Raw genomic sequence first — 144,179 nt, 5'->3', positions numbered from 1 at the left:
TTCTCGGGACCTCCTGAGGGTCTTGGGTCATGGTCACTCATATTTGGCCCAGAATAAATCTCTTCAAATATTTTACAGAGTTTGACTCTTCCTGTACAGAGGAGTCAAAATGAAATCCTAAAGAAAAAAAGTCCTTGTTAATCCAAAGAAAGATAAAAAAAAGAAAAAGGAAGCAAGAATAAAAGAGCAGAAGATATGATAGCAGATGATACTAAGATGGTAGACAGAGGAGAAGAATGTGAGGATGGTGGGGAAGAACGGTGCATCAGGAAGAAAGGTGGCTGCCAAGGGGAAGAGTTTGTAGTAAGAACCATGGACACCAAAAAAAATCAAAGTTTGCCTTTTTCTTCGTTAGCAAAATAGAAAGGTGCAAAAACCATCCCTGATGCCCACCATCCTTCCTAAACATCCCCCAGGTGGTGCAGCATTCTCAGTTATTAACCCACCAGTTATTTGAAGAAGTTGCTCAGATTTCAATGAAAGAATTTCGAGTTAAAGAACAAGAGGAACTAGATGTTATTTTTAGTAATCATTGGTTTTCAGTTGGCTCAATTGCACCAAGTTCCTATGAGACGTAATCTCTCAGGTCTTGAATTGAAACACTGTTTGCAAGCAAGTGAAGTGCATGGTCTCAGTTCCCTCATTTAATATAAAAACCCTCAGGCAAGCCATTTGACGTAAAAAATAATGACTATTCCAAAAGGCTCTTCTTATAAGCCGTAAGACATTTATGACTAAGCTATGTGTGAAAAGATTTCAACGTGAACACAGAGTAAGTGGAATGTGCTATTTCTATTAAGGTACTTTAAGCAGTAGTAATGTTTGACCTAATTATTTTTACATGTTCCATGGCTTTCCAGGGACTCTGCGAGTTCCCCGGGCTGTCTTCTGCATTAACACGCTCAGGATAAAAGTGACTGTGTATCTTTCCTCAAACAATCTGAAATGAAAGTAAAAGTTGTCAAAGGCTTAAAGATAACATGCTGTCTTTGGAGGTAACTGCTTCTGCATAGCCTGAAGGTCTTTTGGTTCTAGGAATTCCTTCTGAACGAGATACATGAACCCGAAGTTCGTGGTGATCCACATGATTTCCCACTAACTACCTTCACGATGACTGGAACCACTCACACATATTGAGTCAAAGTTTGATCCCAGAAAGGGAGAGCATAAGGGTCCCCCACGCAGACAATGTTGCTGTACGTCCCCTCACTGGCTATGTGACACCATGGAAACAGCAAGGATTTGGGAATCAGAGATGTGGGTTTCAACCCAGGCCGCCTCATGTGTGAAGTTGGGATGATAATGGCCTTAGCAGAGGAATGTGGGGATTAAATGACAGCAACCTTCTAGCACAGGCCTGCTCTAGCAGGTAGCAATGAATATTCATTTTGTTGACAAGAGTCAAACTTGGTAAAATATTGGAAGAGATTTATTCTAAGCCAAAGATGAGTGACCGTGGCCCATGACATAGCCCCCAGGAGGTCCTGAAAACATGTGCCCAAGGTGGTCAGGTACTGCCTAGTTTTACACATTTTAGAGACATGACACTTCAACCAAATACATTTAAAAAAATGCATTGGTTCAGTTCCAAAGCGTAGGATAGGTTATAGGTAGGTTTTTAAATTTCCTGGTTAACAATTGGTTGAGTTTACTTAAAGACCTGAGATCAATAGGAAGGAAATGTCTGGGTTGCCATAAGAGGTGGGGGAGACCAAAGCATTTTCCTGCACACAAGCCTCCAGGTAGCAGGTGTCCTGGAACATGGATTGTAAATGTTTCTCATCAGACTTTAAGGTCTGTGTGTTGATGTTAATGCTGGAAGGTGTAATGGAGCCTGTCTGGCACCCACTTCCCTTCATAGACTGAACCAGTCTTACAGGTTACATTTTAGAGCACCCTGGCTGAGGAGGAAGTCCACTGAGATGGCTGAGGGGCCTTCAAGTTTTATTTTTGGTTTACAGTTTCTGTCTTCTTTCTTCAGCGACTTTGACCATATTTGGACGTACTGAAGCTATTCTGAAATGTGGATTCTCTCTTGAATCCCCAAAGATGTTTTACTAATTTTCTGCTGTGAAAACCAGTTTTCTTAGTGGCTGAGTTCCCAATTCCTAACCACCATAATACCCATGACCCATGTTCTGTAACCAGGACTAGACTTCCCACACACCCAATGGCCATGTAGTTATTCAAAGCTTTATTCTTACCTGCAGGCAGAGATTTGAAGATAAAAAAATATCTTTCAGGTTATCATCCTTTTTTTAGTCATGTAGGATTTTAGGGTTTTGGTAGATGTAGTCCCCAAAATATTATTAAAGACAATAAACAACCCTTGTGTTTTCCTTCCCTTTTTTTTTTTTTTCAGTTCTCTGGAATTCAATTTGTTTCTTTGTAAAATTATCTGCTGGAGGCAATTCAAGATGCCTTTTAATTGATAAAGAGGAGACTTTCAAATGCAGATAATAAAGTCCTGAGTAAATATACAAGACAATAAACTATTATTTGATATTTTTCTCTTCCTTGTTTAGCATAGCTATTTAGGCTATTCTGGTAAAAATAAATGGATATTTTTGGTAACTGCTTATATGTACTTTCCATGTTTGATTTAGTATAGCCCTTAAATGAATGTCTTAGCCAGCTTTCATTTTGGGTGTAGAAGGTAATCATTCAATCTTTCTGATAGCAAAACAGAAAGAATACAATAAAATGGAAATCAAATTCAAATGACACATTTCCAAAACAATAAATTTCCCTAGTTATTGCTACAGAATCTGATAAATTTGTTGAGTTAAAACAGTAATTGGAACAAATGTTCTGTATGTAAATTTCACTTCATTTGATGTTTATCAAGTTTATAAAATTAATTAGTATATATACTCTTCAGCCTATAGCTTCCCTCGGATGAGATGTAGTTATAATGCCTTCTTCAGTGAGTATTTTATTATAATTACATTATCTGTTTCCATTTTTGTGGAACAAATCTTTTGAAGGAGATAGCTAGATATTAAATCACCTTAAGAAGATTGAGGGGTGAATGTATCACTTTGTAAGAATTTTTAGGTGATAATACAGGTAAAATGCCACTTATTTTAACCAAAGTATTACAGTTTAATTTACTATAGATCACATTATAAGTAGAAAAAGCAAAGCTAATTAGCCTTGGATAATGTCACCTCTATACGTAGAGTGGCATGGAACAAGGAGGGCTGGATCTCCATGGGGAGCTGCCGCCACGTCTACGTAATTCCGGGTGGTGGAAGAAGTTAGAGAGAAGAGCAAACCCTCACTGTTGGGAACCCTGAAAATCTGAGACAGGTCTCAGTTAATTTAGAAAGTTTATTTTGCCCAGGTTGAGGATGCACACCCATGACACAGCCTCAGGAGGTCCCAACAACACGTGCCCAACGTGGTTAGGTTGCTTTTATGCATTTTAGGGCGACTTGAAACATCAATCAACATACGTAAGATGAGCACTGGTTCAGTCCAGAAAAGTGGGACAACTCAAAGCAAAGGCAGAATAACGTGAAGCAGGGAGGGAGCTTCTGGTCACGGTGGATAAGAGACAAATGGTTGGACTGTTTTGAGTTTCTGACGAGCCTCTCCAAAGGAGGCAGTCAGATCTGCATTGATCTCAGTGAGCAGAGGGGTGACTGAATAGGATGGGAGGTGGGTTGGCCCCCAGCAGATCCCAGCTTGACTTTTCCCTTTAGCTTAGTGATGTGGGGGTCCCAAGATTTATTTTCCTTTAACGCTGTGGATGCCACAGGACCGCAGTGTCACCAACAGGTTTGCTTCCTCATGGTACCTGGTTGCACTACCATCATCTTCCCCCTAAGCCAGGTGTGTTTCTATTTTTTAAAGTAACTATTGAAGTCTAATTCACAAATAATAAAATATACTTCATTTATACTTCAGTGAATTCTGGCCAATATAAACTGGTACAGTTGTGACCAGATTGAGGGTCCTGATGATGAGTCGTCCAGGTTCTTGGCACATTGAACAAAGAATTGAACAGCACACATGAACAATAAACGCATAGATTTATTAAAACAAAAGACAACAGAAGCATAGATTTAAAAAGGGCTAAAAGTACACTCCACAGGACGGGCGTGCTCAAGCAAGTGGCTCAAGAGCTCTGGTTACAAAATTCTCTGGGGTTTAAGTGCCCTCTAGAGGTTTTCCATTGAGTAAACTTCATGTAAATGAGGGATTGAAGTGAAGGTTTGGCTCATGGCCAATCAGAGGCTGAAATAGACTGGAGCCTTATGCACATGAAGGATTAGCCCACTCATGGCCTGTGGCCAATCAGAGGTGGAAGTGAATTGGTACATTATGCAAATGAAGGATTGACCCATGCTTGCCCTGTGGCCAATCAGAGGTACTTTCCATTTTTCAGCAGAAGGGGTTGGTATAGAGGGAGTAGCCTCTGATCCTTTGTCATTTGGGCATGAAGAGGCGGAGTTTGCCTTTTGATCCAGTTCTAGGAAGTCAGTGCAAATCGGCCTCAGGTTCCCAGCCTCCAGACCCTATTCTTCTGCCTCATAGTCACTACACCATCAAGACACAGCAGAGTCCCATCCTCCCAGCGGCCTCTTCCCAGTCACCCTCTCTACAAAGCCTGGCCCAAGGCAACCACTTTCTAATACTATAGATCTGGTAAGTCTTTCCTAGGTTTCATATAAATTGAAATACACATTATGGCAGTTCTTTTGTCTGGCTTTTGTCTTGCTTCGTTTGCTCAGCACAATATTTTTTAGCTAACCCACCCTTTTGTTGATATCAATAATTTATGAATGTTAATTGCAGCACCATATTGCATTGTATGGCCACACAGCTCCTTGTGCGTTCATTCACAGTTGATGGACATAGGGATCATTTCCAGCTCTTGGCCGTTATCAATAAAACCTCCGTGATCATCCACATGCACGTCTTTTGTGGGCAGACATTCTCACTTCTTTTTTGTAAATACCTAGTTGTAGAATTTCTGGGTCATAAGGAAAGGGCATGTTTAACCCTAAAAAAACCTGCTCAATTGCTTTTCAAAGTGGTTGTATCATTTCACATCCCCACCAGCAAAGTATAGGCCTTTCAGCTGCCTAGGATCGTATTCAGTATTAAAGGACTGTTAGCAGCCACTTACATTTAGGCCATTTTAATATGCATGTTTTAGTCATTATGACTCCAACTTTTATTCATTGATGACTTCAGATGTTCAACATCTTTTCGTGTGCTTATGACAGTTTGTCCTGCTGGAAAGTATGTGTTTGAAAATTTTCCTCGTTTTTCATTGCTTTGTTTATCTCATTGAGTTGCAAGTGTTCTCTGTATGTCTGGACACAGGATATTAATTTATGTGGGTTGCCTTTTCTTCCTTTTCATTTTTTCAAGAGCAGAATTTTTTAGTTCTGATAAAGTCCAATTTATCATATTTTTCTTCTATGATACATTTATTTTGTTTCCTATCTAAGAAATAACCACAAAGTCTCAAATATTGTTTTTCACAATTCCTTCAAAAGTTCATCGTTTTAGCTTTTATGCTTAGGTCTACAATACATTTTTTTTTTTTTTTTGAGACAACCTTGATCTGTCGCCCAGGCTGGAGTACCATGGCATGATCTCGGCTCACTGCAATCTCTGCCTTCTGGGTTCAAGCGATTCTTGTGCCTCAGTCACTCGGGTAGCTGGCATTACAGGCAGGCACCACTATGCCTGGCTATTTTTTTCCATGTTTAGGAGAGACTGGGTTTCACTGTATTGGCCAGGTTGGTCTTGAACTCCTGGCCTCAAGTGATCCACTCACTTCAGCCTCCCAAAGTGTTGGGATTACAGGCGTGAGCCACAGCACCCAGCCAACAATGTATTTTTAATTAATATTTGTCACTGGTGTGATGTAAGTGTCCAGGTGTTTGTCCTCACATTTTAATTCTGTTGTTCCAACATCATTTGTTAGAAACACCGTCATTTCTTGCATTGATTTGTATTGCCAAACTCATCGAAAAGTCAATGGCCATATGCGTGTAGATCCACTTCTGAATGCTCTGTTGTGTGCTATTGATCAATATGTCTATCTTGTCATATTCCAGTGTCTTCATTTTGGTGTCTTTATGCAATTTTTGAAATCAGATTATGAGACACAATTTTTTAAAGTTGCTTTTAACACTTTAGATCCTTTATATTCCCATATAATTTTACAATCAGCTTGTCGATTTGTTAAAAAAAAAAAAAAAAGAAAAAAGAAAAAAAAGACTTGGGAATGTTAAATAAAATTGTTTTGAGTCTGTCAATATGAAATTGGGCAAAGCTGGCACTATAATAACATTGACTCTTTTGATTTACGAACAACAGCTATCTCTCCATTTATTCAGGTCTTTGTTAATTTAATTCTCTCAGCAGTATTTTTGGATGCTGATTTATAGATCTTGTGCATATTTTAGGCTTATCTTTAAGCATGTCATATTTTGATGCTGTTGTAAATGGGGCTTCAACTATAAACTTTCAGTTTTTGATAGTATGTAGGAATAAGTGATATTTACCTTTTGTTTTTATTTTGAAATGGAGTCTAGCTCTCTCGCCCCGGCTGGAGTGCAGTGGCGCCATCTTGGCTCACCGCAACTGCCCCTTCTGGGTTCAAGCCATTCTCCTGCCTCAGCCTCCTGAGTAGCTGGGACTACAGGCATGTGCCACTGTGCCTAGCCAATATTTACATTTTTATTTGATGCTCAGAAACCTTGCAGAGTACACCAGTTAGTTCTAGTCTCTATTTCGTAGATTCTTTAGGATTTTCCATGTTCATGATCATGCCATTTGTGAATAAAGACCATTTCACTACTTCGTTTCCAATATATATGCCCTTTATCCTTTGTTTTTGCCTTATTACGTGGGCTACAATCTGGAATTTTTGGTTAAAAAGTTTCCATTTTTTTTTCTAATATATAAAGGATTTTTTAGGTCTTCTATTTTTTCTTAAGACGGCTCTGGAAATTTGTGTCTTTTGAGGAATTTATCCATTTTATTTAACATCAAATTTGTTAGTGTGAAATTTCACAGAAAATTTCTTAATTATTCTCTTAAATCTGTAGAATGTTAAGAAAGTGTACCTTTCACTTATTATCTTACTAGAGTGATTCTTCCCTCATTTACTGTTATTCAGTCTGGCTGGAGTTTTAAAGATTTTATTGATCTTTTCAAAGGACCAATTTTGGTTCTATTGATTTTTTTCTCTTTCTTTGTCTATTTTCATTTTAATGATTTATATTGTCTTCCTTTTTTCTTTAATTTTATTTATGTCATTTACTTTGATAATCCTTTTCGGGTTCTTGACATTTGTGTCATTGACTTTCACATGAGCACTTCAAACACGATCGTATCCTATAAGCATTTGTTTAATTATATTGCAAATTGTTTGAATTTTGTTTTATTTTTATTAGCTTGTAAAAGGTGTTCTAGTTTCCCCTATGGTTATTTTATTTTATTTTTTGTCCCATGGGTTACTTTAAAAATTTATAAGATTATTTCCAAATATTTAATGGTTTTTCAGATATTTCTGTGATTGATTTCTAATTAATAGCATTATGGTGAATAAATGTACTCTGTACAATTTTAAGCATTTAAAAAATGTTTTGAGATTTGCTTTGTGGCTAAAATGTATGGCCTTTCCTTTTTAAAAAAAAGTCATTGTATAATATATTATTTTATTTTATTCTTTTTTAAACTTTTATTTCAGGCTCAGGGGTACATGTGCAGATAAGGGAAATTGCTTCTCACGAGGGTTTGGTGTACAGATTATTTTGTCATCCAGGTAATGAGCATGGTACCCAATAGGGAGTGTTTTGATCCTCATACTCCTCTCACCCTCCACCCTCAAGTAGGCCCCAGTGCCTGTGAGCCCTTTTTTGTGTCTGCATGTACTCAAAGTTTAGTTCCCTTTTATCAGTGAGAACATGTGATATTTGGTTTTCTGTTTCTGTGTTAATTGGCTTAGAATAATGGCCTCCAGCTTCATCCATGTTGCTGCAAAAACTGTGATCTGATTCTTTTCATGGCTGCATAGTATTCCACGGTGTATATGTATCACATTTTTAAAAATCCAGTCTACCATTGATGGGCATTTGGGTTGATTCTGTGTCTGCTGTTGTGAATAGTGCTGCTGCGAACATATAGGTGCATGTGTCTTTGTGGTAAAACGATTTGTATTCCTTTGAGGATATGCTCAATAATGGGATTGCTAGGTGAAATGGTAGTTCTTTTTTAAGTTCTTTGAGAAATCCCCAAACTGCTTTCCACAATGGCTAAACTAATTCACATTTCCAACAGTGGTGTATAAGTGTTCTCTTTTCTCCACAACCTCAGCAGCATCTGTTATTTTTTGGCTTTTTAATAATAGCCATTCTGGCTCATGTGAGATGGAATCTCATTGTGGTTTGATTTGCATTGTGGTAATGATTAGTGACATTGAGCATTTTTTCATATGCTTATTGGCCACATATATATGTTCTTTTGAAAAGTGGCTGTTCATGTTATTTGCCCACTTTTTCACAAGCGAAAACAACCTCATGAAAAGGTTTAATAATAGCCACTCTGGCTGGTGTGATTCTGAATATCAGACCTTTGTCAGATACACAGCTTACACGTATTTTCTCCCATTCTGTAGGTTGTCTGTTTACTCTGTTTATAGTTTATTTTGCCGTGTAGAAACTCTCAATTAGATCCCATTTGTCAATTTTTGTTTTTGTTGCAATTGCCTTTGGCATCTTCATCGTAAACTCTTTGCAGGTCCTATGTGCAGAATGGTATTTCGTAGGTTATCTTCCAGGGTTTTTATAGTTTTAGGTTCTACCTTTAAGTCTTAATCCATCTTGAGTTTATTTTTGTATACGGTGTAAGGAAGGGGTCCAGTTTCAATCTTCTGCATATGGTTAGCCAGTTATCCAGCACTGTTTATTGAATAGGGAGTTCTTTCCCCACTGCTTGTTTTTTGTTTATTTTGTCGGAGGTCAGATGGTTGTAGGTATGTAGCATTATTTCTGGGCTCTCTATTCCGCTCCATTGGCCTCTGTGTCTGTTTATATACCAGTACCCTGTTGTTTTGATCACTATACCCTTGTAGTATCATTTGAAGTTGGGTAACGTGAAGCCGTCAGCTTTGTTCTTTTTGCTAAGGATTGGCTTGGCTATTCAGATTCCTATTTGGTTCCATATAAATTTTAAACTAGTTTTTTTTCTAATTACATGAAGAATGCCATTGATAGTTTGATAGGAATAACATTGACTCTGTAAATTGATTTGGGCAGTGTGCCCCTTTTATTGATATTGATTCTCCCTATCCTTGAGCTTGGGATGTTTTCCATTTCTTTGTGTCCTTTCTGATTTCTTTGAGTAGTGTTTTGTAGCTCCCCTTGTAGAGCTCTTTGATCTCTTTGCTTAGCTATATTTCTAGGTATTTTAATATTTTTGTGTCTATTTTGAATGGGATTGTGTGCTTGATTTGGCTCTCAGCTTGGATGTTGTTGGTGTACAGGAATGCTACTGATTTTTTGTACAATGAATTTTTATCCTGAAACTTTGATCAATTTGTTTATCAGATCCAGGAACTTTTAGAAAGAGATTACGAGGTTTTCTAGGTATAAAATTGTATCATCTGAAAACAGGAACAGTTTGATGTCCCCTCTTCCCATTCGGATGCCTTTTCTTTCTTTCTTTCTCTTGCCTGATTGCTCTGGCTAGGACTTCCAGTACTATGTTGAATAGATGTGGTCTTCCTTGTCTTGTTTCAATTTTCAGGAGGAAGGCCTCCAGCTTTTGCCTATTCAGTATGTGTTGGCTGTGGGTTTTTGACAGATGGTGATACGGTTTGGTTGTGTCCTCACCGAAATCTCATCTTGAATTGTAGTTCCCATAATCCACACGTGTCATGGGAGGGACCCTGTGGGAGGTAATTGAATCATGCGGGCAGTTACCCTCACACTGTTCTCATGATAGTGAGTGAGTTCTCACAAGATCTGATGGTTTTATAAGGGGCTTTTCCCCCTTTGCTTGACACTTTTCTCTTCTGCTGCCATGTGAAGAAGGATGTGTTTGCTTCCTCTTCTCCTTTGATTGTACGTCTCCTGAGGCCTCCTCAGTCATGCGGAACTGTGAGTGAATTAAACCTCTTTCCTTTATAAATAACCCTGTCTCAGTATGACTTTATTAGCATTGTGAGAATGGACTAATACAGATAGCTTTTATTATTTTGAGGCATGCTTCTTTAATGTCTAGTTTGTTGAAGGTTTTTTTACATGAAGGGATGTTGAATTTTTCCCAAGGCTTTTTACGCATCCATTGAGATGATAATGTGGTTTTTGTTCTTAGTTCTTTGTATGTGGTGAATCACATGTATTGATTTGTGTATGTTGAACCAGTCTTTCTTTTGCATCCCCAGGATAAAGCCTACTTGATTGTGGTGGATTAGTTTTTTGATGTGTTGCTGTATTTGGTTTGCTATTATTTTGATTTGCATCTATGCTCATCAAGGATGTTGGCTGAAGGTTTTTTTTTTTGGTTGTGTCTCTGCCAGGTTTTGGTATCTGATGCTGGCTTCATAGAATGAGTTAGGGAGGAGTCTCTCGTCCTTGATTTTAAAAAATAATTTAAGTAGGAATCATATTAGTTCTTCCTTATATATCTGGTAAAATATGACTGTGAATCCACCTGGTCCTGGGATTTTTCTGGTTGGTAGGCTTTTTATTACTGGTTCAAGTTTAGAACTCATTATTGGTCTGTTCAGGGATTCAATTTTTCTTTGGTTCAATTGTGGGAGGTTGTATGTTTCATGGAATTTATCCATTTCTTCTAGGTTTTCTGGTTTGTGTGCATAGAGGTGTTCATAATAGTTTCTGAGGCTTTTTTCTATTTCTGTGGGGTCAGTGATGATGTCCCTTTCATCACTTCTGATTGTGTTTATTTGCATTTCCTCTGTTTTTCTTCATTAGTTTAGCTAGTGGTCGATCTTATTAATTCTAAGAAGCAGCACCTGGATTCAATGATCTTTTGCATTTTTTTTTTTTTGCATCTTTATTTTCTTCAGTTCAGCTTTTATTTCTTGTCTTCTGCCATCCTTGGAGTTGGCTTGCTCCTGTTTCTCTAGTTCTAGGATTTATGATGTCAGGATATTAATTTGAGATCTTTCTAATTTTTTATGTGGGTGTTTAGTGCTATAAACTTTCTTCTTAACACTGCTTTGGCTGTGTCCCAGAAATTCTGGTATGTTGTATTTTTTTTTCTCATTAGTTTCAAAGAATTCCTTGATTTCTACCTTAATTTCATTATTTATGCAGAAGTCATTCAGGAGCAGATTGTTTAATTTCCATGTAATTGCATGGTTTTAAGTGATTTTCTTGCATTGATTTTTATTTTTATTGCACTGTGGCCTGAAAGTGTGGTTGGTATGAGTTTGATTTGTTTTTAATTTGCTGAGGATTGCTTTATGCCTGATTGTATGATTGATTTTAGAATATGTTTTATGTGCAGACGAGAAAAAGGTATATTGTGTTGTTTTTGGGTGGAGAGTTCTGTGGATGTCTACCAGATCTATTTGGTCAAGTGTTGAGTTTAGATCCCAAATATCCTTATTCATTTTCTACCTTGATTATCTGTTTAATACTGTCAGTGGGGTGTTGAAGTCTCCCACTATTATTGTGTGCTTATCTAAGTCTCCTTGTAGGTCTCTAAGAACCTGCTTTATAAAGCTCAGTGCTCTTGTGTTGGTGTATATATATTTAGGATAGTTAGGTCCTCTTTTTGAATTGAGCCCTTTACCATGATGTAATGCTCCTCTTTGTCTTTTTTGATTTTTGTTGGTTTAAAGTCTGGTTTTGTCTGAACATTGAATAGCAACCCCTGCCTCTTTATGTTTTCTGTTTGCTTCATAGATATTTCTCCATCCCTTTGCTTTGAGCCTATGGGTGTCATTGCTTGTGAGATAGGTCTCTGAAAGACCACATACAGTAAGGTTTTACTTCTTTATCCAACTTGCTACTCTGTGTCTTTTGATTTGGGCATTAAGCTGGTTTACACTCAAGGTTAATATTGATATATGAAGATTTGATCCTGTCATCATGTTGTTAGCTGGTTATTATACAGACTTGTATGTGTGGCTGCTTTATAGTACCATGGTCTATGTACTTAAGTGTGGTTTTGTAGTGACCACTAATGGTCTTTCCTTTCCATATTCAGCACTCCCTTTAGGACCTCTAGTAAGGCAGGTCTGGTAGTAATGAATTCCCTTAATGTTTGCTCGTCCAAAAAGAATCTTATTCCTCCTTCACTTATTCAGCTTAGTCGGGCTGGATATAAAATTCTTGGTTGAAAATTCTTTTCTTTAAGAATACCAAATTTAGGCCCCCAGTCTCTTCTGACTTGTATGGTTTCTGCTGACAGATCTATTAGCCTTATGGGGTTCTCTTTGTAGGTGACCTGACCCTTCTCTCTAGCTGCTTTCCACAATTTTTCTTTCATTTTGACCTTGGAGAATCTGATGACTGTGTGTCTTGGGGATGGTCTTCTTGTGTTGTATTTTTCAGGGGTTCTCTGCATTTCTTGAATTTGAATGTTGGCCTTCCTAGCAAGGTTGGGGAAATTTTCATGGATAATATTCTGAAATATGTTTGCAAGTTGTTTACTTTCTCTCTCTGTCTTTCAGAGATGCCAATATGTCATAGGTTTGGGCTCTTTACATAATCCCACAATTCTGAGAGGTTTTGTTCATTATTATTTGTTGTTTTGTCTTTATTTTTTCTGACTGAGTCATTTTGGAGAGCCAGCCTTCAAGGTCTGAGATTCTTTCCTTTGCTTGGTCGATTCTTCTGTTAATATTTGTGATTGCATTATAAAATTCTTGTCATGTGTTTTTAAGCTCTATCAGATCAGTTTGGTTCTTTCTTATAATGGCCATTTTGTCTATTAGCTCCTGTATTGTTTTATTATAATCCTTACATTTCTTGGACTGGGTTTTGAGTATCTCCTGTATGTTGATGATCTTCATTTGTATCCACATTCTGAATGATATTTCTGACATTTCAGCTATTTCAACCTGGTAAATTACCATTGCTGGGTAATTAGTGTGGTGATTTGAAGGTAAGAAGACTCTTTGGGTTGTTAAATTGCCAGAGTTCTTGCACTGGTTCTTTCTCATCTTATAGGATGATGGATGATGTTCTTTCAATCTTTGAAGTTGCTGTCCTTTGGGTGTTTTTTTGTTTTGTTTTGTTTGTTTGTTTGTTTGTTTTTGTTTTGTTTTGTTTTGTTTTTGCTTTTTTCTTCTTTTATACCCTTGGGAGTTTGATTATGATATAAGGTGGGTTCAGTTAACTGGCTTTGATTCTAGTTCACTCCTGGGTCTTGGAGGAGCCTCCTCTGATTACCGTCTCTGTGCCTGTGTCTCTTTTCTTGGGTGTTCTGGTCCCCAGGGCTCCCTCAGGCAGTGGCTGCAGTTGGCAGATGGGCTGTGTCCCTGCCAGGTCAGCCCTATTCTACTGTTCATGTTCTTCCTGGGGAAACACAAGATTGCACCTGCCCACAGACTTCAGGTGGAAGCCAGATCACTGTGTTGGAAGCTCCAGCAGGTGTCACCCATCTGGCTATGGGAGTGTGGATGGGTGGAGTTGCCTGCCCTGCTATCTGGATGTTTCCAGGGCAATAGGAAGCTGTGTCCCTTGGCAAATTCAGACAGAAGTGGGGCCACTGGTCCAGAAGCTCTAGCAGCCATTGCCTGCCTGGCTACTAGCAGCAAGCATGAGTGGGGAAGCCTGCCCTGCCATCCAGGCGCTTCCTCAGACAACAGGAAGCTGTGTCCACCAGCTGAGTTCCCACAGAAGCAGGATCACGGGGTCAGAAGCTCTAGCAGGCATTACCCACCTGACTATAGTGATGGAGGAAGGTTGGGGGGTGTACTTCCTGCCATCTGGGTGATTCCTGGGAAAACAGGAGGCTGTGCCCTCCAGATGAGTTCTCACAAAAGAGGGATCACTGGGCTGGAAGCTCTAGCAAGTGTTGCCTGCCAGGCTACCAGTGGCAGGGGTGGGTGGAACGGCCAGCTGAGTTAGGGCCCAAGTGAGATTGCTGGGCTTGAAGCTGGTACTGAGCCCTGTCTGGCAAGGGGACATGGAACAATCCCTCTGCTCCCAACCACTGCCACTGCAGCTCTATTGGGGCCATGGCACCAGTACTGGACTGCTTTGGGGCCCAAGGCTTGAAGACTCAAGAATTGCCCCTGCAAAACGTCCAGGTGGCTCCCTGCCTCAGTGTAGAATCATGGAGGGGGGTGCACGGGGGCCAGGAGAATTCTCCTGTTCCCAGTCTTGCACAAGTCCTTGTGGAGAGCACGAATCCCCCAGGGGCTCTCGCTCAGTCACCCTTTCTTGCATTAGAGAGGTTCTCCTGGCTCCACACTGAGCCCAGACAGGCTGGTGTCCAGCTTGACTCCTCTCTGCTATCTGTGTCCCCTGCTGCCTTGATGGATCCCAACATGGTTTCTCAGATGACCAGCCTGCAGGGTTGGTGCTCACCAGCACTTTTGTGTCCTGTGACAGCACATGAGCTGCTTCTAATTTGCCATCTGGGCCCCACCCTCAGTCACCTGTGACAGCACATGAGCTGCTTCTAGTTTGCCATCTGGGCCCCACCCTCAGTCACCTGTGACAGCACATGAGCTGCTTCTAGTTTGCCATCTGGGCCCCACCCTCAGTCACCTGTGACAGCACATGAGCTGCTTCTAGTTTGCCATCTTGCCCCCACCCTCAGTCACCTGTGACAGCACATGAGCTGCTTCTAGTTTGCCATCTGGACCCCACCCTCAGTCATTCTTGACGAATGTTTTCTGTGTACTTGAAAACAGTGTCTACCCTTCAGTTGTTGACTGAAATATTCTATAAATATAAATTAGTTCTAGGTAATTAATAATATTGTTTTAGTCTTCTATAATCTTCCAAAGACACACTTTTAATATTTATTTTAATCTGATAATACTTTTACAATTAAAATGTCTGGTGGATAGGTCACAGGGGGCACTGAGCTCTGCTTGCTTTCCTGATGAGCCTTGGACCTGAATGGCCCCAGAGAAGAATTCTGCTGCTTCACCACAATCGTCAGTGGCAGCAGATTTTTGTCATCGCCAGCTTAATCCTCAAGCATTTGTTAAGAATCCCATTGGGCTGTATTATCCAAAGACCTAGATTCCATTCTACCATATTGGAAGTCACTTAAAAAAAAAAAGCTTTAGTATTTTTTAAATGGAGCTATGTTGAGTTTTGCCCCTGGACCTTTTCCAGTGATTTCTGCTAAATCTTCAACATGTTTTCTTTTTCCTTTTGGGGAATCTGTGAGCCCCATCTCTAGTTTATGTGTTTGGAGTTTAACTCAAGCTTAGTGCTACAGTTTGAATGTGCTACCCAAAATTCATGTGCTGGGAACTTAACCCCCAATGCAGCAGTGTTGAGAAGTGTGAGATAATAAGAGGGGTTGAGGTCCTGAGGGCTCTGCCCTTAGGAAGGGATTAATATTGTTAGTGCAGTCATGTTGCAATAGAGAGTTTGGCCTCCTCTTGCCCTCTCTCACTCTTGTCCTCTCTTGCCCTCCTGTCTTCTGCCATGAGATGACACAGCATGAAGGCCCTAGTCAGATTCTGGCACCACGCTCTTGAACTTTCCTGCCTCCAGAATTGTGAGCCAAATAACTGTCTATACTCTATAATAAACTACCCTTTCTGTATTCTACTACAGCAGCAGCCAATGGTCCAAGGCACTTAGCTCATAAGACATTAATATGACCCTGTCAGAATCACCTGGGGACTTCCCATGAAGCTGTTAGGAGAGAGAAGTATTTGCTTTTTGCCCCTGGACTTGAATCTGGGAGGATCAGGGTGTAGCTGCCAGTAGGCAAAGTGCAACACAAGGGGTCAGCACTGACCGAATCAGAGGCAAAGCCTGGAGACACTGGGTCCTAGTGAGTCAGGGGCCTGCATCCACCTGCAGCTAGCAATGTGCCACGTGGGCTTGTAGATGACAGCAGCCAATGAAGTTATTCCATTCTTCCCTACACCAATTTTGAGGTGCTTTTTGCTGATGCTGTTGTCTTCCCCTGTTGCCTGCAGCTATTAGGGCCCAAAATGATCTAGGTATTATCAAAAATCCTAGCTTGTATACAAAAGTGTCAATGTGTGCTTTCTGGTGTGTATCTGTCTGGGTATGTGTTCCCATAAGACAGTTGAGTGTACTTTGTTCTGATCATATTTGCATATTTGCTGTTCTGGAGATATTACCTAATAAATGGCTAATGAGGAAGTGAATTATTGAAATGTCGTTCATGTAGAGTAAGGAAAAGTATGAAATACTTGCCTGAGTCCTATAATTTTCAATAATTTAGGACTGCCAGTTAAATTCTTTTTGTAGAAATTTCTGGTTGAATACAGCAGAAACCACAACTTAACTATTATCAATCAGTTTTTGTATCCCCCTCACACACATCGGATGATGCCCTTCTTCTGAGACACTTGTGTTGGCTGCACCTTGCAGGACAAGTTTAAACCATAAGCTGCATGAAAGTAGGGACTCTAGTATCCTCAGTGCCTGGTGTGCGATGGCAAGGCATGGTGACAGAGGCGTCCTGGCCATTGTTCAGGCTCTGCCTTCTGGAAATGCCTCTTCTAGAACTCGCCTATGGTGGAGCACAGTTGCAACATCTGCCTTCCTGGAGGGTACAAAGGGGCAAGTGCTGCGTCTTCCATGGAACTTATTCCAGCTTCACGTGGGGCGAATGCCTGGGAAAGTCAGATGCTGGTGCTTCTCACTGCACCCCCGCTCCCAGGTTATTTCTCACCTTGTTTCTCATAGGACCCTATGCTTGGGAAACTATTCTACCTTAAAATTCAAACAAGTCGCATTTTGCAGTGTGTTCCTGACCACACAATTTGTCTTCCTTGGCTAAATTCAATCCCCGTTCCACTGTTTTACAAATCTTGCTTGAAAAGGAAAGAAAGGCAAGGGCCTGCCTTTCGTGTCGGCTGCCAGCTGTCGGCTTCTTGGTCACTCAGCAGTGAAGACCGCTCCTCTTCCACTCCCCGAAACTCTACAAACCACTGCAAAGCCCTATAGTTCATATACGTTTAGAGATTATTATTTCTCTTGGGTTCTTTTTTTTTTCTTTCTAAGTGGAAACGAAAAGCAAAACAAGGATGACTACAATATACATCAAAAAAAGAAGGAAAAGCAGCGAAGTAGCAAACCCAGGCAGGGAACAGGCAGAATCATTTCAGCATTGTGAAGTCCACCAGCAGCCACAGAGCAAGAGCTTGTTTGCAGCTCACATTTTACTGGAAAAATCTATGTAAGATCCAAAGCATTATTTCACACAGTTTTCAATGGCCATGGAAGGTTTACATATTTCTATGTAGTTGCCTAAGTCAAAATGTGGAGAAAATATACTGGAAGAGCACTAGCTTCTAATCATTAATAACATGTTATCACTCTTTATGGTCTAAACTGATGGTGCTTAGATAACAGAAATAGCAGGGAAAATACGAAATGATAGCCATGGAAATGAAAAGCTGCTTACATCTAAGCCAAAGGAATTAAAATAAAATCCAAGAAGACGTCTGCATATATTTTCCACCCTCACCCCTACTCAATTACTTGCATATTTGTTATGTTGGAACTCAACAATGTCACATACCAATATCAAATGTAAAATATCTATACATATATAGGTCTATCTCTTTACAAATTTCAGTGAGGACAATAGCTTTATTATCATTTCTTTACTTTTGCCAAAAACGAGGATAACGATAAAACAAAAACCTGATGCATGATGCCATTTGGGACTCAGTTGTCACTTGGTGGAGAGGACAGGGTCCTGTGAACGCTGAAGCAACAGACACCAGTTGTTGCAGTGTGCAGGGGGTAGTGTGGCCCTACGTTCAGGCAGCCAGTGAGGAAGCAGGCGCCTCTCTCTAGTTGAGGCCGTGTCTCTCAGAAGCCCCTCATCTCCTGGTGAGTAAAACTGCACCATCCATGCGACCGAAGGCCCACTGTGCTGATTATATGTTTCCCCACGATTTATTGGCTGACTGCTTAGCTACCATTTTTATTTTTACAATAGAATTTATCTTCAGGGTACAATATTTTATTCTACTTTCAAAGCTTCCTCACTCACCGTACTTTCCAATTTTTAGTTGATGATTTAGACGTCTCTACGCTGTGGGAACCCCAGGCTTGTGCAGACATCTGTGGGAATCCAAAGATGGCATGATACGGAGAAGTCAGAATGTGGCCAAGCGTCTTAACTCCATCATCTGCGTCCCCCCTAGTGTGTTTTGTATCAGTGTCAGGAAGCATTAGCACTAACGTTTGGATGTTGATTTTATCCACACCAGGAAGAAAAAGTAGCCAATGTGTAGGTGGAGTCACTTTAACCAAAATATTGTATAACTAGGTCTTTAAATAGCATGATGAAAACTCGTTCTTATTAGGCACACATGTAGCAGCCCACAACTCCTGCTTTCAATAATACATGAATCTTTAGCTTGAATAAATTTTAAAAATGCCGGAGGTAAAAAAGACATCCAAGGCTTACTGAAAGAAAGGTTTCAAAAACAATCACGTACCCAGGCTTGGTGACAGAAAAAGCTCAGAAAATGCAGCGTGTCTCAAAGCATCCTTCTGTGAACACATGCTACCTTCACTGGAGTGTGCCTTCATTTTTGCATTTTTGGGTTGACTGAAAACCTTAATTTTCATTCAGGCGTAGAAGGTTAGTGGTGAGGGAGCTTTGGACCAGGCCTGTGGACCCAGCATCCAGGGGTCCTGCCCTCCACTGATGTGGCTGGGAAGTCGGTCTAGACCTGGGGCCGGCTTTTCAGTGTAGTTTCCTTTCTTGCCCAAATCTCTACCAAATATTCACCATCTCGCCAACACCCGTGTCGCCAGACCATGCACTTCTGAACTTCACGTGGCCTGGGTTTAGGAATTCCATTTAGATGTCATTTTCCATGAGTCTCTGGTCCAGTGGGATAAAGGCACCCAGGAGAAAAAGCACCGCGGGAAGCCAAGGCAGCGGGTGTCCAGGTCTTGTTAGGAGAGGCAAAGTGGAAGTGTCTGTTAAGGGGTGGCGGGGCATCCGGAGAAGAGGGAAGTTGTGAGGAACGGGGAAAATGGAAATCAATTATTTTGAGCCTGTTCAGACAATATGCTATTGTTCTGAGTGTTCTGGTTTTTATTTTATTCTTTGTCTCGGCTTTGTGAAGCAGATACTATCATACCCTTTTACAACCTTGGTGATGTGAGCTGCTCTGCACAGGGCACGGTGAACACATGCCAGATCCAGAGCTGCGGAACTCCTGGGCCACGTCTCCAGCACCGCATTCGGCGGCACACGGAGGCCTGAGAAGGCGGGAGGGGTCAGTCTTTGGCTTTGAGTAGCAGAAAAACCAGGAACAACCATGGCTGAGTCATGTCAAGATGAACCATATGGAGCTGCCATTTTTTCACAGGTCAAGACAAAGAATACTGTTAATTCATGGGTTTCAGCCTAATTTAAAATGTGTGTATTCTTTAAAGACTTTTAGGAGCTGTGGGAATTAGAAGGGCCGGCAGCGGCTCAGAGCTCCATGGTAGGGCCTGGGGCCCCAGCTCTCATCAGTGACATCGCCCCGCAGCCCCAGGGTGGCCGCAGCACTCGAGCTTCCTCGGCTTCACAAGAGGGAAGTGCTGCGTCGGGGACAAAATATTTTCCCAAAATGAGCAATTCATCTACTTGGCTATATATGAGGAGCGGAAGCAGGGGGTCGGGGGGGAGGGGCAGGGGTGGCCACGGGGAGCTCAGTGGGGGAGGGGCAGGGGTGGCTGCGGGGAGTCCAGTGGGGGCCGGGGGGTGGCAGGGGTGACCACCGGGTGGACAGTGCACGGAGGAGCAGGGGGGCCATGGGTTGAGTTTGGCCCTGGACCCTGCCCAGCAGTCAGCGTGGTCATTAGGTGGGTGAGGACCCGCGGGAGTGGGAGACGCACCTGCCGGGACAGCTCCGGGCTGCTGTGGGGGTGCCGGGCCGCGCAGCGGAGCAGGATGGGCTGGAGTGCTGTCGGGGAGCGGGTCCCCGGCGTCTCGGGGCTGCCCGGGCACCTGGAGAGGGTTCTTCGAGGCCTCCGTCCATCCTGCGCCCGCGCCTCACCTTCCCCCACTCGGCGGCGGGTCCCCGGAGGCGATGAGCCGCCCGTGCCTGGTGCTCGGATGCCCGGAGGTTTCTAGGACACCAAGGCTAACGGTGGGTATCGAATGCCCTCGAGTTGTTCACGGCCCGGCGTGGGTTCCAAAAACCGCCTTTGGTGAAACAAGCTGCCCTCGGAGCCGCCCCCACGTCGGGGTGTGCCTGGGCCTGGTCCCCGCAGGTGGCTCTCCGTGCGGCGGGTTCTCGGTGCGGCCCGTTCTCGGTGCCGCCGGTTCTCGGTGCCGCCGGTTTTCGGTGCTGCCGGTTCTCAGTGTGGCCGGTTCTCGGTGCCGCCGGTTCTCGGTGCCGCCGGTTCTCAGTGCCGCCGGTTCTCGGTGCTGGTTCTCGGTGTGGCCGGTTCTCGGTGCCGCCGGTTCTTGGTGCTGCCCTCGCCCCCAGGCAGATCCCCTCTGCTCCGCCCGCAGCGACCCTGTCCCCGCCGGCCCAGCGCCCCGGGACCAGGGACCTCGCACATCCAGCTTCCTAAATATGAAGGAAATGGCTGTCAAGGACATGCAAGAGTAGGTTTTTGTTATTTTAGTGAAACGAATGGGGGCTCAGTAGATGGTTCTGGTTTCGAGAACTCTCGCTGCCCCCATCTCCCGGCACTGACCCCTCAGCTGCCCGCGGGGAGCTGTGCAGAGCCCGGGGCTCACAGGGGCTGTGAGGAGAACGGGTCCTGTCACCCAGAGCCACCAACAAATGCCACTTGCTACGTGTGCTGAGACCTTCGGAATATCAGGCATGTCTGATGGGAGCTTTAACCATTACTTTCTGGAAAAAAAATCTATATGTATATCCATATATATACTGAGCCAGTTTACACGGTGTGCAAGACGGGTTTCTCTCTTGCTTATTGGGGTGTGTGTGTATGCTGTTTATTTCTTCCCTTCATTTATATTTATTTTATTTAAATATTGACTATAGCATTTTATGGTAACACCAATAAATCATGGGTCTTTTCCCTCAATTCTCCCTGCATGGCTCTAAAAGGTAAAGGCTTGTTCTCAGGGAGCGACCATGTCATTACCAAACTCAATGCAATTTTTAAAAGTCTTAAAACTACCCAACCCCTACTTCATTTTCAAATGTTCACCTAAGGATCCCAGTGAAAGTGAAAGCAGAAGACATTGATTAGGCTTTGCCTCTGATGGAGAGTCTCCCACTTTGGGAGGAAAACTCTAGAAGCCATTCTAAGCCATAGCGAAGCCTCAGGACACTGTCTACTGGGAAAAAAAAAAATGAAAGAAGGAGGACGGTTTGCAGGACTTTACCTGCTGGTCTTGTGGAGGCATCACTTCCAAAGTCAAGGAAGGCAGCTTTGAAAAGGGAGCCTCCCACTTGGAGTCTGGGTGGTGAAAACAAGCAAGAAACACTAAAAATAATGAAGTCAATGAACTCACACAACCAAAGCGGGGACAGAAAGAGAATGATTTATTTTTAGGAACAGCCCTTCACTATAGCAACAGAAGCATTTAAACTAAGAAAACAAGCAAGCCAGCCAAACCCTCTCAACTTGCCCAAATTAGTGACTTTAGTTGCAAATAAACAAAGGAACTCAACATACAAAGGAACTTTCAAAAATGAAAACAGAAAATACGTAAGCATTTCAGAAGATTGTTTCTTCTTCATTAATTGAATACAATTGGAGAAGAAATTTCAAAGTTAAATGTCGTACTGAATAAAAATTTTAAAAAGTCTGAATAGACATGGACAAATTGTAGAAAGATATGACATGGAAAGTAATTTAAGTCCTGAACGACACCCTTAAGAGAGACAAAATCTTAGGATAAAGACTACATTTCTAGGTACCTAAGAGAAAATGGATAAAACTGAAACGATTGTAAGGATTCCAGATGGTAAAAACAGTCCAAATTTGAGTCAAAAATAAAGAAGAAAAATGAATGGATATTAAATACTAAATTATGTGGCCCTGACGAAGAAAAACCAAGCAATGGAACAAAACAAATATGATACATAATTTTATATACTCATGTAGCCCTTGTCATAATTTAAAAAATTGATCCAGAAGAGTGTTTAACTTTAAAAACAGGGGAAAAATGTCTCGAGCCTCCAGAAAAATGGTGAAGTCTCTTTAAAAAAAAAAAAAAAGTCAGTATTGGTCTTTTCAAAAGCACTATACAATGTAAGAGAACAGAAATCTCCAGTAACAAAAGTGAGTCAAGCTTTTTTTTTTTTTTTTTTTGAGATGAACGTTCACTCTGTCACCCAGACTGGAGTGCAGTGGAGCAATCTCAGCTCACTGCAACCTCTGCCTCCCAGGTTCAAGCGATTCTTCTGGCCCAGCCTCCTGAGTAGCTGGGATTACAAGTGTGTGCCACCACTCCCAGCTAATTTTTGTATTTTTAGTAGAGACGGGTTTTCACCATGTTGGCCAGGCTGGTCTCAAACTCCTGACCTCAAGTGATCCGCCTGCCTTGGCCTCCCAAAGTGCTGGGATTATAGGCATGAGCCACCACGCCAGGTCAATTTATGATTCACACAAGTTTCTCGCAGGTATCAAACCTTAGGAAACCACGGGCGCTTCGCAGTACAGCCATCTCACCCACCTGTTAGGAGAGAAGCACCGAAACCCAGAAAGCACAGAGAAAGGGAAGTAAAAACTTATGTTGTGCATGGAATGCATTTTACGGTATATCTCCGCCTCACCCACCTGCTAGGAGAGAAGCACTGAAACTCAGAAAGCACAGAGAAAAGGAAGTAAAAACTTATGTTGAGCATGGAATGCATTTTATGGTATATCTTAGATTAAAATACAAGTGGAAATAAGTGAAAAGTAATTAATAGAAGTAATAAAACAAAAGAAGGAGGAAGAGAAGGAAGGAGAGAAAATTGAGAAAATAGACTTTGGATTTTTAAACACTGTTTTCTACGAAAGATCTAGAGCTATTTTAATATGTGGCTAATCCTATTTCTAGTGCATAGAAAGGGGGAAGACACAAAAAATGAAAAGGAAAGCATTAAAACTAATAGGGATGATTGAAAGTTCATAGACAAGGCTCCTACGGGCAAGAATAATTATGATATAAGCATAAAAATTATTATAATTAATTGTTACATACTGAATTTTTTTAAAGACTCCATTATTATATACAAAAGCAAAACAAAACAAAAAAGAAATGACTTCTCGTTTTTCTACTGTTATAATGATTATTCCACCAACTCTTCACTGGGCAACTGGGTAGCTCAAAGGGAAGATTTACATTTTTCTCTTGCCTTTAAAAGAGAGACTCTACTACTTTCCAAGTTGGTAAAAGGAAGTTTCTTCTTTATAGAAGAATAACAGCTAATAAAATACGGAAAAATGCAGAATTAGAAAATCATAATTTTGCAACCCCTAAAGAGAGAATTGATTAGATAAGGTTCACCAATGGATGCTAAAATTATTAAGTCAAAGTTAATAAAAAATATTCACATGAGTTTAAGTATTAACCCACAGATTATTTGCTAATTGCACAAGGGAGAAAAAGGACGATGTCACTGGAAAGATGTGATGGCCAGTGCCTTAACCAAATGCTCAACGGTGAGTATTAGGAGCAGTTGAACATGATATCCTGAGCCTCCTGGGAGGTGCAGCTGGAAGTGCAAAGTGTCGCCTGGGACTTTAGCCTGAATCTAGCCAAGCCGGTTCACACAGGACACAGGACTCATGGGAACACGCTGTATGACGCTATCAGGAGGCAGTTTCTTCTTCAGGTCTTTTGCCTTTCTTCCATTATGCAATAATTATTAGTCAGTCTTACTTAACAAGAGTAACATTTGAGGCTCTGAATGTTTTTGGAGTAAAACTTGACTAAATTCAACAGTTTTTGACGTATGACATCTTCGTTGTTGAATTTGATTTTTAATAGTTTTCATTTAAATTTGTTTTAGTGAGCTGAAATTATTTTTGAGATTTTTTATTTAATTCTAAATAGCTAGGTTTTTCATACCTTTTTGAAGTTTTAAACCTGACATTGAAAACTAAGGGCAAAACTCTTAAGTCTACAACTTTATGAGTTTTTATGTTAAACATACTTGTCTACACTTTTATGATTTTTGCATGTAAATATACTTACATATATTTAATTGTGTGAATATACTTATGCATATTTAATTGTGTAAATATACTTATGCATATTTAATTGTTCAAATATATTTATGTATATTTAATTATGTAAATATACTTATGTATATTTACCCAAATCAAGAGAGAGATCACTCGTAGCACTCCCACTGGTGCCCTTAAGGCACCTCCCCTTCCATAGCTCCCTGAAGTAGGCATTAGCTTGAATTCCAAAACTACAGACTTGTATTGTCTGTTCTTTATATCACAGAAGTGGACCATAACCTCTGTATTTTGACTGCCTTGTTTCGCTCAGTAATGTGAGTGAACTCATTCTTCCTGCCACTTCCAGCAGTCGCGGGACTTGTACAGGCGTGTAAAAATCCTTATATAAACATCCCACGTGATGGGATGCACTATCCTTTCAATATGTTGCTTGATGTGAATGGAAAATAATCTATCTTAAAAGCATTGCATTTTTATTTATAAAAGAACTAATACACTGCTAGGTTGGTGGGCATTTTTTTTTTTTTTTTTTGCATCAACTTTACTGTTTTCCAGTTGCCGACATTTCTGAGCATTTGGCCATCAGTTTTCCAGCATCTCCTCTGAGGGTGAGGTGATCTCCCCTCTGGCTACATTCTGAGCTTCTCCTTGTCTTTGGGTTTTAGCTTCTGACTGGAGCATGACTATGCCTGGCTCTATTTGCGTTTATCCTACTGAGATTTCTAACAATTCTTGAGTCTTTGCCTTTGATTATTATTTGTTTTTATCTAGGGGAAATTCTCTTCTGTCATTTTCCATCCTTGTTGCTCTCTCTGCCTCCAACTCACCTCTGCTGTCCAATCTGTTAAATCTATTTATTAATTAGGGTCAGTGTTAGCTCTCTAATATCCATTTGCTATTTTAACATAGGTTCTATTTCTGCAAAAAAAATGCCCCATCTTGTCTTCTATTTTTGTGAACATATGAGTCAGTTATTTTTTAGTCTGTGTCTGATGCAGCTGATAGCCAGGCCTCTGTCCCTTTGTTTCTGGGGTCTAGTTTTTGCTGTTGTCCCAGATCTCATTAGGGCTGGTAATTTTTCATATAACGATGTTTGACATGTTATGTGGAAAGCTTCACTGACTCTGGAAGTTTCCCTCAGAGGGGGCTGGTCCTCTCGTCCGTGACCAGGCAGCACTGGGGGGGACCACGTCCACAGAGCCTGGGAATGGCCAATGGAGGCAGTCGGCCTCTCTTGAGTCTGATCCCCTGAAGTAACTCTTGGGGTCCCAGATCAGACCTGGAGCGTTTATAAGAGTATTTATGGTTTTAAACGATTTTTAGACTATAATGTTTGTCCTCTCAGCATTCATTACGTCTTATTTCTTAAGAAAAACTTTTAAAAGTTCAAATTGGATTTTTACCATCTTTTTGCTGAACTTCTGAGCCTCTTAGTCTGTACCAGCTGTGGATTCACGAGCACTTCGATGGAGAAGAGAGCAGGACCTCCTTTTTTAACCCTCCTGAGATATCTGGCTCCTAATCCTGAATTTCCACACCAATAAGGTTTGTGTCTGCAGCGCCCTGAGGTCTGCAGAAGTTTGCTCGTCTGCCACCTTCCACTGGGGCTCCCCACCTTTGGCTCGGATGCTGTCCCATGCCAGGATGCCTAGGGGTGTACCCTGAAGAGAATCATCTGGCCTCTCTGGGGTCCTCCACATCAGGGGTCTGCCCCTCCAGGACTGGCTGCCTGAGCCACCTCACAAATGATTTTAATCCTTTTTAAAATTCGATGTCCCTGTTTTCCTCACTCTCCAGAATGCTGGTCTTCCTCAAGCTACCGCACACCCTGGGCCCCAGTTTCTTTAATAAATATTATCCACCTGAGCTAGTGAGTGCTTGGTGTTCAGCACTGGAGCTCTGTGCACTCACTCCTGAAGCTTCTAAAAGCGCCAGACTTACTCTTGGAAAAAGTGCAGTTGAAATGTTATGCCTTGATATTTTATTAGCAATCATACACCTCAAACCTTCAACTGCCACCATAAAAGTAAATGAGCATAACTTACGCAGGGTTTCTTGACATAATTACAGCTTTTCTAAAGAGAGGAAAATTTTGCCTGGAAACTAGCTTTCAAGCAGAAAGGAAGGCAGAAAAAAGTCCTAGAACATACACCTGACTGCAAAGACCATCATTAAGTCGGCTGGAGAAATCTGCAAATAGGGCAAATGCTATTTTTGTCCTGAGCTCAAACAGACCGTGGCTTTTCCTAATTTAAACATCTCTGGTAAAATAGCTGAGTTTGAAGAATCCAAATCCTGGCAGATGTCTCAATAACTTCTGTGCCTGTGTAAAGAATAAGCCGCCATGCAGGGGAAAATGACTCTTCTGTAGGCAAAAAAAAAAAGGTGGTTTCTCCTTGGGTTCTGTTCCCTGGTGTCTGCATATGCAGGAGTGACTTTGTGCACCTCCCTGTGTTTCTTCACTCTCCTGCCCTGTGGTTGAAGGGAAATACACTTGAGCAAATTCATGTTGCCCTCACCCTTTTATCTCATGGATCATGAGTTCAGACCTAGCACAATGTGCAGCACTCAGAAGCACAATCCTGCTCAAACTGCTCCCTTCCACCGACACTTACCTCCCCTGCCTCTGACTTCCCCAGCGTCACCGCTGCCTGCAACGGAACCAGAGCTGATTGAAAAACACTTACGTAAATATTGAGTTCCCCAGTCTGGGGCGATTAGAATTGTCATCCTCCAAACCTTAGACATGGCCAGCCATCCCCAGTGGGCTCCAAATCCTGTCACCGCGTGCCTTTGTTAATCCAACCAGGAGCTGTGTTTTACCTTTCTACCCCCGACTCCTCCCAAGACGGTCAACCTTGGTTTCATCATTGTACAGACGGCTGCAGAGTCTGCTGTCTGACATTCCTTTGGGGTGAGCTGATGACCTGAACTCTAAGAACCCTCGATTTGAGCACAATGGGATTTAGTGTTGTTTTTAAAGACACTGAGTTTTGCAGTAGCTTTATGAAAAGCAACAGACTGCTTGGAGAGTACAGTGGTAGTGGCGCCCGTTGAAGCTCAGCTACAGTGGTCTTCCCATCCTTCAAGGCCAAGGGCACTCATCTGATGTGTAACCTGGGGGCAGCAACAGAGACTAAAACTCTAGGGAATCAAATGACGCACTTCACAGCCAGGGAAGGGGCTTCCATAGGGATGAGGACTAAGGCAGATAACTCCAGGATAAAATAAAAGTGACTGCGCTTTCTTGCACTGCTCAGAGTTGGCTACCAAGTGTGCTCAAGCATTTCTGGGAGTAACTTGATGGACAGATGCAAAACAACAGATGCCTGCTTAGTATGTGGTGGTCAATAAATAATTAACTTTTGTAAGAAGCTATCTCAGATTGCAAATGGACTGTAACCTAGTAAGAAAGGATCAGTAAAGCGCAATCACTCTATTGGCCAATTAGCTGCATATTATTTAATCAAACATGGAAATCCACATTCTTGATGACCCATGCATTCGCACGTTATTGCATTGCTATAAAGAAATGCCTGAGGCTAGGCAGGGCGCGGTGGCTCATGCCTGTAATTCCAGCACTTTGGGAGGCCAAGGAGGGTGGCTCACGAGGTCAGGAGATCAAGACCATCCTGGCTAACACGGTGAAACCCCGTCTTTTCTAAAAATACACACACACAAAAAAAATAGCCGGGTATGGTGGTGGGCACCTATAGTCCCAGCTACTCAGGAGGCTGAGGCAAGAGAATGGCGTGAACCCAGGAGGCAGAGCTTGCAGTGAGCCGAGATTGTGCCACTGTGCCACTGCACTCCAGCCTGGGCGACAGAGTGAGAGCCCATCTCAAAAAAAAAAAAAAGAAAGAAAGAAAGAAAAAGAAAAAGAAAAAAGAAAAAAGAAAACAAAAGAAATACCTGAGGCTGCATAATTTATAAGGAAAAGAGATTAAATTGGCTCACAGTTCTGCAGGCTATACGGGAAGTATGGTGCTGGCATCTGTTTCTGGTGAGGCCTCAGGAAGCTTCCAATCATGGTGGCAGGTGAAGGGGGCCACCACATCACATGGCAAGAGTGGGAGCAGGAGGGAAGGGAGTTCCCAGACATTTAAATGCCCAGAGCTCAGGTGAACTGACTGATCAAGAATTCACTCATACCAAGGGGTTGGTGCTGAACCGTTCATGAGGGACTCACTCCTGTAATCCAATACCTCCCACCAGGCCTCCCCTCCAACACTGGGGATCACATTTCACATAAGTTTTGGAGGGACACACATCCAAACCATGTCAGCACACATGGTCTCCAAATGTTGTATTAGCCCCTCCTCATGCGATGTCAGAAGACTGATGCCTGGGGCTATGCAGCTTTTCAGGACATCCTTCCTGAAAGGTTGCAGCAATACTTGAAGTGTTACCTACCCATGTGCTATGCCAGTGTCAGCTTTAAGGATGTGTAATAGCCCAGGGTTGAGCCGTCTGGGACCAAATATCTGCTTTGCATAGACAGTGTCCATGGTGTGGATTAATCTGCTCCTGTCTGCTGCTGGGACTGGGCGCCAGCTGCTGCTGTTTTCATTTTCCATGAGCCCTCACTGGCCTCGTAGGGCAGCATCATGTGAAGACTGCCTCCCGATGCCCAGTGCTGAGGTGCGAAGACCTCACTGTGTTCGAGACACGAGTTCCACGTGGCTGCTGCCTCCTTCACACGTCCCTTGATGGATTTCTTTTTATCGGATGGTCTCTTGTCTGTGGTTAGCGTGCACACATAGGATGTGAAAGACACAGGGCATGACTATTATCCATGCATTTTCCCAGGGATCGGGACTCACAGAGAGAGTTCTCCCTGCTGCCCTCCACCACACCATAACAAACACTCAGATGGAGAGCTAAGGGAGGGGTCAGGGTCGAGAGGTTAAGAGTTCTGGGGTCCCTGATTATCTTCCATCGTTGGGAGAAAGAGGAATCTGTAAAGCCTAAGCAGATGGCATGGATGCATGGAATGAAGACCGGGAAGCAGATCCAGGGAGGGAGAGCTGGTCTAAGCAGAAAAACAGCCAACTCAAACCTACCTCTGGCTGAGCCTGAGCATCGGAGCAAGGCAGGGAAGAGTGCCCGGAACACTGAGCCAGCCCAGGCTACTATGGGCTGCACTGCACTGACTTGAGCACCAGCAGTCTGTGCACAGAAAAGCCAGTCCTTTCTGTTGTCACTGCTTGCTTACCAAAGTGAATCTGGGTAGTGTCGACTCTGCTGTTGAAAGTATCTGATTTTCAGCAGCATAGATTCCTCCCCTAGGGCCAACTGTGATTGCAGACTCAATCACCGAGAACACTTGTGCCCTATAGGATAATTCTCTTGGTTTCATGCCCATACCAACTGAAATACCAGACAGACTTTTGTAAGTACCACAGGCATGTCTGGTTTTTCAAGCTTCAGCAGGGATTTTTTTTTTTCCATTAACAATATGAAACAGACGTAAATGAAATATAACAAAGTAATATCCTCCTGATTTACTTTTGTGCTGGTTTGGCCTTTCCCTAAACTGACATTAATTTTTAAGCATACTTAATTTTAAGCTTTTTATAAATAATATATTCAATAGAAATCCACTGAAATGCTATTCACGATTTGGAGAATTTTTGCTTATATTGCTTTTGTTACAATGGAGAGTCACAGTACTTTGACTTTAGGAACACACACAAAAATTATGATTAGAATGTAAGTAAAGAAACAATGTTGTATGTAGCTGTCTAACAGCACTGGATGTAAAAGAATTAAACAACACAATACATAACAACACAAAAGACAACTCCCAAGCATGTGCTAGGTTTCTTCCGATGAATTGAAAATAAGAGATAACAATACATATTATTATTATTAGCTACTCTCCCATTAAAGAAATCTGGTTCTGGCCTCCAGTGGACAGAGGCACAGACAGGTGGGGCTGTACCTGTGGATGTACGTGTATGCACACATACAAGTCTGTGTGTCTACACTGGCAGCCTTGAGAACTCAGGTCAGTTAATATCATCCCATTTTTTATGTTTCAGCCAATATTATTTTTTAAGCTATAAAATAAAATATCTAAACATTAGAAAACAAGCATTTTATGTCTCTTTCCAAGGCAGGAAATCTTTTCATTGGCTGACAAAGTGCACTTCATCTCTGAAGTTAGATTTTTATTCTTCCATGATGAGGATTGTGACTCAATGTGTCAGTTGGTCCTGGCTCTCTTGATCTAAGGGCACACAATATTTCAAGAGTGTTAGGACTGCTTAGCTTAACTAAGATGGTTTCGGTATGAATGGGAAATAGGGACATATATATTCAAAATGCATGTTGTTTTATGAATAAATTAATTCATTAAGAAAACAACTAAAATGATATGACAAAATGCAAAGACACACTTGTCCCTAAGTTTTAAATAATGCAGTGAATAAATCTATCTTTTTTGATACAAACACACAGAGAGATAAAATTATCTGGAAAGATATATATCAAGATGTTGTTGGTTTTATTGTGGGTAATTTTTTGAATGTTTCTTTTCCTAAAATTTTGAATTTTCTAGTGTCCTGTAAGAGGTATCTATTTCTTCATTCTTTAAGATCACTTTTTTAGTACACAGAATTAATTATAGGTATAGAAAAACATCGATGTAAACATCCCCATTGAAAAATAACTTTTATATAGTTTAGTTTAGAACTTTTGAATGCAAAAGAAATAAATGTAACACATCCCATAAACAGAATTAACAACAAAAACCATGTGACCATCTCAATAGTTACAGAAAATGCATTTGATAAAATTCAGCATTGCTCCATGTTGAAAACTCTCAAGAAACTAGTCGTAGAAGGAACATACCTCAAAATAATAAAGCCCATATACAACAAACCCACAGCCAGCATCATACTGAACAGGGAAAAGTTGAAAGCAATCCCTCTAACAACTGGACCAAGACAAGTGTGCCCACTTTCACCAGCTCTATTCAACATAGTACTAGAAATTGTAGCCAGTGCAATCAAGCATGAGAAGCAAATAAAAGGCATTCAAATTGGAAAAGAGGAAGTCAAATTATCACTGTTTGCTGATGATATGATCTCATACCTAGAAAACCCTAAAACTCCTCCAAAAACTCTTAGATTTGATAAATGAATTCAGTAAAGTTTCAGGATGCAAAATCAATGTACAAAAATCAGCAGCATTTCTATACACCAATAATAATCAAACTGAGAATGAAATCAAGAAGGCTATTCCATTTACAATAGCTATAAAAAGTAAAATACCTAGAAATATATTTATCCAGGGAGGTGAAAGATTTCTACAAGGAAAACTACAAAACACTGATGAAAGAAATTGTAGATAACACAAATAAATGGAAAAACATCCCATGCTCATGAATTAGAAGAATTAATATTGTTAAAATGGCCATACTACAAAAAGCAATCTGTAGATTCAATGTAATTCCTATCAAAATATCAATGCCACTTTTACAGAATTAGAAAAAACAATCCTAAAATATATATGGAACCAAAAAAGATCCCAAATAGCCAAAGCAATCCTAAGCAAAAAGAACAATGCTGGGGGTATCACATTACTTGACCTCAAATTATACTGCAAGACTATAGTAACCAAAACAGCATGGCACCATAGTATGAAACAGCAGTATGAAAATAGAGACATATATCAATGAACAGAATAGAGAACCCAGAAATAAAGCCACATACTTATAGCCAACTTGTGACGATGTCAACAAAAGCATACACTGGTAAAAGAACACTCTTTTCAATAAATGGTGCTGGGAAAATTGGATTGCCATATGCAGAAGAATAAAACTGGATTGCTATTGCTCACCATATATGAAAGTCAACTCAAGATGGGTTAAGACTCAAATATAAAATCTGAAACTAAAAAAAACACTGCAAGAAAACCTAGGGAAACTTTTCTGGACATTGGTCTAGGCAAAGAATTTATGACTAAGACCTTAAAAGCACAAGCAATAAAAACAAAAATAGAAAAATAGAACTTAATTAAATAAAAAAGCTTCTGCACTGCAGAAGAAACAATCAACAGAGTAAACAGGCAACCTGCAGGAGAGGAGAAAATATTTGCAAACTATGCAAACGACAGGGAACTAATATCCGGAATTTACAAAGAACTCAAACAACTCAACCACAACAAAAACAAATAACCCCAGTGAAAAGCAGCCAAGGGACATGAATAGACATTTTCCAAAATAAGACATACAAATGGCCAGCAAGCATATGAAAAAAAAATGCTCAAATCACTACTAATCGGAGAAATGCAAATTAAGACCACAATGAGATACCATCTTACACCAGTCAGAATGATTAAAAAGTCAAAAGTAACAGATCTTGGTGAGGATGTAGAGAAAAGGGAACTCTTAGACACTGTTGGTGGGAATGAAAGTTAGTACAACCTGTATGGAAAACAGTATGGAGATCTCTCAAATAACTAAAAATAGAACGACTATGGGATCCAGCAATCTCACTAATGGGCATCTACCCAAAGGGGAAAAAAATCATTATATACAAAAAAGATACTTGCCTTTGTATGTTTATCACAGCACTATTCAAAACGGCAAAGTCATGGAATCAACCTACGTGTTCATCCACAGATGATTCAATAAGGAAAATGTGGTATTGATCCAAAATGGAATACTACTGAGCTATTAAAAAGAATTGCATTATATCTTATGCAGCAACATGGATGGAACTGGAGGCCACTGTCTTAAGTGAAATCACTCAGAAACAGAAAGTCAAATACCACATGTTCCCACTTATAAATGGGGCTAAATAACGTGCACACATGGACATGGTGAGTGGAATAAAAGACACTGGACACTTGGAGGGTGGAAGCGTGGGAGGGAGGTGAGGGGTGAGAAATTACTTAGGGGTACAATGTATATTATTCAGCTGATGGCTACACTAAAGCCCTAATTTCACCACTACACAATATATCCATGTAACAAAACTGTACTTGTACCCCTCCATTTGTACCAATAAAAAATACTTAATTTCTTAACATTATTCCTCAGTAACTTGTAGGCATCCAATCTTCAAATTTAGATGGAATCTTGCTTATTTGCAGACCCTACTATTTGCAAAGGGAGTTCCATCCTCACACAGACCCTAACACTCAAGAATACAGCAAAATCATTTAGCGTTAATGAGACCCAGACTTTCTGGGTGTTACTGTGTTACTAAGTGTTGTGCTGAGTGCTTTATATATATGATTCTTTCATTGCCTACAGTTACAAGTCTATGAAACAGATACGACTCCTGCATTTCACAAGTGAGAAAGTTCAAACACAGACAGATTACTTAGGACCTGTGAAATGGGTCATAGCTGGAGTTTGGACTCCGCAGTCCATCCCTGAGCCGTGGACTCAGCCTCTGTTCTTTCAGCCACCACCGTTTGGTGCCACAGCAAAGGCTGTCTTCTACTGGAAAGGAAATATTTGCAAGTCAAGTATGAGCTTCAAGTAAGAAGGAGTTGCATTAAAATGAAATAAAACAGGATGATAGTGTACTATTGCAAACTAGTGTAGTTAGAAAATGGGCTGATACATAGAGGAGCCAGGGAAGAGCTGCCCCACCCCGGGCTCCTATGAGGAGCAGCCCTGTGCATGCACCGGGCAGGAAGGGGTGGGTGCCCTGCGAGGCCCAGGCCTGAGTCACCCCAGACACACCCAGCAGCCTTTGTTTCTCTCTCTGTTGACTGTGCTCTTTCTATGCCCAGAGTAACATTTTAATGCCACTGCGGATAATTTAAATTCTAGGGATTGTTAGAAAATGTTCATAGACTCAGGAGAGAACCGTTCTGCAAAACCGTATGTTTTCTACGTTTCTCATTTATTTATGTTTTTCTCATATATTTCTCAACTTTGTAGAAGAAACTACAAACTATGAGAGACAGGGAGAGAAAGTGGGAGAGACAGAGAGGGAAGAAGAGAGAGAGAAAAGTGGATGCTGGTGAGGACCCTCTTTCAACCCTAATCTGGATTATCAAGCTCCTGGGGCATTCATGAGGACAAAAGATGGTAAATGAGTTGAAGCAAAGGGGAAAAGGTAAAACTTAAAACTCTTAGTAACAATCTGCAGCTGCATGGCATTTGAGACCCACCTGTGGTCTTGGACTGTGTCGTCACACCCTATGTTAATAACTGGATTGGAAAGAAAGAGAATTACAGCCAACTTAGACAGACGCACCCTGCCCGCCCTGTGATGGAGACAGGATGTGTTTTCTGAATTAGACAAGTGATGGGCGAGGGAACTGTCCACCAATTCCTTAAACTTTAACATCAGCCACACCCCTAGTAGCTGTTGGTAGGCACTGCCTCTGATATCAGGGGCCCAGGAGGCCGAATCTCAAAAGGGACCCGTGCAATAAATCCCATTTGAAAGACCTGGCTCAGCCTGTGTTTCCGGAGTTATCTGTGGGGCTCCCAAACATCATTCCATGAGATTATAAGGGATTAAGGAAGAAACGAGCTCCCAGACCAACCAGCAAATGGAACAGGGAGCAAAGATGCTGAGGAAAATGTGGAGAGAATGTGGAGGAGGTGAAGAAGGGGTAGGGAAGCAGGCCTGGGGCTTGGGGCTAGTGGTGTGTAGGTTTCCCCGGGCTGCTGGGACTGGCAGAGATGGACCCTTTCACCTTCTCACAGCTCTGGGGCCGAAGCCTGATACTGGATGTTTGCAGGGCTGGGCTTCCTCTCAGCCTCTGGAGACACCAACTGTCCCCGGCATTCCCCGGCTCAGACGTACCCTCCCAGCTCAGCTTCCATCATCACGGGGCCATCCCCCGCTCTGCCCTTCACACAGCCTTGTCCTGGGCTCCGTCCTAAACCCCTCCTACAAGGGCGCCTGCAACGTGGGGTTAGGCCCACCCTTGTGAGCTCCTCTGAAATTAATGACAAAGACCCTCTTTCCAAATAGGGTCCCATTTACAGGCATCAGGGGTGAAGACTTCACCATCCCATTTTTGGGAAATAGTGCAAACCACAGTGGGAGGGGAGGGGGAACATTTTATCAAATCACAGTGATGTGAGCACAGGCCTGGCTGCTGAGAGAACAGCGCCGTGCAGGCAAGAGGCCAAGCCTGGAGAGTGGAGATGGTCGCCTGGACACGGATTCCACATGAGGGAAGATGATGAGCAGAGATGATCTCACGAGGGAGAACGAGGATCCAGGGGACGCTGACAGCCACCAGCAAAGGTTGACCTGCCATTCGCAGGACGTGGCCCTGCAGAGGACATGGGGCGTGTGGTCACCCTCTCTCCTGTGTTTCGTTTTCCCCCAGGATCAATTGGAGAATTATTCTGTGGCTTCTTCTATGTTTAGAGTCAACTGCTCTTTTGTGAAGACAGCCCCGAGGGAAGCTCAGAATTCTCCCCACCATGGCTGGCTGAGGGGCCTCCTGGGGAAGCGTTTCTGAAACTCTGCTGTCGGAAAAGCTAACAGCAGGCTGTCCTTGATAGGACCTGACTAGTTTAATATGAATTTCTTTTTACAAAAAATATGGTCATAAAGTATTTGCTATACCTTGCGAAGTATGCAATGTTGTGCAAACAGAGTGATTCGTGGTGTTTCAGAACTTGAAATAAACAGATTGTAATAAAAATGCCCCCACTTAGGAAGAAAGAGGATGTTGCAGGCAGGTGGTGGAAGTGGGCCTGCTGAATCAAGACGCTGATTTGCTTTTCTTGCATACATAACCCACTCATATTTAAGGACCCCTGGACTCAACGTGTCACTCCAAACTCCTGAACATTCGGCACATACAACGCCGTATCCAGCGCTACACATAGGAAGAGAGTGTCTCAGCTGCCTGCAGAGAACGGAGAAGAGTCCACTTGAACTTAAACTCAGGGCACTCCCAGCATTTAACTAACTCATTAGAATGAGTGTTTATAAAGCCGATTTCCTCCTATACATGGAATGGAATTGAACTTGCTGTATTCCACACGCGAGACCCAACGTGTCAAACAACACGCCTCTAAAATGGGAATTTTAACCAAATCTTTGTTCAACTTCCTTTAACCCAGAACTAATTAAAGTCCCGATTACTTTAGGGAGCACAGGAGGAGGATGGTGCCGGTGGATAGGCAGAGAAGTAACTAGAATTCTACCAGAAAGCTCAAATTGGCATAAAATGGAAGCTTGAACATCATAATCATAATACAGCTGTGCCAACTCCAAACAAGTACCAAACCCCACCAAAGAGTGGCCGCTCCTGGATTCTGAAGAAGAGCAGAGTTTGGGCAGCGGATAAAGGGAGAAGAACCCGGGACAGAAGCCTTGTCCCCGGAAGCCAGTGCCCTCATGCCTTAGGAGGGTGGCAGCTCTGGCTGTTCCTTCCTGCGGTATCCCTGGAAGAAGGAGGAGTGGAACCCGCCCGGCTGCAACTCCTGCTTTGTTCTGTGAGGAACAATACTCCCTTTGAAATCCTACTGATTTCTCTAATGGTTCTTCAGTCCATGGACGATGTGACCCATGCTGGTCACGACAGATTTCAGCACCCGCGCCTTCTGTGCCCACTGTGTGGGCAGGGGCTCCTGCTGAGAGCGGGGTGAGCCGGTTTCACACCTGCCTAAGCAGCTGCGGGCCATGGTAGGCTCACTGCCCCGTGTGCAGCACCATCTTTCCCATGCATATATTGAGGTGTTTTTACTGCCACATCCTTGGTTACTCCGAGCTCTGAAATAAAGGAAGCCCTCAGTGCTGCCTCTTCCCCAGCACCTCTGCTCCAGGCTCAGTGCTGGGCTCTGGGTGCCCGTCCACGTCCGCCTTGTGACTCAGCTCCCGCCAGGGCCAGTTGATGAGGAGAGCAGGGTTCATCTTGGAAAGACCAAGCCCTGAAGACAGAACGGAACCTGGGCTTCCACTGAACGTGGAGGCCCTGCGGAAGCTCCCTAAACAAAACCCTCTCCAGAGTCTCCTCTTTCAAGTGGATTATTCTCCAAACAGCACTTCTTCCCCCGTGTCAGTTTCACTTGATGCATACTTTATAAGGAAGTCAAAGATCTGGAGTGATGATACCTTGAAGGTCACGGATATGGGATGCCTGTCGTGATACCTTGAAGGTCACGGATATGGGATGCCTGTCGTGATACTGAAGATAAACAGCCGAGTGAAATTTGGTATCAATGACTGTGCCGCTGTCTTGGCTTTCACTGGGTTTCATGAGGCGCCCTCCAGAACCCCAGGGCCAGGAGCGCTAAACTTTCCCTTGTCGCAGGGCTTTTGTTCCCACGGGACAAAACAAAAGAACACATTGAGGTGATCAAAGGATGCAGCATTCATCACTCAAACCGTGCTTCTCGTTTTTTATCCGTAAAATGGGTCTAATCTAAATAATTCCTCAGAGCATTCCTGTGAGGGATAAATTAGCTAATGCGGCAAAGTTTTTGAAACAGTGTGTGGGACGGATGGAGCAGCCTCTCAAGAAGTATTTACAATTTACATCATTCGCTGCATTGCTCACACTCATGTGGGGGCCCCTCTGCTCTCTGAAGATGTGCTTCTGAATTATATTTCATATGCGTAGCCTTCTTCCCAAAGCAATGAAAAGGCGTTCCGGAGGAATCAGATTATTGAGCTAGTATAAGCAAAGGACTTTCGTGCCAGTCAGGAGAGGTAGACACAAAAGCTTACAGGCTGGTTCTGAGTCTCACTGGCCATGGGTTTGTGCCATATGATGGGGAGGACGCCCGTCCATGTTTCTGATAGTGAGTGAGATCCATTGTTAAGTCCATAAGAACAATGAAAATGAGGAAACTGCGTTACGGAAATGCTGTATTAGAAGAAAAAAAAAGTTTCTGCAATCTTCAGGCCTCCAAAGCTGAGCTACTGCAAACCTCCGTATCTGTCTGCCTGTCCACCAACCTTCCAGCCTGAGTTTCCTCACTAAGCAGTGGTGTGATCTCCGAAGGGCCTGAAAAATGAGGCTTGCTCAGTCAGCAAAGTGGAGAACCAGAGCTTCCTGCAAACACTTTTTTCAGAGTGAGATAGAAAATGCCAAGGTTTTCTGAGTCAAGAATGCTAGTAGGATTTCTGGAGCTCTTTTCAGAAGAGTTGGTTCAGGGAATTTTCCACAAAGAGAAAAATAAAAGACTACAAAATAAAAACAGCTCAGAAGCTGCAGAAGAGAGAGGGACATATAGGAGACAGGCCGCCCTGCTTCTGCCCATGTCCAGCTAAGTCTGATGGGGCTTCACACGGCCAGGGACCCAGCCCCCCTGGCAAAGGTGGTCGGCACATCTGTGCGGCACCTGGCCACAGTTGTTGACGTTCTTGCCCTCATAATGTCAGCCTCCTATTTAGGCTGTAGAAAAAAGCCACACTTCTTGTGAGAGCTCCCCACGAAACTGTTTGAATTAAACTTGAAAGGATCTTTGTCGACTTTGGTCAAGCGCAAGACCTAACTCTCAACGGTGGTTTTACGTTTCTCCTGCGTCAAACACGTTTGCAGCCAAAGATCCGTTAAATAGACCTCCAGCACCAGCTGCACCACGGAGAGGGCGAAGCTTCTCCTAGAAAGTGTCCAAAGGCATTGTTTTTGCATCCTTTGGAATGACAGCCACAAGTTGCATGCCTGCACTTTTCTTTCCTTGCTCTTTTTGTTTTTGTTTTTGAGATGGAGTCTGGTTCTATTGCCCAGGCTGGAGTGCAGTGACATGATCTCAGCTGACTTCTGCAACCTCAGCCTCCCAGGTTCAAGCAATTCTCCTGCCTCAGCCTCCTGAGTATTTGAGATTATAGGCATGTGCCACCACCCCTGGCTAATTTTTGTATTTTTAGTAGAGATGGGGTTTCACCATGTTGGCCAGGCTGGTTTTGAACTCCTGAACTCAGGTGATATATCCACCCCAGCCTCCTAAAATGCTGGGATTACAGACGTTAGCCACCTCACCCAGCCTCTTTGCTCTCGTTGGCGTCTTGTTGCCGGCACTGGCTCACAGCACCCGGCCTCTTTGCTCTCGCTGGCGTCTTGTTGCCAGCACTGGCTCACAGCATAGTGTGCACAGCATCGGCCCGGGTTGTTGGGTTTCTCTTGCCTTTCCGGTATCACCGTGCAGCCCTGGGTGTGCACCTGCCAAATAAAGCTCAGTACTTTAATCTCCATCACAGGCTCTGCTTTGCAGATAATTTGGGTTAAAACAATCACCTTCTAAAACTGTTACAGGACCATGTCCAAAGTGAGGACACCAGTTCAGAAATACAAACATACATTAGATTTCTATGTTAGTTATGAGTCAATTGATTTTCTTAAACATAACTTTCTTCAAGGTTATAATATATCTTATGCTACCTTTTACTGAAAAAGCATTATTTCTAGGACACAGAAATGCTTGCAAATAATATTTCATAATGAAACCAGAAGAAACAACTTTATTTTTGTAATCTGTTTTTTATTAGGCTTGGCATTTCTTTGCATGTGGAGAAATGGATGTTTGGAATATATAAGTTGAATGCCAAGTGGCTATTTCCTGCATTGAAGTAAGTGAATTATCCATTGTAACTCATCTGCTGTCTGTGGTTTATATTAAACACTAGGATATGTTTACCCAGCTGATTTTTATAACTACGTAAGTTTGAAATACTCACAGAAATACATCTAGCAACTGAAACACAGACCTGAATACCTTTTCTTATAACCAAGCCTGAGACTGTCATTCCAGATGTGATTACAGTTCCTAATCAGTAGACTTTGAGTACAGGGATTACCCTGGTGGGTCTGACTTCATTAGTTTGAAGTTCTGGGAGCAGACTAGGACTTCCCAGAGGAGGAGAAGAAATTCTGCTGGAGGACGACCCTTTGGCTAATGCCCATGGAATTCCCAATGGATCAGGTTCTTCCCTCCTTCCATCTTGTTCTACATGATTCCAACTTGCTTCACCAGCCCCAGCACTGTGTGAGTCAATTTCTTGTAATAAATCTTGGCCTGTACCTCTGTGGCTGGCGTGTGACCAAGATGCCATTTGTTTTGATCCAGTTCCACAAAGATGCATGAAGCACTGACTGTGTGCCAGAGACTGAGGCTGGAGAGCCGAGTGAGTCACGGTCTTTACCCTCGATGCTCAGGGACCAACAGGAGAGACAAAATGAGACATGAGGCTGCACAGGGTGCTGAGACCAACATCTGAAGGAACTCACAGGTAGAGGGGCACTGATTTTTTGGGAGGGCCACAAGGGCCTGCTGAGGACAAGGGCCAAAGAATGTGGGGTGCTTGTCCCACAGAACAGAAGCAAGGCAGGGTTGCAAGCAGGGGAGGAACGGCATTCCTGCCACTGACTTCTCTGGTGTATGCAACAGCTAACAAAAGGCTAGAACCATGCAGACAAGAGTGAAATGGCAAGTGCCAGGGCAGGGGAGTGGCGGAATGAAGGGCTGAGGATGAAGGGCATGGGTCACAGTTATGTGGGATCAAGAAGTCTAGAGGACCAGTGTGCAGCGCGGGCACTGTAGCTCATAATACTGCCTCATAGACGGGATATTTGCTAAGACAGTAGATTTTGGGTGCTCTTATCCCACAAAAAAGTAGCCATGGGAGGGGATGGTTGCATTACTTCACTGGCTGTAGTGATCACTGGGCTGTGAATTTGTATCTCGAAGTGTCATGTTGTGCACTGGAATTTAGCAGAATAAAAATAAAATTTCAAAATGAGAAAATAACAACCAATTACTCAATAATGTTGGAGGTAAAATAGGAGGAGGAATGACAAGGACAGTGACCTCTGGGGGCTCAGGCTGTGATGGGCAACCGTGGGATGTGCCTCCTGTTAGGTCTTGCGTGTCCGCACCCTGCGGAGCATGGGCCTGGGCAGGGCTGTTTGCCATTGCAGAGGGGCAGGTCCCACAGGGAGACGAGGGTTCTTATCTCCCTGCCCTGCAGACCCCACAGCAAGGCAGTTTGGAGGGAGCAATTGTGGGGGACGAGATAAATGGCACCAAAGGGAGTTGTAGAGGAGAAATGTGTGGTTTCCAAGGCACTCCGACCAGAAAAAAGGTTGTTGTTTAAAAAAGAGAAATGTTGCTGGGTGCGGTGGCTCATATCTGTAATCTCAGCACTTTGGGAGGCTGAGGGAGGCGGATCACTTGAGGTCAGGAGTTCAAGACCAGCCTGGCCACCATGGTGAAACCTCACCTCTACTAAAAATACAAAAAATTAGTCAGACGTGGTGGCAGGTGCCTGTAATCCCAGCTACTCAGGAGTCCCAGGCAAGAGAATCGCTTGAACCCAGGAGGCAAAGGTTGCAGTGAGCCGAGATGAGGCGGCTGCACTCCATCCTAGCGACAGAACAAGAATCCGTCACACACACATACACACACACACTAGAAATGTTGATGAGTGAATGTGTGTTTTCTCGCAGTGTGATGGGCAGCCTCTTCTTCTTCCCCTTGCTTTCCCTTGAAGTATATTTTAGAGAGATATATATCTTACATGAGAGGAATTTTTAAAATGCAATCTGTAAAGCAGGCAGAAAGGATGGAGGAAGCAGTGCTGTTGGTTCATGATTGGGCAGAGATCACTGAGAGGGGAACTCCCTCCCGGCGCGGAGCCACCCGGATAAACTGCGAGGGCTGCAGGGCCCGGCACACGGCAGGCATTGGGAGCCACCTCACCTCAAGTCACTATGCACCTGGACAGGTGGCTCTTTTCTTCTGTGAGCCTAGAGGACTCTCTTCCAAGCGAGGAACATCAGGACAATTATTCCTCAGGTGTGGTTGGAGGGCAAAAAAGTGTGTTATTTTTGTTGATTAAACAGAAGAACATGAATTCTACTTTTTTTTTTTTTTGAGACGGAGTCTCGCCCTGTCGCCCAGGTTAGAGTGTAGTGGCCGGATCTCAGCTCACTGCAAGCTCCGCCTCCCGGGTTCACGCCATTCTCCTGCCTCAGCCTCCCGAGTAGCTGGGACTACAGGCGCCCGCCACCTGGCCCAGCTAGTTTTTTTGTATTTTTAGTAGAGACGGGGTTTCACCGTGTTAGCCAGGATGGTCTCGATCTCCTGACCTCGTGATCCACCCGTCTCGGCCTCCCAAAGTGCTGGGATGACAGGCTTGAGCCACCAAGCCCGGCCGAATCCTATTTTTTAAATGTGTATTTTGGTCAGTCTTCCTGTCCAATCGAAGCCGTGAAATTTAAATATTAAAAACAGCAACAACAAGAACAGTCAAAGCCTTCCCATCTCACTGCACGACTTTAAGGTACAGTGGGCTGAGTCTAACTGGAAAGGCAAGAACCCGGCCGTGAAATCTCTCTCCGGGAGCCGAAGCGAAGTTCCTCCCTCATTCTGCTAAGCAGGGACCCAGGCTGCCTTCGCGTTTTTAGCTAAATTCACGTAATTTTGTATTCCAACTCAGTATTTGAGAAGAAACCTACTTATAATTACATATGATTTTGTGATTTTACGCAGATGTCATAAGGTTTCCATTTACAGTTTGAAAACTTGCTTCTTCTCTTAATCCCAGCCCAGCCCTAGAGTTCCTGGGATCAGGTGTGGCAGCGGCCCCCCCATCCCAGGACCCCTCCTCACCGTCGCCCCCACACAGCAGCAGCCACACCTTCCGTTGTGAACCAGCATCTTCCATCACTCAGAGTCCCAAATGCCGATAATTGCAGTTTCCCAGGGAATTATTAGCTAACGTTTTGGACACATTAATTTCTCTGAAACTTTCTTCAGGAGGTTTCGTATACAGGGCAATTTTAATCCATTAGAGAAACAAATGATGGCATAACAAAATACTCAGTATGGGATCTCAGTAATGATAAAGTCTATTTAAAGTGTCCCACGAGCTTTTATTTAAGTCATGTTGGGCGTTCCCCCCCCCCCCGCCCCATTCTTTGGGAAACGTATGTGCACTCTTGGAATATACAGGATAATGGTATTTGTTTAGCACTCTACTCCCAATTTTCATTTTTTTATGTAAAGCTTACACACCTAGAACTTTAAAGTTATTTTTTCATCTCATTATACAACAAATATATTTATTTAAAAATTTGATAACTTACACATTTCGCAATGCCCCATAATGAGAATACACAGTGATAACCGGTGTTAGCATGTTAATAAATGCACTTGTATACAGATTTCTCAATTCCTGCAAATATTGTTTAAATGAATCATGTGGTAGATTTTTAACTTGTTTTGAAAATACAGATACTTACTAAAGCCTAAAACATAATTGCAGAACTTACAATTTTTTTTTTTTTTTTTTTTTTTTTTTTTTTTTTGAGACGGAGTCTCGCTCTGTAGCCCAGGCTGGAGTGCAGTGGCCGGATCTCAGCTCATTGCAAGCTCCGCCTCCCGGGTTCACGCCATTCTCCTGCCTCAGCCTCCCGAGTAGCTGGGACTACAGGCTCCCGCCACCTCGCCCGGCTAGTTTTTTGTATTTCTTAGTAGAGACGGGGTTTCACCGTGTTAGCCAGGATGGTCTCGATCTCCTGACCTTGTGATCCGCCCGTCTCGGCCTCCCAAAGTGCTGGGATTACAGGCTTGAGCCACCGCGCCCGGCTTACAATTTTTATATGTAACAAAACCCCACGTGAAGCCTCTTGTGGTTTCCTTACCCGCATCAGGTTACTTCTGTCCTTATTTTAATGCTAATAAGTCTCTCGCCTTTCTCTGCAATTTTACCCCATGCATATGAGTCTTTTACCACTGATTCAGTTTTTGTTTTGCTTTGTTTCTGCAGTCTACACAAATAAAGTTTTAACATATTTCAAAATTAACACATTTTCTGCTTTTAAATATCTTTAATGTTATCAATAGAAAAAATTAATTTTATCTTCTTAGAGCTGGCAAAAAAAAGTACATTAGTTTTATAAATCATCTTTATAGTCAGCAAAATTACGTTTCTTCTTTTTAATATAGACTCTTTAGGTATCAATATATTAGAAATACTTTCTATGTCACAAAATATTATTCTAAGACTTCATAATTCAAACATAATTTACATAACCAACAACTTACTAGAGAAATGCTGGCTTTTCTAATAATTATGCAATTTCATAGTATAATTTCACTGAATTATAATTACTATGTTATTAGCTTTTGTTATGTATCCATCTCAGAAGTTATACTTCCAGCAGTTGTGTATCCAAGAATCAATTTTCTATTATTCTCTAAATATATAAGCACATTGTTTCTAGTTTTCAAGTTGACATATTGATTTGTGAGTAATAGTAGGTCACTATTTTAATGAGTGTTTTTATTTTAAATTTACATTAATTTTTGGACAATTATATTTTATATTTGATGAATTGTTCTCAAATGTATTTCACATTCAACTTTTTAATTTTTTTATTTTCAGAAGGTATGGATATTTATGCAATTAAACCTATTTTACCATAACCACTATTATTTATGCCATGTCTTGCCTTAATAAATGATTATATAAATATCAACTTATCTTTCCTTCTTGTAGCTTTATATGATTGAATTTTTATAGTAGGCTCTTAGGTCATTGGAAATACAGTCATGTTTAGTGTCACTTTAAATTTTGCCCACAATTTGGCTGTTTTTCAAGAATAATTCAATCTTTCTCCATCCTTTTTTAACTTTTTATCTTTTTTGTTAAATATCTTTAGTGAGATATCACTGACATGTAAACATGTGTATGCATTTGAGGTGTGCATCTTGCTGTCTTGATATGCATATACATTGTGAAATTATCAGCGAGATTCAACTAATTGGCATAACTATTACTTCTATGTAGTTACTATGTCTCTGTGTGTGTGTGTGTGTGTGTGTGTGTGTGTGTTCATGTGTGGTGAGAAGATTTTCTTTAAGAGCTATCGCCTTAGCAAATTTTAAGTATATAACAAAGTATTGTTGAATATTATCACCATGTTGTACATTAGATCTCCAGAATTTATTCCTCCTGTCTAACTGAAACTTTGAAAAATTTGGCCATAATCTCCCCGTTTCCTCCTATCCCAGTCCCTGGCAACTACCATCCTACTCTCTGCTTCCTTGAGTTTGACTACTATAGATTCCACATATCAGTAGGATTATACAGTATTTCTCCTACTGTGTCTTGCTTATTTTGCTTAGCACAATGTCCTCCAGCCCCATCATTGCCTTTATCCATTTATCCATCATAATGGCCATTCTAATTTGCATTCCCACCAATTGTGTGCAAGGGTTTCCTCTTCTCCACATCCTCTCCAGCACTTATCTTTTGGATAATAGCCATTCTAACAGGTGTAAATTGACATCTCATTGTGGTTTTCATTTGCATTTCCCTGATGATTAGTAATTTTGATCGTTTTTCATATTCCTGCCAGCTGTTTGTATGTCTTCTTTTGACAAATGCCTATTCAGGTCTTTTGTTCACTTTGTAATTTAGTTATGTGCTTTGTTGCTGCTGAGTTGTTTGAGTTCCTAAGCGTATCAACCCCTTGTCAGATACATGGTTTACCAATACTTCCTCCCATTTTGTAGGTTGCTTCTTTTGTTGACTGTTTGCTTTGCTGTACAGAAGCTTTTCATTTTGATGCAGGTCCGTTTGTCTATTTTTACTTTTGTTACCCGTGGCTTTGGGATCATGTGAAAAAACTCAGTGTCTAGACCAATGTCATGGAGATTGTCCCTCATGTTTTCTTCTAGCAGTTTTACAGGTTCAGGTCTTATACTTAAGTCTTTATTTTGTTTGGAGTTAATTTTGACTGTGGCATAAAATAAAGAGTTTGATTTTCTTGTTTCCGAAGTGTAACGTAATGTTGTTTATTTAAGATAGTTCCCCTATTTAGATGTAGGTGCTTATCACTATGAACTTGCCTCTTAGAACTGCTTTGCTGCATCTAGTAAGTTTTAGTGCTTCTCTTTTCATTTGTCTAAACATACTTTTAAATTCTCCATTTTATTTTTTTAACCAGTTGGTTATTTACGAACATGTTGTTTAATATTCACTTTTGTAAATTTTCTAAAATTCTACTAATGATTGCTAGTCCTGTGCCATTGTAGTCAGAAATGATACTTAATATGATTTCAGTCTTTTTAAATATGTTAAGACTTGTTTGTCAAATAATATATCCTGGAGAATGTTTTATGTGTACTTGAGAAGAAAATATATTCTACTGCTGCTGGGTAGAAGTTTTTGTATATGTCTATCTGGCTCATTTGGTCTAAAGTGTAGTTTAAGTTCAATGTTTTCTTACTGATTTTCTGTCTATATAATCTAAGCTTTGTTGAAAAAGTGTTATTGAAATTCCCTCCTATAATTTTGTTTTAGTCTCTCTGTCTCTCTCTCTTTTCTGATACATTAATATTTGCTTTCTATATTTGGGTGCTCTGATATTGGGTACATATATATTTATAATTGTTATACTTCCTTACTATACAGACATACCTTAAAGATATTGTGGGTTTGATTTCAGACCACCACAATGAAGCAAATATTACAATAAAGTGAGTTGCACAAATTTTTTTACTTCCCAGTACATATAAAGCTTGTTTTACATTATACTGTAGTATATTAGGTTTACAATAACATCATGTCCAAAATATATAAATATCTTAATTAAAAATACTTTATTGGTTATAAATACTAACGATCATCTGAGCCATCAGTGAGTCATCATGCTTTTGCTGGTAGAGGGTCTTGCCTCAATGGTGATGGCTGCTGACTGATAAGGGTGGTGGTTCCTGAAGGTTGAGGAGGCTGTGGCCATTTCTTAAAATAAGATGACAATAAAGTTCTTCACACGGAATGACTTCATTTCACAAAAGATTTATCTGTAATGTGTGACACTGTTTAATAGCATTTTATCCATAGTACAACTTCTTCCACATTGGAGTCAATCCTCTCTAACCTTTTTACTGCTTTATCAACTAAGTTTGTGTAATATTGCGCATTTTTGTTGTTATTTCAGCAATGTTCACAGTATCTCCTAGATTCCATCTCAGTAAAGCATACTTTTTTTTTTTTTTTTGCTCATTCGTAAGAAACAACTCCTTTTCTGTTAAAATTTTACCATGAGATTATAGCAATTTAGTTAATCACATCTTCAGGCTCTGTGTTTAATTGTAGTTCTCTTGCTATTTCCACCACATCTGCAGCCAGTTCCTCCACTGAAATTTGAATCCCTCAAGGTCGTCCTGCAGGGTTAGAATCCACTTCTTCCAAATTCCTGATCATGTTCATATTTTCATCTCCTCTCCTTGAGCGTGAATTCTTAATGGCACCAAGAGTGTTAAATTATTTCCAGAAGGTTTTCAATTTACTTTGCGCAAGGCAAAGAGAAATCACTGTCTGTGGCAGCTATAACCTTATGAAATGTATTTTTTAAATAATAAGGCTTGAAAGTCAAATTTATTTCTTGACCTATGGGCTGCACGATGGATGTCATGTTAGTAAGCATGAAAATAACATTCATCTCCTTGTGCATCTCCATCAGAGCTCTTGGGTGACTAGGTGCACTGAAAAAGAGCAGTAATATTTTGAAAGGGATTTTTTTTTTTTTTTTTTTCTGAGCAGTAGGTCTGAATAGTGGGCTTAAAGCATTCAGTAATCCATGCTGTAAACAGATGTACTGTCATTAAGGCTTTGTTGTTTCATTTATAAGGTACAGGCAGAGTCTATTTGGCATAATTAAGAGTCCTATGATTTTCAGAATGAAAATGAGCATTGGCTTGAAGTTAAAGTCACCTGCTGCATTAACCCCTAACAACAGAATTAGACTGTGCTTTGATGATCTGAAGCCAGGCGTTGACTTCTTTTCTCTAGCTATAAAAATCCTAGATGACATCCGCTTGCAGTATAAGGCTGTTTTGTCTACATTGAACATCTGTTGTTTGGTGTAGTCACTTTTACCGATTATCTTAGCTATATCTTCTGGATAACTCACTGCAGCTGGTGCATGAGCACTTTCTGCCTCACCTTGCACTTTTATGTTATGAAGGTGACACCTTTTCTTAAATCCCATGAACCAGTCTCCACTAGCTTCTACTTTTCTTCTGCAGCTTCCTCACTTCTCTCAGCCTTCACTGAGTTGGAGAATTGAGGGCCTGGATCTTTATGTGGCTTTGGTTCAAGGGAATGTTGTGGCTGTTTTGTTCTTTATCCAGATCGCTAAAACTTTCTCCACATCAGCAGCAAGGTTGCCTCACTTTCTTACCATTCCTGTGTTCACGGAAGTAGCACTTTTTAATTCTTTGAATTCTCAACTTGGCTGTTTGGTAGGAGAGGCCTAGCTTTCTGCCTAGCTCAGTTTTTGACAAACCTTCCTCTCTGAGCTGAGTCATTTCTAGGTTTTGATTTAAACTGACAAATGTAGGACTATTCCTTTTACTTGAAAACTTAGAGGCCATTATAGGGCTATTAACTGGCCTAATGTCAATATTGTTGTTTCTTAGAGAATAGAGACCTGAGGAGGTGGAAAGAAATACAAGAATGTCCATTTGGTCAAAACACACAGAACATTTATTAAGCTTGTTGTCATATGGGCATGATTTGTGATGCCCCTAAACAATTACAATATTAACATTGAAAATAACTGATTATAGATCATAATAACACATACAATAATAATGACAACATTTAAAATATTTCTAGAAATAACAAAATGCAACACAGAGACATGAATTAAGTATGTGCTTTCTGGGAAAATGGCACTGATAGACTTGCTTAATGCAGGGTTACCACAAACTTTCGATTTGTAAAACAATGCACTATCTGTGGAGTGCAGGAAAGTGAAGTGCAAGAACATGAATTATGCCAGTTTAACTCCTTTCTTTGCCTCTTTTTCACATTTTTGCACTTAATGTCTATTTTATCTGATGCAAGTATTGCTACCCCTGCTCTCCTTCAGTTTCCAATCGTATGAAATCTCTTTTGCTATATCTTCCCTTTCTATTTGTGTTATTATCAGGGAAGTCAGTCTCTCGCAGAAAGTCTTTAGTTAGGTCTCTAAAAAAAATTCCATTCATTATCCTATATATTTTTATTGGAGAATTTAATTTGTTTATATTCATAGTAGTTATTGATAGATGAGGATTTGCTAATGTCATTTGTAATTTGTTTTCTGGTTGTTTTTTCTGTAGATTCTTTGTTCCTTCCTCTCTTGCTGTGTTATTTTCTGATTAGATCATTTTTTTCTAGTGGTATGAATTAATTGGTTGCTTTTTAGCTTCTCTGTATGTATATGGATTTTTGCTTTGTGTTTACCAAGAGGCTTATGTAAAACATCTGATAGTTATATCAGGCTATTATAAGCTGATAACTTAACTTTGATCACATTTTTGAAATTTAACTTCTATCCATTCCCTTCCACATTGTATGTCTTTAATGTCACCATTTCTATCTTTTTATGCTGTGTATATCTTAAGAAATAATTACAGCTGTGATTATTTTAATTGTCTTTTAATCTTTATACTAAAAATTGGAATGGTTTACACACCACCATTGCATTATTAGAATATTCTGAATTTGACAGTGCACTTACTTTTATCAGTGAGTTTTCGTCTCTCCTATGTCTTCACTTGATCTTAGCCAAAAGGCTGAGAAGTGATTTATCATACGTTTCCGTTTCACCAATTAGTATCTTTTTCTTTCAGCTTGAAGAACTTCCTTTAGCATTTCTTAGAAGGCAGATCTATTGATAATAAGATTTCTCAACTCTTTCTTGTTGTTTTTCTGGGAAAGTCTTTCTCCTTTATTTCTGCAGTGTAGCTTTGCCAGCCAAAGTATTCTTGGTTGGCAGATTTTTTTCCTTAAGCATGTTGAATATATCAACTCAGTCTCTCCTAGCCTCTAAAGTTTCTGTTGAGAAAGTCACAGCAAACCTTATTGAAACTTCCTTATATGTGATACATTTCTTTTCTCTTGCTGCTTTCAGAATCTTTTCTTTGTCATTTGTTTTTGACAGTTTGATTTTATGTCTTGGTGTAGTCTTGCTTGGATTGTATCTGAAGACCTTTGACCTTCCTATACCTGAATATTTATGTTTCCCAGATATGGGAAGTTTTAAGCTATTCTTTCTTTAACTGAAGTTTCTGTTCCTTTGCCTCTTTTCTTTTTTAATTAATGTAATTCAAATATTTTCTGTCTTGATTCTATTCTATAATTTCTGTACTCTTTCTTAATTCTTTTCATTCTTTTTTCCCTCTGACTGCATATTTTCAAATAGCTTGTCTTCAAGATCACAAAATTTTTCTTCTCCTTGATCATTTCTGCTGTTGATGTTCATTGCACTTTTCATTGCTTTCATTGTAGTATTCAGCTCCAAAATTTTTATATTTTTTATGATTTAAATATCTCTGTTAAATTTCTTGTTTTCTAAAAATTAAGAAGTGGGACCTAATTAAGCTTAAAAGCATCTGTTCAGCCTAGGAAACTATCAATAGAGTAAATAATGGCTGACCCATAGAATGGGAGGAAATATTTGCAAACTATGAATTCAACAAGGGTCTAATATCCAGAATTTATAAGAAACTTAAACAAATCAAAGAGTATAAAACAAGCAACTCCATTTAAAAATGCACAAAGGACATGAACAGACACTTCTCAAAATGAAGACATACCAGCAGCCAACAAACATATGAAAAAAATTATCATTATTACTAATGATCAGAGAAATGCAAATAAAAACCACAATGAGATACCGTCTCATTGTTATTATTGTTGTTATTATTAAAAAGTCAAAAACAGATGCTGGCAAGGCTGTGGAGAATGGGTAACAGTTGTACACTATTGTTGGGAATGTAAATTAGCTCAGCCACTGTGGTAAGCAGTTTGGAGATTTCTCAAGGAACTTAAAGTAGCTACCATTAGGCCCAGCAATTCCATAATGGGCATATGCCCAAAGCAAACTAGATGATTGTAACAAAAAGACACATGCACTTACATGTTTATCACCACAGTGTTCTCAGAAGCAGAGACTGGAATCAACCTAGGTGCCTATCAAAGGTGGACTGGATGAAGAAAATGTGGTTCATATACACCATAGGATACTATGCAGCCATACAAAGAATTAAATCGTGGCCTTTGCAGCAACATGGATGGAGCTGGAGGCCATAATCCCAAACAAATTAACACAGGAACAAAAATCCCAATACTGCATTCTCTCAGAAGAGGGAGCTAAACAATGAGCACCCGTGGATATAAACATGGCAAAAACAGGAACTGCAAACTACTAGATGGGGGAGAAAGGGAGGCGGAAGAGGTTAAAACACTACCTGTTAGGTACAGTGCTCACTACCTAGGTGTAATATACCCGTGGAACAAACCTGCACATGCACCCCTGTATCTAAAATTAAAGTTGAAAAAATTCTTGTTTTGTTAATGTACTGTTTTTATGATTTTGTTGAATTGCTTCTCTGTATTTTCCTGAAGTTTGCTGAGCTTCCTTAAAACAATTATTTTTAGTTTTCTAGTTGTTTCTTGTTTTGGTCAGGCACTTTGTATAGCTCAGTGTTTCAAGGATGCATTACTGGGAAGCGACTGTGGTTATTATCTCAGTGCTGATATGCCTCCTGTTTTTCATGTTTCTTCTCACCTTCTGTTGATGTGTGCACATTCAGTAGAGCAGTCCCCTACTGCAGACTTCACAGGCTACATTTGGCGTGAAAAACCTTCTCCTACTTGGGCAGTAGGTGTGAGAGCGCTGGTTGGGTGGAGCGAGCAGTTATGGTGCCAGTGCAATGCAACTGTGTGTTCTTTATTCAGTTTTCTCAGCTTAGGTTGGTGTTCTCAAAGATTCCTCATATCTCTTGATTTAGTCAACAGTCTATTTAGTCACTCTCTGTCTTTTGATTGGGGCTCTAATCCACTTACATTTAAAGTGATTATTAATAGGTAAGGACTTACTAGTGCCATTTGGTTTGTGAGTGTGTTTTGAAATTCTTCTGATGTCTTTCTCTCTTGCTGTTTTATTTTGTTATTTTATCATTCTTATAGTGGTTTGATTTGACTTTTTCTCTTTATTTGTTGTGTATCTAATGTATATTTTATCTTTCTTTTTTTTTGTTTGATTTTTTGTTTGTTTGAGATGGAGTCTTGCTTTGTTGCCCAGGTTGAAGTGCAGTGGCACAATCTCGTCTCACTGCAACCTCCACCTCCCGGGTTCAAGCAATTCTCCTGCCTCAGTCTCCTGAGTAGCTGGGATTACAGACACTCGCCATCATGCCTGGCTAATTTTTGTATTTTTGTAGAGACGAAGTTTCACTATGTTGGCCAGGCTGGTCTTGAACTCCTGACCTCAAGTGATCCGTCCACCTCAGCCTCCCAACATGCTGAGATTACAGGCATGAGCCACTGTGCGCAGTCTCTACTATGTATTTTCTTTTTGGTAATCATGAGGCCTGTTTAAATCTTGTATTTATTATCCTCTAATTTAATTTGGTAACAACTTAAGTTCAATTATACACAGAAACTTATACTTTTATACCCACTCCCCCAATTTGTCTTCTTGATGTCAGAGTTTACTTATTTTTACATTGTAAATTTATTATCAAATTTTGGTGGTTATTATTATTAATTATTTTGTATTTTAATTTTTACATTAGGATTATGTGCATGTCACACACACCAACCACTACAGTGTTATGTTATTCTGTACTTTACTATGTATTTACCTCTATAGTGAGCTTTATATTTTCATATGCTCTCATGTTGCAGGCTAGCACATTTTCAGTTCCATTTAAGGACTCCCTTAAGCATTTCCTGTGAGCAAGTCTAATGGGAAACAAATAAAAACATACAAACAAACAAAAAACTAAAACTCTTTTTCATTCTTTGTTTGTCTGGAGATTTTATATCTCCTTCATTTTTAAAGAATCTCTTTGCAGCATATGTATTCTTAGTTGCCCTTTTTTATCTTTTCTTTTTTTTTCTTTCAGTACTTTGAATACATCACCTTGTTCTCTCCTGGCCTGTAAAGTTTTTGTTGAGGAATCCATTAATAAACTTACCGAGGTTCCCTTGTGTGTGACAAGCAGGTCACTTTTTTTTTTTTTTTTTTTTTTCTGCTTTTAAAATTCTTTCTGACTTTGACTTCTGGCAGTTTAACTATAATGTGTTTTAGTGTAGAGTCCACTTTATATTCTACCTCTCTGGGGTCCTGTGGGCTTCTTGAGCCTGGATGTCTATTTCCTCACTGGATTTGGAGTATGTAATATTATTATTTTTTAAATAAGTTAAATGCTCCTTTCTCTTTCTCTTCTCCTCCTGAGACTCTCAAAATGTGTATATTAGTTTACCTGATGGTCTTCTATAAGTCCTATTGGCTTTCTGAGTTTTTTAAACAGTTTTTACTCCCTTTCCCATCTGGGTGATTTCAAATAGCCTGTCTTTGAGTTAGCTGTTTTTTTATTCTGCTTGATTTAATTAATATCTGCTGTTGAAGATCCCTATTGAATTTTTTGTTCAGTCATTTTATTCTTCAGTGCCACTTTTTGTGTTTGGTTCTTTTTCATGTTTTCTATTTGTTTGTTAACTTCTGACTTTGTTCTTGTATTGTTTTTCTAATTTTTGTTAAATCATTTATCTGTGTTGTCTTGCATTTTTCTAAGCTTCTTTGTAACAATTACTTAAATTTTTTATAAATTATAGATCTCCATTATTTAAAATAATTTCTGGAAGTTTATCATCTCCCTTTGCCAATGTTATACGTCTGTATTTTTGTTTTGTTTATATTCTTGCACTGGTGTCTGCACATGTGAATAAGTAGTCACCTCTTCTAGACCTTATGGGTTGACTTCAGTAAGGAAAGGCTTTCACCTGAGTGGAGAGGCGTGGGCATGTCTACTGAGAAGGGCGTGCAGAAGCACATTATGGCACTGGGTCTGGTGTGCAGGGCACCTGGTGGCTCTGCATCACACAGTGGCTCTAGCTCTGGAGGGGCAGGTGGCAGCTCAGCGACTCAGGCAGCTGGGGTCTATGACACTGGCCATTGCATGGCCCCTAGTGCCAAAAGCTGCTGGGGAAATCCACGGTGTCTGTGAGGGCTGTGGGGGCTTCAGCATCACATCTAGGTCTATTTGTCTAGTTGTGAGTGGCTCCAGGAAAGCAAGGCCGAGGGCTGGCAGTGGGAGCTGTATGAGCCTGAGTATGCATGTGATAGTGGGGCTGGGGCTGGTGGTGGGAAAGACATATGTGGGCATGGATAGTGGCTGTCCTGGGTTTGGAGCCAGAGCACCAGCCATCACACTGGCTAGGGCAGCTCCAGATGGGAAAGGAAGTAACGACTGTTTAAAAACTTAGGAAGCCTAAGGACAGCAGTGGGGCAGGGGAGTGGTGGCTTAGGCATCTGGGGTCTGTAAAGGCAAAAATATGAGGGCCCCTGGTGGTGAAATCTGTGGGAAGTCTTAGTCAGCTGCAATGGCTGTTGGCTTTCTCAGGGGAGAAATTTGCTGAGGTTCCCTATGGAGCAGTCCACTGGGGTCCACAGTGGTGAACACTTTGCGGTCTTCGGCAGTGAACATGAAGGGAGGTCCATGGTGCTTGCGAGGGCTGTTGCAATCCTAATGGCAAAGGCTACTGGGGTCCCCTGCGGAGCGGGCCATGAGGCACTGCACTGGTACCCGCTGCATTGCTGATACTAACAGGCACTTTTCTTCTTTGTTCCTAGCTGTATTCAGATGTGTCAATGATGTGGATTTCCCCAGTTATCTAGGTGGGTTGAAACAGAAGGAGGTGCTTCAGGCAGTGCCTCAGGAAGCTGGTCACTCACCCTGCTGTCTTTTTGCCTCATGAGGAAACTCACAGGCCAAGGAGCTTCCTCCTGATGCTGAGCTGTGCCAGCCTGGGGATGGGGTGCAGGCAAAATTAAACTGATCTCCCTAGCTTTTCTGTGAAGTTATTCTCTCTCTCTCTCTCTCTCTCATTCCACTGTGGTGCTGCAACTTCTTGACAACTTCTTGACTTCTGAACTGTCCCAGGGTTATGTTAGTTTATGAATAGCTAATGGTTTTCTGTTTGGAGGTGTAAATGAAAGGGTCTTCTACTCTGCCATCTTTCTGATGTCAACCTCTGCTCTTTTTATTGTTAACCTTCATAAAATCGGTTTCTAATAAATACTTGTGTTTGTTTGTGGAATGATGCATCTGCCTATCGAGGCCACTAGGCCATACCTGTAAAATCATTCTCTTTAAAACATATTATAATATCAGAAACAGATAAACCAAAATTTTATTATAATTTTTTGACATTGTTTTCCATAGCTACCACCTATCTATTAATTTTTGGTCAAATTAATTGAGCACTCTAGGCTTCAGTTTGTACATTTGTTAATGAAAGGACTAAACTACAGCACATCCAAGTCTCGTTTCAAGTTTATTCTTCTGCAGTTCTTTGAATCTATTGTTTCTACCCTGGAAAAAATGTATTACTTTTTAAAAATTGATATACAAAAGGGAGTATATTCATGAAGCCTGTAGCTTGGGGCTTGGGACACTTTATATGAGTCTCCATTTTGCCTTTTAGCAACTCAAGACTTTGCTGGCTGGGCAAGTTTCCACTTCAAGAAGAAAAGAAAATGATAAATGGTGGAAAAAATCTAATTTAATTTTCTTTAAATAAATGATTTGCCTGTTGATTCTACATTCAAGGTATAAAGTTGGGGATAAATTTTAAAATGTTTTATTTTCCTCTAAAATACAACCAAATTTTGAAACTATTTCCTGTTGAAACACATGTGTACTTTTAAAAATAATCATCACAGCTGGACACCAAAGATTGATAGCGGTGTTCTAAAAGACTCGTTTGAAAGAAAGTGAAGTCAGTCTCCCAGCCCATGAGATTTCCCTAAATGTAGACAACCTGGCTAAAGAATATCCTCACCAGATTGTATCGTTTTGCTTCCTGGAGGTTGAAACACAAGCTACTGTATTGCACGGAGATGTGAGTTTTAGAGTTTTTAGTGTCTGGAAAGGTGGATGGATTTAAATCAGGGGTAAGAATGTCTTGGAGCTCAAGGGCATTATCAGGATTAAAGTAATCCAAATGGGTTTGATTTGTGCTTAATAGGCTGGATCCTGGTTTAAACTGCAGATGTTCAAAGGGGAAAAAAAGACTCATTTTTCTTATAGTTTATGTTTCATTAAATTTATTGAAGAACCAACTGTAAAATAATTCCACCTTCAGTGGAATTCAAGTTCTGGAGCAGTCAATGGACAAAATGTGGTAATCTTGGGGTTTGTTCATTTATACAAGACGGTTAGAAAAAGCTTCCCGATGTCGCAGCTGGTCTGAGCCTCAGACCTCAGTTGTGAGCCCCGTTCATCTCCATTACAGCGGTTCACACATTTTATCTATCATTTTTGCTAGCTCCTCTTTGAAGTTAGGGCCATAATTTACAACAGAATGGAAAGCGCACAGGCACAGAGTGAGTAACGTCTCTGAATTTGATTTGGGGAACGGACGATACACGCCTTGATGATGGGAACGTTTTGCTAGAATATGAAGAAAGCAGCGCATTCCGCGTTTCCCAGCTGGGCTGTGACTCTGATTTGCGGGTGTCCCCTGTAGACCCTCAGGCCTCCAGCCTGGCGCTCCCGAGAACTGGTCCTCAGCGCGGCCTCCCGAGGCCGTTTCCACCCCGTCCCCTCTGCTCCAGCCTTCTCAGGAGCATCAGACCTGCTCCCACCCTTTCTTCCCTTCATTTTTCAGTTATTTGGTTCGAATCAGTCTCCGTGGTTTCTAACTCCAGCTCGCCATCTGCTTCCCAGAGGATGCGGACAAACAGGATATGAATTCAATAATGTCCGTTTTACTAAGCTAAATTCCCTGTTTTGATGATTATTTCCCTGAATTTTATATAAGGTGATAAACAGTAAAAAACTGTTTACTTTCCAGACACTGTTACTGGATACGTGGTATGTCATTAAGGTTTAGCAATTTTTCCATTTCAAACTCTTTCATATGATATTACTATAAAATCTTTGGTTACCTTAATTCTTGAATAAATATTAGGTAGCCTGGAATCATGTATTTACCAGTTCGAAGAGCTGTTGGGTAATGTTAACCATAGAAAGGTCGACGTGGGGCCAACATGCACAGAACCTCGGGGTCTTCCCCAAAGACTTGAAGTGGAGTGAAAACAGTTAATGAAAAAAGAGAAAGGGGAGGGGAGGGGAGGGGAGGGGAGGGAAGGAGGGGAGGGAAGGAGGGAAGGGAAGGGAAATAGAAAAGAGAAAAAGAACCCAAGGCTTAATGTGAACCTAACTTGTGTTTCATTGTTCAACATCTGGCAGAAAAATCTTCAAATCATGTATTCCTTTACTGTTTAAAAAGGGGTGCAACTCATTTTGACAAATATAATTTCTATGGCAACGTCTTGATTACCCACTCTAACATTTAAACTCTATAATTGCCTTATTGTTTAAAATGAAGAGTATGAAATGACTCACCTTATTTAACAATATTATTGATTCTGCATGTTGACTTCAAAGAATATTTGATCATGTTTTTGGAAAAGAGAACTCAGATATTTTGGGACAGAATTTTTATTTCTTTTTTATGCATCTTTATTCTTGGCTGAACTCACAACCTTAAAAAATAATACTTATATGCCTGTGGTTACCCTTTTTGCAGTTTTTTTTTTTTTTTTAATATAAATCAACTTTAGCCTACTCGTTACCCTCCTCCAGAATTTGTTTCCACTTGACTTTTCCAAGTCATCCTTTCCAATGTGGCCACTTTCCCCGCTCACACCTTTCTGAATTGTGGTTCCATTATTTAAACTGGGTAATGTTTTCTTAGCTAAAGACTCATTTGTGCAAAATACATTTACCAAAAATAAGTTCTTAAGAAAGCAAAAAGGCTTCAACTCACGCTTTTTCCAGGATGTCTACAATTTTTTTAGGGTCTATCAATTTTACAACTAGTATATTTTACTCCATAATCTCTTCCAGATATTTTTCATTAAACTTTGACTCACAGTGATTCCATGTCAATTTCTGTTTTCCAAACTTTATGTGAAATTCATAATTCTCTCTTACACAGCCCCAACACAATGCAGCACCGGTGAATTGCAAAAGCAAATTTCCTCTTGACTTGTTTTGGTTAGTGCTATAGTTTCTCAGATGCTGAAATAACAGCTGAAGTGTCTCTACGTTCTGGTATTTTCAATAAAATGAGCTATTTATGAGTCAGGAAGTCTCCTAGATATTCACATCTTCTGATGCTGATGTAGTAAGAAAATTTTATGTTTGCGTTTTCTGTATCTAAGATGTGTAATGGAAGAAACAATTGGCATTTAAAGCAGTACTTATTTTATCAGTATTTCCATCATCTCAAAGTTTTGGTGTAATACTAGGCACCTAGAAAACGCTTTAGGATGACCTTTCACATTTTGTATCTTCCCTGATTACATGACGTAAAGGCATAACTGGCACAGGAAGAGAGCAGACGTGGGCTCTGTCAGTGCTGACTATTAGCAAGTGCGATGTTATTAGGACATAGCCAGTCTAAGACGAAGGAGCTGGTTGATATTTATCCAATAACTTTTATTTGGGTATGTGCTGTGTGCATGGCTCCCTTGCAAGTCCTTGTCTCCTAATATGGAGTTTAATGCAGTAACATTTCATTTTAAAATGTAGAATGAATTTCCAGTATAAAATTTAACCATCGAATGCCATCAAACATAGGCACCCCACCCCCCAACAGGTGTGGTTAGGGATCAAATCTCTGCACCACTCTGGCGTCAGGACAAAGTGGGATGGAACACGAAGCCTGTGTGCTTAATTGCCATCTGCCTCATAAATGAGTGAACAAAGGAATTCATGAGTGCGTCAGCAGAAATAGTTTTCCAAGTGACGTTAATGTGGCATCTACTGCCCAAAAATATTTTGCATACGATAAATTATGCAATCACAATGGGAGGGATAAAGAGAGGCAGGTATGGAACCCCGCAAACTTCGCTTAAACGTTGCTCTCTGGGGCCTAGCATCATAACGTGACTTTTTTTTAAACCACAGTTTGTTGTTAATGTATAAAGTTAGACCAACTTCCACCTCCATTACAGGGTTTCTAGAAGAATCAAAGTATAAAATATATGTAGTTGTAAAAAAAAAAAAAGTGCCTTGTAAATTTTAAAGCACTAGAGAATAAGTAATATTCTCTTTCTTTCTTTCTTTTTTTTTTTTTTTTTGTGGCTGCTAGAGGTCCTCATTGGTACCAAGTTACTATTGCTCTTAAATCTTTCAATGGATTATGTTAAAACATATATTAGAATATAGAAATATAAAAACAGATTGCATTGCTCTATTTGGTTCACATATGAGATTTCTATTCTTTCATAAAAAGCTTATTTCCTACACAAAATTAACATAGTTACTTATATTTTTATCCTACAATGATATTCTGAATTGATTTTACAAAATACTTAAGACCTTTCTTCTACCTGGATAAGTAAAAAAAAAAAAAAAGTTTTTATTGTGTCAGCATAATCTGTAGGTATCTAGGCAAAACCTACTCACGAGGCTAACTTCAGAAGGCTCATGTTCACCTCCCTACAAATCTGAATTTACTTCGTCCACTGACCCAGGCAGTTCCCACCCCCATTTTATAAGACACTTTCACCAAAGAACCAAAATGTCAGACCAAGTAAACAGCAACAGGGATCACTTGTTTGTCGTAAACACAGTCAAAATGGCATTGCCGCTACATTGGCTGTTTCAATCTGCTTCTTTTCTTCGCTAGATAAATCTAGAAAAATCACCATGTTCTTTGAGAGAAGCTGAGAGGGAAAACCAAAAAAGCACAAAACCAGATTCAGAAGAGAAAGGAAAGACTACCTTGAGTGAGGTTGTCCTCCAAAGACAACTGCTGGCAGAGGCTGGGGAGACGTCAAAGGCTCAATGTTCAGGCGTCCAGAGTCCCAGCATCTAAAATGGCTTCTGCCATCCATGGCCGTCACACATCATTTTTGACTGAATTTAATACTTTTTAATCTGCATCGGCTTTTGCACATGAGACAGGCAAAGGGTTTAAAAATAGTTACCCCATAGTCCATCAATTTCTCATTTTTACCACTTACATGGATAAGTCATTTTTAAAAATCAAGGGCATCTTTTTGATGTGCACCTAGCATTGGCATGAGGGTGGTGTGTTAACACTGGGAAATAGGTCTAAATCAGACTTCCTTGAAACCTGGCCGCAGTTTTTAAGTGATCTGGAGGTCCTAAGTGGATTATTTAGTCCATTGAGCTACTACTGTCCATTGTCTCAATTTAGTCCATTGAGCTACTACTGTCCATTGTCTGGTAGTTCTCATTGAGCAGAAACTGATAGGAAGTGAAATACCATTTGTGTTCGCTTGTGTAGGTGAACGCATCTCTAGGATAAGGCCACACATTTTGGCTTCCACGAACCCAGAGGAACCTGGAGCAAGGAAACCAAAGGAAGTATTCAGGAAGCTTCGGATTTGACTGCTGGCATTATAGGCAAGACTTACACGCACATGGCTTACTGTTCACTATTGATGAGAACTCGTGTTCTCATTTCAGGCAATGTTTAGAACGAAGCTCCATCAAACATGCTTGCTCCGACGAATGTCCTTAGAACAGCCGTGCTTATTATTGTGATTGTTATTTTATTTTAAGGTAATTCTTGCCTTTTGGCTGGTTAATTGCATTCTTTAGTTCGAAGCTGTGCTTCTGCCCTGGTTACTCCGATGTCCATCTGTGTCGGTGTCACCTTGACAACAAGAACAGGGGATGCGTCTTGCGTGAGTGGGTGGCCAAGAAGACCAGCCTCTGGCTTTCTGGGAGCTCCTAGTGTTCTCCTTGAAACCCTTAACACATATGTGTTTTCTATGCCGTACATTAGATCTCTGGACTTATCCTACAAAGCTGAAACTGTACTGTTTGACCTACAACCTCCCATTTCTGGGGCATTCATTCCTGCTCCTTACACTGATAATTTGCCAAGAAAGTAAATTTTAGCTTACCTTACTGTGATGGTTAATACTGAGTGTCAACTTGATTGGATTGAAGGATACAAAGTATCGATCCTGGGTGTGTCTGTGAGGCTGTTGCCAAAGGAGACTCACATTTGAGTCAGTTGTCTGGGAAAGGCAGACCCACCCTTAATCTGAGTGGGCACCATCGAATCAGCTGCCAGTGAATATAAAGCAGGCAGAAAAGCTTGAAAAGAGAGACTGGTCTAGACTCCTAGCCTACCTCTTTCTCCCATGCTGGATGCTTCTCGCCCTTGAACATCGCAATCCAAATTCTTCAGTTTTGGAACTTGGACTGGCTCTCCTTGCTCCTCAGCCTGCAGACGGCCTATTGTGGGACCTTGTGATTCAGTGAGTTATTACTTAATAAACTCCCCTTTAGATATACATCTATTCCATTAGCTCTGTACCTCGAGAGAAGCCTGACTAGCACACTTACCATCCCCGTGCACACACAGCAACTGTGTGAAATGATGCCCACATTCACTGACTTGACTGCAGTCCTCCCTTCCCTGTGAGTGTGCCCGTCTCAAGCACTGGATCCAAACAGCGTGTCACACACCTTAAATACATACGATACAGTAAATTAAAACGATGACGTTCCCATGTGTTCTCAGCATAATGAAAAACAAACGCCAGATTCACCGTGTGTTTTCTGGGGAGAGCAAAGCGGGGAAATGTATGTGCCAAACTGGAGTCCCTTAGAAGAAAATGGATTTCAGATATTTCAGCCTGCTCTCACCAGGAGGGGTTCTCTGCTAGCTATTGTGAAGGAACGCGATAGTCAGAGGCACGGAGAGCCTGAGTGCAGCTTTAATAACTTTGGACGGGACCTGGGTCCTGAGCATGAGTCATGCTGAGGTCACTGTGGACGGCTGAGCCCTGGGCTGTGAGTCAGCCCCGCGAGGCGCATGATACTGCTTCAGGCTCCACCAACAGTAGGTGCTTACAGACTCATGGGCTGCTGGGTTATGACTGAATGAATCAGCCTGAGGGGGAAGATGGTTTCATGAGAGAAAGTGGGACTGTGGTGCCAATTTTCTGTTTGAGTTTTGTGTCTTTACACAATTTGACCAAAAAGGCATTTTATTTAAGCATTGTGCGCATTTCTTAGAGAATCCGAGGTAACCTATCTTGAGAAAAGGAATTCAAGCTGGACCGACCACAGACCTCGTGCTAAGCATTGGAATCATTGTCCTGCCAGACAGCATTTCAACATCTATCTCCATCCTTCTTCACAAGATTAACTTTTAACTGATGTCAAAATAAACAAGCCCAGGAATATCCAAGCAATTTGTTCTCAGAGCGCCTGGTGTCCAGTTCAGTGCATGGACTGAGTCAATAACACTTCTGCAAGTGATAACATTCTTTATACTATTAACCAAAAAAAAAAAAAAAAAAAAGATAGGTTCCATGATTGTGCCTCACATATTAATACATGGTTATAGCAATTATTTTCATGCACTGGGACTGTGCACCTACCTGTGTTTTTGATTCTGCAGTAAGGAATCATTAATATCAAATGTTATAAACCAGGGAGCTGGACTTATATTTAACATACACACATGCACACAAAATAACTGTCAACATTTAAGCAAGTTGCTTACAGATTAAAACTATATCAACAATAATCACAAGTAGAGTACGGTTCACATCCTAGAAGGACTTCTGCTGCCCTTCTCACCCTCCCTCCCTTCCTCCCTGAAGGTGGCCCCTAATCTGAGGGCCAGCACTGCAAAGCGGCTCTGTCTATTTGAAGCTGAGCACACACGGTGTCTCGTGATCTTTTGCGTCTGACCCCCTCTAGTCTGCATGATGTTTGTGGCATTCATCCATGTCCTATGCAGTGGAGAAGATGCCGTTCTTGTAAAGTAACTCACTGTAAAAAGAGACACCGTCACTTATTGATACATGGTACTGCTGGTAGACATTTGATCTGTTCTCAGTTTGAGGTCATAATGAATAAGACTTCTATGAACATACTTGATATGGCTTGGCTCTGTGTCCCCACCCAAATCTCATCTCAAATTGTGATCCCCATGTGTCGAGGGCAGGACCTGGTGGGAGGTGATTGGATCGTGGGGGCGGTTCCCCCAGGCTGCTGTGATAGGGAGGGAGTCTCGTGAGAGCTGACAGTTTAAAGGTGGCACTCCTCACTTGGTTCTTGGTTGTCTCTCCTGCTGCTTTGTGAAGAAGGTCTGCACTCCAGCCTGGATGACAGAGCGAGACTCCGTCTCAAAAAAAAAAAAAAAAAGGTACTTGCTTCTCCTTCACCTTCCTCCATGACTGTAAGTTTCCTGAGGCCTCCCCAGCCATGCTGAACTGTGAGTCAGTTAACCCCCTTTCCTCTGTAAATTACCCAGTCTCAGGCAGTTCCTTATAGCAGTGTGAAAAGGGATGAATACAACACCTTGTGCTTCCGTGGTGCTCATATGCACGTTTATGATGTCTGATGTGGCAGACAGTGTGGGCACCTGCGAGCGATTAATATGTCTTCACGGGACACCAGCTGTAGCCATCTGAAATCCACTGCTGCCTGAGTGCTAAGGCTGCACTGCCTGAGAGCTGTTCCTCAGCAACATTCGAGGGGACAGGAAGGCTTAGCAGAGCCTGTCGTTGGGGAGGCACTGGGCTTCTCTGCTGCTGGCTTTGGCCTTGAGGCTCTGCAGCAGCCCTGGCAAAGTCTTTCAGTCTGCACAGAGGTCCAAGATGCATCCTCCCAGCCTCCTCTCTCTCTGTCCTCCTCTAGGGTAGGACTTGAGTCCCAGCCTAGCCACTCTCCCACCTTGTGTCCCTTGCACAGGCATTCCTCCTGGTAAAATACTCACCCAGTTAATGTCAGTGTGGCCTCTGCTCCCCGGAGCCCCAGACCACCCAGGGCCCTGCCCAGATCCTCTTAGATTCCATGCATAGCAGTGCGTCTGTGGGTTTGCTGCTCAGGGTCCACACTGCAGACCTCATGAGAGTATCCAGAGTCTGTGGAACAGGGTGTCCCACCTGGAAGTAAGAGTGCTTAGGAATCCAAAGCCCCAGGGGAGTCTGGTTTTGCCCTCGCCTCAAGGCAGGACACATCCCGAGATGCAGTTTCTACCTCAACGCTCTTTGATGGATCCGGCTAAGCTGGGACTTCAACTGAAATCCACGGTTTGAAGAGAATGGCAGGAGTTTGAAGTTGTTCCTGAGAATTAGGGAGTGAATTTTGACGAGGGAATCACAGCTGGGGGAGAGGCTGAAGCTAAGGGCCCACCTGGCGCTGTAACTGGGGGCGTCCCGAGAGCCGCAGTTGCCTGAATTGAACCAAACACATCGGGACCACAGTGTGTCGAGGTTTCAAAAGCACTTTATTCTTACTGACACACCAGATTTGTACACAAGAATAAACAAAATGAACTGACACTTGATGGTTTTTATTTAAAAGTGTGCTTTTGAGAAGTGATGGAAAAGCAGAATTTTCTGCAGGAAAAACTTGGGAACCAGATGATGAAATCACTTTCCAAAATACGATTTTACATTAGAATGTCTGTTAGAGAAGCCTGGAGTCTGGATAAGACCAACAACAGGAGGCTGCAGCTCCTATACCAGCCCCACCCTGATGTTCTGGGTGGCCTGGAGCAAGGAATGGGATTCCTGGGTTTCCTGACTCCACATCCTGAGAGGCTGCACCAGACCCAGAGCAGCCCAGTTGAACGGACGGAGCTGGGGTCAAGTGCAGTGCTCCCAACCCCTGTTAGGAATGCTGACCATCACCACGGGCCTTCATAAATACCCTGTGGCTATAGAAGTATTTGGGAATCCACCAAGATATCCCAGCTGCCTCTCCTCCAGAATTCTTCAACTTGACCCTAGATAATTACTACATTGCAAATTCAGAAAACTATGTGACCAGCTTCACGCCAGAGAGCCACTCGGGGCTGTGAAAGAGTTCAGCCGTGACACACAGCGCATTGAGGAGAACAGCCTTCTCTGTGTAATGAGACCACTACGGCTACAAGCCTCGGTGATTTCATTACAGTTCCATTCTAGCAAAATTATTTCACTCCTTGAAGCCTCAGTTCCCATATGTGTGAAATGGGGAAATAGCTCAACCTCCCAGGAGCACAGACAGGTATTCCACAGACATGGACCATTATTGGTGTAACTGAGATCTATTTATTGAAAGTAAGCATCTTGATAAGAGAGAAAAAAAGTGTATTTTTAAAGGCCAAAATAAAAAGTTTGTTTTGCTTTTTTTTTTTTTTTTTTTTTCCTCTTTGAGACAGGGTCTCATTCTGTCACCCAGGTTGGATGGAGTGCAGTGGCAAGATCTTGGCTCACTGCAACCTCCACCTCCCAGGCTCAAGCAATTCTCCCGTCTCAACCTCCTGAGTAGCTGGGACTATAGGCGCACACCACCACGCCCAGCTAATTTTCATATTTTCAGTAGAGACAAGGTTTCAATGTATTGGTCAGGCTGGTCTCGAACTCCTGACCTTAGGTGATCCACCCTCCTCTGCCTCCCAAAGTGCTGGGATTATAGACGTGAGCCACTGTGCCTGGCTGAGATTTTTAAAAGTCTATGTGATGATATTGGCAGATCACATAACATACTATTGAGTATAGATTGCTGGAAAAAACAAAAAATGCTTTGGAATCTGATACACGTTAGTTGCAATTCCTGTCTGTCACTCATGGACATATGCGTCTTCATCAAATAAATGTTTATTGTTTTCTATCGAGTTTTGCCCCAAATTCTTAATACATATGATTAAATTCCTTTCCTAAAATGGACATCAAGATTCCCACTTTGAGGACTAACTGTGATCAGAACTGAATGGCCCTGACTGGAGTGTCCTACAGAATGTTGGCCTCACAGGGACCCACTGGCTTCTTTTTATCATTTCCCTCTAGTCCCCTGGAACTGCTGTAAATAAACCATGTGGATTTATCATTTCTTCTTGAGGGAAAGTTTGTCTTGGCATATCTGGAAAAAATAAACAAACAAAAGATATTGGGCAGCTTGAGAATAAGCCAAGGGCTGCCCTATGCTACGAGTCTTCAAAAATGAGTCAATATGATACTTCAACACCGCTTGGATTAAAGACTTGGAAATAAGGAAAGGAAAATTACACCTAAGGTCACTTCCGAAGGTCAGAGGATATCCGAAGGCATGTGAGGATACGAGAAAGGCGCTGGATTTACTGTTTCGGGCTAATGCTATTCAGAAGTGTTAATGAAATAGTCCCTGAAGCTTCTCATGTGCTTCCCATGTGTTTAGTTGTGTGTAAGGACCATACAGCTTGATAAGACAATATTAGTGCACAAAGCAACAATCTTGAGAACATACATTTAGCTGCTGAGATGTACAACATAAACTTTGTCTACTGAGCCAGAAGAAAGATGGAAACTCAGTAAGGGCTGAGGCATTCTTGCACAGTGCGAATGAGCCTTGTTTTGGAGGAGCTATGGAGACACTGCTTGGTTTTCGTTCTCAGCATGTGGCCAACAGCTGAGGCAAGGAAGAGAGAAGTTGCAGGCTCCCTTCTTGGCTGTGGCAGCTAACGTGGGAAGAGTTGCACTGGGTCGTGGACACGTGGCCTGCTTCTCCTCCACTGAAAAACTGCACAGATGCAGAGAAATTCTACAAAGCTCATTCGGAAAACATTTCACAACAACGGAATGACACGACCAAGCTGCACACGATCTTTAGTTCTTAATGCAAAGGTTGGAAAGAAAATAAATCAGAAAGGATATGACAACACATTACATTTTCTGGTGAAGCAGTTTAGCCGTGTCTTCTACTGAGGTCTGAACCGCCACAGGACACGAAGGCAGGGGAGCGACTGAGGGGTGTGGAGGACATGACGGCGTTTACTTGAGGTAAACCTCACGGGGGGGAAGTTTGCTCAAAAAGTCTTTAAATAACAAATTAAGGAGATTCTATTTGATTCTATAAGCAATGGATAGGCAGCCAAGTTTTTTTGAGAAAAAATAGACACAATTTGAGCAATTCTAGCATGTGGTTAGAAATTTATGTCTGGCACAAAATTACATTTGCAAGTGTATAGCCCCTAGCATTAGTTTTTAAGCAACATTACAGCAACTAGCCTGGTAAAAGAGAGAACACAGGTAATAAGCCCAAGGTCAGCTCAGGGTGAACTGGGTCCATCCACAATGGGGCAGAAAGCGGGAGGGAGCGGGGGCCTTGGGTGAATTCCCTGAACAGCTGCAATCACCCTGGACTGCTTACTTCTGAACTTTCTGTTTCCCAAAAACACATCTTTTTTGGTGAGGCTACTGTAATTCGGTTTGGTTAGATGCTGCTGAAGTCGTCATTATTGACACAATGGATGCAGTCAATACTTCTGAGAAGTCTGGCTGCGAAAAGGGAGAAGGAGACAGAGCAACAACTAAAATATGTACAGAACCTCCAGGGAAGCACAGGTTATGTGGTCCTATTCATTCACAGGCCTGAATCTGCACCAGAAGAAGAAATGATAGGCACCCACCAAGGCCCAAATCTCAGGGGAGGCCCAGGCTGGACCCGCTTGGATGGGTGGAGTCCCGTGAGTCCCAGTGTCTTTACAGAACTACATACCGAGCGTCCCTGCCCATCAGGACCGGTGTCCTTTTGTTGTCCCCGAGCTCCACGGGAAGCCTTTGGTCCACTGATGTCTGTGAAGAACTGTCCTTTCCATCAGGCTCTGAGGATTCCCAGCTGGGGCTCAGGACTGTTGCAGCTCTGAGTCTGTGGTCCGTGCGCACTTAGTCTGCATGCTTTCTGGGGAAGCCTGAGCCTTTGCACTCTGAGGAGCTGGTGAGGAATAGTGAGTTCTAGTATGCTTGTCTGAGAAGGACTGTGTCCTCCTTGGAGTGGAGCTAGAAATGGATTCCCTATTTACAGTGCTTTAGCCCCTTCCTGCAGGACACCATCAATATGTCCCACGCAGGAGTAGCATGTGGAGAACAAAACACAGGTGACAAGAAAGGATGCATGAGCTGCAGCAGGAATGCAAGGACAGCGTGGGGCTCTGGGAGCCCCAGTGAGGGGGCAGCACTTGGATTCTTTATTAAATGTTGAGTAGCAATTTCCCAAGTGAGGATGAGGAGAAGATTTCAGTGTGTCTGGTGTGCTTAGAATACGGTGAAGGTCAGGTTCATTGAACTGACCAGTTGCACCTGGGAGAGTGGGGAGAGCTGAGGGAAGAAAGGGATTGAAGCAATTGAGTCGTGACCCACACACCATGCCAGGCCACTCCAGCTTGTTGCTGGACATGAAGGCCCATCATGGAAGGAGTTTGAAAACAGTGCCAGATTTGGGTTGTATTTTAGGATGTTGGAGCAAAGAAGGGCAGGGACAGTTGGGTCCGTCGTTGCTGACAGAACTGACTTCACCTCGATAATACACACATTCACACTGTCATTCCCCAGACGGGCAGATTATGTTCTATGCTGCATCTGGCTCACAAATGCTGGCAAGGAAGAAGATGGTTTTTGTACGTATTAATTTTAAAGCTGACCTGGATGTATGACTTTCAACTGTGTTTTTTTCTAATTTGAAAGGATACACATGTTACATTCATGACATTTTAGAAATCATTCTTTCATTTACAACTACACCTATATTCAAATTAAAAACTAATTCCAATTTTAAAAATGTTCTCTTAAGGAACCTCTTCACCTTCCTTCTACCCCTCAAAAATCTATGAGTAAATCTGAACATCTTGATACATACAAAATTATACATTGTCTGGATTTTGGGAGAATATTTTAGGATACTGATTTTGTTGCATTATTCGAGTTTAGACAATAGTTAACATAAGTATTCATATGTAGAGGTCTTTGTGTTTTATTAGAAATATATCCAACCAAACATAGCAACAAAAAGCCTTGGGAAACTATGTATCCCTTATATTCTTGTGCTGTTTTTTCTGTGTGTAACTAAACACGGGATATAACAAAACTGTTTTCACTTTGTTTAAAATTAAGAGTATGTACAATTCCATTTCTTCCATTTAAGAGATAAAAACCCACTAAGGCACTTAGTGTATTTGAAATCCACACAATATGAGGGAAAGCACATCACTTTTAATGGTTTCTAAAGGCGAATAGAAAAGTGATTCACACAACCAAAGCAAGAAGATTTTGAACGTAGAAGCAAAGAGAAGCATAAGCAGATGTCTGAGCCAGGGGCACCTACCGCGCTGTGGCCCCAGTGCCCCGCTGACAGATGTGTCTCACCCAGAATAGTTCACGGCTGCCTTGGCATCTCCAGTGCCAAACAGAGGCTTGTCGTAGGTGACTGCCTCAGAAACAGAAAATGAATGTCTAGTTGTGTCTATTTTTCATAAAAAAAGACCAACAAAATTACGTTGAATAAACATTTATGAAAATATAAGCACTGAAGGCTCTTCATTCTCTAATCAGTTAATTGTGGACTCATGGAGTTGAGCCTCAGCCGCATCTAATTAAATCAAGAGTTGCCAAAATCCTTCTAGTGTCCAGCCTTGTGGGCATGTCCTGAGCTCCTCCAGGAGGACAAGGAGGACCATCCCATCACGCCCTAACACTGGCTACGGGAAATTACAAAGTAAATTCATTTTGTCCTGAGCCCATGGTGGGCTCAGGGAGATGCTTCCTGTCCTCCCAACCCTGGAGAGGGCTGTGACACTGTTCATGATGGACTCTGAGACATGAACACTCAACAAGCCCAGTTTCTGGGACCTGCCTCCATCCCATGGGGCCACTTGGTCTGTGGCCTGCTATAGGTCACAAGTCACCAATATTCCAGTACCCTCCGCCACACACCCTTTGCAGGCAGGCATGTACCCTCCCACTGTGGCACACCAAAACTGGCAGGGAGATACAGGTTGGCTTTCTGGTGAGTTCTACTCCATCCCCTCTACCACACCACACATGCACACTTCCTTCACCTGGGAGGGGGGAGGGGACACTGCATTCTCCCCTAACCTAGAAGCTGGAGGAGTGGGCTTTGTGTGTGGGGAGGGGTGCCCCAGGATGGCTAGTGAAGGATGGTGAAGGCTTAGGTCTCAATCTCCGGTTGGGTGCCAACATCATCCTCCCAGCGTTCTACTGAGTGGACCACTCCAGCGGAGGAAGAGCCCTGCTGTGGCACTGCCAGGCGGAGAGGAAGATGGACCTGTCACTCAAATCTGGCTCTGGGCAGGTGTACAAGGCGAGTTCCACACACACCACTGGCATCAGCATGGGAGCTGGGAGTGGGAAGTGAGGTGGTGACTGCAATGCTGCTGTGAATCATTAGAATGGGGAATGGACAGCTACAATGCGAGGCAGTATCAACGAAGATTCATTGAGCGTATGTGTTACAAACCCTTGGAAAACAAATGTTACATGTTTATAAATAATACGTTAAAGAAGGAGATTAAATAGAATCTTTTTTTTTTTAATCTCACTTTTCCCAAAGGAAGACAGAAAACAAAAGAAAATCAAATAAGGATAAATAGGACAAATAGAAAACAGTGAAGAAGATGTTGGATTTTAATTCAATCACATCAGTTATAACCTCGAAGATGAATAGTCTAAACGTGTCTGTCAAAAGACAAAGACTTCCAGATTCGATCAAACAGCAAAAGACCAAACTGCAGTCTTTCTGGAAGAAGTTCGCTTTAAGTGTAAAAGCATAAATAAGTTAAAGTGAAAAGTTGCAGAAAGATACACCACACAAACACTAACTAAAAGAGAGTCGGAGCAGCTATATCAATATCAAAGTAGACTTCAGAAAAAGGAACCTACCCGGGACAAAGAGGGATGTTGCATAATGATGAAGCAATCAATTTTTCAAGAACATAAAACTATCCTAAATATGCAGGCACCTAGCCATACTCCTTTAAAATATGTGAGACTTAAAAACTAATAGAACTTTGCAGGTTGGTCTTGCAATTGCAGTTACACAAGCCAGTACTTGTCTCTAAGTTATTGGTGGAACAGGAAGACAAAGCATCAGCATGGATAGAGATGATATAAATGACACTGTTATACAATCTGACTGACTAACATTCATAGGACACTTTAGAAAAGACTGACCAGAACTGCTTCAAAATGTCAAGTTCATGGGAGACAAAGAAGGCTGAGGCATCGTCACAGCTGGAGACTGAAGACGCGTAACTTCCCTCAAGGTGGGATTCTGTATTGGATCCTGGGGCAGAAAAGGGGCAATTGTGGAAAACTGAGAAATTAAGAGTTGAGCGTGTGCTTTCGTTAATGGTATGGAACCAATGTAAATTTTTTAGTTTGATGTTTGTACCATGATTATGTGTGATTTTAGCATTGGCAGAAGCAAGGTGAATGGTACACAGGAACTCTCTGGGCTACCTTCACAACACTTCTGGAAGTCTGAACTTACTTCAGAATAAGAAGTCTCTAGATAAAGACAATGTATAGGCATATATTCATATATGTATGCAATCATGTAAATGTGTACATATACACATACATATGTATGAATATATTTGTGAAGTGTAAAAGGTAGTAATGTACTACAGTGTTTTTTTTTTTTTTTTTGAGACGGAGTCTCGCTCTGTCGCCCAGGCTGGAGTGCAGTGGCCGGATCTCGGCTCACTGGAAGCTCCGCCTCCCAGGTTTACGCCATTCTCCTGCCTCAGCCTCCCGAGTAGCTGGGACTACAGGTGCCCGCCACCTCGTTCGGCTAGTTTTTTTTTTTGTATTTTTTAGTAGAGACGGGGTTTCACTGCTTTAGCCAGGATGGTCTCGATCTGCTGACCTCGTGATCCGCCCGTCTCGGCCTCCCAAAGTGCTGGGATTACAGGCTTGAGCCACCGCGCCCAGCCTACTACAGTGTTTTAAAATGGACTGAATAACGGGGATATGACTGTTTTTGCAGTCAAAATATTTCCCAATTACTGACTGGTGACTAAAATGTTCTTATTTTAGTCCGTCAGAAGGTAGAGACTCAACAGAGCCTCGTTACTAGCTCTATTAATAAGAACAAAGCCAAATTAAGGCATTTCCACCTTATAGAACATCAGAATGAATATAAATTCCTTTCCTGAAGCTATAGAATCATGTGATATATTGCAACCTCTCTAGAAGTCAAATAAACACACAATAAAATAATAATAAGACTCCATAGACGATCATTGGATGATACACATCAAATCACCCAAATCCAACAGTAAATGGCGCTGGAAGTGAACATTAACAGATCCTTCTTGAAAGGCTATTTATGTACCATGAATCTTTATGTAGTTCTGTAATTTGGCCTAATATTCCTACTTTTAATCTATAATAAGCAAATAATTTAAAAATTAGTCAAAAATTTATGTAAATGGTGTTTATTACAATGCTATGTGTAACACTAAAGATATTTTAATTGCCCTATGCCAAGGGTTGAATTGTGTTCCCCCAAAATTCATATGTTAAAGTCCTAATCCCCACTGCCTTAGGACATATATTAGAGTCAGGGTCTTTATAGAAGTAATTGAATCAACACAAAGTCATTAGAGGGGCTCTAATCCAGCATGACTGATGTCCTTATGAAAAAGGGAAATTTAGACACAGAGATGGTTGGGGAGAATTCCACATGCAATTGAAGGAGAGATGGGGGCAATGTTTCTACCAACCACGGATGCCAAAGATTACCGGCAGACCCTGAGGCTCAAGCAGGGACCTGGGGAAGATCCCCTCATGGTCCTCAGAGGGAAAGAGCCCTGCTGACACCTGGATCATGAACTGCCAGCTCTAGAGCTGTGAGACAATGCATTTTAATTTTAAGCCACAAAGTTGGTGGTACTTTGTTTTGGTAGCCTTAGCAAACTAAAACAACATAATCACCAAAAAAAGAATGATTGACACATTCTAACACACACAGACACTAACACACACATGCAATATAACAACATAATTATCAAAAGAATGATTGACACATTCCAACCCACACAGAAACTCACACACATGCAATAAAACAATATAGTTATCAAAAGAATGACTGACACATTCCAACACACACAGAAACTCACACACACACATGCAATAACATCTTGCTACAGTTAAAAATCACAAATTTGAAGAATATGTAATGCCATCATAAAATTCTCACCTTGTAGTAAGGAATAAAATCAGGAAGAAGTTGATCAAACATTCATGTTTTTGTAGTAGCACTAATGCCTTTTAAAGTTAATTGAAAAACTAAGTCATGTATCTGGAAAATGTGGGTAATGCAAGTCAACAAACTCTTTATATACTTAAGGAAAAAAATATCTTTAATTATATTGGGAAATTGGTATAATTTGAGTGTAATTTTTCATAATCCTTACATACATTAAAAATTCCCACCTAGCCAAGATTCACCAACCAACCAAATATAAGACACAAAAACCCTGAAGCCAGACTTTATTTTCTTCACTCAGTTTAAAGGTTTCTCCACCTCATCCCTTCTGGGAGCCCAGAGACAGAGCACAACTTGATGCCCCACTCATCCATTCATTTAGCCACTCATTCATTTATTTTAAAAATCAAAGTATTTCTCATGAAACAATCTGAATTTTGAGTCTGTCTTGGAAAACAAGAAGCGGCAGCAACCGTGAGCTGAGCTCCCCACAGGGTGCTGACCACTCTGTCGTCAAGATCCCAACAGCCTTGCTGAGCAGCAGCAGCTCTTACTGCAAACCTGGCAGTGGAAGGTACTTGAGTTTCTTCCTCCTGACCAGCCGGTCCAATCCTGCCCCTGAGTGTTTGTGAAGATTCTTTAATCTATGTGAACTCCAAGCAAACCTGTGCAGCGAATACATGAAAGTACGATCATCATCACATAGAATCCTGAAGCTTGCGTAACATCAGGAGAACACATTTATGAAAGCCTGGAATCATGGAACCAATGATGAGCTGCTAACTTTATCAATGCAAGAGCAAAACAAAATCTATAACCCTGCCCCCCTCTCCACACCTACATTTCAAGAGAGGGAAGTCTATGCCTGGGGACAGCAGGTGCCCCTGCTTCTGCCTTTACAGCCTCTGCTCCTGTCTCCCTTATGCTCAGTTTCTGGGGGGCTCTGCTCAGCACCTCTGTGGACACAGGGCTCAGACCTTGGCTGTTCTGTGCTGGAGCCCACATCACACCCCAGGTCAATGCTGTTCATCACCACCCAGCTGCCTGACGTGATCCTTGTGTCCACCCAAGCTGAAGGAAGCTGGAAACTCCTATCCTACCTGTGCCTGGAAGGCCAAGACCCAGGAACACTTGGAGAAACATCAGCCATGACCATAGCCCAGCATCTCTAAGGGAGGCAGGAGCTAAGCACAATATGTGCCAGTCCCTCAATCTGATGCCAACAGAGTCTGTGAGCTGGACATAGGGGCCAGAGCCTCTCTGCAGCCCCACACGGTGGTGGAACAGACAGAGAGACAGGAAGACCCAAGAGGCACAGCAGGCAGTGGTCTGTGGGAACCCTCGTATCCTGAGGCACAGGATTCTTGATAAGGCCCTGGCCCTCCTCCCTGGGAAGCCCTTTCCTGCCAGGGTGGGCTCTTGTGGTCCCTGGGCTGCCCAGCAGGGCCTTCTTCCCCGTCCTCCATGGTCACCTCTGAAGTGTGAGCTGGGATGAGCCTCCCCTGGGCCCACACAGCCCTCAGCAAGCTCCTTCCCTGGAGAAGTCTGGCAGTGCAAGGACACTTTCAGATATCAAGAAGTCACAGAGGTTCAAATCCAGGTACATGCTTTTATCTTGTTGCTGTGTTGTTTTGGGAGGTATATTTCTCTTAAAAGCTTCATAGATCTCTCATTTATTTGATTCTAGACAGATCCGTGTGCCAACTGCCACATCCACACTCCTTTTGTAGACACGCGTTTTAGATTTGGTATCTTTCTGTGCGTTCTTCTCCAGCACCTCTTCCTCTGTGTCAGGCCTCAGGCTTCGGTGGGGGAGCCACACCCCAGTCTCCCTTTTCAAAGACCCTTTTTGTGCAACATACAGGCCTCGCTGGAACTGAAACCTGGGCTGTGCCTTAGCTCGGAAGCTTCATAATTCATTCAGAAGTTTTCACAGCGGGAGTGGCGACTGGGTCTGGATTTGTTCTTTGCATCAGGGTTGGTTTTAACTAGGCTCTCTCTCTCCAAGGCCCTCTTGTTTGTTGTCTTTTTCTTGCTTTTTTTCTTTATTTAACTGTTAAAATTTAAGCATGAGAAGTGGTTGACTCTTCCATCCCTGCAAGTCCCAGGGTCTGCACTGTCCGGAGATCCTTGGATTTCCATGCACAAGCTGAGTCTCATTTTACCTTTTTGTTTGTTTTGTTGGACTGTGTCAAATACAGCCAATAGGTAACCAAAGCATGCTACAGGCAGCCTGTCTCCTGCAGCCTCTCTTAGAGTGACTGCTTACAAGGTACATCATCTTCCTTTCATTTGGTCACTGGTGCTGGTGTTGCCAAATGCCTCAGCACCATGTAACAGGGCTGCTACCTTGCATTTCCAATACCAACTTTTGTGGGAAAGAGAGTTTCTGGGATGCCAGATGAGTTGGTCTCCCCTGTGTGAGACACCCATGGGGAGCCCTGGGCGGCCTCTGAGGAGAAAAGTCTCCTTATTGCCTTCATGTCTTTATGCCCCAAGAGCATAACAGCTCAGCGGCATTATAACACTCCCTTGAAGCAGTGGAGTATAATCAAACATCTTGGCTTCTCCTGAAACCCGCTGCCACCCATTTCAGTCCCGATAGATTAAAGATCTTAAGTAGTTTAGACACACGCCTTTGCTTGAGGAAATTCACAGAAACTGCCACTGCTATACATCTTACTGAATGACTCATAAGTTCTCCTTCACTGATTAATCCTTTTCCTCATCCCTTCCTACCCCTCCCATTAGCCCTAAGAACAAATTGCTTGTAAACCAGTAAATTGGATGGGAGCTGAGAGCTTGGGTGGTGAGCAAGCTTCTGATGCTCTGGTCCCCTGGACCCACCTTTTAAACTCTTTTTTTTTTTTTTTTTTTGAGACGGAGTCTTGCTCTGTCACCCAGGCTGGAGTGCAGTGGCCCGATCTCCACTCACTGCAAGGTCCGCTTCCAGGATTCACACCATTCTCCTGCCTCAGCCTCCCGTGTAGTTGGGACTACCAGCTCCTGCCACTGCGCCCGGCTAATTTTTTTAAATGTATTTTTACTAGAGACGGGGTTTCACTGTGTTAGCCAGGATGGTCTCAATCTCCTGACCTCGTGATCTGCCCGTCTCGGTCTCCCAAAGTGCTGGGATTACAGGCGTGAGCCACTGCACCCGGCCGAAACTCTTATTCTGTCTCTTTCTAACTTCTTTGTCTGCGCTGGACCCGGGGTACCGCCGGGTGGTATGGGGCTAGTCTCCCCAACAGCTTTCTCACTGCTCACGGCCTGCATCCTAATCTAGTGCCTGATACTTTCAGGCAGCCGCCCACATCTAGGAACCGATTTTTGTATTGGCAGCATGGACTAAGGTTATTCTGTGGTAAGTAAAAATTCCCACAAAACGTAGTACGTTCAAACTACGAAAGGTTGTTTTTCACTCAGTATACACAGTGGATTTCAGGTCAGCAGGGAGCTCTGCTCATCAGGGACGCAAAAATACCTAGTCAACAGAGAAGCCATTATTTTGTATTTTGCTACCCACCATGTTGGCAGAAAGAGAGCTCTTGACAGTTTCACTCCTGTAATTAAATGCTCTGACTAGAAATGATACACATTGCTGGCCACACCTAGGCACATGGCTCCACCCAACCTCAGGTGGTCAGCTCGTGCAATGGGAGGGAGACATTTAAAGATATTTAAAGAGCCTTGATATGTGCTCTCCTTCCCAAACACCAATGCCCCTGACTCCAAACGACAGCAGTGTTAGCTTTTCCACTAAATTCACACCCTGAACTGGGTTTCACAAATGATGACTTTTATAACCAGCAGAAATAGCTAAATAAAAAAATTCACTTAAGCTCCAGTAAACAAAACACGCAAATGTATTTTATACTCAGCAATATACTAATTAATCTCCCTGTCTGTGCTTGACTTAGGACAGCACAGGGCACACGATTCAGGAAATGTTTTTCAGCTAACAATCAATATTGTGATCCAGCACCGTTTCATATGTACATGAAGACATTACTCTACAAACAAGAAATGAACACAAATACTCTAGCTCCTGAGTCCCAGACTCCATCTTGCCAATTATGTATTTCCCCAAATTCTCAAGTCCTTTGGTACAAGAAGTCTACTTAATTTCTTTCCCTAAATATGCTTTGTAGCGGCCTGCAGTAACGTGTGAGCCACACGCCTCTCCTAAGCACCTTCTCTTGTGAGACTGCTTCTCCTCAAAGCTGTGCCGGGAGCCAGGGACCACAGTGGGAGCCATACAACATTTGCTTATCAGCAAGTTTTTGACCATTTTCAAAGATATCTCTGAATGTTTCCATTTGAAGGATGTCCCTAATCATTTTTAAACATTGTTAACATTTGCAAATCTACAGCTATATCTTTGGAATGACTATGTTCTAGTATTCGTCAGTTCTATAAGGAAGGCTGAAAATTGTGAGTTCTATAATGATAACTATATCAGACAATTTACAAATGTGTTTAAATACACACATCATACTGAAATCATGGCACATATGAAAACGACTACTTTATTAGAAGGTACTATCAACATAATTTCAGAGTTTTCCAGACAGCTCAGGGTACACTAGTGTCAGAGCTGTTTGAACCAGAGCAACTCCATCTTGAATAGGCCTGGGTGAAATAAAGCTGAGACCTGCTGGGCTGCATTCCCAGACAGTAAGGCGTTCTAAGTCACAGGATAAGATACGAGGTTGTTACAAGACACGGGTCATAAAGACCTTGCTGGTAAAACAGGTTGCAGTAAAGAAGCTGGCTAAAACCCACCAAAACCAAGAAGGCGACAAGAGTGACCTCTGGTCATCCTCACGGCTACACTCCCACCAGCGCCATGACAGTTTACAAATGCCATGGCAACACCAGGAAGTTACCCTATGCTTCTGAAAAGAGGAGGCATGAATAATTCACCCCTTGTTTAGCATATATTCAAGAAATAAGCATAAAAGTGGGTAACCAGCTGCCCTCAGGGCTGCTCTGCCTATGGAGTAGCCACTCTTTTATTCCTTTACTTTCTTCATAAACTTGCTTTCACTTTGCTCTATAGACTTGCTTCAAATTCTTTCTTGCATAAGATCCAAGAACCCTCTCGTGGAATATGGATCAGGACCCCTTTCCAGTAACAGTAGTAACTGCTTACCATAATGAAACCACCAGTTGAGATGGGAAATGCATTTTTTTTTTTTTTTTGAGACAAAGTCTTACTCTGTCACCTGGCTGGAGTGCAGTGATGTGATTTCAGCTCACTGCAACCTCCGCTTCCTGGGTTCAAGCAATTCTCCTGCCTCAGCCTCCCAAGTAGCTGGGACTACAGGTGCATGCTGCCATGCCTGGATAATTTTTTTTGTGTGTGTGTATTTTAGTAGAGACGGGATTTCACTGTGTTGCCCAGACTGATCTCGAACTCCTGAATTCAGGCAATCCTCCTGTCTCAGCCTCCCAAAGTGCTAGGATTATAGGTGTGAGCCACTGTGCCCAGTCGCAAATCTTAAAACCTAAAGAATTAGAAACAGAGAACCCATTTTTAAATGAGTCACTAAAGTCTGCTTATGTGTTAACAATATGTAAGTTATTTTTTTTCTTTCTTTTTTTTTTTTTTTCTTGAGACAGAGTCTTGCTCTGTCACCCAGGCTGGAGTGCAGTGGCAGGATCTGGGCTCACTGCAACCTCCGCCTCCCAGGTCCAAGAAATGCCCCTGCCCCAGCCTCCCAAGTAGCTGGAATTACAGGTGCCTCCCATCACGCCCAGCTAACTTTTTGTATTTTTAGTAGAGGTGGGGTTTCACTGTGTTGGCCAGGCTGGTCTTGAACTCCTGACCTCAAGTGATCCATCTGCCTCGGCCTCCCAAAGTGCTGAGATTACAGGCATGAGCCACCACACCTGGCCTGTAAGTTACTTTTAAACACACTGAAACAAAGTGTGTAGCTCCAAGAAACTACAAAGAGGGAAAACAGAGTTTCCATTCAGTGCCTTGCATGATTTGTAAGAGGCTTTACACGCTGGCCTGTGAGCAGCAGGAGTTAAAGAAGCTGGGATGGAGGAATGCACACTGGGCAAGGAGAGATGGAAAGGAAAAATACCAGCTGTCTCTGATTGCTGACGGGAAAGAAAAGACAGGGAACAACTGCAAAACCAATGTTTGTTGGTAGGTTTTCAAATCACTCCCAAACTCCCCTCTTCCACTCCTCTAACCTCTCCCACCCCCCACAATACCTTGGAAAAAGTCATATTTCCTTAAGTGCAAAAACAAACAAAGGAAAGAAACCTTATGGGAGTTGGGAAAACATAAAGAATGTAAATGAGCCTCCACATCTTTCCCAATGAATGTGGAGCAGGAATTCCCACTGGAATGTTGGCATTCCACATTTTTCCAAACCAGCATTTTTGGTGGAATTGCTGGTCAAACATAAACGTTTACTCTCCTTCTCTGATTCCACAAATCAGGGGCTCATTTCCATATAAAAGACTGACAACAGAGAGGGCATTTATTTAAATCTACTGTAAATTCCAGGTCCTCAAAGAATTTGTTAAAAATCCATTTAAAAAGATAAATAGTAATTTTGCTCCTGAAAGTCTTATGGGAAATTTTTATATTTTGTCTTTAATGAATCATCAGAAAGAAATGAGGTTTTTTTTCAAGAATAGCTGTTCTTTGACATTTAATTTTCTCAGCATTGCAGTCTACTGAAAATTTTATAGAGCAAATAAGATAAGAAATGTGCATACCCTCAGCATTAAAATTATTTCCTAGAGTAAATTTAAGTTTTGCAACAAAAATCAATTCTTGACATTGCTCATTTAAGGAGTGGAACTGTTAGGAGTTATAACACTACACAAAAATCTAATCTGTCTATCATAAACCTAATTATCATTTAAATAAAACAAATTTGAGGATTAGTCAATGGCAGGAGACCAGGCATGTCCTCAGATTTAGTCTTGACCAAAGTAAAACCAATCTCTTTTGCCCTGAATCCAAGTGATGAGATGTAGGCTATAAAGTGTCAAGACACAAACATGCAAAAGGAGTCTAGAATACGATAACCCTTAGAATTAGATTATGTCAGATAATGAGCAAATGATGATAATTTGGCAGAGTATCAGGCAAAGATACATACACAATAATAATTGTTAACAGTTTTAAGAATGTTTACAACACTACACTTTTTTCCAAATAATCCACTATCAATTGCAAAGATATTTAAGATAAGTAAGAATCAGGTCCCTGAATAATTCTTAGAAAATAATCTAGTCCAGTTGACCAACCATACACTTCATCCTTTCAATTAGTTGCTGTTGAGACTTTGCAGTGTCCATGCTGGGGTAGGAGCTCCTGGCCTCCTCCCCTGTGACCTGTGAGGGTGATAGGTCAGCAGTCAACCTCACTGAGCTGAATGTTGCTTCTCTTAAGCTTCCAAATGCCAGGACATGCCAGCCCCTCTGAAACAATCCAGAATGAAACCCCCTCTCTCCCATGTTCCAGGCTTTTCATATCTGGGTATCCATCACACTGATCCCTTCAATCCTTCCTCTTGGAAGCTTCACATCCCTATTTCCACCAAATCTGCTTAGAGGACTGATTCAACAGTCTTCCTTATATATTGATGAGCTTTCTTAAAACCTGCTTCAGTTTGTCAATATATTTTGTAAGTCATTGATTACTTAATTCAATAATCAAGACATGAAAAATAGTAGAGCACAACAACTTACTTACCTTTAGGTCTCTAGTGTCTAACTCAGTGCTCAGCTCACAGAATGTGGTCAGATAAGACACAGAATGAAACCAGGTTTTCTCCTCAGAGTAGCATTTAATTTGGGGGTGGCCACAGAACTCCTTTGAATTACATTGAGCTTGCAAACAACTCAAGGCCTTATTCTTTTCCCATTTTGCCTATTACATGGGAAAGCTCCCCTTGACCCCATGTGTATATCTGCTTTTACAGGGTAGAAGTGCAGTTATTCTTAGTTTATTTTCCATATATTTCCACATTTTTCATTTTCAACAGGAAGCATTTAAGATATGTTATAATGAAATATTAAACACTATATTTTGATTATCATTAATTGATATGCTTTGGTTCTGTGTCCCTACCCAACTCCCACCTTGAATTGTAATAATCCTAACATATCAAGGGCAGGACCAGGTGAAGATAACTGAACCATGGGGGCAGTTTCGCCCATGCTGGTCTCTTGTTAATAAGTGAGTGTCATGAGATCTGATGGGTTTATAAGCATTTGGCATTTCTCCTGCTTACACTCATTCTCTCTCCTGCTGCCCTGTGGAGAGGTAACTTTTGCCATGATTATAATTTTCCTGAGGGCTCCCCAGCCATCCAGAACAATGAGTCAATTAAACCTCTTTTCTTCATAAATTACACAGTATAGGGTATCTCTTCATAGCAGGATAAGAATGGACTAATATGGTAAATTGGTAGTGCAGAGAGTGGGGTGCCACTACAAATATACCCAAAAATGTGGAAGCAACTTTGGAACTGGGTAACAGGCAGAGATTGGAACAGTTTGGAGGGCTCAGAAGAAGACAGAAAGATGCGGGAAATTTGAAATTTCATAAAGACTTGTTGAATGGCTTTGACCAAAATGCTGATAGTGATACGGACAATGAAATGCAGGCTGAGGTGGTCTTAGGTGGAGATGAGGAACTTGTTGGGAACTGGAATAAAGGTGAATGTTACTATGCTTTAGCAAAGAGATTGGTGGCATTTTGCCCCTGCCCTAGAGATCTGTGGAACTTTGAACTTGAGAGAGATAATTTAGGGTATCAGGTGGAAGAAGTTTCTAAGCAGAAAAGTGTTCAAGAGGTCATGTGGGTGCTCTTAAAAGCATTCAGTTTTATGCATTCACAAAGATATGGTTTGGATTGGGACTTACGTTTAAAAGGGAAGAAGAGCATAAAAGTTCAGAAAATTTGTACCCTAACAATGTTATAGAAAAAAAAAAAAATTCTGAGGAGAAATCCAAGCCAGCTGCAGAAATTTACATAAGTAATGAGGAGCCAAATGTTAATCACCAATACAATGGGGAAAATGTTTCCAGGGCATGTCAGAGACTTTTATGGCAGCTCTTCCCATCACAAGCCCAGAGGCCTAGGAGGAAAAAATGGTGTCATGAGCCAGGTCCAAGGCCTTGCTGCTTTTTGCAGTCTCAGGACTTGGTGCACAGAATTCCAGTCATGGCTCAAAGGGGCAAAGGTACAGCTTAAGCCATTGCTTCAGAGGGTACAAGCTCCAAGCCTGGCAGCCTCCACGTGGTGCTGAGTCTGTGGGTATACAGAAGTCAAGAATTAAGGTTTGGGGACCTCCACCTAGATTTCAGAGGAAGTATGGAAATGCCTGGATGTCCAGGCCTAAGTTTGGTGCAGGGTTGGAGCCCTAATGAAAAACCTCTACTAGGGTAGAATGGAAAGGAAGTGTGGGGTTGGAGCCCCCACACAGAGTTCCCACTGGGGCACTGCTTAGTAGAGCTGTGAGAAGAGGCCACCATCCTCCAGACCCACAAATGGTAGATCCACAAACAGCTTGTACCATGTGCCTGGAAAACCACAGGCACTCAATGCCAGCCCATTAAGGAGTTGCCCAAGGCCATGGGAGCCCACCTCTTGCATCTGCATGCCCCAGATATAAGACATGGAGTCAAAGGAGATCGTTTTGTAGCTTTAAGATTTAATGATTGCCCCACAGGATTTCAGACTCACATGGGGCCTGTAGTCCCTTGGTTTGGGCCAATTTCTTCCAACTGGAATGGGTGTATTTACCCAATGCCTATGTGCCCATTCTATCTAGAAAGTAACTAACTTGCTTTTGATTTTACTGGCTCATAAGTGGAAGTGACTTGCCTTGTCTCAGAGGAGACTTTAGACTATGGACTTTTGAGTTACTGTTGAAATGAGTTAAGACTTTGGGGGACTGTTGAGAAGGCATGATTGGTTTTGAAATGTGAAAAGACATGTGATTTGGGAGCAGCCATGGGTGGAATAATATGGTTTGCCTGTGTCCCCACCCAAAACTCACCCTGAATTATAATAATCCTCACTTGTCAAGGGTGGGACCGGATAGAGGTAACTGAATCACAGGGGCAGTTTCCCCCATGCTGACCTCTTGATAATGAGTGAGTCTCACCAGATCTGATCGTTTTATAAGCATCTGGCATTTCCCCTGCCTGCACTCATTCTCTCTCCTACAGCCCTGTGAAAAGGTGCCTTCTGCCATGATTGTAAGTTTCTTGGGACCTCTCCAGCCATGCAGAACTGTCAGTCAATTAAACCTCTTTTCTTTATAAATTACCCAGTCTCAGGTATTTCTTCATAGCAGCATGAAAATGGACTAATACATTAATACAAGAGATGTAGCATAAATTCGTCTTCTCTGTTCACTCTCCTCCCACATCACCCACAACTCCATGCCACCCTATACCTCCCAGAGTTAGAAACAGGACATCCCTGTGGCATGAATTCAGAATTAAAGAAGATTTTGGTTTAGAGAAATAAATGGAAATAAACAAATCAACCAGGTTATAATCATGGTAAATAGGAGAGATATTTACAAGTCATAAGACTGACACAGGTTTTAAAATAAACTCAGGAACTCAGTGAGGATGCAGTGAAGGCGAGAGGGGAAAGATTAGCCAGAGGAGGAGGAGCTGGAGAGAGGCGTAGTCAGAGGGAAAGGCCTTCGTGTGCTACCCTGAGCATTCCATGCTTTATATTAAGAGAAACAGGGAGCACTGGAAGTTTTCAAGCTGTGGGGTCAAGATCAGATGTGAGCTGCTGACAGACATCCTTGGTAGGGACGGGAGGTCGGATCTTCTGGTTCACTCTGGTAGGAACTGGACTCTGTTTTAGTAGGCACTCGTGGCTATGCTATCAATGCAGATATTGACTTGTTTGTGTGTAGAATTTGGAAGTCTTCCAACTGTGTGTCTCGTATGGTTTCATCCCGGTTCCACACTCCACAGTTCACTGGTTTTAGAGATGGGACTCCTCCCACACTCGGCTCAGGGTACTCATCTGATCTCAGGCTGGATTAGTGCTGATTGATTTCACTCCCAGTACCCATCTCCCTTTTCACATAGCTCGCAAGGCCTGAGGCTCCCAGTCTCAGTTATTAATTGATATTTCTAAGCTCAAGTTTCACCTTCATAAAACAGAGATCCTAATGATGCCTACATGAGATGTGATGGTAAATAAATAAAACAACAGACTAGAAAACTTGCCTTAAATAAGGACACACTCTGCCTTGGGGCCTGTCACCTCTACTGCTATTTTTCTGAAAGAACTCAGGGTAAAATTTGCTTCTACAATTTATGGAAGCACACTCAGGAATTCCGAGAGAATATAAGCATAATTCATCATAGAAAAAGCTTGGACTCATCAAATTAACAATAGATTTGAAGCCTCAGGATGATATTTCTGATAAAATTCCAAGAGAGTTGAAAGTTTAAATATTTCCAACATATTAAAAAAAATCCTGCTCCCTTTTATATTTTCCAAAGCCTTTTTCTTTCAACTCTTCCAAAATACTAGCTGAAGGGCAAAATCAAACAAAGAAAATGTGTTTCTATTCAAGAAATGTTAAAATAAATATGTAATGATTTCTTGGTCAAAGTTTTCCTTTCCCAAGATAAAAATAATTTGAAGTCACATATGATAACTATTACCATGCCCTTCCAGATTATGAAGCACAAGATTCCTGCAACAATTTACAAGCTGACAAGTGAGGTCGTGGAGCACTTGGAGTCCAGAAGACCGGGAAGGCAACCAGGAGTTGCTGTGGAAGATCTGATTTTCAGTGTGGATGGGGAAGCTTGCACTCTCCTCAGAACTCCCACCTGCCGTATTTCTCTGTGGGAAACATCAATGGCACTGCCCACCTGCCATATTTCTCAGTGTAAAATGTCAATGGCACTGCGCACCTGCCATATTTCTCAGTGTGAAATGTCAATGGCACACCTCCACCGAGCTTTCCTTTCAACCGAGCTTCTTCCCGCTCCACCTCTGAGCCCCAGTGATGGGGCTTCCGCTGTGACTGCAGATTCTGGTGATGACTGTGGTTCCATGTTCTAATAGGCCTGGGTTTTACTGTGCTGTTTGTGCACTCGGTCGCCATCTGCCCTTCACCACAAAACATAGACTCCATATTTCTCCCCAAGTGAATACTCTTTGCTGTTGAAGATACCTGGACGTCATAATTTGTGTTTGCTCATGACGTCTGTGTTGCTACGTGCCTACTGTGCTGCGGGAGTTCTGTGTATAACAGGGACAAGGTCGATGAAGTCATTGCTTTCTAACAGAGGAGACCATGCAAGAAACACGAAAGTGTGTTGTGGGGAAGCACAGAACACACCCCTAAGCACCCGCTCAGTTCAGGAGGTGGGAAGCGCTCCCCAGGGAGGGGCTGCTGGCTCCAGTCCCGCAGGGTAAGGTACCGGGAAGGGCCGAAAGGGCAGCGTTTATTCAGGTCTGGAGATGGAAGAGGATTCTTGTCGGAAGGACGCAGAGTGTAAACCAGTGTATATTCCACTGAGGTCTCTAGGTAGTTCCTAAGATCATACAGATAAAACATGAGTGGTTCTAAGAATGATCTATAAAAGTTATCTATGTGCATAAAGTGAAGGATAAAATCTTGCCCTCTTATGAGCAGCATAATGAGTTTACCCCCCCTCCAAAAAACTATAAAGTACACTTTTCACAGTTCTTAACTCCCCACATTGCCCAAGACCTGTCTCCCCTTCCCCGCCTCAGCAGGCTGCCCCTCCGGCTCTGCAGGCATGAGGGTGTGTGCCCCTGCAGACCTCTTCTTGGCCTCCATCTGGGCTATGCTGGCCCCTCCAGTCCCTGCCTGCCCTGCAATGCCCAGGCCCCTCACCCTTCCCACGCCTCCATCCCTCTGGGTCTGCCTTGGCAGCACCTGGAGGCTCTACCTGGCAGTAGCAGCCACTCCTCTAGAGTTGCCGGTGACCTTTTCTGGGCCTTTTCCAATACTGCTTTTTCCTTTCTTCATGGAACTTTTCACCAGCTGAGATTATTCACAGTAATTCCCAGAGAACACAGCACTGTCTGTCTTGCTCAGGCCTGGATCCCCACCCACTATGGCTCTTGAGACTTGGTAGAGAATCTGCACCTGATGAGACTCGGGAATGAATGGACATTTTCCTTCCAAGAGAAGGGCTTTGCAGCCTCCAGGGCCACCTGGATAGCCGTGGAACTTGGCTGTGCAGTGGCCTTCTTCTCGTAGCTCTGCAGTCTTCTGGGGCTGTCAGCCACGATCACCTGCGTAAGCCTGATGACCGCCACTCACAGGGAGAGTTAAAGCAAACCACATTTGGTGGCCAAATATGTGCTGTAAAATGGTGCAAATGATAACTTTTTGGCCTTGGAAGATGTACAGTGGAAACCTAAAACAAAACTAAAAGCTCTGCTCAACACATTTTTAAAATTTTGTTTGGAAAAAGATGTTTTTTCTTGTCATCTTTCTTAACCATCAGCAGAGCTGTCACCTTCAGACAACACGCTTCAAAAACAGCAGCCAAGATTCAGGTTGTGAACTACCGTCAAGGTGCGGGAAAAGAAGAAAACCATCAATCAGAAGACTCGGTGGTTGTTTGGATGCAGCATTCCCAGCTCCCATCCACCAGAAGTTGCTCCTGGTCAAACTGAGTCAGGGGAAGACGAAACAGCCTTCTCCTGAGGAGCAGCACAGTCGAGGACAAGGTGCAGTCTCTGCAGGCCTGGGAGGTGGCCAGATATGGATGCAGTGCCGAGTCAGGCAGAGATCTCAGCCAGGAAGCCAGGAGAATTCAAAAGACCAAAGACAGAAAGGCACAGGCCGTGCGGTCACTGGGCATCTTCACGTGGACAACAGTGGAGCTCTGCCAAGGGTGGCCCTTCACTCTGCCCAGCATGAGGACCCTCATGGCCCCCTTTAACATCTGTGTCCACTTCCACACACATAGTCACCACTCTGCATTAGTTCGTTCTTGCATTGCTGTAAAGACATGCCTGAGACTAAAGAAAACATGTTTAATCGGCTTATGGCTCTGCAGGCTGTGCAGGAAGCATGGCGGCTTCTGCTTCTGGGGAGGCCTCAGGAAATGTCCTGTCATGGTGGAAGGCAAAGCCAGAGAGAGCATCTTGCATGGAAGGAGCAGGAGAGAAAGAGACAGAGAGAGAGAGAGAGAGGAGGAACTGCACACTCTTGACCACCAGATCTCAAGAGAACTCACTCACTGTTGTGGGAAGAGCACCAAGAGGATGGCACAAAACCATTCATGAGACACCACCCCCACGATCCAACCACTCTCCACCAGGCCCCACCTCCGGCACTGGGGATTACAGCTCAACAGGAGATTTGGGTGGGGACACAGAGCCGAACTATATAACGCCCCAATAACACTCACTCTCCCATGTTTGTAACAGAGGCATTGAGGTACAATTTTATAGATTCTAAGCGTACAATTGGATGTTTTAACAATCGCTGGCATCAAGGTATTGAACGGACTGCCTCCCCTCAACTCGCATTTCTGCCCCGTGGCTCTCCACCCTCCCTGCTCCCTCCTCACACCCCAGGGGAGCGTGAATTTGTTTCTGTCCCTACACATTTTGTGTAAATGGAATCTCACAGAAGGTGCTCTTTTTAGTCTGGTTTCCTTTACTCTGAATAACTATGTTACGGTTCATCTGTGTTGTACCGTGTATCAAGAGTCCATTTCTTTTTACTGCTGATCAGCATTCCGCCACAGGGTCATATAACACGTGTCCATCCATCTGATATGGGGATGAGGGTTGCTTCTGGTTTCTGACAATCAGATGCAGATGCTGCAAAGAGTTGTGTGCAAGTCTCTGCACAGCCGCCGGCCGGCACTGCTCCTGGGTGAGGGTCCAGGGTGGGCTGAATGGATGCAGGACCAGTTGTATGATTTAGTTTTTAAGAAACTTCCAAACTGGGTATTCTAAGTGAAGCTATTTTACCTTTCCACTGCAGAGTATGTAATCCAATTCTTCCACGCCCTTGCCCAGCTGTGGAGGGCCTGGCTGTTGGTTTTAGCCATTCCACAGGGGAGTGGTGGCGCCCCACAGAGGCGCTCAGTTGCATTGTCTTGGTAACGAATGATACTGGATGCCATGCAGGTGCTTATTTGACGTTCATATATCTTCTTTGGTGAAGTGTCTACTAAAATATTTTGCCCAGTCAGGCGCGGTGGCTCACGCCTGTAATCCCAGCACTTTGGGAGGCCGAGGCGGGCGGATCACAAGGTCAGGAGATCGAGACCACGGTGAAACCCTGTCTCTACTAAAAATACAAAAAATTAACCGGGCGTGGTGGTGGGCGCCTGTAGTCCCAGCTACTCAGGAGGCTGAGGCAGGAGAATGGCGTGAACCCAGGAGGCAGAGTTTGCAGTGAGCCGAGATCGTGCCACTGACAGACTCCGTCTCAAAAAAATATATATATATATATATATAGAGAGAGAGAGAGCCCGCTTTTTTATTGGTTTTTTTTTTTTTCCTGATTAGTGAGATTTTAGTGTTCTATATAATCTAGATACAAACTTAGTCAAGTATGTGGCTTTTAAATATTTTATATTAACATTCATTCTCTTGATAATTTATTTCAAAAAACAGATGTTTTAATTTGGATAAAGTTGACTTTTTGTGACATCTAAAATAATTTTAATCCAAAATAATAAAGTTTTTCTCCCATGTTTTCTCAAGAATATTTATTGTTGTAGTTTTAACATTTAGTTCTAACCCCAAATAACTATATTTCCCCAATTAATCATTGTTTGAGGCATTTTTAATTATAATGTTAGCTATTTTAAAAAAGTATAAGCATAAAAAATTAAAATAATTTGAGATTTGAAATTAGCTTTATGGAAATATAAAACACTGCTGTGCTCACAATAAGCCTATCTCTTTTAATCTTTCTGTTTCTGGGATTTTAATTGTAGAGTAATCCACTTACATTCCCAGAACTCAATCCTGACATTCTTTCTTCCTTCCTGGGGAAGCCTCTTATTTTCACCCATTCTTCCCCTCGTCTGCATCACTATTATTAGTGCACATTTGTTCAATCTGTCTTCTCTGCCTCCAGGGCCCTGTGTTATTCTCTCTTACAGCATTAACAATCCGGAACAATGTGAGGCTACTGACCCAAGTAGTAGAGCATGAATAACAACCGCTCAGTGTGTGAGCTGACCGTAGCTAACCCCTGCGGTCACGCTGCTAACTACCAGCTCGACTCCAGGGTTTCTTATGAATCTGTATACTGAGATAAAGGGATTAAGGCACTGGATTGCTCTTGAGGATTTCTGCTGAAGAGTCACAGTCCAGAGAGAGAGGGTCCGTGTGATCCCTCTCAGCTCACCATTTAGCTTCTAGAAGCTTCCTACCTCCAAGAAATGATCTGAGGGAGGGGCCTCCAGGGACAGAAGTGAGAGCAGTGGCCCAGATTTCCTAACTCACCAAGAGTGGAAGCATGCAGAAGCACCATGGGAAAGAGGGAAGGCTCAGTGAGGACGGCCAAAAATGCTCAGAGCGATGGGGAAATCGACACCCTGTCCTCCTAACACAGAGAGGCCTGAGTCCCCCCTGACTCCCGGGCGTGAACTAGAACTGAGCAGGGAAGTGGAGGCAGGAGGCTTTCCAGGAGGGGGAAGCAGGTGTGAGCAAGGCACAAGAGAGATGCTGGGTGTGGCCTCCCTGGTCATGTGCTCACCTCTGATCACTGGGCTCTGGGCCTGTTTTGGCAACTAAAGTGATATCCGCCTCAGCCTGCACCATTCCATAGCCAGCCTTCCAGAGGCTGCATGCTCTTCCAAAGGAATGAATTTTCTACACAAAAAAATAACTAGCTCCCATGGAGAGGTGTTGGTTAAAAGTGGTGTTGGGGGAAGACCAAAAAAATTCACATAGGGAAATAGCTGGAAGGTTTTTATGGAAAGCTAAGTTGGACTCAGATAGTGGAACATTGGTCACCTGTGATATTTAAGAATTAAGCTGAGCTGTCTGAGTAGACATTTTAGAAATGTAGCTGGAACTGCCCAGTAAAAATCATAAAGAAGTTGGTGGATTCCTGCACTGTCTCTACAAACCTACAGCAAATTCTTTAGGTGCTTCCCATGCATGTGTTGTAAACTTTAAGGAATTTTATGGACTTTGAACATCTTTTATTCATTTTTTAATATCTTGGTGTTAAATGCTAATTATATTTTCTCTGGCAAGATCTTACACTGTGTAAAGCAATATTAATTCACACAGAGAAAGCTTGTGATGGTTAATATTAAGTGACAACTTGATTGGATTGAAGGACGCAAAGTATTGTTCCTGGGTATGTCTGTGAGGGTGTTGCCAAAGGAGATTAACATTTGAGTCAGTGGACTGGGAGAGGCAGACCCACCCTCAGTCTGGGTGGGCACCATCCCCTCGGCTGCCAGTACTGCTGAACAATGCAGGCAAAAGAAGGTGGAGGAGCAGACTTGCTGAGTGTTCCAACCTTCATCTTTCTCCCATGCTGGATGCTTTCTGCCCTCCAACACTGGACTCCAGGTTCTTCAGGTTTTGGACTCAGACTTACACCAGTGGCTTGCCAGGGGCTCTCAGGCCTTTGGCCATAGACTGAAGGCTGCACTGTTGGCTTCCCTACTTTTAAGGTTTTGGGAATCAGACTGGCTTCCTCACTCCTCAGCTTGCAGATGGCCCACTGGGGACTTCACCTTGATCATGTGAGTCAATACTTCTTCATAAGCCCCACTTCATGTAAACATCTATCCTATTAGTTCTGTCTTTCTAGAGAACTCTGACTAATACAGATTTTGGTACCAGGAGTGGTTCTAGAGGAACTGAATTTTAAGGATGAATTTATTAGTTGGTTTGAGAGTTTCTGAAGTTGGCTGCTTCATCTGATTAGATCCAAAAATGCCAATGACTTTACTTCTAATAAAATGGAGAAGACTGATAGTCCTTGGCATGAACTGTTTAGAAAGTTATACAAAATAAATGCACCTGATACTCCTGATTCACTACTCTTGAGAGGCAAGGAGTTTAGTGACTCTATACATAATACCTTCAAACATATGTGGAGAACCAAGGAAGATAATGAAGTTGGTTAATTGCTTCTAAGTTCACTGGTCAAAGTGATGGAAAAAAACAGATGATATCAGGGATTCTAACTCCAGGCTCCAAAAGCACATAGCAAGCCTCAAATCTTCTAAGATTGCCCTGAGTGGAGAGTCTTATCTCCTGTAGACAAGGGGCAGAAATTGTGGAAACTCAGACGCAAGCTCTTACCATACCAATGGCTGACCTGCAGTGAAAGGTACACCCTCAGCCTCGCTGGGTGTCTATTGTTACAGTGAGGGCATGGATTAGAAAAGAATAGGATGCTGCAACTTGAAACGGGGACGTGTGGGAGGACCCTGATGAAGCTGGGGACACTGAGCTTCTGAATTCTGATGACCCTTTTTCTTGCCAGAGGAAACAGCCTCTCCACCCCCAGTGGTGGCAACATCCCCTCCCCTACTCATGCTGCCATCAGCCTTTCCACCTTTGTTTGAGGAGATTAACCCTGTGTTGCCTGAGGCAACAGTGATGGCCTCCCCTGGGGCAGTTGCCAGGCAAGACAATGCTTATTCTCCTCAGGACCAACACCCAACACCGCTGTTTGCTTCTATAACTATAGACTAAAGTCTACCTATAACTAAAGCCCTGTAGACTCTACAGGTGAGATTCAGAGTGTCACCCAAAAGGAGGTGCAGTACACTCTGAAAGAACTGCTTGGGTTTTCTAATTTATATAAGGAATTTGGAGAACAGACACGGGAATGGATATTAAGGGTGTGGGATAATGGGGGAAGGAACATGAAGTTGGATCCAACCGAATTTATTGATATGAGCCCACTAAGCAGGGATTCTGTATTTACTGTTGCCGTTCAGGGAATTTAAAAAAGGTTCTAATAGTGTATTTGCTTGGTTAGCTGAAATGTGGATCAAAAAATGGCCCACTGTGAGCAAGATGGGAATGCCTGATCTCCCTTGGTTTAATGTAGAGGAAGAGATTCAAAGGCTTAGCGAGATTGGGATGGTGGAGTGGATTAGTCACTTTAGACCTACCTTACCTCAACTGGGAGCATCCAGAAGACATACCCTTCACCAATACCTTGCAAAACAGATTGGTAAGGATCACCTACATCCTTGAAGATCTGTGATTGCTCTTCTCTATATGCTGGATCTTACAGTGGGAACCACAGTCACTCAATTAGAAAACTTAAACACAGTGTGAATAATTGGATCCCAAGATGGCAGGGGCTAAGGGGTGGCACTCAACCATCAAAGGCAAGGTGGGTGTAGCTACTGTAATGGACAGCAGAGACAAAGCAGAAATCAGAATAGTCTAATTCATGTAGAGCTCTGGCATTGACTAATTAATGACAGTATTCTTAGAAGTAAAATTAATAGGAAGCCTTAATTCTTGCTTAATTTGTATAACCAGAAAACTTCCAGGTTGAGAAAACAAAAGACTAATGTGAATTATAAAAAGAGAGAATCATGACCCCTCAGTCAGTTTCCAGACTTGAACCAGTTTTCAGACCCAGAACCTCTTGAATGAAGGAGAGGCCAGGTCCCCTTGAGGAAGGATCCTGCTACACTACTGACAGTTTATACTGTTAATTTTTCTCCCATCCTACCCTGGCCTTTTACCAGGGTAACTGTACACTGGGGAAAGGGAACTGATCAGATCTCTCAGAAATTCCTGGACCCTGGCTCTGAGCTGATGTTGATTCCAGGGATCCAAAATGTCATTGTGGTTTTCCAGTTAAAGTACGGGCTTGCAGAGGTCAGGTTATTAATGGAGTTTTAGCTCAGCTCTGACTTACAGTGGGTCCAGTGGGTTACTGGACCCATCCTGTGGTCATTTCCCCAGTGCCAGAATGCAGAATTGGCATAGATAAACTTAGCAGCTGACAGAACTCCCACATTGGCTCCCCGACTGGTAGAGTGAGGGCTATTATGGTGAGAAAGGCCAAATGAAGCCATTAGAGCCATTAGAACTGCCTCTACCCAGAAAAACAGTAAATCAAAAACAATATCATATCCCTGGAGGGATTGCAAAGATTAGCACCACCATCAAGGACTTGAAAGACACAGAGGTGGTGATTCCCACCATGTCCCCGTTGAACTCTCCCGTTTGGCCTGTGCAGAAGACAGATGGATCTTAGAGAATGACAGTGGATTATCGTAAGCTTAACCAAGTGGTGACTCCAAGTGCAGCTGCTGTACCACATGTAGTTTCATTGCTTGAACAAATTAACACATGTCCTGGTACCTGGTATGCAGCCATTAATTTGGCAAACATATATTTCTCCATTCCTGTCCATAAGGCCCACCAGAAGCCATTTGTCTTTAGCAGGTAAGACCAACAATATGCATTTCACTTTGGAAATGCAAGCAACACAAGGTGAATTGGGATGTATAATCTGAACCTAATTCATAGATTGCCGGCAAAAGTGAGCACTGTCATACCTCATGGGTATATCAACTCTCCAACTTTGTGTCATAATCTTGTTTGTGGGGATCCTGATCACTTTTCCTTTCCACAGGATATCACACTGGTCCATTACATTGATGACATTATGCGGATTGGATCCAGTGAGCAAGAAGTAGCAAACACACTGGACTTATATACTGATGCATGGACTATAGTCAATGGTTTGGCTGGATGGTCAGGGACTTGGAAGAAGCATAATTGAAAAATTGGTGACAAAGAAATTTAGGGAAGAGGTATTTGGATGGATCTCTCTGAGTGATCAAAAACTGGGAAGATATTTGGATCCCATGTGAGTGCTCATCAACGAGTGACCTCAGCAGAGAAGAATTTTAATAATCAAGTGAATAGGATGACTAATACAAATGTCATGTAAAATTGAAATTAGCATTAAGTGCAAAAAGGGTAGCAAAACACATCCAGACTGTTCCTCTTCCATTAGCTGACAAAAACTTCAGAAATACCAGCTGTGGTTGGGTGCGGTGGCTCACATCTGTAATCCCAACCTTTTGGGAGGCTGAGGCAGGCAGATCACTTAAGATCAGGAGTTTGAGACCAGCCTGGCCAACATGATGAAACCCTGTCTCTACTAAAAATACAAAAATTAGCCAGGTGTGGTGGCGGGCACCTGTAATCCCAGCTACTCAAGAGGCGAACGCCAGAGAGTCATTCGAACCCAAAGGGCAGAGGTTGCAGTGAGCTGAGATCATGCCACTGCACTACAGCCTGGCTGACAGAGCAAGACTCCATCTCAAAAAGAAAAGAAAAAGAAATACCAGCTGTGAATAAACATGTATTACATATTGGGTTTTTTGTTTGTTTGTAATACTTAAAATATATAAACACCTTTCTCTTCTGAGAAGAAAAGATGAAAGCCTCTATTTTTCCCATTATACACATGTACCTACAAATACAAATATATATGTGTTTTTTAGAATTTTGGAGGCACATCATGGGATTTGGTGTAGTCTAGTTTGGTCAGTTGGGATAGGATAAGCATCTTGGGCTGGATAACACCAGACACGTTTCCTGTGTCCCTTTTCTTATCTGAGTTGGCATAATAAGGTAAAGATAATAGGATTTTAAGGAGACTGTGAAAGACTACTCTATAAAATCATGGCAGAAGTTTCTGTCACTGGAGGAAACTTGGGAACTGTGACAATTTGACAATGAGCCCCTGGAACATGAAGGGAGAATTGTTCTTCAAATCCTATAAGAACAGTGATGGTGCATAACGGCAACGATCCCAGACTTTTAACGAGAGGACAAGACAAAAGTGCCCCTAGTCACCATGGAGTGTGAGGAAAGTTTCAGAGAGGAGGTATCTGGAGAGGGCTCCCCTTAATCTGTGTTCAAGTTCTGGGCTCACTGCAAAGCTATGCATGCCTGGGTCTGACCCGAGGCAGCACAGCAAAGGATGTTAGAACTAAATGACAGGATTGAACACTCCAGGGCCCAGCTGGCACAGCACGGTGCACACTTCAGGAGGACCTGAAGAGAACAGCTAAGGCTTTGAAAATTTAACTCACTTTGGAAATGTAAGCAACACAAGGTGAATTGGGATGTAGAATCTGAACCTAATTCATAGATTGCCTGCAAAAGTTAGCAAACAAATATACTTAAAATTTTCCAGAGACTTTTAACAATTCCCACAGTTTCTTATCAAATATTTTAAATCCCCAAAATATAATCAGAGTTTCTTATCATAAAAATGACCAGGATAATTTCAATAACTTAACAGAAAAGACAATCAGCAGACACTAGCTCAGAGACAACCCAGATGGAATTATCCAAAAAAGACTTGTAAAGCCGTTATTTTCACCATGTTTTATTAAGTAAGAGTGAAAACTATTGAAATCCATACAATGTAGGCATGCTTGCCAGAGGTAGAAATTATTAAAAAGAACCAAAAAAATTAGAATAAAAAATACGATAAGTGCAGTAATTTCTTAAATGGGCTTTTTTGCAGAATGAAGATAGCAAAAAAAAAGTTTGTGAAAGTTAAGATAGGCAATAGAAAATATTCAATTTAAATAGCAAACAGAAAAACAAAATACTAGACAAGTGCATAAATGGCATTTCATGGACCTGTGAAATAATATCAAATATCTAATGTTCATGTTATTGAAGTCTGAGAGGGAAATAAAAAAAGAAATTTTTCCAGAAAAAAACTTGAAGAACTAATGGCTGAAACATTTCAAATTTGACAAATAACACAAATTTAAAGATTCCAGAGATCAGTGAACTCAGGAAATGGGAGAAAATCTGTCTGATAATGAGAGTATATATAGAATATATAAAGAACTCTTAAATGTAATAATAAAAAGACAAATAATAATTAAAATAGGCAAATGATCTGAATAGACTCAGGAAGATATACATGTGAACTTAATAAGCACATGAAAAAGTGTCAGTGTCATTAGCCATCAAGGAAATGCAAATTAAAATCACAAAAAGATACTAATTCACCCCATCCCCATTAAATAAGAACAGGTATTGATGAGAATTAGGAGATAATGGAACTCTCATGCATCACTGGCAGGGGCATAAAACCGTGAATCAACTTTGAAAAGAATTAAGAAGTTCCTCAAAAGGTTAAGCATAAAATTGCCCAGGACCCATATATTTCACATCTAGGTTTGTGCCTAAAAATACACAGAAAAATGTATGCAAATATTCTTAGCATTATTATTCACAACAGCCAAATGAGGTGGAAATAACCGCAAGTGACCATCACTGGAAAATCAGAATGAGATATATCCATCAATTGGAGTATTATTTGCCAAATAAAAGTAATAAAATACTGATAAATGCTACAACATGGATGAACACATTATGCTAAAAAGAACTGCCAGAAACTGGGTAATTTATGAAGGAAAGAGGTTTAATTGACTCAAAGTTCAGCGTGACTGGGGAGGTCTCAGGGAACTTATAATCATGGTGGAAGGCAGAGGGGAAGCAAGGTAACTTCTTCACAGACAGCGGGAAGGAGAATGACTGAAGGAGGAACTTGCCAAACACTTATAAAACCATGAGATCTGGCGAGAACTCATTCACTATCATGAGAACAGCATGGGGGAAAATCGCCCACGATCCAATGGCCTCCACCTGGTCTCTCCTTCACACACGAGGATTATGGGGATTAAAATTCAAGATGAGATTTTGGGTGAGGACACAGCCAAACTATATCACTAAGTGAAATAAATGAACATGAAGGTGTTTAAAACTGTTCTTAATGCCAGTTTCATGCTATCTTATCTCTTTATTATTAATATTATACAAAACTATGACCAAGCTAGACTAAAAAAAACCTAATTATGTAAAGGTAATTTTTGTTCCTGCCTTTTCCTGGTAAGTTCTGGAAACTTCTTAGCATAGACTAAGAATATTTTTTACTTAGACAATAAATAAGCCACCACAATTCACAGTGCCAGCTTGAAGATGGGATTTGTTATTCAGTGTAAGTTGAATTAAAATCAAATAAGCCTTCACCTTGCTGATGCCTCTGATGTGACTAATTTAGGAATGCAGATAAGTGCATTCAGTCTCAGACTGTGCTCAGTAAGTTGATGGTTCAGTACAATTCTTTGTAGTTTTGAGTCTGACTGCCAAATTACAAACAAATTCTTTATATTTAAGATTCTTTTTATTCTCACCTATCCAAACTCTCTTGAAAGTTGCTTGACTTCTCTTCAATCCAAACACTTAAACCAACAATTGAAAGATAGACATTGGCATGAGGACACTTTCATCTTTATGTTGGGTACTTAGTGCACCCTTCCAATCTGGCAAATTATGATTCAATTCTAGAAATTGTTCTTAGGGTATCTGGCAGAAGAAATTTTTCTTAAATGATTGATTTCATGATTTTCTCTACCCTCCTATCTTTTAGTTCTTCTGTCCTTTTGGAAGGTCTAGTATTCAGATGTTAAAACACCTCACCCTGGTTCTTGAATATTCCATTGGTTTTATCCTATTTTTCATGTCCCTGACTTTATACATTAATTTCCAAGTGCTCTTCTGTTTTACTGCACATACTCTTTTTCACAGTAACCTGTTCTCAACAAGCCTTTGAATTTTTGCATTTCCCACAGCACACTCTTCTCACACATTCCAGTGTCTCGTCCTGAAGAGCCATGGGTCCTGGGAATTAGGCTACACCATGGAACTAGGTCCGTCTATAGAATTAGGCTCCTCCATGGAATTAGATCCCTGCATGGAATTATGTCCATGTCATTAGGCCCTTCCGTGAAACTGGGTCCTCCGTGGAATTAGACTCCCCATGGAATTAAGTTCCTCTGTGGAATTAGTCCCCTCCACAGAACTAGCTCGTCTGTGGAACTAGGCACCTCTGTGGAATTAGGCCTTGATACGGTTTGGCTGTGTCCCCACCCAAATCTCACCTTGAATTCCCACATGTTGTGGGAGGGCCACAGTGGGAGGTAACTGAATCATGGGGGTGGGTCTTTCCCGTGTTGTTCTCATGGTAGTGAATAAGTCTCGTGAGATCTGATGATTATATAAGGGGGAATTTCCCTGCACAAGCTCTCTTCTCTTGTCTGCTGCCATGTGAGACATACCTTTTACTTTCTGCCATGATTGTGAGCCTCCCCAGTGACGAGGAACTGTAAGTCCATTAAACCTCTTCCTGTTGTCAATTGGCCAGTCTTTGATATGCCTTTATCATCAGTGTGAAAATGGACTAATACAGTAAACTGGTACCAGTAATGTGGGGCATTACTGAAAAGATACCCCAAAAATGTGGAAGCAACTGTGGAACTGGGTAACAGGCAGAGGCTGGAACAGTTTGGAGGGCTCAGAAGAAGACAGAAAAATGTGGGAAAGTTTGGAACTTTCTGGACACTTGCTGAATGACTTTGACCAAAATGCTGATAATGATATAGAGAATGAAATGCAGGCTGAGGTGGTCTCAGATGGAGATGAGGAACTTGTTAGGAGCTGGAACAGAGGTGACTCTTGTTATGTTTTAGCAAAAAGACTGGCAGCATTTTGCCCCTGCTCTCCATGCAACTGGGCCCTTCCATGGAACTAGGACCCTCTAAGAAACTGGGCCCCTCCGGGGAACTAGACTCCTCTACAGAATTAGTTCCCTTCATGCCTTCCTCCACTGCCAGCTCAGGATTCCATCTTCTCAGACCCACTGAGTTGGTTATAATTCACAAATCTGCTTTTCAGATTGCATAAAACATTGTTGCTGTTGTTTCTTCTCCACTCTTGCTGTCCTTGTTGGTTTCTGCCTTTTCACACGCTCTCTGGGGGGATCAGAGAAACACACATCATGTTCAGCATGAAGCCCATAACCAGATGTCTCCTGCCTCCCCTACTTCAGGATGAGACCCTTCTCCCATGCCTCAGCCAGACAGATAGGAGTCATCCTGATTTTCTTCTTTGTTCTCATTCCCACAGCTAATCTCACCCTAGGCCTCACCTTCTTGTTGGGACCCTCATGCCCCTCACCTCCACTCAGCTCTAGGGCCAGGCCCTGCTACTGCTTATTAGATCATTGCTCTGTCTTCTTTTTTTCATTCTGGTCCTGTCAGATCCACCTTCCTAAAATACCAGTGGAATCAAATCACACTCCTGTTTAACCCCCAGTGACTCCATGTGGCCCTCAGGATGGAGAGCACGTGGGTGGTTTAGTCCCAAGGACATAGGAGGCTTAGCAAAGATAAATCCTGCTTCAGTTAATACAAAGCCAAGTGGGAATTCAACCTTGAAACATGCTGTGTTTTGTCAACTGTTTTACAGAGTCAGTGGAGAGCAAATAAATTACAGAAAGAGCAGAGAAAGGGAAGAAAGATGCAGAAGAATCTTCTCGGCCTGCTGACAAACCTAAATCTGACCCTGACCTCTGGCAGATCATCTGGGTGAAGATACAGTGTCTCCGTCTGTTTCCAACCCAAGCAGGACAGTGCAGTGGTCCTGTCATTTACATAATCTTCTCTGTCCCCAAAGCAACCCTTCTGCCTGTGGAATTCATCTACGGGCTGCTCTCTCTGCGATAAGGTTTTGGGAACTCACAGACTTTAATAGCTGTATTTCAATTTAGACAAGTAAGGCATGTGAAGGGAAGAGGAGCTGGAAGGAAGGATGGAAAAGCAAACCTTTGTGAATCAGTTATAATAAGCCCTGAGAGCCCTTGTTTGCTTTCACAGTTAAGTGGTCCTTTCTGGAATACCAAGGACACTGTGATGGAGCATCTCCTTGGTGGAAGGGGAGGTGTCTCCCACATCAGGAAGTGTGCTCCTCCTTCCTCCCTGCCTCACCTGGGTTAGGAATGGGAGAGAAACAAGTCAGCCTCCACGCAGGTTCAAGCACAGCATTCTCCAGAAAATGCACTCAACGATGATCCCGTCACCCATGCCTCAGTGCATGAGTCCTGGTGCAGTCCTAGATGAGCTCCCTGGTCCCTTTGTGAAGCTTTTCAAGACCTCCATAGTCCAGAGTCACCACTTCTTAAAACCACAGCATTACTGCTGCTGTGAGTGGGTAAAAAGTTTAACATTTTCCTGGGAAAGAATGGCACAGAGGTGATGGAGCTTTTACCAATTCCCATGATGGAAAACTCCCAGGCTGACTTTGTGCTGCTGATGGTTTCATAACCATATCAGAAAACTAAGGACAAATTTGTCTATCAGCCTTCTTCCCTGCAGCTCGAGATTGTATATGTATATTTGGATGTATATATAGAGAAAGGTATTTTAAGGAATTTGGCTTGTTGTCAGTGGAAGGTATCCGAGTCACCAGCCGCAAATCCATACAGGTTTGTAGCAACCTCAATTCTTGCCTCCTCAGGAGAAAGATCTCAACTGAGGGGCATAAGGCCGACGAAGAGACCGAGACAAATTTCAGAGCAGGAGTGGAAGTTTGTTTACAACGGCTTTAGAACAGGAAAGAAAGGAATATACAGCTGGAAGAGTCCCAAGTGGGCACTGAGGTCAAGTGCTGTGTTTAACCTTGACCCTGGGACTTTCTAGGCTGGCCCCTTCCCATGATTCTTCCGTTAGGGGGGGCTGCTCCCGTGCACACTGCCCCCCTTACCCTCGGGAGGTGAGCACGTGCAGTGTGTTTAGTAAGTTGTACTCGTGCCCATCTGAGGCTTTCTTCCCTTCTCCAGTGCCCCTGGAAGGTCACACTCCATCATTTTGTCTCCTAGTGTGTCTCCCTGGCATCTGCATTCAGTTATCACATTAGTGCAGCAGGTGTGGACCATCAGGAGATGGCCTCTCCCTGCCAGCCGACTGCAAATTCATCACTTTAGAGAGGCAGTGTGGTAATTGCCGAGCCATCACCTGACATTCCTATTGGGTGGGGGAAGAGCCCTCCCCTGCCCCGCTTATGTCTGTCTCACTGCCTGCAATGGGCTCAGGTGATCGTTGGGTCATGGAAACCTGGCAAGTCTGAAATGCAGAGTTGGCCAAGAAGCTGGACATTCTGGTACAAGTTGACGTTGCAGTCCTGAGTAAATCATCTGCAGGTTGGGCCAGCAGGCAGCCTTTCTCTGCCACAGTCTGGAGGCAGAGTCTCTTCTTCCACAGCCTTTTCTCTCTAGGTCCTTGCCTGATGGGATAAGGTCAGCCGTGCTGTGGAGAGTCATCTGCTTTCCTTAGAGTCAAGTGATTTCAATGTTAATCTCACCTAAAAACATCTTCACAGAATTATCTAGCTAGTGTTTGACCAAAAAGCTGGGCCAGAGGGACACAGAAAAATCACTCAACCATCAAAATCACTAACTGTCAACAAAGGCCTGGAGGCTCATAGCAACAAGAGGAGTAGGCATCTGTGCAAGCCAAAAATAAACTTCTAAGAACCCCTAATCAGTTGAATGGACTTCTTCTCTTGGCCAAGGGCATTCGAAAATAAACTGAAACACTGATTCAGGTCATGACGGCAATGGGTGGACAGACATGCCTCACTATACTCTCCTCCTTCCTTTGGAACTTGGGTACAGCTGACCAGCATTAACATTAATACAGAGATCTTAAGACTGACAAAGCAGATTTTTTGTAGCAATAAGATACCAACATGATAGCAGGACCTGAAATAAGTCAAACTATGTTTCCCAAAAATATATTGCTTTGACATATTTTAAAATAGCCCTGAAAAGCTGTCTAAGTCTAAGAAACATTTACAATCTATTTTCTCTGAAGTCCGCCACCTGGAGGCTTCATCTGCATAAGAACCTTGGTCTCCACAACGCCTTATCTTAACCCAGACACTCCCTTCCATTGGTTCCAGGGCTTTAGATAGACTGTCAGCCAATTACCAATCAGAAAATCTTTGAATCTGCCTATGACCTGGAAGCCCCCAGTTCTAGTAGTCCCCTAAAGTGTATAAAACAAAGCTGTAGCCCAGCCATGTTCTCAGGATCTCCTGAGGGCTGTGTCGTGGGCCGTGGTCACTCATATTTGGCTCAGAATAAATCTCTTCACATATTTTACAGTTTGACTCTTTTCATTGGCAATAATTAGTGCCCAACATGGGGTCTCAGAGAAGACTCAGGAACCCTTGAAGGAGTTGCCTGAAACCAGACCTACAGTGTGTGTTGAAAGCCCCCGCCAACCTTCCAGTGTCAGCTTCTCCTCAGATGGAACTGTTGTTAAGTCCTCCTGAGTCCTAGACCTCCTGTTTTGGTTGATGGTCCTTGGTTTATTCTGAGCCATTGTTTTTTCTACTAAGAAGCTGCTTAGGATCCTAATTTTGGTTTGCAAGTGCATTCCAAAGGGTTTTCTCCATTGCCTTTTCTCCCCAAATTAATCTCTATTGGCTTGTCTGTGCATTTGCATGAGGAAGTGAACTGTCATTTTCATACGTAAACAAGAGGCTGAGCTCCTCAGCTTCAAAGAGAAAGGGCATTTTACTCCTCCCAGCTGAAAGGCACCCCTGGGTGACTGGGGCTGAGTGGAAATGTCTGGGGGAATGATCTCCGCCCACTGACCCGATGACATGCAGCAGCCCTGCAGGAAATCCCCCAACAAAACTAGTTTTAAAAGGCTCATCTAGGAAATGCATATAAGAGCTGATCACTCAGTTTTGAGCCCTCCTGGGGTGACAGCCTTCCAGAAAGAGAAACTGAGACACGTAAGAGGGCAGAAAGGACTCAGTGGTGAAACAGTGTGGCTTCCCGCTGACAAGCAGCACACATCAATCCACCACGCTGAACCCTGCCTCACAGCACAGTTCCTCCTTTTAAGAAAAAAAAAAAAAAAAAGGTGGGAAACAAATCTTCTAAGAATGAGGAAAGACAAGAAAAGCAACCCCTTTTTAGGCACCCCGTTGGTTTTACGGAGCCTCTATTTGCAAGTGTTTGAGCCAATGAAGGAGTTCAAGGGCATGCCAGGTTCTCTAGCACTCCCACTGGTTACACATTAGGTCTGTTCTTGTTCACGTTTAAAACTGATGGGAAATTACATCAAGGAAAACTCAGAGCCCAAAGGCTGACCTTCGACTCTAAAGTTCCTAAGTTCTCTATTTTCTTTTCTGCGTGCTTTAAGTCTACTATTACTTTTCTACTGGTGGTGAGATAAAAAACACTCTTTGGATCCAACTTTTAAAAAATTTTCTTGTGAACCAGTGAGGTTGTATTGATAGCTCCCGGCTGAAGTTTGGAAGCAAAGCTATAGAATCTTTGTATGGGCGTGTGCGTGTGCTTTCTGTGTGGCAGACACAAGGTACCAAGTTGACCTAAGTGAAGGAGCACCCATAAATTAAGTAAACAATCCCAGTTGTTTTTCAAGTTCACATGACTTAAGTAAAACCTTTAATAAATAAGCTGGCTTTGGAATTTTTAGTAGAATAATACTAGAAATTTTTAAAGAATTGTCAGCGTAATTTTTGTGTGGTTCTATTGATCAAGCAGTTTCATATTTATTTCAGCCAGATATTATAAGGTGTCCAAAGTTTGGCAGAAGGGTTACAAAGCTATAAACTTAGCCAAAACCAGAATGATCTCTGCATAAATTTGATAAATAAGACATGCAACATTGTTAGCTTAATGAAAACAGCTAAATCCTGAGTGCTTGGTAAAATATTCTTATATTTAACCTTAAGAATCTTAGGTAAACACCTGAAATTCACAGCCTACAAAGTAGCAGAGAAATTACTTTAAATGGTGACTATCACGGTTTTTATAAATAATCTAGATAAACTATTTAAAAAATGAAAATAAATTAATTAGGTAAATGCTTAGGAATAAACGCTTATAAATAAGTTGGTAATATAATTTAGAATCTAAAGATATTAAATTATAGATATTCATTAAATGTCTGAGTAATTTCCAACTTAAAAATTATAGAAAAAAATTTTCTAAAAAATGTAGTCTTGTCTGATTCAAAGGTTAAAGATTATTTATGAATCAAGGTAAAAGGAATCAGGAAATAAGAGCTGTAAAGAAAGTTATAGAAATAAAGAGGTATTTTTGGCTGGAAACATTAAAATAAAAATAATTTTGTATGAGAAAGAATTTTGTATCATAAATTTTTGCCCTAAAATAAAATGACTTGTTTAAGGAAGAGGGATGGTTAGAACAAACCAGAAAATCCAAGCCTTTCAGGAATGATCTGTGTAAGTCTTACTAAGGTTCATATAGAAAAAATTATAAAAGATATTATGTGATTAAGTTGGCATAATTAAAAGGAAATTACAATACTCTTTCTAGAAATGAACTTTGATATTAAAAATACATAAATACAGGCCAGGAGCAGTGGCTCACACCTGTAATCCCAGCACTTTGGGAGGTCGAGGTGAGCGGATCACCTGAGATCAGGAGTTCAAGATCAGCCTGGCCAACCTTGTGAAACCCCGTCTCTACTAAAAGTACAAAAATTAGTCAGGTGTGGTGGTGCATGTCTGTAAACCCAGCTAGCCGGGCAGCTAAGGCAGGAGAATCCTCCGGGAGGCAGAGGTTGCCGTGTGCCAAGATTGCGCCACTGCACTCCAACCTGGGCAACAGGTTGAGACTGCCTCAAAAACAAACAAACAAATAAATCACATGAACACAAAACTAAATAATTGGTTAGAACAAGAATTTCTTAAAATATTGATGTAATGAAATTGCAAGTTTTTAACTTTTAAATTCTATAATGTTTTTTGAAATTCTTCAAGTTCAACTTCTGCCATACCCTGCTGCTCCAGCTCTTTCTTTTGAGAAGGCCTGGGATGGTAACTCTCTCTTTCAACATTTGTTGGCTCCTGTAACATTGTTTATTAGTAGTCTAAAGAAAGAGAGATAATTTTTGGAAACAGGCAAATGAAAAATCTTACAAGATCTGCCTCTGACTGTTACTCTGTTACTTCTGTATGTTTATATGTGTCCTGTGAAAGTGACATTTCACTGCCAAACTATACGAAAGAGCTCCACTCAAATGGCTTAAACAAAAGGAACTACTTAGATGAATAGCAGCTACTTCAGGTGCATTTTAATTCACAGGACTTTAGTAATCTTTGGTAAGATTAATTTGGTAAATTTAATCTCATAATTCCCTCCAGTAGTTTAAAGTCTTAAAGTCATGTTATGTTACATTAAATAATCCCAGGTTTTTCACTGGGAGTTTGGGTTACTAAGAGTTAGAATAGTAGGACAGTAAGGTGTGTTGCTGATGAGGTTTATAAAAACATGAAGTTGTGGTTTTGCTAAAGAAAATGTAATTTTTCGAGTTTAGAGGCTATTTAAGGGTCAGTTTAAAGGAAAGGAAATGTTATAAAGATAAAACTGTATGGATAAAGAGAAAAGATACAAGGGTGGGGAATGAGAAACCTTTCCCTCTTGGGTGGCCATGTAGTCACCCATCCTATGCAGCTGAGCTGGGCTGCACTCAGTTACGAAAAGCGAAAGTTACCAGGGGAATTTACAGATGGGTCACACTCCCAGGGAGTCGGTTCACTGAATGCATGAAAAATGCAAACTAATTATAAAAAAAAAAAAAAAGCAAAACATTTAATTCCTTGGCCATTGTTATCTCTAACAGCTGAAATGAAAATGAAAGACGGTGCTGGGCTGAGCCTTAAGGCTGGTCCAGCCTCAGATGTGGGTCTGTTTCAGCTCAGGCCACTAAGCTCAAAGCTACCCCCAAAAAGAAAAATTTAACCAGGGCAACACAAAGTACTTCTGAGTCCTATAATTACCAAAAAGATAGTCGATGTGGGGGAAGGGCAAAACCAACTAACTGTTAAGACCGGAAGGTATAATATAAAGAAATTGTACCACCTTGTAGATTGGTGTCATCAGATTCCTGAGAAACCTTTACTAAAATGAATTGTAAAAATAACTACTTGAAGAACAGTATGGTCTGTTTTAAATGCTACAGAATGAAAGAGCATGTTTGTGTTGATGAAGAACTCACACCTGCTATTAAACATTAGCTGATGAATATATGTGATCCAAACTCGGAGGAGGCTATTCCTGAGGGAATGCCCAACCGGGTCTTATTGTTGACAGGTGTGAGATGAACACAGGTGTGAGTGATGGTGACTCTCCACCAGAGCTGTCCTCAGGCGTGCTGCAGTGCGGAGAAGGTACACATGACAGTTGGCCTCAGAGTGGTGGATGGGCTGGCCTTTTGGACCCCAAAGCAACAGCTGGTGCAGCTCAGCTCCTGTGTCCCAGGCTGCCAGCCACCCTTCCTGGGCTATGTTTTTCTTTCCTTTTTTTTTTTCTTTTAACTAGAAACCCCAGCATTCAAGCATGCATAAAAAATTGTTGAATATTGAAATACTGGAAACTAATTCAAAAACATTTAAACTCTGCCTGCACCAATAGTAGACATTCAATTGCTGTGTAAACTTGGGTCAGTTTTCTTTTCTTTCTTTCTTTGTTCTTTGCTTTTTTTTTTTTCTTTTTTTTGAGACAGAGTCTCACTCTGTCGCCCAGGCTCGTGTGGAGTGGCACAATCTTGGCTCACTGCAACCTCCACCTCCTGGGTGATTCTCCTGCCTCAGCCTCCTGAGTAGCTGGGACTACAGGTGTGTGCCACCACGCCCAGCTAATTTTTTGTATTTTTAGTAGAGATGGGGTTTCACCATGTTAGCCAGGATGGTCTCGATCTCCTGACTGTGATCCACCTGCCTCGGCCTCCCGAAGTGCTGGGATTACAGGTATGAGGCACTGCACCTGGACAATTTGAGTCAGTTTTCTAATCTCTACTAGTCTTAGATTCCTCATTTATAAAATTAAAATAATAATGTAAACTATTGTGTGCATGCATAGTATTACACCCAATAACTAGAAAAATACTGATAGGCACAGGATGCAGAGAATTTCCAGGCAGAAAAGGACAGGGTCCTTGGCAATGGTCCCACTTTCCAGCCTGGAACTGCTGCCCAAAGTGAGAACTTTACATCTCTGTTTTTCCCATTCAAATGGTGCCTTTTTTAAAAACCATCCATGGCCTGCCTCTACCCCATATCCTGTACCCACAAAAACCCCTGACCTGACTGGCAGAGGGCAGAGAGAAGGAGAGAAGAGAAAAAGCAGCCAGATGTCTAAGAGCAGCAGCTTGACTTTTGAGGGACGGTTTGACAGCAGGACTTCAGAGAAGAGTCCAGCTGGAGATGGCCAGACTCCAGGGGAAGATCACCTTCCTGCCGCATCCCCCTTCCAGCACCCCTTCCCACTGAAAGCCACTTACATCAGAATTAAAATCCTCTGCATTCACCACCATTCAATTTGTTCGCGCAACCTCATTCCTCCTGGACATTAGACAAGGACTTGGGTATGGGTACAAAAGGCTGTCACACTGACCTTCTACTGAGCTGTTAACGCTTAAGCCATCTGCAGACAGCAAAGCTAAAACAGTATACTGTAACGTTTACACTTTTGGTCTTCAAGGTTCGTTAGTACATACCCCCTACATGTTACCACCAGGGTGCATGGAGTTTTGGTCCTGTCAGTACCCAAAAGTGCTTGCTCCAGTTCCTGCACCTGCTCACCTGCACAGTCCCTCTCCTACAAGGGGTTGAGAGCTGTGGGCCAAGTAAATGAGGCACCCCTGTCTCGGGGTCCATGAAAGGGTCAAGGAAAATTTTGCATTTCATCTGGGGGCTTTCCCAGGGTACTTCACAAGGGTGAGTAAATGCAGATTTGCTCTATGTATCTTTTTCTGTCCTCAGACTTTCCTCTGAACTAAGCCACTTGCAGGGGACAGGAAGCAACTGTACCATCTCTCTGCTTCTCTCAGGTGAAAGGAATGTTGGCTCTGTTTCCCCTCATGAAAGCCTAGCCATTGCATGGGACTGGAATAAAGTTCTGGGGAAACTGAAGGCATCTGGCCAAGGCCACTCCTTGGTGTTGCCAGAAGGCCACATGACTGAACCTGGTCCCCAGCCACCTGTTAAGGTTCAGCCAAGACCCCCAGACTTTTCTATGGTATCTTTCCTTCCTTCTTTCATGGTTTGAAACAGCTCCTATTTCTTCTTTTATAGTGTTAAGGGTTTTGCTGCAAACTGCTGACATGTTACTAAGTATAATGAGCGATAGGCCCAGCCATCAGGTAGCAATTCAGATCAATATGATTTACATCTGTTTTAAGAGGCTCCATCCCCCCTCCACCCCAACAGTTGCAGGTACATGCTGTGTACAGTGGCTCCCGCCCCGGCTGGAGGGCCTGGGCATGTCTGCTGCATGCATGTGTTGTGCCCAGTGGCCAAGCGGGGTGAGAGTGGGAGTGATGTGTGCATGACACCCGGGCCCCAGGACAGCCCGAGGGGCCAGGGACCCTGCACAGCCAGCTAGCCAGTGTTTCCTGCTCACCATCCCCTCCCGCCACGCACCCATAGAGCCTTTCCTCCGCTGGCCAAGGAGTTCAGCTTGGTCCAAACCAGGGGAGAGACACAGTGATTAAAGGAACCCTCTTGCAGAGAGCAAGAGGTCCCCCTTCTTAAGCCTCCTTTTTCTTTCCTTTTCCATGTGAGAGGGTTCTTTTCCTACCTCAACACTCTGCTTATAACAGGGAGGCAACAAAGGAGTGACCCCACTGACTATTAACTGCTAGTTTGGCAAAATCCATGTGGGATTAATCTAAATGGACCCGTGCATCCTCTGAGACACGGTTTTGGCCCAAATTTGATTCCAAGCTTCGAGTCGAAGCCCTAGAAGGAAAACCACATCTGAGCAATCCAAGGCAAGGCAACAGGTACAGTATAAATGAGCAGGACTCTTTCCTGATGATTAAGCCTCTGCTTCACGGGAGGAGGCCATGCTCCGTGGCATAGATGGGCCCAGGTAACCCAAAGGTTGCTGACAGTAGTGGGGATGAAGACATAGGTGAGTGGACAACCCCTACTCTCTAGGCCCTCCCTGCCTAATGGGTGCAAGCCACAGTGGCACCCATGGATGATGTCCATCTAAGGTCACCAAGTCTTGGGGATTAAAAAAAAAAAGAAGAAGAGAAAAGAGGGATGTCCACATTCTCTTTCCCTCACACCCCAAGTTTTTGCTGAAAGAAGCAAAGGAAATGAGGGACACCTATCTCCCTATCTGTCAGAATGGGTAACCAGCTACCTTCATCACCCCCAGTCTATACTCCCTGGAGTGGATCCTCAATCGCTGAGACTGCTTTGACCCTCAGACTCTGAAGGAAAAATTCCTTGTAGCCTTGTGCACATAGATTTGGCCGAATTATGATCTGTGGGAAGGGTAGCTTGGCTTCAGGAACGAATCATTCATTTCAATACCATCCTGCAGTTAGACCTTTTCTGTAAACCTGAGGATGACAAGTGGTCTGAGGCCCCATATGTGCAGCATTTCTATACCTTGCAGGGTAATCCAGACCTTTGCTGACAGTGTAGGATTGACCCAGCCCTCCTGTTGCCATCTCAGGAGAGGCTGCAAGGGGCAATCCCAGGGAACTAAAGAAATTAACCCAAGAGGCGCCCCCAGAGGGGAGCCAGCTCCCTCTGGCCCATTCTTCTAGGTCCACCCCATCCTCCCTCTCCAGCTTCTCTCTCTCACTTGCCCCCGCCTAGAAATCCTCACCCTAGACAAGCCCCAGTCTCACTCTTGCCCTTCCAACAGATGCCTGGTGAGTAAGGTCCAGGTCCCCTCTCTCTACAGGACTGAATACAAATGAAGGGGGATCTGGCAAGTTTTAAGATGACTCTGACAGATACATAGAGGCTTTGCAGAATTTAACCTCAGTATTTGAACTCTCCTGGAAAGACATTATGTTACTTTTGAATCAAACCCTGACTAACAACTGAGAAGCAGGCTGCTCTGCAAGTGGCAAAGGAATTTGAGGAAGAGATTTGTATCCCATGCAGCGCCAGGGAAGGAGTCAAACTTCATCCAACTGGAAGAGAAGCAGTACCAGTGGACGACCCTATATGGGATCCCAATGGCCTGATGGGAGAGTGGAAGAAGAGACACCTTCAAGTGTGCATAATGGAGGGCCTATATAGTACTAGGACCAAGCCTCTCAATTATAGCAACCTATCTATGATAGATCAGATATTTGATGAGAATCCCACTACCTTCCTGGAAGGCTAAGAGAAGCCTTGGTAAAGTACCTCTCTATCTCCTGATTTGGTTGAGGGGCAACTAATCCTAAAAGACAAATTTGTTTTTTAGGCAGCCCCTGATATTAAGAGAAAGCTGTGAAACAGGCCCGTGGACCAGATAGTACTTTAGAACATCTCCTGAAAGTGGCCACCTCAGTCTTCTATAATAGAGATAGGGAAGCCCAGGAGAGAGAGAGGAACACAGGAAAGAGGCCGAGGATTGCATGGCCACCATGCAAGCCCACAAACCCCAGAACTCCCAAGGTGCACCTGTTAACTGCTACAGATGTCATAAGTTGGGGCAATTTTTTTTTTTTTTTGAGACGGAGTCTCACTCTGTCGCCCAGGCTGGAGTGCAGTGGCGCAATCTTGGCTCACTGCAAGCTCAGCCTCCCGGGTTCACGCCATTCTCCCGAGTACCTGGGACTACAGGCACATGCCACCATGCCCGGCTAATTTTTTGTATTTTCAATAGAGACGGGGTTTCACCGTGTTAGCCAGGATGGTCTCGATCTCCTGACCTCACGATCTGCCCACCTGGGCCTCCCAAAGTGTTGGGATTACAGGCGTGAGCCACTGGGCCCAGCCAAGCTGGGGTATCTTAAAGATTGCCTAGGCAGCATGAGGGAGTCACTCCAACCCTGTCCAATCTGCAATGGGGACCACTGGAAGGTTGACTCTCCCCAGGGACACTGGTCACTGGGTCTAGAACCAATCTCCCAAATGGTCCAACAGCCGAACTGATGGGTCCTGGGGCTCCTCTACCCAGCTCCAGTGGTTCAGACCACCATCACCATCCAGGAGCCCTGGGTAATTCTGGAAATCGAAGAGAGGAAAGTGGACTTCCTTTTGGACACTGGGGCTGGTCTCTTGGTTCTCCTCTCCAATCCAGACCCCTGCTCCAACCTTAGCACAACCATGAGGGGTATCTCAGGAAGTCCTTTAACCTGATTTTTTTACAAGCTCTTAGTTGTAGTTGGGGAGATCTCTTGTTCACCCATGCCTTTCTAATTATGCCTGAAAGCCCAACTCCTCTGTCGAGCAGGGATATTCTGGCCCATATTGGGACCACCATCCTGATGGCCCATGACAAACTCTTTGTCTCCCTCTAGAGGAAATCAATACTAACCCAGAAGTTTGGGCAATTCAAGGGAAGATTGGCCAAGCCACAACCATCATACCTGTGTGGGTCCATCTTAAAGATCTCACCTCCTTTCATAACCAGAAACAATATTCCCTGAAATCAGAAGTTAGGAAAGGACTAGAAGCCATCGTTGATAACTTAAGGTTGCAGGGCCTCCTCAAACCCTGCAACGTCCCTTGTAATATCCTGATACTGGGGGTACAAAAACCCAGCAGGGAATGGAGGCTACTTTGGGACCTCTGCCTCGTTTCACCTGGCGGTTCCCAATCCATATACTCTGCTAGCTCAAATACCCGAGGGAACTAAATGGTTCAGAGTCATGAATCTAAAGGATGCCTTCTTCTGCATACCATTACACCTCAACTCTCAGTATTTATTTGCATTTGAGGATCCCTCTAACCAAACCATCCAGTTAACCTGGACAGTGTTACCTCAGGGATTCTTACATAGCCCCCAATTGTTTGGGCAGACATTGTCAAGAGACCTCTCCAAGTTCCTTTATCCTCAGGTTAAAGTTTTATAATATGTAGATGACATTCTCCTCTGTGCTCTGAGGAAATCTCTCAGGAGGGCAGTAAGGCTCTTCTTAATTTTTGGCTAATGGAGGATATAAGGTTTAAGAAAATCTAAAGCTCAGCTCTACCAGCTTCAGTGAAGTACCTAGGCCTGGTCTTGTCAGAGGAGACCACAGCATTCGGTGAAAAAAGGATTAAGGCCATCTCGTCCTTTCCCTTGCCCCAAACCCTCAAGCAACTAAGTGGATTCTTAGGCATTACAGGATTCTGCAGACTATGGATACCCGGGTATGGTGAAATGGTTCAGCCCTTATACCACCTGATAAAGGAGACTCAGGCAGCTAAAATTCACTGTCTAGTTTGGGGACCAGAGGCTAGAAAGGCCTTTGACCAACTAAAACAAGCCTTGCTTAAGGCACCAGCCCTTAGTCTCCCCACAGGGAAGATGTTTAATCTTTATGTGTTAGAAAGAAAAAGAATAGCACTGGGAGTTCTAACGCAGGCCCAAAGTCCAGCCCAGCAGCCTGTAGGCTACCTAAGTAAGGAGCTTGATTTGGTAGCTAAAAGATGGCCAACTTGCCTCTGGGCAGTTTCAGCAGTAGGCTTGCTGGTACCAGAGGCTACTAAGTTAACCATGGGATATAACTTCACTGCTTACATTCCACATAATGTGGCAGGACTGCTGTCTTCTAAGGAGAGTCTCTGGCTAATGGACAACCATCCCCTCAGATATCAAGCTCTGCTATTAGAGGAATCTGCAGTCCAGTTAAGAACCTGTCCCTCCCTAAATCCAGCCACCTTCCTCCCTCCCTTGAGGGAGAATCTCAAGGGAACTCCCAGACTGGATTCTCTTTATGGACAGAAGTTGTTTTGTAGAACAAGGGACCTATAAAGTAGGGTATGCAATAGTGACCCTGAATGATACTGCTGAGAGCACACCTCTCTCCTCAGGCACGAGTGCTCAATTAGCCGAACTAATCGCCCTCATCGGGGTGCTTGCATTAAGCAAAGGGAAAGCAGTTAACATTTATACTGATTCTAAGTACAATTTCCTAATCTGCATGCCCTGCCACTAACTGGAAAGAGGAACTTCCTTACAGCCAATGGGTCTCCCATTAAATGCCATCAGAAAACTAATGGACTAGTATCCTTGGTTTTCCTCCCACGGGAAGTGACAATTATACACTGAAAAGGCCACTGAAAAAGGATGGCTGAGGGAAATAGGTTGGCAGACCAACCAGCTAAATCAGCAGCAAGGGGGCCCCAGGTCTGTGACCCACTTGAAAGTCCACTCATCTGAGAGAGTCCAAACAGGGAAATAAAAACTCAATAGTCTCCTGCGGAAATAGAAGGAGCCACGTCTCTGGGATACACCGTTCAGTCCTCCGGGCGGCTACAATGGAAGGACAGCAAGTTTTATCTACCAGTTGCCAACCAATGGAAAGTCCTTCAAAGCCTTCATCGTCCCTGGCGATGGCCCCACCCTCAATCTTGTAACTGTGGCCCAGTGAGAACATTACATCCCTGTTTTCCTGCTCAAATTGTGCCTTTTCCAAAATCATGCACGGCCCACCCTGCTCCCCATTCTGTGCCCATTAAAACCCCTGGCCTGAGTGGCGGAGGGCAGAGAGAAGGAGAGAAATAAAGAAGCCAGACATCAGAGAGAAGCAGCTTGACTTCAGAGGGATGGCTCGATGGTAGGAACAAAATCTATCAATTGGCCCAGAGATTGTTCTCAGGTAAAAATCTGATACAAATGGTTAAACAAGTTGTTAATGCTTGTGAGGCTTGCCTTAAAAATAATCCTCTCAACTGATGGCTTCTTCCTCCAGGAACCCAAAAGACAGGAGGCTACCCAGTGGAAGATGGGCAGATGGATTTCACCCACATGTCAAAGGCAAGGGGCATCCAGTATGTTAGTGTGGATAGATCCCTTCACTAACTGGGTAGAAGCATTTCCATGTTGAACAGAGAAAGCCTCTCAGGTGATAAAAGTACTAATTAATAACGTAATTCCTCATGTTAGACTTTCTAAGTGCCTCCAGAGTAATAATGACCCCTCGTTCAAGGCGGCTGTCACCCAGGGCGTCTCAAAGGCGCTAGGCATACAGTACCATTGCATACAGTACTTCTGTGTTTGGAGACCACAATCCTCAGGAAAGGTGGAAAAGATACATTGTATTATCCAAAGGCACCCCAGGAAAGTGTCTCAGGAGACTTACGTCCACTGAACTACCCTTCTCTGCACAGCCCTACTGCGTATTAGAAACACGCCTTCAAAGCTGGGTGTAAGTGTCTTTGAAATGATGTATGGACAGCCTTTTCTCACCAATGATTTCTTGCTAGACCAAGAAACTTCTGATTCTATTAAACACATAACGTTTTTTAGCTCATTTCCAACAGGAACCACAATATCTGTTAGAAGCCCAATCCCCTGAACCAGAGCCACTTCTATTCACCCAGGAGATCTGGTGCTGCTAAAGGTACTACCTTCCCTTTCTCCTTCTCTAAGCTCAGGTTGGAAGGAACCTTACACTGTACTTCTTTCTACTCCTACTGCAGTGAAGGTCACTGGAATAGACTCTTGGATTCCTTATGCCCGAGTGAAGGCCTGGGAGGCCAATGCAGTCACCTCCGTCAACCCAGAAGGGCACCCAAAGTACCAAAGTGAAGAGACTGGTGATCTCAAGCTGAAAATCACAAAAGATAAGTGTTAACAATTAATCTTCCATGGGTATCCTCTATAGTCTTGCCAACGATTGCTGTTTTTACCTTTGTTCTGTTCTGAATCATGGGGTACAGTGCTGTTTTCAGATTGATTACCATGTTTCACTTGTTATTTCTGTAATCTTTGACACTCAGTTCTTTCCTTTTAACCCCTTTTTGTATAATACATATACTTGATCCTACATACTTAACCTTGTAAAACTTGTTTCTTCTTGTCTAGAGGCCATGAAACTCCAAACAGTCAGGCAACCAAAGCTCCAGATAATTTTTGCCAGGGACCCTTAGGTAGACCTCTGGGAGGAATCTGACTGCCATTCTCCCCGAAACAATGCCCACTGTCCTCAGAAAGTAGCTAAGACTGGTCATCATCTATATTCTAATGGCAGTTAGACGTGACTGTTCGGGTTGCGGGTGGGGGAATGACAGGGACAGAAGGCAGAGAAATTCTAGGCAGAAAAGGGTGGGGTCCCTGGCAATGGCTTCACCCTCAACCTTGTAACTGTGGCCCAGTGAGAACGTTACATCCCTGTTTTCCTGCTCAAATTGTGCCTTTTCCAAAATCATGCATGGTCCACCCTGCTCCCCATTCTGTGCCCATTAAAACCCCTGGCCTGAGTGGCAGAGGGCAGAGAGAGGGAGAGAAATAAAGAAGCCAGACATCAGAGAGAAGCAGCTTGACTTCAGAAGGATGGCTCGATGGTAGGACTTTAGAGAAGAGTCCCGCTAGAGATGGCCAAACTCCAGAGGAGCATCACCTTCCCACCCCATCCCCCTTCCAGCTTTCTTTTCCACTGAGACCCACTTTCATCTGCAATAAAATCCTCTGCATTCACCACCATTCAATTTGTTTGTGCGACCTCATTCCTCCTGGACGCTGAAAAGGACTCAGGTATGGATTCAAAAGCCTGTCACACTGACCCTACGCTGAGCTGTTAACACTAAAGCCATCCGTGGATGGCAAAGCTAAAAGAGTACGTTGTAACACACACCCTCTAGGGCTTCAGGGATTGTGGGTACCCCCCTAGACACTGGTTCAGTTCAGGGCCACATGAAGTTTTTCTCCCACTGGCACCCAAAAGTGCTGGCTCTGGCTCCTGCACTCATTCACCTGTGTGCACACCCGCCGATATAATTTGACTCTGTGTCCTTACCCAAATTCATCTTGTAACTCCCATAATTGCCTCGTGTTGTGGGAGGGACCTGGTGAGAGACGACTGAATCATAGGGGCAGGTCTTTCCCATGCTGTTCTTGTGATACTGAATGGGTCTCATCAGATCTGAGAGCATTAAAAACAAGAGTTGGGCCAGGTGCAGTGGCTCATCCCTGTAATCCCAGCACTTTGGGAGGCCCAGACAGGTGGATCATGAGGTCAGGAGATCGAGACCATCCTGGCTAACATGGTGAAACCCTGTCTCTACTAAAAATACAAAAATTAGCCAGGCACGGTGGTGGGTGCCTGTAGTCCCAGCTACCGGGGAGGCTGAGGCAGGAGAATGGCGTGAACCTGGGAGACGGAGCTTGCAGTGAGTGGAGATCGCGCCACTGCACTCCAGCCTGGGTGACAGAGCCAGACTCCGTCTCAAAAAAAAAAAAAAAAAAAAAAAGAGTTTCTCTGCACAAGTTCTCTATTTTGCCTGCCACCATCCACGTAAGATGTGATTTGCTTCTCCTTGCCTTCTGCCAGGATGTGAGGCCTCCCCAGCCACGTGGAACTGTGAGTCCAATTAAACCTCTTTCTTTTGCAAATTGCCCGGTCTTGGGTATGTCTTTATCAGCAGTGTGAAAATGGACCAAGACACCCTCCCTTGAGCAGTTGAGAGCTGCGGGCTAAGTGAGGCACCTCAATCTCAAGGCCCATGAAGGGGTCAAGGAAAATTTCCCATTTCAATATGACATAATATTATATTGTGATTTCATTTGCATATAGCTTTATTTCCACAATTAAATTATAAGCAATTTGAATATGAGTGCATAGTTGATGCCCAGTAAATATTTGCCATTTAATTTAAAATCTATTTGTTAAATATATAGGTTAAGTGCAATTATATGCTCGTATAGAGAGGGAGAACACTTGGTTTCTTTCGTTTTTCTTTTCCGTTAACTTCAATCTAAGGAGAAAACTAACGCGTATTTATCTATTTTCTTAATACATATGCAACAAAAAGACAAACAAGTCTTTCTCAGCACAGTTACTTTTTTCTAACTCTCAGAGTATGTCAACAGCTTCTATTGCTCAGAGAAAATACGAACCTTTAAAAAGAAGTTGGTTCCCGGAGTGGCAATTTCTTCTGAAATTATTAGCTAGCTCTAACAGCACATTTTCTGACTTACCTTTAGAGAGTGGATCAGCCAGGGTTCTCTTGAGAAACAGACCATAGGACATGCACATGCACACACGGACAAAGAGATTGATCATGGGACAATGGCTAACGTGATTACTGAAGCCGAGAATTCCCACAATCTTCTGTCTGCAAGTTGGAGACTCGCAGTCAGTGGTCGGGTTCAAAGGCCTAGAGTCAGAGAGCCAAGAGTGTAGATTCCAGTCCGAGTCTGAAGGCCTGAGAGCCAGGAACACCCAGAGAAGATGGATGTTCCAGCTCAGACAGCCAGGCAGAGAACACAGTCCTCTTCCAGCTTCACTTCTATTCAGGCTGTCAGGGAATCAAAGATGCCCACCCAACTCAGGGAGGGCCATCTCCCTCACCCAGTCCTCAACTCAAGTGCCAGTATCTTCCTGAAACAGCCTCGTGGGAACACCCAGTATCATGTTTAACCAAATACCTGGGCATCCCATGGTTCACTCGAGTTGACACATAAAATTAACCATCACAGAGTTATTTTTAGTGCCATATCTTAATAGTAAGGAGAATATATTCAATACAAAGAATCCAAGATAAACGGCAGAAAATGTAATCCATATTCCCAAAATAGACCAAACATGACAAAACACTAGAAGTTCTTCTTAGTGAGAAAGCAATTTCTATGCTTTTATATACATATATTTAAAAATTCTGGCAGAACAAGATGATGGAATAGAAACCTGCACCATTCATCCGCCTGTGGGAACATCACAGAACACCATGTTTTTGCTGTTTGTTTTTTGTTTGTTTGTTTGTTTGTTTGACAGAGTCTTCTTCTGTTGCCCAGGCTGGAGTGCAGTGGTGTGATTTCGGATCACTTCAGCCTCTGCCTCCTGGGTCCAAGTGATTCGTGTGCCTCAGCCACCCAAGTAGCTGAGATTGCAGGCGTGAGGCACCACATTGAGTTAATTTTTGTATTTTTAGTAGAGATGGGTTTTTGCCACATTGGCCAGGCTGGTCTCGAACTCCTGGCCTGAAGTGATCTGCTAACCTCAGCCTCCCAAAGTGCTGGGATTACAGGCATGAACCACCACACCCAGCCTTGGAACACCATATTTTAACAATTATCTGCACACAGAAAAGCTCCATCACGAGAACCAAAAATCAGGTGAGGAATCACAGTGTCTGGTTTTAACTTCCTATCACTGAAAAAGGCATGAAGGAGGGCAGCAGAGACAGTCTTGAGGACTGCTGTCACCGTCCTCCAGCCCCTGGCTGCAGCCATGTGGCACAAAGAGTTTAGGCACTCTGTGGAGGGAAAGCACAGCGACTGGGGAACTTTACACTGAGCTCAGTGCTGCCCAGTCACAGCAGAGAATGGTGGGCTCAGCAGCACCGATGCATGGAGGAAGCATTTGGAACAGCCCTACCCAAAGGAAAACTGCTCATCCCAGCAGTGAGAATTTGAATTTCTTGGCAAGCTTTTCCACTGTGGGCTGAAGTGCTCTGGGGTTCTAAATAAACTTGAAAGGTAGTCTAGGATACAAGGACTATAATTCCTAGGGCTGCAATTCTGAGGCTGGGCTTAGAGCCAGTGGACTAGGGTGACACATGACCTAGGGTGGCTACAGGAGTGCTAAGGTGTGCGTGCACCACCCCTCCCCCAACCCCAGGCAGCACAGCTCATAGCAATGACAATGACTCCTTCCTTCTGCTTAAGGAGGGCAGAGTGAAGACTAAAAAAGGACTTCGTCTTGCACTTCGGATACCAGTTCAGCCACAGTAAGATAGGGCACTGGGCAAAGTCATGAGACCTCCCTTCCAGGCCTTATCTCCTGGATATTTCTAGATGCACTTTGGGCCAAAAAAGAACCCACTGCCTTGAGGTGAAGGACCCAGTCCTGGCAGGATTTATTATCTGCTGACTAAAGAGCCTTGGTGCCTGAATAACCAGCAGCAATACCCAGGGACTACACTGTGAGCCTTAGGCTCTGAGACATGCTGGCTTAACGAGTGACCCAGCGCACTCCCAGGTGGGGAGGCTATGGTGACAGATTCCTTCTGTTTGAGAAAAGCAGAGTGAAAATCGAAGGAGACTTCGTTTTGCACCTTAGGTATCAGCTTGAACACAGTAGGTTAGAGAGACCAACAGGCTCTGAGGTCCCTGAATCCAGGCCTAGGCTTTAAGGCAGGATTTCTGGACCTACCATGAGTGAGAGGGAAGCCCACTGCCCTGAAGGGTGAATCCCAGGCCTGGAAGCATTCACCGCAGTCTGATGGAAGAGCCTTTGGGCTTTAAGTGAACATCACTGGTGGCCTTGCAGAACCCCTGTGGACCAGTGGTCGTGGTGGCCACAGGGAAAGGTTCCTCTGCCTGTGGAATGGGGAGGAAAAGCAGGAAAGACTCTGTATTGTAGTGTGAGAGCCAGCTTGGCCACAGTAGAATAGAATATATGGTAAATTGCTAAGGTGTTTTACTCTAATCCTTGGCTCCCAGGCAGCATCTCTGGACATGCCCAGGGCCTGGGAGAACTCATTACCCTGAAGGGAATGGCCTTGGGCAACAGCCAGTGATATGCAAGCTTCAGGTTTCAGCCAGCACAGTACCAGTGGTGGTGGTCACAGGGGTGCTTATATCACTCCACCCCCAGTTCCAGGTGGCTCAACAGAGAGAGGGAGAGAAACTTCATTTGTTTGGGGAAAAGAATAAGAATCTCTGCCAGGTAATCCAGAGAATTCCTCTGGATCTTATCTAAGACCACCGAGGAAGTACCTCTATGAGTCTACAAAAACCACAGCATTATTGGGTTTGGGGCCCAAGTCCCTTCAAACCCCTGGAAATCCTTCCCAAGAATGGAAGACACAAATAAGCCCCAACTGTGAAGACTGCAGTAAATACCTAATTCTTCAATGCCCAGACACTGATGAACATCTACAAGCATCAACACCATCCAGGAAAACATGACCTCATCAAATGAACTAAATAAGGCACCAGGGACCAATCCTAGAGAAACAGATATATATGATCTTTCAGACAGAGAATTCAAAATGGCTCTTTTGAGGAAACTCAAAGAAATTCAAGATAACACAGAAAATAAATTCATAATTTTATCAGTTAAATTTAACAAGGAGATTGAAATAATTCAAAAGAATCAAGCAGAAATTCTAGAGTTGAAAAGTGCAACTGAAAAGTGCTGAAGAAAGGATCAGATTCTCTTAACAGCAGAATCAATCAATTAGTGAGCTTGAAGACACATTATTTGAAAAGACATACAGATAGAGGAGAAAAAATAAAAAACAATAAAGTATGCCTACAAGATCTAGAAAAAAAGCCTCCAAAGGGCAAACTAAGAGTTATCAGGCTTAAAGAGGAGGCAGAGAAAGACATAGGGGTAGAAAGTTTATTCAAAGGGAAAATATCAGAGAACTTCCCAAACCTAGGGCTAGATTAACATTCAAGTACAAGAAGTTATAGAACACCAAGCAGATTTAACTCAAAGAAGACTGTCTGAGGGCATTTAATAATCAGATTCCCAAAGGTCAAGGATAAATAAAGGATTTTAAAAGCAGCGAGAGAAAAAGAAACAAATAACATATAATGGAGCTCTAATACATCTGGCAGAAGACTTTTCAGTGGAATCTTTACAGGCCAGGAGAGAGTAGCATGACATATTTAAAGTGCTGAAGGAAAAAAAACTTTTAGCCTAGAATAGTATACCTGGCAAAAATATCCTTCAAGCATGAGGGAGAAATAAAGACCTTTCCAAGCAAAAGCTGAGGGATTTCATCAACACCAAACTAGTCCTACAAGAAATGCTAAAGGCAGTTCTTTAATCTGAAAAAAGGATGTTAATGAGCAAGAAGAAATTATCTGAAAGTATAAAACTCACTGCCAATAACAAGCACACAAAAAACACAAAATAATATAACACTGTAATGGTGTGTAAACTCCTCTTGTCTTAAATAGGAAGACTAAATGATGAATCAATCAAAAATGAAAATTATGGCAACTTTTCAAGACACGGATAATACAATAAGACATAAAGAGAAACAACAAAAAGTTAAAAAGGAGGGGGTCAAAGTTGAAGTGTAGAGTTATTAGTTTTCTTTTTGTATGTTTGTATATGCAATCAGTGGTGCGTTTTCATCGGTTTAAAAGAATTGGTTATAAGATAGTATTTGCAAGTCTTGTGGTAATCTCAAATCAAAAAACATACAATGGATACACAAATAAAACTTTTTTAAAAAACAAGAAATTAAAGCACGCCACCAGGGAAAATCACCTACACTAAAAGGAAGACAGACAGGAAAGAAGAAAGAGAAGATTGCAAAGCAACCAGAAAACAAATAACAAAATGGCAAGAGTAAGTCCCTAATTATCAATAATAACCTTAAATGTAAATGGACTAAACTCTCTAATCAAAAGACACAGAGTGGCTGAATGGATGAAAAAACAAAACCCAATGACCTGTTGCCTATAAGAAACACACTTCACCTGAAAAGATACACCTAGACTGAAAATAACGCATAGGAAAATGTTATTCCATGCAAACAGAAACCAGAAAAGAATATGAATAGCTATACTTAAATCAGAAAAACATAGATTTCAAGACAAAAATCGTAAGAGGAGACAAAATATGTTACTATATAATGATAAAGAGGTCAATTCAGCATGAAGATATAATGATTATGAATCTATATGCACCCAACACTGGAGCACCCAGATATATAAAGCAAATATTATTGGAACTAAAGAGAGAGATAGACCCCAAAAATAGTTGGAGACTTCAACACCCCACTTTTAGCATTGGACACATCTCCCAGATAGAAAATCAACAAAGAAACATCAGACTTAATCTGCACTATAGGAAAAATTGACTTATATACTTACAGAGCTTTTCCTACATTGGCTTCAGAATACACATTCTTCTCCTTAGCACATGGATCATTCTCAAGGGTAGATCATATATTAGGTGACAAAACAAGTCTTAAAACATTTTTAACAGTTGAAATAATATCAAACTTCTTTTCTGACCACAATGGAATAAAACTAGAAAATAATAAGAAGAGGAATTTTGGAAACTGCACAAATGCAAGGAAATTCAGTAATATGCTCCTGAATGACCAGTGGGTCAATGAAGAAATTTAGAAGGAAATTGAAAATTTTCTTGAGACAAATAATAATGAAAACACAACATACCAAAACCTATGGGATACAGTGAAAACAGCACTAGAAGGGAAATGTATAGCTGTAAGTGCCTACATCATTAAAGAAGAAAAGCTTCAAATAAATAACCTAATGATGCATCTTAAAGAACTACAAAAGCAGCTGGGCACAGCAGCTCATGCCTGTAATCCCAGCACTTTGGGAGGTGAAGGCAGGTGGATCACGAGGTCAGGAGATCGAGACCATCCTGGCTAACATGGTGAAACCCCCATCTCTACTAAAAATACAAAAAATTAGCCAGGCGTGGTGGTGGGCACCTGTAGTCCCAGCTCCTCAGGAGACTTAGGCAGCAGAATGGCATGAACCTGGGAGGCAGAGCTTACAGTGAGCCGAGATTGCACCACTGCACTCCAGCCTGGGTGATGGAGCAAGACTCCATTTCAAAAACAAAAACAAAACAAAACAAAAAACTGTGTGGGGTGAGGAGGTAGGAGGGGATGGTTAATGGGCACAAAAAACATAGAAAGAATGAATAAGATCTAGTACTTGTAGGCATAACAGGAGGACTATAGTCAATAATAATTTAGTTTAATTGCAAATTTTAAAGTAACTAAGAGAGTATAATTGAATTGTTTGCAACAATGCTTGAAGGGAGGGATACCTAATTCTCTATGATATGATTATTAAGCATTGCATGCCTGTACCAAAATATTTAATGCACTCTCTCTCTCTCTCTCTATATATATATATATATAGCCATGTAGCAGCCAAAAAAAAAAAAAAAATCCATTTTTGGAAGAAAATTTTTGCTGTTTCTAGAAAATCTTTTTGAAAAATGGAAAACAAAATACAACAATGCAGAGAACATACTATTTGTTGTTATGAAAAAAATTCTTGTTGGGAGATTTCGCTTATACCTTCTCAGTTCATCCTAGTGGCTCAGAGGCAGGGACGCTCAGCCTGATGTCAGGGAGGGGTGCAGGGCAAAGGTTAAATCACACATTGGATACCAGGCTGAGTCTGGAAATAACACGCCTGAAGGAGGAAGGGTTCGCTGGGGAGGAGGACAGAGGCGAGGCTGACGCGTGGAGACAAGGCCAGGTTTTTCATAAGCATTTTCTTGGAAGCTGCCAGCGGGCCTCTTTGGGGTTCGCTGTGGTGAGTCCAGCACCCCTCGCTGGGTCAGCCTCTCTCCATGCCCCGGCCCTCCAGATGCCAGTGCTCCGCGTTCCCCGCACGTAAGGCCGAGGAGGTCGGGGCCAGGGGAACCGGGGCAGGTGCTCCTGTGGAGGCCTTCAGTGGACTGGAGTTTTAAAAAGGCTCCTGCGGAGTGGTCCTGGCCGACTCCTCTGCTGCTCCGTGGAAAAGGCCTCCAGGACAGTGGCCTGAGCTCGGCCTTGCAGAGCTGGGAGCCGGCAACCCGCGCTGCGCACGGACACCCCCTTCAACCCTGACCGCCAGGCTCCAGCCCAGCTGGGGACCCTCAAGGCAGGACGCCGGGTGCCCCGGCACGACCTTTCCACGGAGCTCTCGCCCGCCGAGGACGCCCGGGCCGGCTTTTCCTGCCTCCTCTCCTAGGCCGCAAGCCCGGGCCCCTGGAACTCAGCCACCGCGTCACCTCCTGCACCGGACTCAGCTCTGCGCCCCGGCCCGCGCGCACCTGCTGAGGTGAAGGAACCACTATGGAGGCCGCACTCCAACGTCCTCCCAAACTCCGCAGCTTCTGGGCTTGTCTTGGCCTAGAATCCTCAGAAAACCACGACCCAGGGCCAAATCCAGTCTACCGAGTGTTTCTAGATAGTTTCATTGGAACGGAGCTGCTCTCCCATCGCAGCGCAGCCAAACCCCTGAAAGCTTTGCTGATCCCGGCCCGGGGCCTCCGGAGCCCCACGTTCTATTCTGATTTCCTCAGCTCCCGGCTTCTTGCATTCAGTAGCAATAATACCAGGTACACGCATGTGCTCTGTACTGGACGACTTATTTGCCACTCGCCAAAACCCAGTTTCTCAGGAATGGGAGGGTCGTATCCCCGTTTTACAGGACAGAAAGCTGAGGGCAGGAATCTTAAGTTACTTTCTAAAGTGCTTCCGTAAGAGGCAGAGCCATGCTCCGAGACCTTGGCTGTGCGTCCATGTGCGTTTTCAGGTGTGTGTACATATGTGGTGTGTGTATGTATGCTCTTACTTTGCCATTTGAGAAGACTTAAATCCCTGCCTTAGCATCTACAATCACTCCTTTAAAAAAAAAAAAAGATAGAAAAAAAGAAAAAAAAGAAGATTATTAGCCCAGCATAGTAAGTTGTACAGAAGTCAAGACTCCTGTGCGCCTGCTGGGGTGGCTCAGGCAGCCCTAGGGACCTCCTGTGGGCTGGCTCCCAGGATGGCGACAATTCACGTTCACATCTTCCTGGGCAGTCCCCGTTCTCAGCGGCTCCACAGGGCTGTCGTTAGTATCGAAGATTAAAGTCAAACCCGAATGCTGAAAAAGTTCAAAGCACACTTTGTGTAGGTAAGGCTGACTGCTGATCTTGGATTCCTTGTTCTAAACGTTCATGCGGCATATACTAGCTGATAAGATCACACACGATTTTGGCTTTAGTTGATGCTGGTTTCAAGGAAAGACTAAGCAACTTGTCTGCAAACTTTGGAATGATGTTTGGAAATCTACGTGCCTGATACACATGCTCCCTAAATTAAGGGTGAATCTGTGTGTCCTTTGGTTTTGGGCTCACATTGTCATCACTTTCTCTAAGGGTGAATCTGATCGGGTAACTAATCCCAAGGACGCTCTGTGCGTCGCTCTCCTCCATCAATTTGTCCAGCCCTGAGGGGCCATGGTTCTGTTATTCAATTAAGGTTAGCATCAGATTCCAGGCTGGCTGGGGAGAAGAAAGTAACCAAAGTGGCATTGTATTGGAGCTCTGAATCCCTTACTACCATGGGCGACAGGTGGGGAGAATATTTCCTGGCATAAGGATTGCACAGTGAGATGGTTCACAAGTGGGGAAATGGCTCCGGGAACAGATGGATGGATGGTTGGCCAGTGCAGTCCTGTGTGCATGGATGGCACTTGAATGCCCATTGAGGTTAGGGATTCATTTTCTCTCCATGCCTGAGAAATCCGCACCACTTCAGGTGTTGTTAAAGTGCTTTGTCACAGGACACCATCCCGTCGGACTCCTGTCCCACGGACAGCGTGCCAGCCTTCCGTGGCTTCTCCTGTATGACGAAGAGAGATGCCCTCCGTGGAGTTATGATAAGAAGAGAACACTGGAGAGGAGTCAGGGTTTTCCAAGCAACCCCTATCATAGTTCTGGTGTTTTTCACTTTTGAAATACTGCAATGTTGACCCAATCTTGGGTTATGTAAAAAAATAAATAAAGTAAACTTACATGCTTTTCAGCTGAGCTCTTCCTTCTCTATGCAGAATTAACATGACGACTCACATCTGCTCTTGGGATCGGCTGTTGATGGTCCTCTGTGTAATTTGCAAAGACACTCCAACAGGATGAGCAAAGTCACAGGCACTAAAGTGGGGACTGGTCAGAGGCCAGTTAGGTCGTCCACTCACCCTGCTTCAGGACAGGATTGTTTACTTTCAGAAGTTTGTCCAAACTCAAGAGTCATGATAGATGCAAGTTGTTCCTGACAAGCAGAGCCTCCCTCCCCAGGGCACAGGGCCTCTTCCTCGTCCACAGTGTGAGCCGGCCAAGGTGGGGTGGTGTCATGGGTTTGGAAGGTCACCAGCAGCATTGGCATACATGTGGGGCTGAGCACAGATCATGCTGGAACATGCACAGGGAGCCTTTGCTCAGAAACCAGTTACCAGCACGATTCAACACGTGTGACAAAGGTCTGATTCTATCTCTGCCCCAGCCCTGAATTGCCAACTAAGGCCTTTGCCAGAAGGGCACATCCCCAGCGTCACTGTTTCCCCAGCAATGGGGATGGCTGCATTCATGTGTTCCCCCCCAAGGGATCATTGTAGCAATTATGTGTCATGCATTTGCAGAAGCACTGAGAATAAGCAAGTAAAAAGGAAGTTTCGGAAGTGAACTAAACTAGAACATGCCGAGCGCTAGAATTAGATCTGTTCTGGAGGCTGTGGTGCAGAGGAGGGCAGCGGCCCTAATTCGGACAGATGGTGGTCAAGGAAGCCTGAGCAAGTTGGCCACAGCTCCCTAGACAGGACATCGCTTATGGCAAATCTCGTACCTCCATTCCCTCATCTGATGGCTTAGAATGCCAGCAGTTCCTCCCGTTCCTCGTCCCCTTGGTACTCCCACCCCACCAAAGCACACACCTGCTTCTCAGAGTCCTTGAGGTGGGCCACCTGTCCCAGCAACAAAGAGTCCATGTTCCACAGGCAGCTGATGCCTAAACCAGGATGGGTGCTGATCCCAGCAGAGATGATGATGCTTCTACCCAAACGTCAGTTGTCATCACGTGTATAAACCCACAACAGAAGCAGGTAAGGCAGTAAATATGGACTGAATGCAATTAATTTACTAATTCTTTCATAGAATTGTGAGGTTCTCATCCCTCTTTTCCCAGTCCAACATGCAGTATTTTTTTTTTTTTTTTTGGTCACTCTAAGGCTTCCGAAGGTACCAACTAAGCTAATTACAAAGCCATTTTTTAAAATAGGTATACATCTTTAATAAAGCACATGTATTCCTGAAATGCTTCTCTTGAAATAAATGTCTATAGGTGAAACAGGAGTCTCCTGATCCCCCTCAAATAACGTATGACAAGGGTGTGGCTTGCCTGTTCGATTGCCACACCATCCAAACCCCGGACTGGAGTGGGAGCATGCAGACCAGCAGGTGCAAGACCCAGGCAAGTGCTCTGGGCTCCAGCCCTGCAGTAGTGTCTACAGGTAGGTGCCTGCAGTCCCAGTGTTACAATGTTCTTTTAGCCTTGCCATCCACAGACAGCTTAAGTGTTAATCAGCCCAATGGACCCTCTGCCTTTTGCAAGTGTGACAGCTTTCTGTATCCCGAGCTCTTGCCCAGCATCCTGGAAGAATCGGGTCACACACAAATTTGAAGGATGAATGAGAGTTTTACTGAGCGGTGGATGTGGCTCTCAGTGGGATGGATGGGGAGCTGGAAGGGAGGATGGAGTGGGAAGTTGATCTTCCCTTGGAGTCTGGCTGTCCAGCAGCCGCAGTCCTCTCCAGCCATCCCCAGCCGAACTCCTCTCGTCATCAGACATTCCTCCTCTTCTCTCTTTCTCTGCTGCCTTGTTCTGCTGTCTATCTGCTTGTCTCCTCACCTGCTCGTCTGCTTCTGGAGTCTGGGGTTCAGGGTTTGTATGGGTACAGAATGGGGGGTGGGTGGGCCAAAAGGCAACTTTCTGGGCTCAAAAACAGAAAAGCCTTTTCCCACTTAGGGCTGTGGGTCTCCAGGCTTGAGGGTGGGGCCTTTGCTGGGGAACTGCTTTCTTCTACTCAGTATTTTCTTGTCTCCTGTCTATAACAGGTGAAGCAACTTCTCTGTTGAATTACATTTTAGTTTAGGAAAATATTTTTGCAACGAGTTCTGCTGTGAACTGTGGAGAGACAAGAGAAGCTATCAAGCATAAATAGTTTTCTTCTTCTTAGCGGAGCTCAGAAATGTATGGGGCAAGAGTTGTTTACGTTTTCATAAGAATTTCCTTACCTGAAATCTTAAGAACACACAGTGAATTTATTTTTTTATTATATTGATACTGTTGTGTAATGAAAACCAATTTCACAACCTTTTACAAGAGTTTACCTCGTTTACATTTTATTTAATTCACATTTTGAAAAAGTAGAATCCAGTTAGCTAGTTTGAACAAACACACTTCAGTTGCCAGGTGTCCCCTTTACAATGAAATAAACCATGAAGAGAGGACAGGAGGCACAGAAGACGCCCAGGGCCACCCTGCAGTGAGGGCTGCCAGGAGAAAATGTCCCGATTTTCCAGGGTGCTTTGATTCTTTTAATACAGGTGACTTAGATTTTATCTTAATTTCTTCTTACCTCTTCAGGATTAAAACACCTTAAGCAGAGTAAATGACAGAGCTGTGCACATCTGCTGTTCCTGATTTATCTGGATGCAGTGGGTGCTTCCCCATGGCTGAGATGCAGAATTCTTTACCAAGAGGTCATGCTGTCAAAGACAACATATGTTGTGCATCTCTGCAAATAATTCTTCCAGCATTTGCTATTCACCAGGCAGAGGAGGCCAGTGATCTAGAAAGCATTTCCTACTAACTTCCTCAGCCTCATCCCTGCTCATCCGCACACATAAGCCCAGCCTTCCCTTCTCTATGGGTCCAGTTATTCAGGAAGGAACAGAGAGTTGGCTTCGGGAATTGGTTTTTATTAAAATATCAGTTTAGAACTTATTTTCTTTGTTTTAAATAGAAAAGACAAATCTTGTGATTGCCTATCAAGAGAGCTTATCCAAGGCACAAGCTGACCATAGGGTAGTATTTAAACTTCTGCATCTCACTCAGCCACCTTCTGCCCCTTTGCAAAGCAGCTCACAGGCAGGTGTGCACTTGCTCTCTCTGCCTGGGCAGCTCCTGTGGGGGCTGAGTGCACTGACTCCAGCAGTTCAAGTCTTCACTCGATAGGAGTCTCTGTCCACAGTAACATGCCCTTCTCTGTGACTCTACTTTTCTGTCTTTTCGACCATAGCCTCTGATACACATCACTATGCACCTTTCCTCTTGAAAGCAAACTCCACAATAACAAGGAACTTGACTGTTTTGTTCACTGCTATATCTCCATTTTCTGGAATAAACGTATGTTAATTAATTTAAAACCTAAATTAACACATGATTTATTAATAGGTTAATAAATACACTGTAAAACACATGGCTGAGACTCTGCAGTCACAGAACCGAGATGATGTGCTGAATAAGCTCTTTTTTTTTGGACCCTCTTGCTGAGCCCATTACTAAATAGTCAGCAACTAAAAAACTTATCCCATTTTAAGGGATATGTACAATCACAGAACATAAAAAAGAAATGAATCTTAAGCTACCTCCATTGGAGCCAGCGTCACAAACTCCTATTTTATGGGGATTATGATCTCTGAAATATTTCAGAGTTACAGAAACAATCAAAAAATGGCTTCTAGACACGAGTCTGAATGGTAGATTCCCCATCGACACAGACATGCTCCTTTGGTATGAGTGACTTCCAGGCGGGATCAGCAACCGTCTCCCACATGCCTGGAATAACCGCTGGCTGTGTCTGTCACAGGCCGGTAGTGGTGATTTGGAGAGATGTTTACACATCTCAAACCTCCACACAGGCAGGAGATAAATTCTCTGAAGAATTAAAACATACATTCTGAATTGGACTCAAGAGAAAATCCCGTGGATTCTTAACCCCAGGCAGAATACAGACTGTATAATGAATACAATGTGTTTTTGTGGGGGGGGGGGGGGGAGGAGAGAAACGTCACCACCACAAGCAATACACTTTTTCAAGGTCTTTGGCAGAACCTGATATGTAAACAGATTTTTTAAAGCAACTAACCTCAGAGTTGTTTATTTCATTCTCTTTAAAGTGAAAGGATCCTCTATTTCATCAAAGCGCAGTGGATTAATTTTCTTCTTTCAGAAATGAAATAACAAAGATGCATTTTTCTCTGCGGTGGGAGCAAGTGACTTTCCTCACTTCCCCGTCAGCCACCACCTGCACTCGTGGCTACAGCAACGTCCTGTGCTTTGTGGCTGGGAGTCAGCACAGCACGCGGTAAAATTCATCACAAGTTTCTCTTTGGATGCAATCCAGAAAGAAAAGGATTTCAGATTTAGAGAAAAGGAATGGGTGGTCAAGGGATTCTAAAATCAAGTCTTCAAAACAAGCTGGAGCCTTGCATGCCTTCACCATCCACAGAAACACAGCAGTTATTAAATGTAACATCCGTGTGTTCTTTCCACGCCAACTGCGTACGGCAGCAGGTTCTGCCTTGTATCTGTGGCTGCTCCGGAGGCTGCGTGTCAGTGGTCAGAGACGCCTATGCTTTCCCCACAAGCAGACCCCCTGATATGGTTTGGCTGTGTCCCCATTCAAGTCTCATCTTGAATTGTATCTCCCAGAACTCCCACATGCTTTGGGAGAGACCAAGGAGGAGGTAATTGAATCATGGGCTGGTCTTTCCTGTGCTAGTCTCGTGATATAAGTAAGTCTCACAAGATCTGATGGGTTTATCAGGGGTTTCCGCTTTTGCCTCTGGCTCATTTTCTCTTGCTGACACCACGTAAGAAGTGCCTTTTACCTCCCGTCACGATTCAGAGGCCTCCCCAGCTATGTGGAGCTATAAGTCCATTTAAACCTCTTGTTCTTCCCAGTCTCAAGTATGTCTTTATCAGCTGCGTAAAAATGGACTAACACCCCCTCCCCCTTCTCAGTGTCCCCACACACTCAGGGCTCATGCTTTGGATACTCCGTGTTCTCAAGTTTGAAGCTCGGTTCCTACCCCTTGTCCTTTCCCCTCTCCATAGCCTCCAGACAGTCCACTGCAGTGCCTGACACTTTCTGTCGTTTCTCTCAAAACCAGCCCAGTCTTTCAATGCTCATTTCATCCCCCACCCAGCTCAGGCAATGAGGCCCACCAAGGTGAAGGCTGAGAGCCAGAGGGATGTGGAAACCGAAAGTAAAATTCTAAGCCTCAACTATCCGAATGGACCCCTCCTCCTGGCCAAGGCCATTCGAAAGTTAACTTGACAAACTAGTTCAGGCCATCAAGGGAAAAGAGAGTCTGGCGTGCCTTATCATACCCTCCTCTCTTTTGGAATTACTGATAGAACAAACTCTTTAAGTCTGAGAAGAAACATTTACAATCTATTCTCTCTGAAGCCTGCTACCTGAAAGCTTCAACTTCTTGATGAAACCTTGGTTTCCACAACCCCTTATCTTAACCTAGACATTCTTTTATATTGATTCCAGGTTTAGATAATAACTCTTTCAACCAATTGCCAATCAGAAAACCTTTGAATCGCCTATAACCTGGAAGGCCCTACTTCCAGTTATCCCACCTTTCCCAACCAGACCAATGTACATTTCACATGTATTGATGCTTTATGCCTCCCTAAACATATATAAAATCAACTTGTGGCCTGATCACCTCGAGCACATGTTCTCAGAACCTCCTGGGCAGTGTCATGGGCCATGGCCACTCACATTTGGCTCAGAGCAAATCTCTTCAGATATTTTACAGTTTGATCCTTTTTGTCTAAAACCAGAAGACATAAAAGCAGAGTCGGGCACAGCCTCACTTAGGACCCAACGGAGGATCTGAAGCTGTGATGCTGACAAATGCACATACAGACGAGTAGTCAAAGAGACGGATGGTCCAAGGGTCAATATATGTAAGGCATCATCCTCCCCAAGCTAACCTTGCATAGTGTCTGCAGTTTAGAAGGTATTAATATTAGAGCAGTTCCTAACTGAAGACCCACAGAGGATGAAGTCAGAATGGGAGACTGAGGTGAAAGAGGGTGGGCCATTGCAGGAACTTAGCACTAGACAACATAAAGGATCCTCCTGCTGACTCATCTAACAAACATTCACTGAGTGTGTACTAAAAACTGAGTACCTGTTCACTCTGATGATAGTTTCTTTTGATGTTACAGAATGGGAGGAAATCTTTGCAATCTACCCGTCTGACAAAGGGCTAATATCCAGACTCTACAAAGAACATGGAATACTATGCGGCCATAAAGAAGGATGAGTTCATGTCCTTTACAGGGACATGGATGAAGCTGGAAACCATCATTCTGAGCAAACTATCACAAGGACAGAAAACCAAACACCATAGGTGAGAGTTGAACAATGAGAACACATGGACATAGAGCAGGGAACATCACACACCGGGGCCTGCCAGGGGTGGGGGGCTGGGGGAGGGATAGCATTAGAAAAATTACCTAATGTAAATGACGAGTTGATGGGTGCAACAAACCAACATGGCACATGTATACCTATGTAACAAACCTGCGTGATGTGCACATGTACCCTAGAACTTAAAGTATAATTTAAAAAATGTATAAAATAAAAAAACTGAATACAAGACTACATTCTGGAATAAACTTGTGAGCAGGTACATAGATAATCTCTGCCTTTGTGGAGAATCCAATGAGAGAGAGAGAGAGTGAGGAGCCATTAGTCAAACAATGGCATCAGTGCTCAGGGAAATATATATGTCATGGGTATGACTGGCTGTGGCTGGTGTTGCAGGTGGTAAAAGAATTTACCAAGATAGACCTGGGTAAAAAAAAAAAAAAAAAAAAAAAAGGCGGATTTATTAGAGAAAGTTCAAAGATTCATTGCAAGAGAGCACAGCAGAGAAGGGCCTGTCTGCCGAGAGGCAGGGGCTGGCGGGAAGCTTTATAGGGTCGTGTTGGAGGCGCTAAGTACAGACAGGATTGTGCTGCTGGGACTATGTACACAGCGAGGTATTTGGGAACAGGCTGCCGTGCAAGTGGATTGTTTGTGGTTAGCCATCTCTTGGGACAGTTGTTCTCCCCTTCCTCATTGTTGCTAACTTATCAGCACTCTGCAATATAAACTCAGGAGCCAGGCCCAGCTCAGGAGGCTGGAGAAACAACACAGGAAGAAATGACCGCTGGGTTAACAAGTGAGTGCTGAGAGGTAGGTAACTGGACGAAGAGAGTGGGAAGAGACTGCTAGGTAGAGAACAGCACGTGCAAATATCCTGTAGCTGGAGTGGCATAAAATCACTTAGGGAACTGACATAAGTCTGAGGGGCTGAGGACCAGGAACAGGGGGGCTGCAGTGCCGGATTGCCTCCAAGAGGCAGGTTGAGGCAGTGCTGGAATTTGTTTAGGGATGTTGTTCAGGGAGAGACGTTGAACTGTGTTACCTGGTGGGAAATGACCTGAACAGCATGTGTTAAACGTCATTTTGAATACAATTTGAAACATGAACAATAGGAAGCAAAAGTCGAGCCGAAGAGACCAGTGAGGAGGTTACTTCAGCCTCCACGCACAGGTCAGAGGTGGTGCCCCCCCACCCCGGGAGGCAGTGGAGATGCAGGGATGAGAGGAGTGAAGAGATGCTTAGGGGGAAAAACTGAAATTTGTGGTTGATTGAATGTAGCATCGTGTCAGGGAGGAAAGTGTCAAGTGAGATTTTTTGGCTTGGGTAATGTCATGGATGGTAGTGCCATTCACACAGAGCTGCATAGGTTTGGGTGGAGAAAGTCATGAATTTACCTTTGGACTCACAGCATTTTCTTGTACAGGGGACAAATGCCATCTTAGAGGCTGTGTGCGCACAATACAAGGGGGCCAGCTTGATTCATGATCCCTAAGATTGAAGCCTGGAGACTTCCTGGAGGGAACAGGTGTAGTTAAAGAAGAGAGCTGAGGGTCAGCCTCAAAGAATGCCAGCTACTTGTGGTCCATTCGAAGACTGCGAGCAGGTATGAGGCACTGAGAGGGAGTGACTGGAGATGTAGGAGGAAGAACCAATGAAAGTCTCATGCAAACTGAAGGAAGAGGGCATTGCGAGGAAGGAAAGGTGAACAGGGCCGGATGATGCCGAAAGGCACAAGAGAGCACCTAGCCCTCTTTCTGCCCCGTGAGGGCACAGTGAGAAAATGCTGTCTGCGTCCTGGAAGAGGGCGCCCATCAGAAGCCAACCGTGCTAGCAACTCTGATCTCAGGCTTCCAGCGTCCAGACTGTGAAAGGGAAATACACCTTGGCATCCCCAGATCACGAAGCTAAAGGGAAAAGTCAAGCTGAGAACTGCTTAGAGCCAACCTACCTCCCATTCTATTCAACGTCATCCTTCTGAGGCTCGCCTGAGACAAACGCACACCTGATTGCTTCCTATCCCCTGTTGTCTATGCAAAAATGCAGTCACTGAGCCAGACTAAATAGTATCTTCAGTGGAAGGCTCATCAAGGACTCAAAAAATGCAACCTTTTGTCTCTTATCCATCTCTAACCTGGAAGCCCCCACTTTGAGTTTTCTTCTCTTACTGGACCAAACGAAAGTACATCTTAAACATATTGATTGATGTCTCATGTCTCCCTAAAATGTAGGAAACCAAACTGTACCCCGACCACCCTGGGCACACGTCTCAGGACTTCTCAGGCTTTGTCATGTGTGCATCTGTAACCTTGGCAACATAAATTTTCTAAATTGACTGAGATTTGTCTCAAATATTTTGTGTTCACAAGACAATGAGAAATAAGTCTCTGTTGTTTATAAGTCACCCAATCTATTGCACTTTAATTGCTGAATGGACTAGAACACTGGGTTTGCTTATTAGATCAATTTTGTCAATCTAGTTGTTCATCTCTTCTGTGTTACCACTGATATTTAGTTGGTCTATTTTACCTTTCTGTTACTGAAGTATACTGGATTATTCCAACATGGTTGTGGGCTTATCTATTTCTCCTTCAGGCTTTTTCCCATTTTTGCTGTATATATCTTGAGGTTATTTTTTAGGTGCACTAAAATTTTACTAGATTAAAATCTAAATTTTATTTAGATTAAGAATTGGCATGTCTTCTATGTATGACTCTTTGTTTTCATTACAAAAACTTCCTTAATTACTAATGCTGGAAATTTTCTGTCTTTGATGATACATTTCCCTGCTTTTTCTGTGTCCTTTTTTACATAAAGTATGTCTCCTGTAAAGAACACACAGTTAAATTTTGTTATTTTAATCCAATTCAACAATATTATTGGTTAACTGGCAAGCTAAGTTCATCCATACTTTCATACCATTACAATATATCTGGATGTGAGTCTACTCTTTTATATTTCATTTTTAATGTATGACATCTGGTTTCAATGCATTTTTCTTATTTCTTTAATTATTTTTGCATTAATCAAGTGTTTATATTCTAATTATGTTTTCACTCTTCTCTTAATGGCTATTCTAAAGATTAACACATCCATTCCTGATTTATTTCTCACTGCTGTTAATTATTACCATTCCCACTTCCAAATGATGAAGGACCTTAGAACACTCTAGCATGATCAGCCCTCTTTGCTGTTTGTGCTTTTTGGAAGACAGCTCTGCTAACCACCTACCACAAACACTTCTTGTTTTTGCTATTTGAAATGTGTTTCCATTGCATTTGGTCTTTTTGTTTCATGTTATTATTTTTTTAAAGATGGGAATCTCAGTATGTTACCAGGGCTTGTCTTGAACTTCTGTCCTCAAGTGATCCTCCAGCCTCAGCCTCCCAAGTAGTTTGGATTATAGGTGCACAACACCACACCCAGCTCTATTTGATCTTAACATCATCAAAACTGTATTATTCCCATTTGATAGAATCCACTTTTTTTTTTTTTTAACTCTGTACTTGCTCTATTTCCTATCTGGCATTTCTGTGGGATCATTTGCCTTCTTCCTACAGACTTTCTGGTCATCCTTGTAGTGTAGCTGTGCTGCTAAAAGTTTTCTAAGTATTTGTTTACCTAAAATTATTATTTTTGTTTTTGAAGAATATTTTTAGTGTTAGTTATTTCTTTCAGCATTTTAAATATCACATTCCAGTGTCTTCAAACACCCATTCTTCTTTTCTTCTTCTTAAATGTCAGTTACCGTTCTTATTATTGCTCATATAGCCTTTTGGTTTTCCTCTGGTAGAAAGATTTTTTTTTTTTTTACTTTAGCTTTCAAAAGCTTTACATTAATGTGAGTAGGTGTGACTTATTTATCTGTCTGCCTATATGTGTTGGATCTTTGGAATGATGGATTTAGCAGTTTTGGAAACTACTTGGCTAATAGTTCTAATAGTTTTTGTCACATTTTTTTCTCTCCTCTCTTTTTGGGTCTGCAGTTAATGCTGTTTAGACTTTTTCTCCATTTCTCCTAGTTTATGTTTGTATACATTCCAAACTTTTTTTTTACTCTGTGTTTCCTTCCAGATATTTTCTTCTTGCCTGTTTTCCAATTCATCAATACTCTCTTCAACTCCATCTCATTGCTATTAAATCTATCTATTGGTTTCAGTTATTGATTTCAGTTAATTTTTAGTTCTATGATATTAATTAATGGGTTTCAGTTCTCTCATGTAATTCCCCATAATATCACCAGTTTTCTTATACATATTTTGATTATTTTAATGCCTTTTTCTGATAACTCTTTTATCTAGATTACTGGGTTTGTTGTTCTTGTCTGTATTTTGGTTTTTTCCCCTCATTTACTATAATTTAAATTTGTTTTCTACTATGGCTCATAACTTTTGTTTGAATATTGACACTATCTTATGAAAAATTATAGAAGCTTTGGAGAATATTATCTTGCTCCAGAGAAAAGCTAATTTTCTATGCAGTTTTGAGTAGTCACAAATTACCTTTATTATATCAGGGATCAAACTGTTTTAAGGCTGTGGGGCCAATTTCCCCACAGTTCTAGATGCTTTAGTAGCATGAATAATAGAAATCCCTTCTGCTTTGCCCTTTTTGATGATTGGTATAATTTGTATTTTCTTTTACTCCTAGGAAATAGTCATTCAGGGATCTCAGGTGAAAGTATAAAATTGACTAGATTTACTTTAGCTATTAACTAGTGTCCTTTTTGATGGAAATTAAACCTCAATATTTTCCATTCAACACCCTAAGAAATCTCTCCTTAGATTTACAGAGTTTCAGATACCAGTTCTTGCATGTTTTTTTCTCTTTAATTCCTTGAAGTTTAGGAATTGTTATAAGCTTCCAAAAGAAAATTAGTAGAGAGAGTCTCTGTTCTGCAGGATATTAAAATTAGTAGAGACAGTCTCTGTTCTCCAAGATATTGAAATTAGTAGAGAGAGTCTCTTTTCTCCAGGATATTAAAGTTAGTAGAGAGAGTCTCTGTTCTTCAGGACATTGTCCGGCAAGTCCTGCCACTGAGGTCACTCTACTTTCCAGCATTTGCCTCCTCAGCTGTGGGAGGTGCCAAGAGTTCTGATCTTCTTACCCTCAGCTGCTGTGCTCCAAGCACCCACAATTGACCAAACTGGAAGAGAAAGTTGGATCCAGCCTTGCGTAATTTCCTTCTCTCTGGCTTTTCCATTTGTGGCTACTCTGGTTGTTCTCCAGAATCTTCCAACAGTTCTTTAGAAAATGGACATATAGACACAGGGAGAGGAACAATACACACTGGGGTCTGTTGGGGAGTGTGGAGGGAGGGAGAGCATCAGGAAAAACAGCTAATGCATGCTGGGCTTAATACCTAGGTGATGGGTTGATGGGTCCAACAAATCACCATGGCACACGTTTACCTACGCAACAAACCTGCATGTCCTGTGCATGTACCCCAGACTTTAAAATAAAATAAATAAATACATAAAATAAAATAAACGAAATGTTGTTCATGTTTAGAGTCATTCCCAGCAGGAACTACTTCATCATCATCAGATGGATAAACACCATAACCACATTCTGATTCTAATCCACTCAGTATTTGAACAAAATATGTCAATATTTACACACACAAGAATGAATGATAAGAAGGTAATTGATTTGCAGTCTTTTCTAGTTACAGCAGTAGGTAACATGAACTGATCAAGAATTACCTGTATAAATAAGGATGCATTTTCATCAAGTTTTGCTTTTATATTTAATACTCTTAAAATAGGTAATTTTTATGTTGTTTTAACAAGTTAAGCATTAAAAGCAATAGTAATAACACAATCAGAAACTTTAAAAATATGCAGTCTTAATGACATCATTTTAAGTTATATTTCTCAATTACCTATTTGTGTTGAAGAGGAGTATGATAGAGTGATTCCTTAAATGTTTCTATTCTAAAACTTATTGTGTAAGGTTAAAAAATAATAATTAGGAAAATAGAAGGGGCTTGCAAATTCAAGAAACGTGTAATAATTTAACATTTTGACTGTTAAAAAGCTTTTCCTGATATTTTTTCATGTGGATGATTCTGGTGTAAAGCAGACGTGGTATTTCAATGCCCCTGTATGTATATGAAACTGGTGTGACAGTTTTACTTGATATGTCAATGACATTGTTTGCAACTACTTAAACTTTGGAGAAAAATTTAGATACTTACTTACAAATGTGCAGTATTTTACATTCATGAGCAAAGAGCTTGAAGACCGCTTCCTTCAATCAACCTTTCTCTAGCATCGCTCCCTTCAATCATCCCTCTCCCTAGCAATGGTGTGATTGAAAACAGTTTCCTTCATTTGTCTTGGGTCCATTGCCTTTGAAGAAATTCATTTTGGAAAGCATTCAATCCTGTTCTAGTTTACACAGATCACGTTCCAGGTGTAATGCATACCCGCCATCCTCATGGCTTATTGCACAGCCATGTGGCTGTTGTTGATTTTTATCTTTCTTATGTTTAAGTAATTATTTTGCTAGAACGCTTCCTTAAGCAGTTTGTCCAGAGAAGATCACCTGGTCGAATGTGTTTTATTGTGTTCCTTCGACATCTTGAATCATTCCTGTGCATTTTAATAATAGTGGTGGCACATACGAAGATTGCTCATATCTGTCCCATTCTTTATGTGTCAGTATTTGAATACTGGATCTAAGAAAATTTAATTATAAAAACAGGTTTTCTGTAATTAAGAAAAATCTCAGAATACTGACACAGATACAAACCTAGCACAAGAATGAGGACTTCATTCATAAAAATGTTAAATTATTTTCAGAATTAACATGTGAATACACTCATAAATTTCAGTAAACTCAATTGTTTTCTTTCCCCAAAGTGCTTTACTGAGGTGTAGTTGACATATAAAAATTGCATATTCAATATATACAGCTTGATGGGTTTGGAGAGAAGTAGGCAGCTATGAAGCCATCACCACAATCTATGCCCTAAGCCTTTCTATTACTTCCAAAAGTCTCTTCCCACTCTGTGATGATGATGATGATGATGATGATGATGTTTGCAATAAGCACACTTAACATGAGCTGTACCCTCCTAGCAGATCTTTGAGTGTATCATACAATATTGTTAACTGTATGCTCTGTGCTGAACTGTAGAGCTCTAGGACTTGTTCATCTTTCATTACCACCTCCCTGTTTCCCTCTCCTCCCAGCCTCTGGCAACCACCCTTCCGCTTTCTGCTTCTGTAAATTTCATTGTTTTAAATTCATTACATACATGGTATCTATCAAGCAGTATTTGTCCTTCTATATCCGTCCTATTTCAGAGTAACGTCCTTGGAGTTTATCCATGTGGTTGCAAATGGCAGGATTTCCTTCTTCTTTAAGGCTGAATAATATTCCATTCTACATACATACCACATTGTCTTTACCATACATTCATCAATGGGCATTGGAGTTACATCAACGCCTTGGCTATTATGAATAACGCTATAACTAACAAGAGAGTGCAGCTCTCCTTTGAGGTCTTCGCGTCAGTGCCTTTGGATATATGCTCAGAAGTGAGATTGCTGGATCCTTGGAGAACTCTATTCTTAAAGTTTTGAGGCACCTCCACTGTCTGCCAGAGCAGCTCCATCACTTTCCATTCCCACCAACAGTGCACAAGGGTCCAGCTGCTCCACATCATCAACCCACACTTGTTGTTTTCTAGTTTTGTGGTTTTTTTAGCCATCCTCACAGGTGCGAGGTGATAACTCATTGTGACTTTGATTTGAATTTCCCTGATTATTAATAACGTTGAGTGTCTTTTCGCATGCTTGTTGTCCATTTACATGTCATCTTTAGAGATATGTATGTTCAAGCCCTTTAATTATTTTTAATTTTTTTTTTCTTTTTTGCTGTGCTTTTATTTCTGTTTTTGCTATTGAGTTGTGGAAGTCCTAGATGCCACCACAATGTAAAAAACTGCAGCTATATATAGAGTCCAGTGGTATTCTACGAATCACTTACAAGTCAGCATGGTAAATACCTGGTTCTCTTACCTAGTGGGAAACATCATCTTCAAACACGATGTTCAATGGAATTTGTACGGATGTATAAACAACAAAGAAAGCCATTAAAACCTATAATTGAATGTTGTACCATGATAATCAGGGATTACACTTACAGTAAAACTTTTTGGTTTACCATGCTTTCTATAAAAGGGAAGGCCTAAAACATTCTCCGAATGCATCCCCCATGTCTAAAACGACGCGAGTAGCCGTGGAAAGGCTGGCATCCTCATGGGAACAGTCTGACCATTGAAACAGTAGGCTCGCTGGGGAAATGGTGTATTTTACCTTGTGGGAAAGTCATGGGAAAACACACTTTGCTGGTTTGGAGGTTGCTGATGAAACAGGCCACCGCAAGGGGATTGCATTTCTGGTGGCAGAAAGCTGTTCTTTCAGGGCTTCCAAACTGGTAGTTGATACATTGCGGATGCTCGGGAGATTTCAGTCTCTACCAGCTTTCTGGAAAATATATTTTTAATACAAAAGGGTGTTGACATTAAAAACACAAGCTAAGCAAGAGCAGAAGTGCTCCTCCGTACGCTCGCTGCTCACTCTCAGCGCCGCCTGTCTGGTGCCTTGACTCTCACTCTCCCGGGATGAAGTTAAATGTGGAGAGAGTTCACTGAAGCACTTTTAAAGGAGCCAACTTAGTATGGAAATCTCTCTACAATAGGCAATAACTAGTACAATTAATTCATGTAGGTTCCTGTTTTAGCACCCTCAAACTATCATGCTTCCCTCATCCCTGAGGGAATTCATGCATCGGATATTTACCGAACACCTACTATGTGCCAGGCATTATGGTAGGTTCGGGGAACATGACAATGGAAAAGAAAAAAGGGGGGGAAAAAAACCCTGCCCTCATAGGGACTGATATTTTAACGAATCAAAAAGGGAGAGATTACAAAAAACAGATATAAAGGCCATAGATGACCCAGTTCTTTAGAGAATGGTGAGAGATGCATCCACAAAGAGAAAAAGTGAACAAGACCAGCTGTCCAGGGTGCAGGGTGAGCAGGACAGGCAGTGCCTTTACCATGAGCTTCGTTGTTGGGAGGTACTTTTTGTATAAACCGGGGAACAGATGGGGAAATCAGGCAGGTGGTGATCCCAGCGGACAGAGCTCCAGGAAGAGAGGAAAGCAGTGCTGAGGCCTCCAGACAGGAACACCGATGAGTATGTTCAAGGGGGAGTGAGGATCCCGGGTGGCACGGCCTTCATGATGGAAGGAACTCCCCATGGAGAGGAAGGAGAGGAAGAGGACAGCCATGGGAGAGCCACTGCACTCACCCAGGTGGGAGGCGATGGTGGCTCCACCAGGGCGTCACCAAGGAGAGAAGGAGGTGTGTCTGGACATGCATTGGGAGGATAATTGGGCGGATTGGATGTGATGTGTAAGATAAGGGAGAATCCAGGGGCCCTTCAAGGTTTTCGGCCTAAGCAACAGAAAGGACGGCATTGCCCTCACCTGAGGTGGGGTGGCTGCAGGTGAGGACGGATTGGAAAGGAGATCAAGAGTTCAGTTTGGACATTTTGAATTCTCAATGACTACTGAGAGGAGAGGTTCGTCTAAGAGGAGACCCTATGTGAGTTTTGGCGTCAGGGGAGTGGTCTGAACCAGAGGTATGAATTCTGGAGTCAGTGGCATGAGGACGGTGTTTAAAGCCATGTGGACAGAGAAAAGGAGCGAATCAGGGAATGAGTCTGGTTTCTTCGACATTCAGAAGCTGGGAACAGAGGGATCAGCAGAGGCAGCTGAGAACCAAAGAGCGGGACCCTAGAGGCCAAGTGAAGAGCAAGGCCTGAGCTGAAGACGCTGTCCGAGTCGCCCTGTGTGGTGACACACCCATGGAAGAGGGCCGAGAGGCACCGCCGGATCACCTGAGTGCTGCCCCCACAGAGTGGTGTGGACTCAACGGTGGGGTGACGGCTGATAGGAGTGGGTGCAGAGCAATGGGGACGTAGCTTACTGAGAGCGGGGTTGGGAGAATCTGTTTTGTTTTGTTTTACGATGGGTGAAATCTCACGTCTATCTGCCGTCGGGAATGATCTGGCATCAGTGGTTCTTTTTCCTTTGCTGGTAACAGGCTCCCAGGATGCTGTACACATGCCCCTCCCTCGCGCATTTCAGAGACTCCTCACCAGCCTTGTGATTCACATCCTCAAAGCAGGAAAGCCATGGTTGTTCGATGCAATCAGCCACATACCGCTCTCTGGGAGTGACGGCCGGCATCCAAGACAGTCCTCCCAGGTCCTGGCTACTGCGGCTCTCCCTGCTCCAGTCTGCCCGCCTCATGCTGGGATCTGTGTGCTCAGAATATGGCAAAAGTGGGGGAATGGGCTTCTGGGACCAGCTCACAAGTGACCGCAGCCTCCTGCCAGGCAAATCCTTGCCCTCCTGGATCACTCACTTGGGAAGCTGAAGCTTCCAATGGCCGCAGGAGTGCACGTGGAAGCCTGACCTCCAGTCCCATCCAGTCTTCAGATAACTGCAGACCCAAGGGACCCCCTGAGCCTCGGTCAGCCAGCTAGGCTGCTCCCCAACTTCGGAGCCCAGAAACTGTGTGAGATTCGAAAGGGTTGTTTAATCTGCTAAAGTTGGAGGTAAACGGTTATGCAGCAACAGATAACCAATTCTCAGGGGCAGACAGGCTTGGGAGACTAGAGATCTTGTCAACTGGAAGCACAGGTTTTCTTTGAGGCTTAGCTTCCACCAAGAAAACACAGAGATGGAAGATTCTAGACTACTCAGAGCCAACTTTTTTGTATAGTTTATTTCTGTGTCTTTGCAGAGGTTACTCAGGCAAGAGCATTGGTCTCCTGGCCGTTCACACATATAAGGCAGCACGTTGATCACCCACTTGGTTACTCTCTGCAGTGCTCCCTGTGGCTGGCACTATTCACCGTTTACGTTCTCACCACCCCATCGGGAGGACACATAGGCTTTAATTCCTACAGCCAGAGATTTCAGCAACGCCAGGCACAAGCTTCTTATGTCGTCTTTGAAGGAGCACAGATGATTTAAAAGAAAATAACACTAATAGCCAACACCAGGGACCCCTTTCTGCTTTATGGAAGCTTCCTCCACAGAGAATCCCATTTAATATTCATAGGACGCCAGTGAGGTCTCTGTGGCCCCCACTGGCCTGACAAGGACAAAGAGGCCCCGGAGGGCACGGAGCCCAGCTGGAGTCACAAAGCCAGAGACTGCAATGATCCCAAGAGCAAAGCTGGCACAACAGGCTGTACCCTTTTACCGGAGGGTCACTGCCGTGCAGGAGAGGGGAGTGGTGTGGGCTGTGTGAGATTTCCTAGAGGTGCCTCTTGACATGGCCCTGCCAGCACCTCTGTTTGGTGGTTTAATCATCACCTTGGAGTGGCTCCAAGTCTGAAGCGCTTTTTGAGCCTTTCCCCTGCTTTTCGTGCAGTGAGAACTCTGAATGAGGGACAGAGGAGAAGCAGATGCCAGATCCCCAAGAAGCACTCCAAGCCCTCTGGCAGTGGAGTTCCGAGAAGAAAGGAAAGAAGAAAGAACGGGGCGCAGTTTCCAGGCTCTGCCTGCCCCTCCTACCCCAGCACTTCCCTCCCGCCCTGAAGTCCTTCCAGAGGAGAGGCTGTGAAACCTGTGGTCCCTGTCTGAGGTAGACCGGGCAGGAAGCGCACATGTTTTGTTGCAAAGTGGAATGTGCTAGTGTGCCGTCTGCTCAACCCAGTGTCCTCGGCTTTGATTTCATTTTCATTTTTTTAAGAAGAAAATAAAAATCTCAAGGACTAAGTTCTCATACTGTAATTCCTGGAAATCATTCTGGAGTCAAATACTTTTGTCTGTTAAGAAAAAAAAAAAAAATGTAGAGATTTCCTGCAGCTCCGGGAGTGTCGCCAGCAGACAGGGGTTTCAGGCTCCCCCTGCCAGAACTTCTGAGCAACGTGGCAGCTGCCGGGACCAGGCCTCCGAGTGCAGAGAGCAGGCGTTGCCAGGAGCCGACTCAGACAGCGGAGGCCCCTCGCTGACCCTCTCTGGGGCCGCCGCAAAAGAAGAAGGAAAGCATAGGCTTTACAATGCAAAATGAAGTAAACTTGAATTCTG

Source organism: Theropithecus gelada, chromosome 4 (genome assembly GCF_003255815.1).
Source record: "Theropithecus gelada isolate Dixy chromosome 4, Tgel_1.0, whole genome shotgun sequence".
Lineage (NCBI taxonomy): Eukaryota > Metazoa > Chordata > Mammalia > Primates > Cercopithecidae > Theropithecus > Theropithecus gelada.
This window is presented reverse-complemented; position numbering follows the sequence as displayed.